Raw genomic sequence first — 144,179 nt, forward strand, 5'->3', positions numbered from 1 at the left:
TCTAATTGTACATTTTGTAAATGATTCAAAAGAAATAAAGTAGTTTATCGATGTAGTCTTCTAGTCATCTATGCTAATGACCTGTATATTATGCATCTGGGAGAACACGATGGTTTGAAAGGTTTGAAATTTCAGTGTCAACCTTAAGGTTTCCAGTGTTGACAGATTGTGTTGTAGTATTAAGTTCAATTGAATTTAAATTGAGAATAAAAAAATATCACAGTACAGAGAAAAGAATTTTCTCTGTACTATAACTATCAGTTTGTTCCTTAAGAGCAAGCCATGGTGATAAAAAAAGAGAAAAAAACTCCTTGAGATGACAATAGGATGAAACCTTAAGAGGAACCAGACTCGATAAGGAACCCATCCTCATTTGTCCTCAATAAACTCTATTGTTCTGAAAATGCCTTGCGCAAATATGTATAGTATAATCTTAGCTAGAATGCAGCACTTTCTTTATAGATTTACTCATGTTAGATTGTTTACAGTCTTTACTATGATTTTAAATAATATTTTGATGGAAGGTAGTCTAGATCCAATTTGCCAATCTCCAATAATATTGGTTTATTAAGAGGAATGTTTAATTTGTCCATGTAAATCTTGGCTTAAAACACAATATGGTAAAAATTATATTACATCACAATATTTTTATGAGATGAATACTTTTGTCATTTTGTAACTGGGTAATGATATTCACATGCTCACATAATACTGAATCCTGAAAATTATGTGCTTTAAGATGCATAGTTACTTAGATTAATATACCTTCATAAAGTTCATTAGACTTGTACCATTATTATTCATATATATAACATTAAGATGAAGAGCTACTGAGATTTTTAGTGGTTGATAAATATTATTTGATTTATATTGGTAATATCATTTGATCTATACTATTAGGTTCAATAACAAAATTGTATAAACTATTTTGATATGGATGTTTTTTAAATAATTTTTGAATAACAGTATAAGAAAGCTGCATTAGGTCAACTGGATGGGGTCAGATCCATATCAGTGGTGGCAGCCAGCGTAAATAAGCAAACAGGGCTGTCTTTCCAAAATAATAATAATTAAAAAAAACATCATTATAAGATTTTATTTTTATCATCTACATGAAATCATTTGCTGTAAAAATGTCTAATTTTCAGGGCGTTTAATTTTTTCCATGGGATTATCCAGTGGCAGTCATGCTGTGTGAAAAGACCATTCCGACTGTTTTTTTTTTTCATGCTTAACTGATAGATGATGTCATCAACAAAGACAAAATTTAAGATATGTGAAATATAATTTTAGGTGTAAGGAATTTCTTTTAACTTTTTTAATGCCTTTGAAGGAAAAAAATAAAGTAACAAGACTGAGAAATCATTGTCCAATCAAAGAAAGAAATTACGCAAAATTAGAGAATAAACCATATGTTTTTCTGTGATCTGTTTGTGGAAAAAGTTTTCATGAGTTTTTAAAATGTTACCAAGTTTGGTGTTCTGAGAAAATTCACCATGAATCCAGAAGAGCATTACAAATTTGATCCACTTAAAAAAAGGGAAAAAAGGTAGACATCACAAATGCAGCTGCCTGTCTGGATATTTGTGAGTATTTGTAATTGTGTGCACCACATCATTTTTATTATGCTTTTAATAAAAGACCTTGCATATAAATTATGCATTGTTTAACACTAAAAGTCATTCTGGATCTATTTGTTGAGTTTAGATTTTAGCCTTCCCAGCTAATATCATGACCTGTATGACTCACATTTACAGTGTGGTCCATCAGGGCAGAAAACTGAGAAAGTCCAGAGCAAAAGATAAGTATTGAGCAATAAACCTGCTGAGATTGTTTAAACTTTGAATCATCTTTCCATTTTTGTTTTTTTTTGCTCCATCTTTATTGCCCCCATCACTCTGTATTCTCAGTGACCTCAGTGGTCCGGTGATATCATTTGATTTTCCTCTTCGCTGAGGATTTACTGGCAGGACTCGAATAGATAGACCCCACTAACATACCGAGATAATAAGTCAGAGGCCTGACTTCATACTAGAATACCTGGGAGTGCCTCAGGGTTATTTTTAGACTGTGTATGTCACAGAGTGGAGACAATTATCTTGTTCTTCAGCACTCATAACTTGAAGAATGTGTGTGTATGTGTGTGAGAGTGTAGTGAGTTAAGACTGCAGGGGTTTTCCTCTTTCAGTAACTCCAAAACTTACTGTATACCTGTCTAACATTTAGTTACTGTCGACCGCTACAGCTCTGAATCAGACACCCACATCTTCGTCCCATTTTCCAAACCACATTTAAACAATGTTAAAGAACTGGAATCTAAAAAAATTATGTTAAAGCGGTCTTGTCTGCCTTTTGGCATTAGCTCTAACTAGATTTTACTAAAGAGAAAAATATTCTTGAAAAGGTCCTTTGGTGTGTCCATCTGTCATTTAATATTTTTTATGCAGAACCCCATTACAGAATCTTTGGCTGTTTGTAAGTTCCATGTCAAGCACTTTAGAGCTTAAGAATCCATAACCTTGGCAAGATCCCCCCAAAAACTCTTTCTCACAGAATCAGGTTCGATTTTGGACTGTGATCTGTCACAAATATGCACAAGTTTTTAAGGTTTATACTTCTTGCTAAACATTCCCATACTAAGGAAAAAAAAAAACAGGTTAAAGCTAAACCATGTCCATGTCTTTGCTTGCGGTCAATGGTAGAATTCTTAAAAGTTGAACCTTATACATATTTTACATGTTTTAATTCCTGAGAGAGGTACAATTATAAACAGTTTGTTTTTCTTGATGACTTCTCCATGCTGGAAAAACAAAGTTTAAATGTTGACTCTGGGGACTTCCAAAAATGCTAAAAACTATAAAAAAAAAAAAAAACTATTAACGCAGTGGTTTGTGACCGTACTGTATATTTTTTGGATTGATGACAACATGGCCTTAAACTCAAGCACTTAAAAGGCTATCACACTTGACTTACAAGAAATATTTACTGTCTAGTAATTTTTTTTTTTACAGTAGCCTCTTACTGTAAGGTTGAAAATAAAACTCTGGTGTAAAAAAAAGATCCAGTTCAAGTCACAGCTGTCACGTAATGTTCAAAAAGCAACCATTGGAAAGAGTGATTCTTATGACCACTTATTGCATAAAAAAACATTCAACCTTCTGCCCAATTTAAATCGAGGTTTCTGTGGCACAGTATACTGTAAGATTAATGTAATGTTAATAGGTATTGGCAACATTTAGTAGATCTCCTATTCTTTTGGCCCCTATGGTCAAGAAGCTAAGTTTCATATCACAAGTCACAGGAGATCTATGAAAACCCCTGCAGTTTTTTTTCCAGACATTCTTATCATTTCATTGTCACCAAAATATGAAACTGCTGTTTGAAAAGCCGGGATTACTACTGTGACCACTGTTATTCTTCAACACAACATGAACTTTCTTAGGCAACTGAAATTTCTTCATGCAGTCTTCAGGAATAACTCTCCAGACTTTTTTGAAGGACATTCCAAATCCATATCTTTTTTGGACATTGGCAGGCTTTTCTTCTGTTCGCTGTCAAAATGATCCCATACTGCTTGAATAATGTTGAGTTTCTGGCTTTGCGGAGGCTAATCCATGACTGATAGTGTTCCATCATATTTTTTCCATCAAGGTATGCACTGACTGCATTGGCACTGTGTTTGGAAGACCATGAGAAAATCTGAATCTTTGGAAACAAAATATAAAGAAATGAGCGATGGCTCAAGACCTTTGCACAGTACAGTATGTATGACGTACACATACCAGTCTGAAATGGAAAGGCCTCTCAAAGATGAGATCTGGTGGTCCAGAATAGGTTTCTCATATGAGTCCACACTATTAATAAAAAAATAGTATGTCAAGGGATGAAAATGGAAGGTGGAAGAGTTAATGGACTATAAGTTGATGCAAATGCTAATCATAGTGTGGCATAATGGTAATAATTATGATGATGTAATCCAGATTTAGGATGCTTTATAAAGTAATGGTTCTTTTCGTTAAAGTATAGTTTTTAAAGCAGGGTTTATGCTGTGCAGTATTTAACCTGTTTCACTTTTAAAGACAAAGATCATATATCCATGACCAATCCTTTAGGTTGAGATCTATGGTCTTAGAGCAGTCAGAAGTAGAAATATGAAATATGATTAGCTGACAGTGTTCTGTGAGTGTCTTATTTATTGAAATCTTGAATGTGAGCAATGTTTTCAGTGTCAGCTTCCAGTGTCTGTGATCGGTTCCCTGGAGAAATGGTGCCCCTAGCATATGAGAAAAAAATGAATAAACAGGAAAAATATCTTTATTACCTCAAGCTTACTTTTAATCATGTTCTCTCCTCTACCATCCGAGCGTATTTTTTGCACAAGTCTGAATCTCACTGTTTGCTGATGTGAGCGGAATGCAGGAGTTTTCTTTAACGTTAGAAGATCTTCATTGTGTAATCCGACCTTGCCGGTCTGTTTATACAATCGTCTTGTACACTCACTCAACTGCTCATTATCTATACTGCTCGTCATGGGAGGTTTGGAGCCAGGGGACTTGGGGAACAAGGTGGGTGATACATCACAGAGCACTCGCAAACACACCCACACACACACTCTATGGATCATTTAAAAATGGCAATTATCCTACATGTTTTTGGACAGCTGGAGGAAACCAGAGTACCTAGAGGAAACCCACCAAGCACTAGGAGAGCATGCAAACTCTACACACACGCACACACAGGCTTAAAGGTGGGACTCGAATCCGCAATTCCATAGAAGTGAGGCCAAAGCGCTAAGCACTACACCACCGTGCCTCCTTCATCTATTACTTAAATAAGTGTTGAAATGGCACAGTAGCCTACTGTATGAACCCATCCTTCATCAAAGGTAATGTATATTTGTTTTGATTCATTTAAGGATTTACTAAACCATGTAATGATCCCAGAAAAGAATAGGAAGATATTTTAAAATATTTAAACTGACAAAGAAAAACTAAACAAAAAAACAAACAAACAAATAAAAAAAAAGCCCCTGGGACTGAAACAGATTTCAAAATCAGTTTGCAATGATGTCAGTGTTGAAAGTAATAGAATTGAATAATAATAAAAGAATGCCTGTGTTTCCACACTGTGCCCCTCCAATTTCCCAATAAAAAAAAAAACCCTCCTGTCTATGTCATGTTCACTTTCTTTAATATGCTCTCATACAAGCAGACCTGCTTGTTCTACAAGATCCTGCCGTCATTTGCTTTTCCTGGCCTCGATTGTTGAAGAGGGAGTGAGGAAAGAGGAGAGAGGAGTGCACACTGGGTTTACAGCAGGAGAGAAACTCCAGCCCCCCTGAGCCCAATTTTAGGACGCCTAAAAATATGACCTGTCCCAACTTCTGCTGCGCTCGAAGGGGCTTCGGCCAATCATCATCCCCCCGCGGTGTGCGTGGGCCAATCACACACTGCGTGCGTATCTTTATTCAGATTGGAGAGGTCCCCCCTTCTCCATCCCACCGGTTCTATATGGTCACGATGACAGGGGCATGCCGAGGAGTCCAGCCGAGTGACGCGAGCTCCATGCTCTTGAGTGTGTGTGTGTGTGTGTGTATGTGTGTGTGTAGCTTTTTTTTTTTTTAAACAAGCACCTCTTAGGGCCTGGCTTTATTTAACCTACGGAGCGGATCCGGGCCATTTGTGCGCCTACGCGTCGCCGCGCGCGCAAGTCTCTCCTCGGTTCGTGTGCTGGAAAGTTGGGACGTGAGAGGATTTCGGACGTTTGAAGTTTAAAGAAGAAACAACAAAAAGAAACAAAGTTGTGTTTTTTTAAAAAAAGATACGTTACTCCGCAAGAACACACGCGCTCCAGAACTGTCTTTCTGATTTTCGAAAATCGCTCGCAACTTTGTTTCTCTTTGGCTGTTTTTTTTTTGGCATTGCCTGGCACTGCCTGTCTCTCTGTCTCTCTGTCTCTCTCTCCGCCTGCGGTGAAGTTTCACACATACGCACACTTACACACGCACACGCACACAGGCGCGCTCGCGTTTGCGCGCCCCAGCCGTACGGACTGCCTGCACTATAAAACCCAGGGAGAGAAAAAAAATCATGATGAGCAACAACGCGTACTACGAGCAGCAGCAGCAGCAGCAGCAGTTCCAGCAGCAGCCGCAGCAGTATTACTACCAGGACGGCGAGGACGGAGGCGGAGAGGAGGAGATGCCCGCCACCGAGAAGGACCTGGCCGAGGACGCGCCGTGGAAGAAGATCCAGCAGAACACTTTCACGCGATGGTGCAACGAGCACCTGAAGTGCGTGAACAAGAAGATCGTGGATCTGCAGAAAGACCTCAGCGATGGCCTCAAGCTCATCGGGCTCCTAGAGGTGCTGAGCCAGAAGAAGATGTACAGGAAGTACCACGCCAGGCCCAACTTCAGACAGATGAAGCTGGAGAACGTGTCCGTGGCGCTGGAGTTCCTCGAAAGGGAGCACATCAAGCTGGTGTCTATAGGTAAGCTGTGTGCTTTGGCACCAGGTGTAACTTCTGCAAATCTGGAGTGGAGTGGAGAGTGACTCGCGAGTGAATCGGTTCCATTCGCGCAACTCTGTTAAGTGAATCGATTCACATCGTAGTTTTTTTTATTTTATTTTTATGTGTCAAGATAAAATATATCAGCAAATATATTGTTTATGGAACTATATTACTAATTATGAACACTTATTCATTTTAGAATAGTTTTTAAAAACATAACTATCAAAAAATGATCAAAGCTTTACAATAACTTTGCATAGTGAATCAAACAAATCAAACATAGCATTCCTACTGTTTGATGTCTTTGAACTTGTAGTTTCCCAGTTAAGTGAATCATAATGCACCCTACTGCTGTAACCAGGAGATTATTTATTCTCTGGCTAAAAGCAGAAGCGTAAGCCTGTCTGTTGTGATAAAACTGCATCAATGTTCAAGTTTTATACGTTCCTATAGTTATCCTATTATTATCAGCTTTAAATAAGCTTGCAACATGCAAAAGGACTTTTAATAAATCACATGTGGTGAATGTGATGGTGGTATTGTGTTGAATCCAGATGCTCCAGATGTGACTTTGTGAGTTTTGAATGATGAATCAGAACATTCACCTCGTGTCACATCAGCGTTTTGTCAAAGGGTGTTTTTCAGATTGTAACAGCTGATTTATAGAATGTTTTATTGACACTGTTCCAAAGCATATTAAGTATTTTAAGCATTTCTGAGTTTTTATCAGCATATTTATCATGCAAGAAGTTATTAAACAAGTCGTCTTGGTGAAAGTTTAGTTTGGATATTTATCGTGCAATAATTAACTTCTTCTGACACATTTTGCGTTTGCACATTTATAACTTTGGCGAGTGAAATAGATGGAGCCGTCACATTAACAGTGTTGCAGCCGTTATACTTCGATGGCATCATCACAGAGAAATCTGTGTGTATTGTTAGTTCTCATTTATAAGACAAACAACACTAGACAACATGAACAACAGTTTATTCTTGTGCATGACTGACACTCTATGTAGTGGATTGTTGTGCAAATGCGTGTTTACATCACTCACTCACTCACTCACTTACACATACATACACACACATACACACACAGCGATACATATTTAACACAGCTGTGCTGGGTCAGAAAGTGCAGAAAGTAAGTGTGTCCATCGCTGGAGGGTGTGTGTCTGCTCTAAGTCCAATTCACGGTCCATGCTCAAAGGATTTCGGTGCGATCCTTTATGTGGAAATCTGCTGCTGGCCTGGAAATGACATTTGAATAGAATCGATTCTCAACCACCGCTGCAATGTTACAGTGGAGGTTATTCTGGAAAATCAATTGTCTTTTCTTTTTTGTTGCGTAAGTGAATCTCCGAAGTCTGTGGAAGTGCTCTCCATACTCAATAATGCATAGTCAGAGCTATGAAATAATTCTGTTTAAAGGCTGCATTTGTTTTGCCAAACTTATTGCAGATCAGAGGCACAAGGCATGTTAGTTTCATGTTCATACTCTCCAAAATAATGCACCCATCTCTAAGGAGGTATACATAAGATAAGATGTGAGCTTAGCCAGGATGTGAATGTTTTTTTAGCAGGAATGGATGTCTGATGACAGGATCATGTGGTGATAATAGAAAAATGATGAGAGAAGCGAGGGTTTTATTCACCCGAAGAGACGGCAGTGGAAATTTGCTCCCCATGACAGGGTAATGTATTGGCAGCCTTTGTTCCTGGAAGCTCGCTTTGGACTCTTTGTTTCATCAGCACCCTTGTACTCGCCTCCACTGTCTCTCATCTCAAGTCCAACTCTCTCTATGCAATGGTAGAATTTGCAAATCTGACAGGAGATGTTAAAACTGATCTCATCCACAGAATATTTGCATACAATTTGATGGAAATACAGTAGGTAATCAATCAACATTTTGGAAAGGGATTGAAAATCGGCAGAACTTTTAGATAAAATCCAAACGAGGAGAATAAATGGGGATTGGCTTGACTAAGTACCTTGGCATGCTTCTTACTATCTCTACTGGGAGAATGCTGTTTATAGGTTATGATGCCGATCGGGAAAGGCTAGAATATATCGACTAGCCTTTCTTTCTTAAAAAAATATTGTTAAATTATGTTATTTAGAATTGAGAAATAGCATAAAGTGATTTCATGAATGTTTGTGAAAAATACATGTATGAAGTAGAGGCTGATTTCTGACTTAAATACTGTAGTTTCTTACTTTTCATCAAGTAAACTGAGTGAATGAATACATTTTAGTCTACTTTTTCAGTATTCCCAATCAGTCATCATTGGTGCTGATGTCTTTTTGTGGATACAAAATCAGTGAGTTAAAGAACGGCACCAGATCTAATATTATTCCCATGATGAATAAATCAGGACATTGTAGCACAAAAGATGTGGAGGCTGAGTAGTAGTAGTTAAGCTCTGGAGTATACATAGGGACACGACTTGATTAGTAACAGATGTGTGTTCAAAGTGACCACAGTGTGTGCGGAGAAAAAAAATAGGTCAGCAGTCTCAGACACACACTCCAGAGTAGTACGTTTGGGCCCAGCTGTCACTGGTGATAACATGAACATTTCTAGAAGGGCACCTGTCATGGACCACTCTCTACCGCTCTCTGTGGGGTCGACTGGTGGAGGACCAGGAAAATCTCCCACAACCAGCCTACTGTACCTCTTTCAGGCTAGGTTCTATAAGAATCGGCTTACTACCTTATGAGGAATTATTGCACTCTAGGATTTTGGTATCATCACACATGCACTGAACATTGCCACAGGGCCATGTACTGTATACTGCATATTCTACTTCATTACCTACAGTTTACATTGAGTGTTATATTTGTTTTATACTGTAGAATGAGAATTGACCATTGAGTTAAGTAGCATGAGTTACTCAAATTACAAAATCTCTTTCTCAGTATATTTTGCTTCAAAACATTTCTTTTGTTTGGATAAAAATGGCTTTGGTGTTTACTTGAATAATTGGAACAAGTTCCTTTAGATGTAGCATGATTGTTCCAATGCATGATGTTTCTGTCTTAGAACAAACCTGTTCACTGTTGAACCTGGATTACTGTTTGTGTGCACTTTTTTGGCATTTCCCCCATGTGGGATTTCTCAGTTTTTTTTGGTTTCCTGAGACCTCCTATAAATGTGCTGGTATGTAAGGGGTCTAATTTAAACTGCCCCTTTGTGTGAATGAGTGTGTAAGTGTGAGTGCGCCTTGAGTTGGATTGGCAACCTGACCCAGGGTGTATTCCAGCTTTATGACCGATGTTCCCATGATAAGCTCAAGATCCAGCATGCAGTTACTGAATGTGAATAAAAGAATGTATAATAGGTTTACCAGGGAACATATTAAGAACCTGATACCAACCTGAATAACTTGGTGTGTTTAAACACAATGAAGCCCAGAATCTTTTCAAGTCTATGGTTTTTCAACACTTGGATGGACACTTGGATGGATAAAAACTATGGTTTTTCAACACTTGGATGGACCAGTGGACCAGTATGTTTATGGCAGGAAATACCACCCAGGCATTTCTTGATCCAGTGTACAATATCTTCAAGATCAAGATTTCAACCTTGTCATACACTGGATTGGCAGTTTATTAGTTACACATACCTAATAGCATGATGCACATCATTTGGAACAGCATGAATATGCCATAGGTATTTGGATGTCTACAAAGCCTTGCTTTAAATAGCCCTGCATGTTGGATTAGACAGAAAGAGATAAAAATGTAGCAAGACCTTATGGCTACCAAAACAATCACTCCTTTTTCTTGTTGTATCCCATTCAAAGGCCTGGACACATTTGTGCTGTTACGTATGCCAAATGAGTTGCAACTTGTTATTAGAATGATGTAACAAATCAACTAGCTTTACTTTTTTTCTTCTTTTTTAATCCCTATTCTGTGTTTTTTTCAAAAAGCAGAAAAGAGCCTTTTTTTGTCATTTGCATTTGGCAAATCATGTTTTTGATTCAAATGTCCTGCATTTGATCTTTTCTGAGTGGGTGATTGATGCCGAGACAGCTGGACTCTGGGCTCTATCCACTGACAGGTGCTGGAAATAGACCCCAAGCTAAACGGAGTGGGGCTGCTGGGGGACAAGACTGAACGAGCGGGGAAATGGATTGCAGAGCTTAAAGGTTACTTAAGTAGTAGCCATGATTTCCAGAAACATGAGCTGACATCAAGTCTCTTTCGGAATGTGAAGATTTCTCAATAGTGGTGAAAAACTAAAACCTGTTACTGATATTTCAATCTCTTTTGAAGAAAGAAAATTATTTAGCCACTCATATTTGGTGTCCAAAGCCTGATGTAGAAGTACTTGACCTTTACTAGTAGGATGCATGGACTGTTGAATTATTACACCAAACATTGCTGCATATAGAACTAATAATAATGATAATAATAATAATAATAATAACACCTGACATCAATGCTGGGGGATTTTAAAATGGTCAGTAAAGACTTATTGGATACCACTGCATGACAGCATCAATTGGAAACCAATGTGCTTTTACTCTGCTTTAACTCAAATCAAATCCAGATGTCTTTGGGAAACCACACAGCTGGAATTAAGACTAGTAAGGGAGAAAGTGAATTGTTGAGTGAACTAGAACATACAGCATGGGGATTGATTTCTCGTTTTCACTTTCTATGTCTTGTTATGTACGGATATATGTTAGGGTACGTTACATATCGTTTTTTTAAAGTAGGGATTTTGCCAGTATCATCCAACAGGAGAGCTGTGATATCTGTAAACAGCAGGCAGCCCTGAACTATGATATTATAATTCAGTGAAAATGTATGTTACTTTTAAATAAATTTTAAACAAAATGTATAATTTGTAATGCACAAATTAACCATTAGAATGCTTTAAGCTACACTTTGGCTCCCGAACCTCTTATTATTTTACTTTACAGCAGTGATTCCATTAGTATGCGCTCACGTGAGTGTCATTAGCGATATTCCTTGCAAATTTTCCGACAAAACAGTCTCTACAATGTGTGTGTGTGTGTGTATTTGTGTGAAATTTAAATAAGAGAGAAGAAAGGTAAGAGGAGTCTCCTCTTACTTTAGCTTCACACACACACACACACACACACCCACACACACACATAAACGGAAACACTTATCTGTCGGGATTTATTTTTACTTTTTTTATGCAAAGTGCAAGTTAATTTGTTTTATTTTTACTTTATATTTTGTATTAATTATTTTTATATAATTATTTTAGGGGCTGTGGAGCGAATAATGTGAGTTTCCATTATATCTTATGAGAAGATTTGCTTTGATTTACGAGTGTTTTGGAATACAACCCCATTTTCGGAACAAATTATACTCATAATCATGTATTTAGACTGTGGGAGGAAACCGGAGTCCCCGAAGGAACGGGCCAAGCACACAAGAGGACATGCAAACTTCATGCACACAGACCCAAGATGGGAGTCGACCCGGCCAGTAGCAGAACTGCAATGCAGAAATCTAGCTTTAACAGAAAGGTTTTAATAAATTTTTTTTAATCAGGGCTTCCTTCAGAGTTAAATTCAATTTGAATTAACAAAGGAGATGACTATAAAAACTTTTATTGATCTGTTATGATTTTATTTTAAGGCATTTTAAAGGGCTGTTGCAAAGGTCGCTAGCAAGTCTACTTTGCGCAACCTGATAAAATAGTCACTGAATTTCAGAACTGACATACAAGGAATACTTAAAACTTATTTGACATTTCTGAAGCATGTCCTTGCTTAAATTTGAAATTTCCTCTGCTACAGCTCAGAGACAGTTTTATATAACATAGCTTAGCATCGAGCACTCAGATTATAAGCTAAATAATTAGATGCTTTTTATATATTAACTCTATTTGCTACTGTATGTTTTTTTTTTATGGAAAGGAAAATAATTTGTGTGTAAGGGTTATTTTTCCCCTAAGTTGCTGTTTCCAAACCCCCCCAGAAACAGAGGTGTCCAGCTAGCTACAAAAACATTCGGCTAAACATGCTAATCAGATTATGAGGCTTTTGCATTGACTGGGACATGAATGACCAAATGAAACAGCCATGTATAAAACACTGTTTTTTAGGCAGTATAAAGTTATTTAAAGTTCATTCAAAATTATTTGAAGTTTAAATTATTTTAAGACAAACTGTGATAAAGGTAGCACAAAGGGTAATAAAACATTTAGTGCAAATATTCTTGCTAAATCTTTGACACTTTCATACTAGTTGTATTTCAATTGCAAGTTGATAAGTTGACAACAAAGATAGCCTTTGGAGAAAAACAGTTAAAAAGAGTTAACCATAAATGACCAGAGGAATTTGTTAACTAGCTTATTAGCTGACATATTTTCGTGACTGAGAGAAACTTATTTGTCTTTTCTGAAGCATGTCCTTGCTTAAATTTGGAATTTTCTCTGCTACAGCTCAGAGACAGTTATATAGAATATAGTTTAGCATTGAGCACTCTGACTGATAGTGATAGAATTACCTCCCACCCCCAACGTATATATAATATATGCCCCCACTCGCTCTGTGTGTGTGTGTGTGTGTGTGCGCATGTTCACTCTCCTCTTCAGATAAAATAGTGTCTCTAATTGTTACCATGTGTCAGCTAGTCAGTTCAGTGGAATGTTCGAGTGGAATGAGAACTCACACACACACACACACACACGCACACACACTTACTTTGATTGTTCAAGTGCTGTCTAATCTTCACTTCCCGTCTTCCTGTCACTAATACTGATTACATGTTCCCTGATCAGCCTTCTAGAATATTAGTTAATTACATAAACAGAAACTTTGCATCGTGAACCAGTCAATTCTAGATGTACTGTACGTACATGTGACAGCAGATACTCATGTACATGTTCTTCTTTTTGTTGTTGTTTTTGTTGTTGTTGTTTATTTTCCTGATTCTCTTGCATGACCAAACATCTTGTTGTTTACGGTGTAATTAAACCGTCAGTAAAGTTTATTTGAATATTTTGGAGCTGTATGCATTCGAAAATTCCAAGAACGTGATTTTTGTCCTTGTTTCTGGAGTTTTATATGCCAGCTGACTGCCTGCCCACTAGGAATTATACACGCTCTGAGTCTTTTAGCACAGAGATGGAAAAAACAGATTTTTGGTATACCAGTTAAGCTAAAGGAGGCCTGTGCTTGAGCATGCACATGTAGAAGAGTGGAGGATAGAACTAAAAGTATACTGCACACCTACAGTACATAAAAGTAGATACACCTACATGGATTTTCACTTCCTGGATCTTTTGTGTTATGATTAGGAGACCAGTAGTAAGTTTCTTAATGATACGAGGAAGCAGCGGTTAATCATCTACTTTCCCATAATTCATAATGATGTGACTTTTGAAAAAGGGATAACTTATGAGTGTGGAAGTAAACCACAGTAATAAGTTAAAAAAATAATGTTATGTCTGGTGCATATGCAAATAATTAATCAGTGGCTGTGATTTAAAGCACGTAACCACCCTGAGCATGATTATTTTCTAATAGCGATATGTTCTGAAGAATTGCGTTCCTCTTACACCACTGCAACTTACTTATACTGTACAAGGTGCTTTTTCTTGTGACTGAAGGCCTAAAAACACAGTACTGTGATGATCCGCAGTAAAACATTTGAATGGTGTAAATGTTTGAAAGAAGGCCATTGGTTCAAGGTGGCTCGGAGCCTACTGCAGTCGTTTATGTTAACATTCAGTGAGTGGCCTGGCCCTCAATGGACAAATTGTAACACATTTACAGAAGAGACGCCCCTGTCTAAGAGAACTGCAGACGCAATCATTTATGAACACCACTTGCACATTGCAGAAACTCCAAGTAATTTTTATATGTTTGGGCCACTGAAGGAGTTCCTGGGAGGCTAGGGTTTCAAATGTAAAACAGGCAGTCCGATAATGCATCCAGCGTACTGAGAAAACCTTAATGGTATCCAAGCACAAGTATAAACTGGGGTATGTGCTTTAGTGTAGCATGGGATTATATAGAGAAATAAAGAGAGTTTCATAGCTGTGTTCTGTTGTTCTGCACAATAAAAAGTCCCCACACTTTTAATCTATTAATAGTTATATAGTTGTATATATAGTTATATATAGTTATATATTTCATATTGTGTAACACCAAAGATACCGTACAATTTAGTAGCTTTTAACAGTTGTAAACAGAAAGTAAAAAGCTGTTTGACATTATACAATACCTTGTATAATTTGTTAACACATTAAAATGTGCATTCATATAAATTCTGCAGCTGGAACTACTGCTAAGCTGGAACTGCTATTATAGAAAATTAATCAGCACTGTCTGTCCATTCAGAATTACGAATTCAACAATGCTGTGCTATAAATAACTCTAAACTCTGGTTCAGCTGTTGAAATACATAGAGTGAGAGTCATACTGGTGACTATGTGACCTCTGTAGCATGGCTGTGATTGCCAGGAACCCGAGAGGACGCCGTAGCAGGATCTGTTGTCCACGGTATCAGGCACAGACTGCTGTCAGCAGCACCCTGATGATGTCATTGACTAGGCTGACCCTGGGTTGCCAGAAGAATGCCTCCATCTTCCAGACATAAGCAGCAGTCTTAATCATCTACTAAACCTAACTGAATGCTAGAGAATAAGTTAAGAATATTTCCCAAGGAGCTGTTTTTGAGAATGTTGAACCACGTCTGTGTGAGTGTTTGTGTGTGTGTGTGTTTGTGCAACAGCTGTGGGCAGACAGATGTCCGATTTATAGTACTCCATTTTGAGTGTTTCTGAAGTGCTTTGTGTATTTGACTTGTATTCCAGTTTCCCCAAAGTAACTGAAACTGATGGTGAACGTGGTAAACACACTGATTTACACTGCTCTTACATAATCATCCATTACAGGGATAAACCCAAGCAGAGGAAAAACTTCTCGAAATCGTCAGCATGATGGCTTGTTTCTGTTTGCAACTTGAAATAAACGTGTGTGTGTGTGTGTTTGTCTCGGCGCAAGAGTGAGGAATCAGCAGACTCAGCAGACACTCATTTTAAGATATGGTTTATCTTTTTCTCCCTCTGACTTTGTGCATGTGTCTGTGCGTGATATCATTGTCTGCTCTACCTCCTCATTAATGCAGTAAAGGAACAATGTGTCTGTGTGTGTGTGTGTGTGTGTGTGTGTGTGTGTGTGTGTGTGTGTGTGAGATATCATTATCTGCGCTACCTCTTTGTCAGTATGTGTGTATACAGCATGAATGGTTATGGTAAATGAAAATTGTGTGTGTGTGTGATATTATATTCTGCTTTACCTCTTCATTCAGTGTGTGTATACACAACACGAGTGTTTATGATAAAGGCTTAGTGTAACCTATAGCCTGAATATTACAACATCCAATCTTATGTAAGCTCTTATCTTCATGAGCAAGTCCTTTAACATTGTATTAATATGTGACTGATGTGGTGAAATGTACATTTCATTTCCTTTTTTCAGCATAGTAGAAGTGTAAAAACAGTTTCACTTTGTATCTTCAAGCCTTATGATTAAGTGAGGATAATAAATGGCAGCCAGGATTATTACAGTAGAGCAAACACGTCCGATCTCAGTCACATCCGCTCCGGAGCCAAAATGGTGCTACTTTGTTTACGTTTTGTGTGTAGCGCGTTTATTTTATTATGTGTATGGATATCGTCGCAACTGGTGTCCGTACATACAACAGCCAGACACTTTTCAACCTAAATAACCCGGTTAATGTTATCCGCGATGAGCTGCGGGAAAAGCTACGCGACCTCGGCTTGCTGCGTGAACCAGGCCTCGAAGCCTCAGCGTTGCCTGATGCAGGAGGCCGGAGGAAGGGTCATCGGAAGCGGTGCGCGAGGAAGCGGAAGCGCGGCAAGCGGGCGGGAGTCTGTGCTAGGCTAAAAACAAACCCTAGCCGGCCGGCTCTCCCGTCCATCATCTTATCCAACGTCTGCTCTCTGGACAATAAACTGGACTACATCCGACTCCAGCAGGCTACACAGCGTGAGGTTAGAGACTGCTGTGTCTTTGTTTTCACGGAGACATGGCTCAGCGACAGAGTACCGGACGCCGCTATTCAGCTAGACGGGCTAGCCTCGTTTCGCGCCGACAGGAATACAGCTCTGTGCGGTAAGACTCGCGGTGGCGGCTTATGTGTTTACATCAACACGAAATGGTGCAAGAACTCTGTGCTAGTTTCTAGTTATTGCTCATTGCTAGTGGAGTTTGTGATTGTTAGATGCAGACCTTTTTATTTACCACGAGAATTCACCACTGTTTTCATTATCGGAGTGTACATTCCACCTAGCGCTAATGCTAAGGAAGCGCTATGGGAATTGTATACTAAGATCAGTGAACTGCAAAATACACACCCGGATGGACTGTTTATTGTTGCTGGAGATTTCAACCATGCAAATCTCAAGTCAGTGCTTCCTAGATTTCATCAGTATGTGGACTTTGCAACGAGAGGGAAAAACACGCTGGATCTTGTTTACACAAACATCCCCGGCGCATATCGGGCAGAGCCCCGCCCCCACCTCGGCTACTCAGACCACATCTCTGTTATGCTAATTCCAGCATACAGACCACTCGTCAGGCGCTCAAAACCGGTTCTGAAGCAGGTGAGAACCTGGCCTGCAGGAGCCATCTCTGCTCTTCAGGACTGTTTCGAGTGCACTGACTGGAACATGTTTAGGGAGGCTGCAACTTACGGCGACTTCACTGACTTGGAGGAGTACACGTCATCAGTGACCAGCTACATCAACAAGTGCACCGATGACGTCACTGTCTCCAAGAGCATCATCTCACGACCCAACCAGAAACCGTGGATTACTGCGGAAGTGCGTGCACTTCTGAGGACCAGAGACTCTGCCTTCAAAGCGGGAGACAAGGTGGCCCTCAGAACAGCAAGGGCCAAACTTTCTCGGGCCATCAGAGAGGCAAAGCGCGCACACGCCCAGAAAATCCACAATCACTTCAGGGACAGCGGTGACACACGGCGCATGTGGCAGGGCTTACAAGCCATCACAAACTACAGGGCGACATCACCTGCCTGTGACAGTGACGGCTCCCTCCCGGATGCGCTGAACAACTTTTATGCTCGGTTTGACAGGCAGAACAACGTAGCAGCGAGGAAGACCACCCCTCCTCCGAACGACCAGGTGCTGTGTCTCACTACAGCTGAGGTGAGGAAAACTCTACGCAGAGTCAACCCACGTAAAGCTGCTGGACCAGACAACATCCCAGGCAGAGTGCTCAGAGAATGTGCTGAACAGCTGGCAGATGTTCTCACCGACATCTTTAACATCTCTCTGAGCAGCGCCGTCGTTCCCACGTGCTTCAAGGCCACCACCATCGTCCCCGTGCCCAAGAAGTCTACTGTGTCCTGTCTCAATGACTACCGTCCCGTTGCACTCACACCCACCATCATGAAGTGCTTCGAGCGGCTCGTCATGAGACACATAAAGACCCTGCTGCCCTCCTCACTGGACCCACTGCAATTTGCGTACCGTCCTAACCGCTCAACGGACGACGCCATCTCCACTACACTCCATCTTGCCCTCACACACCTTGACAAGAAGGACACATATGTTCGAATGCTGTACATAGATTTCAGCTCAGCATTCAACACTATCATCCCCCAACAACTAATTGGGAAGCTGAACCTGTTGGGCCTGAACACCTCCCTCTGCAACTGGATCCTGGACTTTCTGACCGGTAGGCCTCAGTCAGTACGGATCGGGAACTGCACCTCCAGCACCACCACACTGAGCACTGGGGCCCCACAAGGCTGTGTGCTCAGTCCCCTGCTGTTCACACTGCTGACTCACGACTGTGTAGCAACACACAGTTCGAACCACATCATTAAGTTCGCTGATGACACGACCGTGGTGGGTCTCATTAGCAAGAACGACGAGTCAGCGTACAGAGAGGAAGTGCAGAGGCTAACAGACTGGTGTAAAGACAACAACCTGTCTCTAAATGTTGACAAGACAAAGGAGATGGTTGTTGACTTTAGGAGGACACGAGGCGACCATTCTCCGCTGAGCATCAATGGCTCCTCTGTGGGAATCGTCGAAAGCACCAAATTCCTGGGTGTCCACCTAGAGAAGGACCTCAGCTGGTCCCTCAACACCAGCTCCCTACAGAAGAAAGCCCAACAGCGTCTCTTCTTTCTGAGAAGACTGAGGAAGGCCCAGCTTCCACCACCGATCCTGACCACCTTCTATAGAGGAACTATCGAGAGCATCCTGAGCGGCTGCATCACTGTCTGGTTTGGGAATTGTGCCATATCGGATCGCAAAACCCTACAACGGATAGTGAGGACAGCGGAGAAGATCATCGGGGCCTCTCTCCCCTCTATTGAAGACATCTACACCACACGCTGCATCCGCAAAGCCACCAGCATTGTGGCTGATCGGACACACCCCTCTCACACACACTTTACACTCCTGCCATCTGGAAAAAGGTACCGAAGCATTCGGGCACACACATCCAGACTGTGCAACAGCTTTTTTCCACAAGCCATCCGTCTCCTCAACAAAAAGGGACTGGACTGATAAACACAAACACACTCACACACACACAAACACAAACATTATCACACAGCTTAACTCAACTACCTCAAAATATTGAGACTGGACTGACTAATCAACACAAGTGCAGACACACTGACCTACACCACCAAATTATCGTACATACCAACCTGTAAATGCTTCACTGTTTTTAACAATCTTTTTGCACAATGATCATTACTGGACTACATTTTTGCACTAATTCCTCAAATCTTGCTGCTGTTTTAAGGAATGTTTGTTTACCCACTACCTCAACACCATATTTTATGTTCTGTTATGTCGTGGTTGCGCACTGTCACTTTGTTGTTGCTCTTGTTTGCACATTTGCACGTGCACTTTATGTTGTCTGTAAAAATGTTACTTAGTTAGTTAGTTTTTGTTAATTTATGTTGTAATTTATGTTAGATCTCTCTGTCCTGTCTCTGCTAGCCAGTTAACTAGGCCTCTTGGTTAGCTAGTTTAGTGTCTCTGTTAATTTATGTTGTAAGTTTATGTTGCATGTAGCACCTTGGTCCTGGAGGAACGTTGTTTCGTTTCACTGTGTACTAACTGTATATGGTTGTAATGACAATAAAGCCCACTTGAACTTGAACTTGAACTTGAACATCCACCTAATTTCTGGCCCCTCAAGCTTCCACCTTTTGTATTTGGCAGTCGTTTCCGGTTCTTGTTAGTGCCCTTCCCCACTGTTTGCTGGTTCCACCTGTTGTTCATTCCAGCCTTTACAATTGAAGCCATTTGGTTGCTTCAAACATTTATTTATACAAAGTGCTAGTTCCCTGAGTCACACCAGCAGGATGTGCCAGGGCTTATTAGGCAATTAGGCCAGCTTCAGGAAAAAAAATTAAATTCATGTACATAATGGTGAACTTGTGTCCAATATAAAGATTTAGAAAAAGGGAATTATGTCTGGGATAGTTTCAAAAAGTTGCTGAGACCTGGCACCACCGCAGACTAGCTCTCTTGGCCTTTTAAAGGGGACCTTTTATGCAGTTGGAGTGGACGAATAAAAACATGAACAAAAATATGAATAAAAACATGAGAAGAAAAACACTCACTGCCTTTTGTACGTTTTCCAGTTTTGTACTGATAATTAAATTTTTCTCCTGTTGTGACATTATTTTAGAAGAGCCCCTCCCCTGGCTTTTGGTTGAGCTACTGTATACTCAGCAGTAGCTCATTACATAAACACTGAAAAAGCGCATTTGTACAGTAGGAGGACTGAAACTGAGGGAGTTTGAGCTACGATATGTTTGAGCTACGATGGGGTATTTCAGCTGGAGCATGCAGAGACACATTTCGGAGCGCTCAAGTTATTATATTAACTTGTAAAAAATAGTAAAATATGGGACCTTTAATAACAGCTTGCTTATATGCCAAGAGTTTAAATGAATCTTATAAATGCAGTGTCTTTACAAAGTTTCATTTAGTGTTATCATGTTAAAAATTGAAGTAAATTGGCATATTCGGGCAGAGCTTATATTGGTGTTAAGCTTAGCTCAAACTAAAGGTCAGGAAGGCCCAGAATCTGTCCTGAATGTGAATGCAAAAAAAATGACCACATATTGTCAACTCACATTCAGTAACAGCTGCTAGAAATTCCTCAAAACAAATAAAACCTAATTACTTCCTTACTCACTCACCGTCTATAACACTTATCCTGTTGAGGATTACAGGCGGCCTGAAGCCTATCCCAGACGGGGTACACCTATTCATTTCATTACAGACTAAATGAGAGTCCTCTTAATCTGCATGTAGGAGGAAACCAGAATACAGAATATGTACATACGACCCTACAGAATACTTACATATGACCGAACCTTAAGAATTTTCACCTTATTCTTAATTTTGCTAAAAATTTTTGCAAAATTTTTGGGAAATGAATAAACGAACCAAGCCGAACTAAAAATTGGCTAAGTTGCGCCTACATCCAGGATTTTTATTTTTTTTGGCCATTTTGTTTTCAAATTTTGTGAAGATATATAGTAGCACCATGGATCCCAAAAATGCAGCAGAAACGGTAGAAAAAAGAAAAGACAGTTTAATTTTTAAAGCAGTTGGTGCCAAGAAAAATCATAAATTAAGATTAAGTGAGGTGTACTGTAAATGTATTTCATTTACATGTTTAGATTGTTTTTGTATGCACATATATCACTATAGTGTTGGTAGTATTTTTGGGTGGCTGAAGCCGATTATCTGGTTGTATTTCCTATGGAAAAATGCGATATAAAATTTCGCCTTAAGAACTCGCCTCTGGAACGGGTTAAATCCATGTGCCGAGGTTCCACTGTACACAGAAAGAATGAGCTGATACACTCACAGACCCAAGGCAGGAATCAAACCCCGGCTCTGCGAGGTGCGAGGCCAAAGTGCTAACCACTACGTCAGTGTGCCGCCCAAAACCTAATTACTCTTAGTGTTAGGGAATTTGTCCAAAAGTAAGTAGTTTTCTTGTCAGCATTTTGCACAAGAATGAGACATAATCAGAGTGAATGTATTTGAAAAACAACTGTCGTGAAAGTCAGTTAAATTAATTTCTATGAATGAGATCTTTTGAATGCAGTGTTTTTACCTTTACTACTGTAGTAACTAGTTTTTTTTTTTTTTTAATCTGGAGTATCTACCTGAATCCATAATGAACAAGGATGTAAATTTTAAAAAACTCAGTGTGTGAATGTGTATATACTGTACTGTATGGTGCTTTGTGACGAACTGGCGTCACATTGCAGACCCAGTGTTCCTGGGACTGGCTACACATCCGCTGGGATCCTGACCAGGATAAAGTGGTTACTAAACTTGGAACTGCCAAAAAAATAATAAATAAATAAAAATAAATAGATGCGGTCAAAATAACACAGTCAAAACTGAAGTGTTCAGTCAGCATGAGGTACAAATGTTTTATTTAAAAAAATCTGAAACATGTTAGCTGTGTTTTTTACTTTACGGGCTGTCCACAGGAGAAAGAAGAGCGATTAAGTGCAGTGCAGATAGAAATGATGGAGCAAATGGTTTAATATGAAACACTGAAATGCCTTCCATGTGTGACTGAGACAAGGCATGCTTTGTGTCAGGTCTTGATGAAGTTCCTACTGTGAGAAGTTCGAGGATTACACTGGGAGCGAATGCACACTGGGAGTCAACTGTATGTTTTTGACCCCATCAGTTGTTGCTTGGTCAGGCCTAGTAACAGCTGTGACAGCAGCTGACTGGAAGAAGGGAGCGTCTGTCCCTGAGTGCCCCAAACCGTCTGAAGCTTTTTTACAAATTTCCACAGCTCCTTTTTCCTTAGTCTTGGTTAGCAGTTTCAACAAACTTCACGACCTTGATTAGACTTCTTAATAAAACATAGCAGGAAGCAGAAAAAAGTGGCTGACCGAAAAAATAAACAAGCAGCATTATAACTATAGGATCCTTCGCGGTTCCTTTTTTGTGAGACATGAAGCGGCACACTTGTGGGGTCGACGCAGCTATTTCGGACCGTTCATTCGCTGTTTACACAGGAGTCAGCTTTTCCTCCGGCTGTTTGAACGAGTGGAAGACTAATTACCATAGACTCTCTGTCGGAGAGGAGAGGAGGCATTCACACTAACCATGCCTTAAAGCCCCTCATGCTCAGGTCTCTCTTTTTATATTGCACCAAAATGAGTAAGTGCCAGCGCATTAGTGGTGGTCTGATGCTAGATTTCCTGGTAATTGTGGATAGACGTGCTGTCCTGCCTAATGCGAATTCTCCGTTCCACTTTGCAGCATGGTCCAATTGGGCGGCTAACAGACCACAGAGGCATAATGAGTTAGGACCTGTTACAATCGGTCATGTCTTATATTTTTCCTGACATTTGACATGGACTACTAAAAAACAGAACCATTTGAAGAACTGAAGATTGCTGAAGTTGACGTACTTTATAAGTAAATGTCTCTGGTGTTTGCTGCAGCAGGCCCTTTTATACTTTACATTGTGTGTATGCATTTCATGTAACTAGAGTAACTCTTCTAGCTCCAGTCATGCTGTAAATCCTCCTTTTTGATTGGTCAAAATGTGACGATTAACTCATTCTGTAACACTGTAATAGTTTGAGCTTGATGGCAAATTAATGTGCTCGTACAATTGCATGGGTTTTTCTGTAGTAATGGTTAATTCTCAAGGACTTTGCAGTCTATTTTGCATTTTTTAAACTTGTCTCCATGTCACTGCTTTTAGAAAGGAACTGCTCGTTCGCGTTTTTTAAAGCAGCCTTTAGAAAGGAGGACTTTGGTTTCATGACAAGCTAACTTTAAAAAAGAAAATAAAACTGACTAGTGAGGGACTGACTGTTCATATCCGCTGTAACATCAATAGTAACTGGAGCTTGTTTCATGGCTGTTCCACAACATTAAATTGATAAAAAAAAAACTTTTTTTTTTTTATTAAATTTTATTTTGACAGATTTTCACACACACGGGATACACAATTTATAAGATAAAAAATAAGGATGACTTTGATCAATAGTGACTCATTTTAGTGTCATTTTGGAGTTTACATTATCATACATTAGGAAAGAAAGGCACCTGTAGTGTTATTGTTAATCAAAGATGATGATTCCTATTCCTTATGTGATGGAGGTGAGTTTATTTTCTTATGGCAAAAATAAAATGATTTAATCGTTTAACATCCTAAAAACAGATCCCACTGTTGACCTCTTCCAAATGGTTGAGATGTCATTTTATGGTAAAAGTATCAATATATTTATAATATAAAAAAATAAAAAAACATGATCAGCATCTTACGAACAGCCGTACTATGTGAACTCTACTCTGATCAGAAAGTGTTTGGTGCCACTTTATGCCTTTTTTTTTTTACATAATTTATTATTGTTTACATGTCAAGTCAAACTGAGACTTATGATGAAATTTCTTGTAAATGTAGGCATAAAAGCAAATGACATTTACAGAAGACTTCAAGAACATTACAGTAATAAGACTCAGTAAAACATGCTCAGTAAAAATCCATCCCGTTCGAGTTGACTTGGAGCCCGCTGCAGCCATTCCTGTGAACTTTCAGTGAGTGGAAAGCCTGAAATCTTTGAAAAGTCAGTGGATCACATGTAACCAGCTTGAGGAAGAGATGCAGCTGTCTGTGGGAGCTGTATACACAATTATTCATGAACACCACTTGCACATTATTGCCACATCCCCCATACAGTCCTCCAAACTTCAATGGCTCCAAGCCATTTCCTCATGTTTGGGTTCCTGGGAGGCCATTTTCAGACATGTAGCAGGCAGTCCGTACTGAGAAAACTTTCTACCTTGATAGTATCCAAGCGCTCGTGAAACACTGGGATGAGTGCATTAGTGTAGCAGGTGGTTATACAGAGAAATAAAGGGAGTTTATACTGTCATAACTGTACGATCAAAAGTCCCGGTTTGACATGAACAGCCCATAAAAATTGCTGTGTTATAAGAGCAATAGAATAACTAGTCATATGCTGTTATTGTACAATAAATATTCATCCCAATCATTAATTATTTCCAATGACCTTAAAAAAGAAAATATAGCATGTCTGAAGTATTGCTTTCTGGTTTTAACAGGTTTTTCAGCTTGTTTTCACCTCCTAACCTCAGACTCTTACTATCAAAGTTATTTAGCGGCAACTTTGAATTATTTAGTGACTGCAGAGAAACTCATAAAAGTGGATGTAGTTACAAGCCTGAAGAATGTTCTTGGTCCCTTATAGCACAGAATAGCCTTAGTGACACTTCTGAAATTTATCCAGCTGCTTTCCCAGTCCTTTTGGACTTATTATGCGTGTGTGCCAGCTGTAAATGTTTGTGTGTGTGTGTGTGTGTTAACTCTCCTGCCTTTGGGCATCACAGGTTGGACAGGAGCATGTGTTGCAGATTGAGAGACTGCTGGTCATTTGTGTCCATATTAGGACATTATACACTGCACCTGTTTAGACAGTGAATGATATAGGCTTGTGTGTGCGTTTGTATACTTGTGTGAGTGACTGAGTGTCTGCTTGCATGCTTGAGTGCATGTAAAGATCTCCATTTGGAGTCTGCATTGGTCTTTCTCACCTTTCCTAGTGTGATGGAGGTTGCGGTCCTTATGTCTCACTATCGTTTACATCTGAGAGTGTTTATATAGGATGGACAATGATGAATGAAGTGTTCTGTGAGAGGTCAGGCCTGTACAGACGATTTGGACACACTTTAGTGTCACTTTGGACACTTTTGACTTACATTAGAGAAGAAAGGCACTTGTAGTGTCATAGTTAACATACTTATTTGATGGAGCTGAGTTGATGTTTTATGGGAAAAATAAAATGATTTAAACGTTTAACATCTTAGAAACAGAATCGCATCATTGGCCTCTTCCAAATGGTTGAGATGTCACTTTATGGTACAAGTCTCAATATATTTACTGTACAAATAACAAAGTTGTGTTGTGGTACATCACCGCAAATGTTTTTGGGCATTAGACCCGTGTTGTTTCTTATGCTATACTATGAAACAAAAAGACATACAGTACTGTTTAAGACAGAGCCATATCTAGTGGATTTTCTTCAGCATAGTTTAGCTCAACTGAATGGTAGAGATGGCTCAATCAGGTTCAACTTATTTAACACATTTTTCAACACATTTTTAGTGTAGAGTAGAATGCCAAGGGGACAATAACAGATACGAAGAAGGAAGTTTTATCCTGAGCTTTGGTCACTTTGTGTGCATTTTTACATTTTCACATTTCCATGTTGGCTTCTTTCTGGTTCTTCCAATAAAATGTTGACTTGTTGATTGATGAAGCCTGTGAATTCGTGGTCAATTCATACAAACTGGAAGTGCTTAACCACTTCAAGAGCACTTCAGGAAATCCGTGTTAGACATTCATCCTGAAATTCTGTTCGGATTCGTCCCGAAAGAGCTGTTCCCTGAGACAAAACAACTTCAACTTTGACTTTTGGCAGGCATTACAATCTTATAGACTGCTGTACCTTCACACTTCCAGTGGCTATGAGATGTCTCAAATGCAACCCATAAAAGGTCATATTTTGCAGGAAGTAATAAAGAAACCTTTATAATTTAAAAAAATGAAGCAGTACAGTTAAACATTGCAGTTGCACACACTTAAGACGAGATAAGGAGGAGAAAGGAATTTGGTTAGATACAATAAAATTGGCTTTAAAAATGTTTCTTTATGTTAATAAAATGATTAAATTACAATAGCTGAGTGACCTGAGCATCCTTTAATAAAATGTTCCCTAGCCTTAATAGCAGCGCCTACACCCACACTCATTTTTCTTGATGTATCTGCTGCTTTTCCAGATCAAATCTGAAGACAGCGTTTAAACAGCACACTCACTCACTCACTCACACTCGCTTAACGTTGTCTGTGCTGTGGAGGCCTGGAACCTATCTCAGGAGACTTAGGGCATGAGGCGGGGTACACCATGGACACAGTGCCAGTCCATTGAAGGGCACACACATGCACAAATTCACAATCACATGCACAAATTCACACACTCATTCGCACACTACTTAGCCTAATCTGCATGTCCCTGGACTCGACTTAAGGCGGGAATCGAACCTCGGACCCTGGAGGTGCAGCCTTTCATAATCATAAAAAGAATGGAAATAAGTTTTAAAAATACAAGGAAATATGTAGAAACTCTAATTAGCAGTTTGTCCCTTTTCAATATTTTACAATAATTATTTAATACAAGTAGTTTTCCATAATTTGCCCTTGGAGTTAATGCAACTCAGTTTTTTTTCCATTTGTTCTTAGCACTCTTTCCTTTGAATGTGAAACAGCGCTACAATTTGCCGCAGGTGTATTTTCTCTCGTTTTCTTATTGAATGCGATCGAACAACATGATGGAGGAGAGATCTAAATCTTTAGGGTGTCATATAAGGTCAAATGTCTAAAAGAAAAAAAGTCAAATACGTATGCGGTTCCCTTGTTGCTTTGCGTATGAAAGTGTGTGAGTGTTTCTCATTCCCAACACACTTCCATTGTCCTTGGGAAACCCTGTGGAAAAAATGAGTTTCAGTGGCAGCCGGCCATGCTGTCGTCTTTTTTCCCGCCTCGCCTTTTTTCTCCTTCGCCCCGCTTTCTTATACTCTTATAGAGATATGGACATGAAATCACTTTTTCCTTCCACTGTGAACTTTGCCTCTGAAATGGTGAAGGCACATACTGTATGCACACACACACACACACACACACATGGCCTCAGTGAACAGTTTGAACGTGTATTATTCAGGATGTTTTGTCTGTGACCTTGTGAGCGTTTCTGTAGAGAAAGTCACATAACAGGAAACTCGTTTCCTCTCGAATTGTGTGAAAATGAACTAAGTGAGGAACCCGTGTGCTTTCTCTCACCACTCTTTCCTTTCCCTAACTCCGTTAGCGTTCCTCTTTTACACAAGCCTATGAGGAGACCATACTTTTACACATCGCCTTTCTCCAAGCAACATCTTTAACCTCTGTGAAAAAGTATTCATCCCACCTCCCTGAATCCTTCTTAAAGCCATGTCTCCTAAGAGGAGGTCCAGCTTCTAATGTAAACCAGATCTCTCCCAGAAATCTCAGAATGTATCTTTCCTGTATTATCAAAACAAAGGAGACGGATTCCCAATAGCTGAATGTAATAAAGAATTTTTCTGTTTTCTATTTATGCAGTATATTCCTAAATTTAGGCTGCATGGCAGAGTAGTGGTTAGCGCTGTCGCCGTGCACCTCCAGTGTCCGGGTTTAATTCCTGTCTCTGGGTCTGTGTTCACAGAGTTTGCATGTTCGCCCCGACTTGGTAGGTTTCCTCCGGAGTCCTCCGGTTTCCTCCCACAGTCCGAAGACATGCCAGTTAGGCTAATTGTCATTTGGAATAGTGTGTAAATGAGCGTGTGAGTGTGTGGGGGCCATGCAGTGGATGTCCAGGGTGTACACCGTCTCATGCCCTAAGTCTCCTGGGACATGCTCCAGCCTCCCCCCAACACTGTATACAGGATAAAGCGGGAAGGATGAGGACCGGAGGAAACCCACCAAGCACGGGGAGAACATGCAAACTCCATGCAGAAGGAGACGGGAATCAAACCTGGCCGGAAATCAAACACGGATCCCAGAGGTGCAAGGCGACAGTGCTAACCACTACATCACTGTGCCACCATATTTTAACCCATTTTAAATAATGTTTCCGTAATCTATGGGCAAAATTTAGCATTTTCTAGAAATGAATGCTTAAAATTAGAAATGCAAATACAATATGATAATCCCTATTTTGAAATAAGTAGGAAAAAGAAAAAGATTTACTAATCAATACAGATGGAACAATGGATTCTAATAATGATAATGAAACCAGAACCAAAACCACTCTGAGACTGAAAAAAAACAATGATCTTCCTTCCTTTCTTATTGAGCACTTAGCAGTCAAACCTTTTTTATTTATGGCCTTATATTTATTTATGCCTTTGATTTGTGACCACATGCCATGAATGTAAACATAGAACAATTAAATATAAAGTATAAATATAATAAAAATGAATCCTTACAAAAAAAAATCTGTTAAAACTCAAATTCAAAGGTTACTGGGTATCAGTTCGGAGTAAACTCTAATAATCACATATTGGATTTATTGTATCTTATAATAAAAAATACTAGATTAATTTAACCGCTTTTGTAGTGTACTAATGATTTGTTTCACAACATTGTCTTTAAAGGTCCCATATTATTATTATTTTTACACAGGTCACAGAGAGAGAGAGTGTGTGTGTGTGTGTGTGTGTGTGTGTTAAAACACTTTTTCTTTATTTTCTTTATGTTAAAACTTTTTCTTTATACCTTAAACTACTTCAAGCTACTGCTGAGCCACGCCCCTCAGAGAACTGCAGAGCTGAGCAGCAAGGCTGGGACAGGGGTCTTCTTATATGAGGTCACACTAGGGGAAAATCTAATTGGCTTGTTCAGGCCCTGGACTGCACAGGGAATTTGTTTCTCATAATTCGTTCACACACACATGCTGGCCAAAAAGTGAATTTTGCAGAAGAGCCCCCTTTTAATACACAAACTTACTGAAGTTTGTTTTAATATTCCTACAACTAACAATGGTTAAAATGCAGTATGTTTTCAGCCTAAAAATCATCATTCTGACAGAGGTATAAATATGGCTAAGTTGTGTAACTCTATAGATATGAATGCTGAATGTCATTACATTACTTTTGGAACATTCAAACACTTCTTTTTTTTGTGGGACATTGCATGTGATCTCCCAACGTGTAAAAGCAGCTGGATGGGAAAAAAAAGTTGAAAAATAGAAAAAGTTGGATGTACAAGGAAAATCTGCTCAGTAATCCAAAAGCCGATTTCTTTAGACTACATCCTCGCAAGTTTCAAGTTCATGATCTTTAAAGACATCCATACATTCCTAGCAGAAATATTGTGGTTTTAGTGACTTCAGGTGTTCCCTGTCCAAAAGCAATGAAGCTGAAGGTCATTATTCAGGGCCTGGGTGTTCAGGTCCTCTGGAGGAAACCCAGAGCTGTGTCTGATACATCAAAGAGGTTCTTTTTGTGGAACTTGCTATCTGATCTCTAAACCGTGAGCCAGTTATGAGAGCAGATAGAGCCGAAGTCCAAAAGAAATAAGCCAAGCTTAGCTTCAAGGATTCTGTGTGTGTGTGTGTGTGTGTGTGTGTGTGTGTGTGAGATACCTACATTATGCTATCTCGTATATAACTGTTGTCCCACATAGCTTTTCTCTCTCGATCTCTTTCTCTCTCTCTGTATGTGGGTGTGCATGTATTTATGTGTGTGTATGTGTGTGTGTCCTGCTTAATGTCTTTCAGCTCGTTTCTTGTTTATTATTCTTAGCTCAGATCTTTCCTCTGATATGAACATCATGTGCTCCATTGCTTCAATTAATTCCTTTAAGCTCCAGGATATGACGACCTTTTGGTGTGTGTGTGTGTGTGTGTGTGTCTCTGTGCATGTGTGTGTGTCTTTATATAAAGCAGTCCTGTACTTCTGAATGAGGTTTTACATAATTCATATTCTTGTTTATACAAAGAAGACTTCATGGCACCTGTGCAGTATATTATTGATGGTACAATATTTTGTATTCAATAGGAATATGATATACAAGCCTCCAGGCAAATGTAGTATTTATTAGCATGTTTTTCACTGGAATTGAATCGGGTGTCTCCTGGGTTATGATGCACAAAAAAGGAATCGAAAACAAGGGCTCTGTTAATAAGGTTTAAAATCTAAAGGTCAGTGCAAGTATGTGAGAAAATTACGAAGAATCACATGCTACTCTTTAAAAGCGACAGAGAAGGCAACAATAGGAAGAAGCTGTTCTTGTCATATATACATTGCAGAGGAGTGATTTATTTATTCTTTTTTTTTTTGCACATTCCAGCTTGTTAGGAAGTTGGCGTCAATGTGCAGGGTTAGTTATGATATGGTGCACCTGGAGCAGATTGTGTTTAGCTCAAACCTCTAACCAGGCAGCAGGAGGTTCTCAACCCCTAACTTTCTAATCAGTAAACCAGAGCCTTAACCATTAAGCCACCACTTACTCCACTGAACAACAAAGACAACCAACACAATATTTGATTTTTTGCATCAAATCAGCTATTCTGAATGATTTAAATTTGGCAGATTTCTGGGTTAAAGAGCTCCAGTTTGATACCAAGTTTCTTACTGTATCGTGTCCAGTTGCTAAGATGTGGCCAGTGCGAGTTTGTTTATGGGTAGTGCAATAGAAATCCTATTTTTAGAATATTTAAATAAGGATTATGTGATTTAGTAAGATAAAGGGAAGCCTCAGCCTCAGACTTTCCCTGCTACTTCTAAAAATAACTTCACCAACAGCGCCGTTAACAGCGAAAAAATTCATGTTTATTTTATCCCAACTGGAGTAACCAGCTTGAATAGTGATCATTAATGTGCTTTAAAACAACATTGAGGATTTCAAACTTTCACGATTCTGTTATTCCTTAAATAATCCTTGATTATCTAAGGAAGATAAGGTAGTCATCATCTGTCAACCCATTTATAACCATATATCAATGCATTTTTTTATTTTTATTGAGGATTAATACATGTGACCTACTGTACCGGCTCAAGAGCAAAACTAACCAGTGTAACTTGACTCCTGGCTTGATGTGTTGGGTCACATTTCTATACAAAGCTGTGTAATGATGCAGAATGCAGAACGACACAAAGGGACTAAAACGAATAAATGAACGAACTGCCCAAACTATACAGATCTGATCAGTGATGGTGGTTGTGTGGGTGCAGAATTACTGTTAGAAGTCTTTAATGCACAACTGTACACTGTAGGATCTTTTTGCTCTGGAAATTATCCAGCAGATCAGGTTGCTCTTTCTGATTTCCAGTAGGTGATCATACCGTATGCGGACCTGGTGATCAACCACCGTGGAGAAACAACACATGACTTTGTAACATTCGGGTCTCGAAGTATTAAAGCATTGATTGTTGGATAAAGAGTGAAAATAGGCATAGAGGTCTTCCCCAGTTGGTTTCAAATCACTTTTCACAATATGCAACAGTACAGTATGTTATGAAGCAGTATTGCAGTTCTCTGCAATACTCATACCAAAGAGTTCATCGTTGCCTCCTTTTCCAAAAGTGGCATGTACAATAGATAAATACATTAATGTGTACAAGACGGATACAATCCAACTGTCTTACTGTTTGAAGATTCGAAAACTATAAAAGAATCAGTTTTGCCAAAGGAACAGATTTAATTGGCAGATATAGTAGTTGTAAGAGAACATGAAGACCAGAAATTAAACCACAACATTAGGGAAGGTTAAGTGTTTTATTTACAAAGACATAAGTTGAGCTCGAATTAAATAAACATTCATCGCCAGTGCCTTTTCAGGTTCATGATGAACCCATAAATGGTAAAACATGTTGGACAGTGTACATACCAAATTGCTAAAGTCTGAAAGACAGAATCTACATATTCTGTTGGACACAAGTTGGACGGTGGTCCATTCATTACTTTACTGTATATCACAGTTTCTCAAACCTGATCCTGGAATACCCTTTAAATCCTTAGTGGGGTCCCTGGTCAAACACACATGGGTTAACTAAGTAACTGTTAATAATAGTAATAATAATAATAATAATAATAATAATAAATGTTAATAGGCACCTTGGTTTTTGTAATAGGTTATGAATCCAATATTATAATGTAAAGATGAGCTAAAGGGGTAAAATTAACTTATGAACAGTCTTATGAACAATGGAGGCTTTAGATCTAAATTTTTCCTTTTTCTGTCTTTTTTTTCTGACCACCAAGCCAAAATCAAAGGTCAGTGCATCAAATTTCCAGCATTACACATTTTCTCCACTTTCTTTTTCTCCGTTAGCGAAAAATGAGTGCACATATGTGTGTGTGTATGTGTGTGTGTTTGTGTGTAGGAGGACTTCTGAATGCTTCTAGAGTCAAAGTGTTATTGAACACAGTGGCTTTTGTCTTTGCCTCCTCCAAGACGACCATGGTGAGTGTCCTGACTCCTCCAGGCCTGAAGAAGTATATTGTTTGGCTGGTTATCCCGAGCGACACCCAGCCATCGTTCATCATGTGGAACAACCACATTGAAGCAAACAGTCAAGAACCAGGCACTGGCTTTTATAACACCAGCTGCCTAGTTCTCCTCCTGATGTTCATTTGAGAGAGAGAGAGAGAGAGAGAGATGTACTGTGGTAGTGTGGGTGTGTGGGACAGTTTAACTCTTGGTTTAAAAGTGTGCGTCTCTCAGAAAAAGATCAGCGTGATGTGTTAAAACAAGATGTAGATGCGTTATGTGGTCCTGAATTTTCTACAGTGTTAAACTCTCCATGTTTCCTTTCTCCTCCCATGGTCTGTTCAATGGGCCGTGTCATGTGTGGTGGAATTCCAGGAACATGGCATCAATACCGCCTGCAGTTCCCAGCATGCACGGCAGACACACTTAGCTCACAACACCCTTCATTAAGTCTCATTGAGTCCAACTATTTTTTCACCATTTCATGGGCAGAACTGGTTGTTGGTCTTTAAAAAAATATTATAAACACACTATTTACTTAAATCAAAAGCAATGTAATATAGACGCAAGTAAATGATAAATAATAAAAAAAAATTCAGATCAAAACGCAATCAAATTTAATCACATTTTTTTTTCTCAATCTAAACTGATTCAACTGAATTGTGACGCTCTAAAGTAATGATTTATTTAGTTGTTATGTTATGAATTTGGAAAGAAGACAGTAGAAGTGAATGATTAATAAATAAGAGTAAAGTGATTCAAATCTATAAAATTATATGATTTAAATTTGGAAAAGCATTAGGATTCAGATGAATATAAATGATTTGGAGTGAATTGGTTCATAAGAGAATAATTCAAATAAATAACCTGAATTATTAAAGATATTAAATGAAATGATCTGTTGAGTGATTTTAATAGATCAAGCATAAGGGCAAAATGATTTGATTTAAGGCTAGCAATTTCATTTCGATTCAGCTAAACTATTTAAATGATTGAGTAATGTAAGTAAATTTGGGCTCGTTCAAAAGTAATTTTTTTTCATTATGTTTATGTTGATACTCACTTTATCATTAAACAACAATTTGTGTAAATCTTTTATCTTTCAAACGGTGCACCGAGAACTAAATCATACAAATGAATAGGATCAAAAAGGATTCTAATACATCAAAAAGAAAGTTGTCATAATAATTTGCTGTCTGTTGGGGGGGATCTGCAAATAATAGCATTGTGGTTGAGATAAAAGGGCTGTCTGAGTGACGTGTGTCTTTATGCACTGTAGCTTACTGTAATCTGGATCATCGGATACACAAACAAAGACCCTCTTGATCACACTCCTACAGAAACAACACTGGGTGTCAAGTGATGTTCACTTTAAAGCTAGTGGACCAGACTTGTTTCTACATGCTGAGTTGTGTGTGACTGTGTGTAATATGATTCTCCATTGCTTTCATGTGGATGTTGAGGCCTGTGTATTTTTGCCTCGGCATAGAAGCAGAAATAATAATAGAACATCCATGTGTGCGCGCGCGCGCGTGTGTGTGTGTTTGTATGATTACATGTTGGGCTACTTTTTAAAATCGAGTAACACTGTATCCATGCAACAGGTGTTGTTAGTTGTTAAATTCAGGATCTATGTCATTGTGCTACAGCTGTGAAACAGCTGGATTTTGTGAACAGCAATGTTTATCACATCTCACACTTCCTGCTTTATGAGACATATATATTTTTTTTTACCTATGATGTCTTTTCCTGTCATATTGTGGCTTTTTTATTAAAAGAGTTTTTCAGCTTTTTTTTAAGAATCCTAAAAAAGAGTACAGACAATTAGCCTTCTGATATATATCTACAGTACTGTGCAAAATTTCTGAGCCACCACTTATTTCTTTATATAATATAAAATTTTGTAGATTAACTTAAGGAAATAATAGCATGTTAATAACAGGCTGCTACATGCCTAAAGATGCAATTTAAACATTGGTTGCTTGTGTTAAACCTCAGCAGCAACCTCGTTTCCCCTCCCGTCTGTTCCAACCATTCAGCATCACCATTATACTAATCATCTCTCATCATCTGCACCTGTTTCTCACTGGGTCATGGCTTAAGAGAAATGTTTTTTATGCCTGAATGATTCATTCATAGGTCACTGTGTGGCTTAGCAAACAAAAACATTCCTCTGAAACTGTTCAGGTAGAGGGACTCAACTAAAAATGGGAGCCAAAAATAAGAGCCAAAAAAGTGCTCGAGGAAGCCAGGAGAACTATTTCTCAAGACCCCTATAGTATCTGTCTGGTTTGAACTCCAGAATAATATAATGCACACAGAAAAAGTACAAAAACTGGACCCGAGCATAAAATCTCAGGTGTGATGTGTGTGAGAACCAAAGTTTGAGTCAACTTTGTTAGACAAAAATGACGAACTTAAAGTTTTCTGATAGTCTGTGATTTCCTGAAGGTTATACAGTAAGTAGCATATACTGTCTGTCTGTCTGTCTGTCTGTCTTAGGGAAAAAATATTAAAAAAGCACCCATGGAAATATTGACTAAGATGTTTTATTTTGTTGGAATGTGAGCAACAGGATGAGTAAGGTAAGAGAGAGAGAGAGAGAGAGAGAGATGCTTTCTTTGATTTGGCAGTAACATTAGACTGGACTGATCTGAGCATGATGAATTCGCTCTTGGAGAACATGCTGAAGTGCTCGGTTTAGTCAGCTCCACTGGGGGCTGCAGCTATGTCTGGTTTAGATTTCTGTGCGAGTGTGTTTTATTTAAACTGACCTCATTATATGGAGCGAAGGTTAAATGACATCAGCCCTTGGGCTTCACCCTGAAGCTCAGCAGTGTCCGTCTCGGTTCACATGCCTCGCTGGGGTCTCGAGCCTTACACTGACTGTGGCTGGGGACAGAACGGCGTGCTGGCGAGTCACCATCGCTGAGCGTCATTTTCGTGGTAGTGAGAGTGAGGCAAATCTAACATGCAAGTGTAGTAATAAACAAAGTCATACTAGAGTGCTGGAGCAAGGTGAAAGAACATGGCGCAGTGGAAAAAGTCACACACATGCGCCCATAATAAAGCTCTATTTCCTGACTGACGGACCCAGATGTTAGGAGCATTTAGACCAATGAAATGTATCAAAATGACAGGCAAAGTGTACGGAAAGCCTGTCTGAGAGTAGGAAGACGTATAAAGACAGCCCAGATGCTCACAATCATACTCATATGCACTGCACACGGGGTCAGTAAGCAATCATAGCAAAACTAATCTGGAGTTATCCCAGGGGGAAGCGCCTCATTAGAACGCTGTTATTATTCGAAGAGCCATTTGCTTGCCTTAGAGGATTAAAGTCTCAGCTGTTTCTGGGTGTGAATGAGTGTGTGTGTGTGCGTGAATGTGTGTGTGTGTGTGTGTGTGCGTGCGTGTGTGTGTGTGTTTGAACCACCCAGGTAAGGCGTGTCGGACCTGATCTATTCTAAAGTCGCATTCTTACAGTAGAATAGCACAAAGACGCTCCCAGTATAACACAAATTGTTGTGTGAAGGAGTCAGAGGCCACGATTAATTCTCGAGATGTTGAATATGCAAGATGAAAAAAAGCCACATTTGAAAATGTATGTTGATTTTAGAGATGCTGTCTTAATTTGGTCTTTTTGGCCTGCTTTTTAGGCTGCATAAAAATGTAAAAACACACAGAAAAAAAGGTAATAATTGGATATTGTGATGGTAACATGTAAATAAATGTATAAAACACAAGATGTAACAGGAAAATAATTGACAGGAAAACGTGTTAGATAAATACTATAATACAGTACCTTATTGATCCCTGATGTTTATTATTTTCCAATATTAAGACACCCTGAGGTGCTTTATTCCTTTATTCCAGAAAATTGAAAATGTATGTATTTCTTGTGAATTTTTATAATTTATTGATCCTTTATATTTTATTTATTGATTTTTAGTTGATATCATTAAATCCTGTCATTTTTGTTAAAACAGACAATCCTTCTCCTGATTACTAATAAAAAATACATTTTATGTTATTAAGAAACACAACAGAATTTTTTGTTTATAAAGGATCTGTTATAGAACATTTGGAAAGAGAACATTAATATCGACCCTGGAGCCGAACTGCTGTTCCATCCAGAACACTTTCTGGCCAGTCACCATCAGGAATTTGAATTCCCTTTCTTATGATAATTATGATATTTTTCATTTTTTTTTCTTTGAAAAAAAAAAAAAGTTAAATAAACAGCTCTTCTTTAACACATGCTGTTCTGTATGATGATTGGGACTTTATCTGAGATTCAGCCACAGGAGAAAAAAGTGGAGGAAGAACAGATTTAAATTGAATGGTTAAGTTTATTAAGGTTTACACATTTACTTCATTTAGTATTACTCTAATAAATATAGCTAATTTACAAGTTTAACACAGTGAAGCTGCAACTGTAAAAAATGTTAAAACTTGGGACTGAGACGTTATCTCATTTAAAAGTATTTCCAAATAACAAATGTGCCAACAAAAAGTTGAAAACAGCAACCCTGGTCACGATAAAGATGTTAGCTTTGGATCAGTTCAAGGTATTGAATGAAATTTTAAAAAGTCTAATCAGTGCTTAGTGGGGAAGGTGATGATTTATTTTTCATTGATTGGATTCTCTGTATTTTTCTGCATCCAGACAGTAAAGCCATAGTGGATGGCAACCTGAAGCTGATTCTAGGACTGATATGGACCCTCATCCTGCACTACTCCATCTCCATGCCCATGTGGGAGGACGAGGACGACGAAGATGCCAAGAAGCTCACTCCCAAGCAGCGCCTCCTGGGCTGGATCCAGAACAAAGTGCCTCAGCTGCCCATCAACAACTTCCACCGTGACTGGCGGGATGGTAAAGCCCTGGGAGCTCTGGTAGACAACTGTGCCCCTGGTGAGTCCATGGTTCCCATCTGTGTGCATGAAATGAGTTGTACCTTGACTCCAATGTGGATAGTCCTGTTGTGATGACTACTGTATGATTACCATTAGCATATAAATGGCTATACAGCGACTGGTTTATGCATTTATAAATTATGTAGGGGAAAGAACATTATGTTTTTGGTTCTTAGGTTTGAAAATTAGGCTGTGTTTATGTTCTTATGTGTATGCAAAATAATCAAAAGCATATGCTAGTAGGCCCAATTCTAATGACTTAAAATGTCAGTCAAAAAAAAGACAGCTTTTACTGTCATTCCAAGCATATCCAGTAATACAGTACACACTGAAATTAAACAGTGCTACATAAAAACGACACAGAACTCAAGACTGCGCATAACTAATTGTGCATAACAAAAAAAATTAACTATGGACCCAAAATACATAAAGTGCTAAATTACTTCAATCATATGCAATAACAACTCAACTTTCATATTTATAAGGAAACATATCTGATAACAAAACTCCCATGTATAAAATATTATCAAGTACTGATATACCCTTTAGTTACTAGTCTCTAATTTTTCATTTAAGAATTTAAGATTCATTGTAAGAATTACAGAAATTGCAAGATGGACTTTGACACAATCCAGCCAGAACCCTAACCTCGGATGATGTTGGTGTGATGTTTAGCTTCATCTCATCACATTTACAGTAATTTACAGTAATGCAAACACATTTTTCAAGCTGTCCAATGCACTGAATTGGTCTGCGTGCGACTATGTGCATCATCAGAACTTTTTATGCCTTTAAAATGTAAAGGGAGGTCTGAAAATAAATTAATTATGAATTAATAAAATTGTCCAATTAAAACTAACCCTAGATGAAATGACATTGAGATAACATTGAATAAATGAATGACAAAACAGAATGCTGCAAATGCAACATCAAAACTACAAAATTTGAACCTTTTATTTGGTGTGTTTTATTTAACATCCATTCACACAATGTCTGAACACATCCATGGTTCCTTAAGTTTAGCATTCTGATCAGAGATTGGTATGAGTACAACAGCTTCCTGCCTACGTGTGCATTTATCTTTCGCAAATTTTACCATGAGTTAGGTCATTCTTTTGTCTACTATTCAGTTTTGGGGCGATTGTTGTCATGCATGTGTAAATAAAAGCTTTGCCAGCATGTTTACTTGTGCCCAGTGTTTAAAATGCAGCACTCCTACCACACTTACTACAGCTTGAGTCCCATGCTCAGGCCATCATTTTGCCATTAATTTGTTTTCGCAACATTGTGTGAAGCGCATTGGTTATCCCACCATCATGTAATCAATGTTACTTTGACATAATTTTGTTTAAGTAACTTTTACTTTTTAAATACAACATGGTCCCATTGTCTGTCATTTTTCCTGTTTACTATTTGGTTAGTACTTGTAAAATGTAAAATGGGACAGTGGTGACTCACTGGTTAAGCTTTTTGTCTACTGTTTCGAAGCTTAGTTGAGTTTTATATATGAGCACCACCAAACTGCCGAGGTTGGGTCTTTGAGCAAACCTTCAGCTGCTCATATGTAAGTTCTTTTACACCAAATTAGTCTATTTCAACAATAAGTAAGTTCAACAAATTAACTTTTTTTTCAGGCCTCCCTTTAACATTTTCTGTTAATAAAATCATGATTGCCTGAATGCTAGGTATGTTTTAAGTGCCAGTGTGCAGACCAATTAGAGTGTATTACACAGATTCTTATGAATGTGTTAAACAAATGTCTGGATTACTGTAAATGAAATCGGAGGAATGTTTAATGGCCTACCAAAATTAATTTCCTGTTTCTTCAGGGTGTCTCTGGCAAGCTAACGACTTTGTAAGATGATTTATATTGAATTAAACAGGTTTAACCTGAACACTGAGTAAGAGGGCAGGTCTTGGGTAAAGCACACCTGATTATAAAAGATAGAAAAATTTATTAGAAACCAGTGACACCTGTATGGGCTGTAAACAGGTTTGACTGAATATTGAAATGTTTCCCGTGAAAAATATTCGAGGTAAATTTAAAAATTAAAATATGAGAGTTGTTCAAGTCAAACTGGGACTTTTGATTTTGCAGAATAACAGAGCACAGTTATGAGAGTGAAAAACTACCTTTATTTCTTTACATAATCTTTTGCTACAGAAATTTCACTAATGCTTGGATATCGTCAAAGTAGAATTTTTTTTCACAGTACAACAGAGCCATGATGAGACTTCCTGCTTCACCTCTGAAACGCTGGCCTCCCAGGAACTTATTTAATGGACCGAACATGTGAAAATGGCTTAGACCAAGATCAAGATTGTACTGGGGTTGTAGCAATAACTCCCACCTGAGTTTCTGTAATGTACAGTACATCTAATGGTTATTAATGATTGTACGTACAGTTTTTACATACAGTTGCGGCTCTTTCACAAGTTTAAGGGTCGAGCTACTCAAGATGGCTCAAATGGTTTGCACCATTCAGGATTCTTATCACCTCATCAAGCACGAAAGAGTCTGTGCTTGAATACTTTTGTTAATATTTATCAGTTTTATGCTTTTATTTCAATTTCATTACAAGTGTCAGTTTGACTTGAACAACCCTTGTAATAGACCTTTGAAGAAAGTAACTCGTTAGTACAAATGTGTTTTAGACCAACAGTAAGCGTTATTGCTTGATAATTATATTATGATTAAAAGTAGGTTCAGGTATAGAGTAGCCATACATGGTCCATACACATGAGGGATGCTTTGACTTATATATATATATTGTTAAATAAGCGTTAATACTGTTAATACATTTAAATAAAAAGCCCAAGGTTTATCTGGCTGGGACACCAGGGAAAACATTCTCTCAGAATAACCCACAAAGCTTACGAGATCAATGACTACATCCCTCCTTGGTGCAAAAACAGGCTGTTCGTGTAGTAATTAGAAAAACTGATATTAGAAGGTATTTAGTTTCAGGCAGGTGGCTTTTTGTAAGGTTTGTAGGGTTTTTCCTAATTATGGAGGAAATTAGTTCATCCAAGCAGGAACAGAAAGCTCCAGTGTCCTCCCCCAAACTCCAACATAACTTATTGACTCATACAAGATGGTGGCTCATACCAGGGCTGTTGCTAGTGGGGCCCTTTACGGGGGTCCTTGGGATCACACCATGCTTGACAACTGGCAATAGCCCTCGTGTATAAAAGCCATCTTTAATCCTTCTTGGAATTATGTTTACGCTACATTTTTTTTTCCATTGCTTAGGGGTCCATGTTTTGTGCTGTATACACTAGATATGTTGTCTTAACACAATGATTTTCTGAATGGCAGCCATGCAGGAGTCCAGCTCTGGGAAAATCATGCTTTGGGAAAACAGCTTTGGTTAATTACAGCCTTGATTCTAGTTTCTAGTCTCTAGAGGTTGTGCTGTAGAGAGCGTACAACTGTGTGGTTCCATGAATTGGGGCTGGGTTGTCCTTTAAACTTTTATTTCAAAGCCTTTTTTATATTTATTTATTTATTTAATTATTTTTAAAAAATGAAATCAATCTATCTTTTACTTGTTTTTGCTGAAACAGCTGCGTTTTGCACTGGTTATAAGGAATATGTTTTTTTGTTCCGAATCATCAAATACCCCAAAAGTGGTTAACTAGCTTCCAGGCTTCTTTCATTAAGACATTAAGGACATATTGTAATGGTTTACTTAAAGTAGATATTTCTAAAAGAACATTTTATTTTCAATTTATTTATAATTTGAATAGCATGTTGACTTTCAAAATGTTAAACAGTAACAAATATCACCATGTCATTGATAAAGACTGTAGAATGAGACTTTTTTTTCATTTTCGTAATCATCACACAGATTGAATGATGCATCCTCCTGTCTCGAAAAATATTCTAACAGTTTCATAGCTCTACATTTGTTTAGCTCTAGTGAATCAGTAGTAGAAAACTATTTAAATGGGTTTATATATTAATGGAAGAAAAAACCCAACATATTTTAACATTACTTTACATACTTTACATCTTTGTGACTGTATTATCACTGGGACACAAATGGCACTTAAATCATGGTAATCAATTAAAACAGTCTAATCTATCTCTGTCAAAATGATAACCATTTGTCCTTTTTGTTTGTGAAACAACTTGTCATGAATTTTGAAAAATGTCGCCCTGTGAGCAAAATCCATGACCCTGTTAGATGCATCGTAATTGGCCCCTCACTGTTACGAGCAGACACACATTCAAAATGACTCAGTTGCATACCTGAGTTAGTAATGTAGTTACTTTAAGGCTCTGATCATGTGAAGCACATTGTACCGTATGCACACACCCACACACACACTGTTCCAGCTTTGTAGGTTGTAGCATTTAGGAAATATATTTCGTAAGACGCCAGTCTGGGTGTCTGAACACAGCTGCCACACATCTGCTTTCCTCATCCAGGGAAAGCATCTTACGACTCGCCCTAAGCATGAGTCGAATGTTTTTTTTGTTCAGACTCATAACAGCAAAGATCTGGCTTGAGTAAAAGCTTTGATCTGAGAAATCAGAGAAATCATGAGTGGAAAAATAAAATGAAGGAATAAAAAATTTAACTTATTCACTGCTATAAACTTGAACTTAAATGTTGAAATGCTTTTGCTAACAGGATCGTTATATAAATCAAATGCCAAGTTTTTTAAATATGGTATGAAACAGACAGTGTATGCTGTAGTAGGAACAATACTCAATGAAGGGATGGAATCAAGCCGGGACTGAGGAGTTTCTGTTTCTAGTGTAGTGCCAGTGAAAGAGTTGATTATTTTCCCGTAACAGCATGTCTTTAAGTTTGTTAGCTTACTAATGCAACAGAAATTTGCCAAGATTTAGAATGTATTTATTTATTAAAAAATGACACTTTTTATTTCTTTAAAGTTACTTAAACAATATCACAGGACAGGGAGTGATGTTGTACTGAATATCAGCACAGCTGTAGCGCATCCATAGAGCAGCAGCTCATCCTTGAATGTAATATAACTTTTATACAACAGGTCCACAAACACCATTTATTTACCATAAAGATTATGATTTGTTTGTGTTTTTAACCAATTATTTTGTTCTGTATAATGGGACACATATCCTTCTGAAACTGGCAGAGCTGGCATTGAACTAGCAACTTTTAATTAGCTACCAACGGTTAGTGTAGTTAACAGGGTAAAAATAATTACTGTACAAATCTTAACCGGCTCTATATAGCTAAAAGGTGAGAAAAATAAATAGAGGAGTCGGACAGTCCTAAGAAACTTACGAAGATTTACTTTATATTTTCATTTATTCCGCTTTTGAATATCAGCAAAATTTTGTTGCTCAGAATGAGCTTTTTCTTGTCTCATGAGACTAAATTGGGCTGTCTCATTATAAGCTAAAATTTGTCTTTTCTATTTCTCCTAAACCCTACTTAGGAGAAACAAAGAGACATAACTGAGACACAAAGTGAGATGTACTTTTGAGAAACATTTGAAAAATCTAAGATGCACATAAAAAACAAAACTGCATTTGAAGGAGAAGCAAATGAGCCATATATAAGACCATAATGAGATGCATGAAACAAATGAGAAATATTATGGTTTTATTGAACATATAAAAAATCTTCAGTTAACAGCATACAGTGAAATAAATTTACAATTTACACAATATAACAGACACCAGCAAAATCTGGCAAATCAAGACAATAAATGATACAAAATGTCATAAAACTTGATAAAGATAAAAAAGTCTCACACTGCTCAACTTAAAATATGATTTATACAGGAGTTACGATATATGGATTAATACGATGATTTATACATCGGTTATCTCTTGTGGTGGATGTCCAACAAGTTTGTCCAAAGTCTGCAACTCCTGGAGTTGCTTAGTATCTAATGGAACAAAAAATATATATTAACACCTTTGAGATTTACCTAAACACCATTCAGCTACTCCATTCCCAACTTTCTGAGGGTTGAGAGATGGGCTTGAGCTTGCTCTTGGGCTGGTGATGACCTGACTGATGATGTGGTGCTGATGGAGACTCCGGAACATTCTCCTGCATTCTTAGTCTTCTGAGGTGGCATGCTTCTGAAAAGAACCCAGTTAAAGTAGAATGTATATAATTACCAAGATAGTCTTTTCACAAAAACATATTGTTCTTAATTTATAGAATATAATTAACTGATGTCCCTAAAGTTACATGTTCTGGTAACTACTGGTAAACACTGAATACTCTATAATAAAACTACGGGTCTTTAAAAACTGATCATGCAGTAACATTAACTTACTATTAAAAAAACCTAATAATAATAATAATAATAATAATAATACTGTAACCAGCTGACTTTTTTACCATAAAAAAAACTTTCAACCTTACACTAGTGTTAGTTACCTAGACATGCTAATGCACATGCTAAACCACCCACGGGTAGCATTTGAATTCCTTTTACAGTAAATGAGCCATATTTGAGACACATTTAACAAGATTGAGAAAGCAACTAAAATCTCATTCAAGTCTCAAAGACCGCTCATTTCTGCATATGTTAAACATTTTGTAAAAATGGCATAATTCCACCTGGAAAACAGCATTTGGCACATACTGCTGCATATTTAGGCAGCAAATATGCTTAGAGGAAAATCACAGTTTTTAATCTTGCCTGTTACAGTATTTTGTATTTATCAATAAACATAGTGTTAACTGGCTGTATGAGCATAAATATTAGAGAAAAGCCCACACTAAGGGTTCACTAGTGCTCTGTAAAATTAGCATTGCTAGGGACAGAGATTGTGCACAGTGAGCTATTTTATTTTATTTTGGATGGGTGTAGGGTGATGGAACACAGGTGTGTGTGTGTGTGTGTATGGAAGAGGGAAATAATGACTTTCTAATTTATACTGTAGCGACATGGAGATTGTCTGAAGCGACAACCCAAACACAATTTAATAAAACCATGTGCATCCTTTTGACAATTCTCTGCAAACTCCCTGAGAACGTTACTGTTTGTCTTGTTGTGTATTTATATACTGCTTCAGGGCAAGTGGTCTTGTGGGTGTATTTATTGCATGTGTAGCATCACCGTACTTTACCTTGCTGTGTTTTTTTTCTCAAGCCTTTATTTGGTCTCAGAAGTTACCTCAGTGCTTACATGGCCATTTTGGGTCTAAATGCTACTCTGGGCCTTTAAACCAGGATGAAAAAGCTTTTGCTTTATCACTTTTGGCAGCCCGAGTTGGACAGTGTGAGCTAATTACAGGCCTGTGTGAGTTTAGAGCTCAGTACTTGCTGTTCCAAAGGATTAAACAACCTGAACCTGGTCCTGATATACATGTCTGGCAGCGACAGTCAAGTCTTGTGGTTTTTTCATCTTTACTTACATTCGAACGAAACCTTCCCTCGCACCCTGCCAGATCGTTATCCAGCGTCTGATAATTTCATCACTCATAAGGGTAGCTAATATTTAACCTCAAGGAAGTTATCTGGTATTTAGACCGCCTGGGTTTATTCACAAATCGGACGCGTGAAAAGAGCTGGAGGTTTAAGTTTGTGTATTCTAGGTTTACATACAGAGAAGTTGGTGGTTTAATCTACAGCAACGCCAAGCTGCCCATGCAGAGCAAGGCTCTTAATCTGTGTTCTTGGAGTGCTGTAACATAGCCGGCTCTCCGCTCTGTCTCCAACCTTTCTAACAAGCTGGCATATTTGAAGAAAAGATTCTCTGCGCTGTAAAGTATATGTGACAAATAAATAATTGTTATAATTAACCTATTAATGCTCCTATTAATGCCACTGGGTCATTCTAGAATTGCGGGTACATTTCAAATAGAAAAAGAAGACAAAAAATAGTATTTTCTTTTTATGTTAAACTTTTTTATTTTTATAGAACACACTTCAAATTTAATATTTTCAATATTTGCTGATCTTAAACATGTACGATTTTTAGAAATTATTCTGAAAATCAAAGTACGAACAGAAAAATCTGTCAACCACTAACAGAGTTGACAACAACAGAGTTGACATTTTCCACCATTTTGTGCTTTAGCTCAAGATGCTAACCTCAAACCAGATACCACATGGCATGTATAAAACAGACATTTATGTATTTTCATCATATTATTGTTTTTAAAAAAGTAAATGAGAGATTCACTGAAATATCACAATAACAGATTTGACAAATAATTAATCTACTGTACTATTGGTGTATCCTACACATTTTGTACAAATTAATGAGAGAGGAATAATGACATACCTCAGTGCCTTCCAGATTTTCCCGCCAGAGGAAGTGACATCACTTGGAGCAAGTCACATGCTTTTTTAATCAGTGCTTTAAAGATTGTTGTGCCTTTTTATAACAGAGTTAACAGAGTTGACCAAAACAAAGGGACAGACACAAAATGTATTTTTTAATTACTAAAATTACAAATAATACAAAAAAATAGATGTTTTATGCAACTGCTTACATAAATTAGTAGAGTAAACACAAAAAATATTAAAATTAGACATAATTATTTTATGATAATTAAAGCTGAATGTATGATTCAGGAGGCATAGACAGTCAAAAATAGGTATAGAGGGAGTCTTTAATTGAATATTTTCATGACAAAATGTTCCTAAATACACATATAAACATTATTTTTAGTGATAGCTTGATATAATTTGTGTAATTTTTCAAAACTCTTTCAATAAATTTTTTGTTTTTGAAAAATAATAAAAGGTTTCTCTCGGAGACACAAAATGTACCCGCAATTCTAGAATGACCCCACTATTACTAAACACTGCTATTACTACTATTAATACTGCTAATTTGTTTTTCTATTACTATTATCACTACTAATACTACTGCTATTACTAATACTTAATCTACTAATCTTTTTGTTATTACTTCTATTACTGCTGTTACTACTGCTATTGCTATGTAATACTACAAATCCATTCTGCTTTACTACTAATCCTTTTACTATTACTATTATCACAACTACTGCTACTATTTCTACCACAATACTTTTCGATTTTTATCACAATTCTTTTGTGTGGCAATTCATACATCAACTCACTTCAACACCACAGACTAAAAAAAATATTTTTAATAATTTTTTTATTCACATTTTTATGCATTTGAGGTGGTAACATGTTGCTTTGGTGGGACATACTGAACAGTTCCCACAGTACAACAGTTTGTGTAGTAATTTATTTTCAAAATGTGTTTAAATTTGTTATAAAATCTAAAACAACAAATTCAGGATATTTCTCAAATTGTAAAACTAAAATAATAGCAATATAAAAGGATTTAGCCTCTAGGTATCATGATAATAACGTCACAAAATAAAATGATTGCTGGTGAGTTCCATCCTTAAGTTGCTGCTATAACTACTACTTGTACTGCTATAATACGAATACCAATACTAGGCCTAGTTTTGTCCTTTAATACATGCTAATCCTTGTAAGAAATGTAGCGTACCTAAGTACAGTAAGTAAATGATGGGTTACACTGAAAGACATATTAAATGTACAATTTAATACAGAAGTGTACAAGCTGTTTGCTTGCTTAGATTGCGAGGGATTTTATCCAGGTTAAACTTTATTTTTCTTGGTGCAATGCAGACAAAAAAAATACTAGTAAATTCAAATTCAAATTCATATTCATACACAGTATGATATGCAGTGAAATGCTTATAAGACCGCCGGTGACCTTAAAAACAAACAAACTTATACATAAGAAATAAATATGGATAAAGAAAAATACTAAAGAAAAAAAAATTAACTAGTAAAAGAAACTGTACAAATAAGGGGATAAAAATATTACAAACTATAGAATACTAGTACACTGACATTGCCCTTTTTTATTCAAAATACTTCCCCAAATATTTCAACCATCTCTGTGAGTGCTTTAACTATCGAGCTGTCCCCAGATTGTTAGCTTTCAGTCTGATGCCAGGTGGAAAACTTGATGCCTGTTCATCCTGTACACTATTAGAATATGGCACTACAGTGCAAATTGCTTATCTATTTTCATTGAAGCATATTAAGATCCACGCTGACCATACACAGATGTGTTACATTGTTTGTTATGATCGTTGCAATCACAGAGGCTGGGTTGTGGACTTATGGGTATGGTGTCTGTCTATTGTAATTAACGTTCTCTCTCCCTTTCTCTCTATCCTTCTGTGCCTGTTATGTTTTGACAAGGTCTGTGTCCTGACTGGGAGATGTGGGACCCCAATCAGCCCGTGGAGAACGCCAGGGAGGCCATGCAGCAGGCTGACGACTGGCTTGGTGTCCCTCAGGTAGGCAGCAGGTCTCTCTCTCTGTGAATACTTTGATCTTGGAAAAGAGAAACAAGAGCAACTTTACTTTAACTTGCAGTGTTAATTTAGATAGTGCTTTTAGGCTGTTTGTATTCAGTCTATAATTGATCAAGTATCTTCTTCTCTTGTCCTGAAGCCCAACATCAATCTTGCCATGACTCAATTACTCTCATGGGCTGTACTGGGTAGCCTTATTAAATAGCTAAGAAAAGGGAAGCAGGCTAATTTGTGATGGAAAACACAACCATCATTTTTAAAGTTTAGAGCAGAAACCCATAAGGGAGACATCATGTACTTTCTGAAGGGATTAGTATGCTGTGATTGCACCCGAGTCTGCAATTAAGTAAAACATTGTAATGATACTGTAAATATGTAATTAGGGTTTGTGAGTTTCTTTCCTCTTATTAAATGCTTTTGATTAATTAGTCACTGCTCTCATTTGTGTGCATTTGAGTGTAAAATAATAATAATAATAAATAATATAATAATAAATAATATAATAATCTAATAATAACTATAATAATAAAAATAAAGGTAAAAAAATATGTAATAAAAACTCTAAAAGCTCTTCCGGTCTGTTTGCATGGAGTGCATGTTCTCCCAATGCTTGCTGTGTTCCCTCCAGTTCTCTGTTTCTCATCCCACAGTCCAAAGACATGCAGATCATGCTAACTGGTGTTTCCAAATTGCTCCTAGTGCATGAATGTGTATGCTTGTGCTGGGATTTTCACCCCATCCATGGTGTACCCCACTAGTATAGGCTCCAGGCTTCCTGTGACCCTGAACAGGATAAGCAGTAAAGAGAATGTGTGAGTGAGAGTAAGAGATATAACATGGAAAATAAGGGCAATGGGTAAAAAGAATAGTAGCTTAGGAAAAAATATTCAAGATCTAAAATCCAATATCTACACCATTTCTCTGCACAGCTTATAAAACATCCCTGCATCATAACAATCCTATAATTTGAATTTGATTTATGCTTGGGTCATTTTGGTAGCATCCAGAGAAAGTGTATGTAGTTTTATTAGAGTTTTAACCACAGTTTTGGCTGTGTTGTATTTTGGATCGCACCACTGCCCAAAGTACTAATGTGAACAAAGTTTTCAAACCCTGAAATATCGCATTAATTTGCAGTGTATTATGTTTAAGACTGAGCACAGGAGCATCTTGTTTTATTCCTTTCTTATTCATCCTGATGATGTTTTCTACAACTTTACAAAGGTTACATGTGGTGCATTTAGTTTGGATATGATTAGGAACGACACACTTTTGCCCAAATGAAGACCTGATATGTACTTGTTGAAGCTTACAGCTAATGCCAGATGTAGTATCTTATTTGCTGTTATAATATCCTGCACTCTTCTGGGAAGGTTTTTACTATATTTTGAACTGTGGCTGTGGAATTTGTGCTTATTCAGCATTTAGTGAGGTTCTAATGTTGGGAATGGGTCCTTGGGTACACGCAAGATTCAGTGGGGTTGAGGGTAGGGCTCTGTGCAGGGCACTCAAGTTTTTCCATTCCAACATTGCACTGTCATACCAAAGTAGGTTGTGGTGTCTTAGTTCCAGTAAAGGGAAAAAGTATTCTTACAGCATACAGAGACATTTTATACAGTTGTGCTTCCAACTTTGTGACAGCAGATTGTGAAAGAACCATATGGGTGTGATGATCAGGTTCCTGCAAACTCCTGCCCATATAGTGTTTCTCACCATGAAGCATAAAGTAATAGAAATTGTCCTCTGTGAGCACTCTGGCACTTCAGTTCACCGTGACACAAAATCTGGTATTTGGGTCAGAACAACTTATTCATTCATTAGTCAGAAATATGGCATAAGAGAATAGTACACCTTGGCCAAGTGCACATATAATCACTCAAGCAAAAGAAATACAGAGACTAATTAAAAGACTAGAATTATTAATTATATAAATGGAGTAGCTTACAAATGTTTTCTCATTTTTTGTATATTAGTCCAAATTCACAGCAGCTCTGTGCTTTGGCTGAGGTCGAGCTTCATGGTTTAGATTCTTAGCTCTACCAAAAAAAATGTTGCAACTCAAAACACATGTTTGTTTCACTTCATGAAGCCGTGTTGAATCAGAATCGAATCACTTTCAGATTGCAACTGAGCGAAGTTGGACTTCCTCGCTCAGATCCTCTCAGACCGGTTATTTTAGTCCACACCTGGGTGTGATGCTACACACTCACCTCTGCAAATGATTTCAACCGAGCTGGGAAACACACCAGGGTTTGATTCAAGTGAACTAAACACGGCATATTTGAAAGGTTGGGTTGAGGAGGAGATCAAGAAAAGGGAACTTTCTAGGCTGTAAATGCCCTGGTAAACAAAGTGTCCCCCATCAGCATTAAAAGGAAGAATGACTAGCCAAAGCCTAGTCAAAGTGAGCGAGATAATAGCTTTATGCAGTTAAATGTCAAAGATTCTGAAGGCCAAGAAAAGGAAGATCTCTTTGAAAGTGCTCTGAAAGAGAACAATCTCTCTGGAGAACCTGTCAAAAAGCATGATCATCTCTTAAACATTCCATCAGTGAGAGCTTTATTGTGCATGTTCATGACTCCCAAGCAGTGAGAAGCAAGAGTCCAAGTGTGCTGAAACTCAGAGTGAACTTTTCTGGAAGAAACAAGGCACTGTTTCATTAGCACCTAGCTGATTCTGTTCATATAATGAATCAATTTATGGCAGCATCATGCCGTGGGAATGTTCTTTTTTCAGCAAGAGAATTCAGGAAAATAAGATTGGATGCTTCAGGTCTTCCAGATGTTAATTCATCTGCTCCTGGCACGTTCAAAAAGAACATCTCTTGGTACTGTAAATAAAGAAAACCATGTCCAATTTGCTACATTGGTCTGTTAATATAAAACTTTTAACACAAGTTGTAATTCGGATATGTTCTCTCTCTCTCGCTCTCTCTCTCTCCTCATGCCTCTCTGCAGCTGTGCTAAATTCCTAGGGACACTATTTTCAGACGGCCCTTATCCTTTCAGTCAGGGGTTAAATAAAGCAACCACTTAAACAGCATGGTGTGAAAGAGAGGTGTGAGTGGATAGAAGAGACACTGTGACTCAGAAAACAAGCTAAACCGCAAATGAAAATTAATTATTTATTTCCCTGGCATTATACCATTAAAGAATGTTTAATGACATTGTAATAGAAATGAGTCATAGCATAAACAGACTAGCTTGACAATAACTCACGTAGCAGGTTAGAGAATGTAAACTCCTCGTCCTGAGTTACCTTAAAAATGTTTGCCATTTTAAATAATAAGAAATACGTTGTTCAGCATTGATATTCCTTGTTTCTTTCCATGTAAAAGAGAACGCCTTGGAAACTTTTTTGTGCCATTTAGTGCTACTCAACTGTTAGCCATAAAATACAATTTTTTGTCAAGATGGTTCTACATTACAGACTGCTACTGTACTGTACTTCAATTCCACATTTTCACTTCCATTTCCTTATCGATCTACATGCCCCCACATGCACCATAACTGAAGTTGTTTTTCAGACAGTATCTCAGTTTTTACCATCACATATCTTTTTCCCAGGAATTGCATGGGGCTACAATGCGTTCTAAAATGATAATATCTAAGTCCTAATCAATTTGGAAGCTCAGCCCTTTACAGACAGAACTCTGATGTTTCCATTGTAGAGATCAAAATTTTGTGATAGAGAAGCAATTGTCCTGTGAAGAAAAAGTATAATGTACTGTATAATTATATACCAGACTGTGCAAAAGTCTTAGGCACCATATTATATGCTGTACCAATTTTGTTATATATTTTATCATGCCTGCATTATTATGTACAAAATCGGTGTTTTGTTTCCATCTAAAAACTGGTCTGTCTTGTACTATATGTTTTTTCTTTGAAGCCATGCATATATATTAATTTTAAAGTTATATATGGAAATACTGAATGATTTTGTACATAAATATGCAGACATGATGTACCAATTTTGTTATATATGTTTATCATATAATATGGTGCCTAAAACCTTTGCCAGTACTGTTTAAGTATGATATATTTTTTTTTTGGTCACAAAAGGAAAAAATGCCATACCTTCAGCAAATCATTCATATTGTGCTTGATCTTTTCATCGAAAATAATAATGTTTTTTTTTAAAGTTATATGCTGATTTGATTAGAAGTAATTTCTCATTTTGTTAAATTGCATTTTAATCAGTGCATGGCGTCACACTGAAATGCAGTCATGGTTCAATCATAGCATAAATCTGTGTTCAGAAAAAAAGGGCAAGAACTGAAAAGACTTCTTTTCTTTAAGCTTTCATGAAAGAATAACCATCATAGGCTCATTGTTTCTAGTTGTGCTCTGCGTTCAAGTCAAACCCGGGATTTGTGCTGTAATGAAACTTGCGAAAGAGATGGGAACTGTACACACAATCATTCACGAACAACACTTGCACTTTACCGGAACTCAGCTGGGAGTTATTGCCACTTCTGACCTCTGATCATGTCTTAGGCATACTAAGAAAACTTTTAATCTTAACGGTATCCAAGCACTAGTGAAATGATGGGATAAGTGCATTAGTGTAGCAGGGGATTATATAGAGAAATTTTCTGTGTAGTTTTCTGTGTTCTGTTATTTTGTGGAAACAAAAGTCCCGGTTTGAATTGAACACCCATAGTAAATTGCTGTGGTTTTTACAAAAATGCTACAAAAATGTGTTTCTGTTTAAGACCGAGTGAATGCTTTCTGTCACTTCATTTTGGAAGAACATTTCAAATGTGATCTTGTGATCTTACAAGCATTGCTTGTTTCTGTAAAACTTTTTTTTACCTAATACTGTATATGCATCATAACTAGATACTGTCCTGTGCTACCCCTACCAAAATGTAAACCCCTTTGACATTTGCCCTTTACAGGTTATAGCTCCTGAGGAGATTGTGGATCCCAATGTGGATGAACACTCTGTCATGACTTACCTGTCTCAGTTCCCTAAAGCCAAGCTGAAGCCTGGCGCTCCTCTGCGCTCTAAAACCCTGCACCCCAAGAGGGCCAAAGCCTATGGTCCTGGTGAGGGACACTCTTTTCTAAATCAAGAGCGAACATTGTTGTTTTTATTTTAGATTTTACTTTTATTATTATTATTATTATTATTATTATTATTATTATTTCATACTTTTCTCTTTGTTAGGTATCGAGCCAAGAGGGAACATGGTGTTAAAACCAGCTGAGTTTATAGTGGAGACCGTGGAGGCGGGGCTTGGTGAGGTGCTGGTGTATGTCGAGGATCCTGAGGGTCACACAGAGGAGGTCAGACATCATGTTTGATTTGGAGGCTTTGAGTTATTTGTAAAACTTTCAGCTTACTGTATCCTTCATTGTCATGATCAAAGGGCAAAGATCACAAAAAATAAACCTCGGTCTGTCATCTGTACTTCTTCCAGGCTCGTGTGATCCCCAACAATGACAAAAACAGAAGCTACTCTGTGGCCTATTTGCCCAAAGTGGAAGGTCTTCATAAGGTACCCAACTTCTGTCTTTTTGTTGATTTTCTTTGTGTCAATGTGTTTCAAACAGGAGACAATTGGTTACATGAAACTGTTATACAGTCATCCTGAGCTAACTGTTCTACCATGGCAATTACGTCATGACTGTCTGTTTAGTTTTTTTTCTTTCTTTTTCTAGTAAATTTGGTAGGCTATATTACAATTTTGTAACGCAATTTAGTTTTTTAGTTTTTTTTTTTTATTTAACCACAGTAATGTTTTCTTGTCCCTGATATTTAAGCTTATATATGTATAATGATTGTAAAAATGAATTATATTAACTACTTGACTTCATTTCATATGGCGATAAAATGTATAATGTGATATTTATGTCTGAGATTCAATAGTAGAAAATATGTTATTTCTATTGTTGTTTAAAAGTTTCTAAATTCCTTTTTTAAGAAAAAACTACTGGCATCCTAGACTCTTTTCGGGGGCTCACTAGTATTACTTCAGAATTATAACCTTGCTGTGTCTTGTGCTCCCCCTGGGAACACAAGTGCCAATGATGTTAAATACACGTTGTTTGTCATTTATGTATATTTATGCTTCTGTATCCAGGTGAAGGTGTTGTTTGCTGGGCAGGACATTAACAACAGCCCCTTCCTTGTGAATGTGTCCAAAGCCCTGGGAGACCCCAACAAGGTGCAGGCACGTGGTCCGGGCTTGGAACCAGTCGGCAATGTGGCCCATAAGGCCACTTACTTTGACATCTATACTGCAGGTAGACATGTCACTAAGTTTCAACAGAATACATTCAACAAAGCATGGAGTAAGCCGGGGTAGTTTGATTCATTACCATAATCCTGAGTTGTACTTTGTTGGTTTACATGAGTATGTGTCCTCTCAGGTGCAGGCGCAGGTGACGTGGGTGTAATCATCGTGGATTCACAGGGTCGCAGGGACACGGTGGAAATCATACTAGAGAACAGAGGGGACAGTAATTTCCGCTGTACATACTGCCCTGTACTGGAAGGACCTCATGTTATCTATGTAACATTCGCTGGCCAGCAAATTCCCAGAAGCCCTTTTACTGTACACATCTCAGAGGGTGAGACTTGACAAGCCTTCATGCCTGCTATATGATTTATCTAATCCTGACCAATTAATGACTGTAATTACTTTCATCAACTTTCTGTTTTTTATTAAATGTAATAATTTAATCCTATTTAGACCTTATACACACATGCACTGTACGTTAACCTGTTAATCTCTGTTTTTTTGTATAAAGTGAATTATGTGTATTTTAACGTAAGCACTTAAAACAGATTTGAGAGCATTCGACTTATACGGCAAACAAAAATCAAGTTTGCAAGTGAAAAATTTAAACTAATAATAAAAAATAAAAATGAGTTGTAATGTTATTCATTTCGATCAGGAATTTAATTAGATGTCTGCAAATCAGAAACATTTGCTTGCAAGTTACGTTCAATGCATTTGGCGGAGTCTACGCTGATGATTGAAAGGTTAGCTTCATGAAGTTCATGCGGGGGCCTGAAGCCTATCCCAGTAGACTTATGGCATGAGGCGGGCTACACCCTGGAAAGGGAGCCCATGCATTACAGGACGCACACACTACAGATACTCCTGGAGATGCAAGGCCACAGTGCTAACCAATGCGCCACCATTTCTGGATATAGCTACAGTAACAAAACTATTAAATATGAGTGCAACAAAACTATTAATATCCTTGCGATACTACATTACAAATCATTCATAAAATAGAGGGACATACACGCATTCTTTACCATCAGCGATGAATTGTAGCCTACAGTATATACTGCCTATTACTTTCAACGCAACTTGCAGGAAAAGGTTAATTATTCACAAATACCTAATTAAATTTTTTATAAAAAAAAACATTGCACCTTATTTTGTTTATTTTCAGTTAATTTGTTTTTAAATTGCAAATTTGCATTTTAATTGCAGTGTCAGATGTGTGCTTCCAAATCTGTGCTTGCAACAAAAAGACATAATTCACTTTATACCATCCTCATCCCTTCTTGTCAAGTGCATCGTTGTTATTTGCATAAAGACCTGAAGTCCGTGATGTGATTTGGATGATGGATGTTTTTTTCAGAAAGGGACCTAATGATGACTGTGCAAAATTTCTTGAAAAGTGTGTTTGCTGACTGTGTGATGCTGTGTGAGTGTCCAGGCTGAGACGTGTTTTTTGGGTATCACTGGAGGTTATCTAGTGTTCTCTGCTCCGGGGGTTCGGTACACACACATGCACACACTCATACTCACATGTTCTGAAAGTGTTGCTGTGTTCTCTTTCGCCTGTGTGTCATTCTAGCTCCTCTGAGCAGCGTGCCGGCCGGTTCCCCGGTTCAGATAATCCCTCAGTCTATTCGCACGCCGCCCTCCGAAAAGTCCAAGAAAGTGCCCCCCCCAACGCCGCCCAAACCCAGGCGAGCAAGTCAGTACGGCCCGCTGGGGTGCGGCACATGCCTGCGCAAACTTGGTCGCTTCGCTTCCCTCCATCCCCTGTTCCTCTTTGTTCCTCCCTAGTCATTCCTGACCCTTTCTGTCTTTTCTTTTCCCTCCCTGACCATGTCAATCTCTCCCTGTTCCTGTTTTCCCTTTCAATCCCTCTGGTGTGTCTATTTCGACACTCCAACCCTCTTTCCCCTGGCTTTTTGGCATGTTCCAGTGCTTGGCCATCTGCAACATCAAGACTTTACATACAGCTTGCAGCAGGGAGCGATTGGAATGTATGCAGAACTGTGTGTGAGAGATTAGAAACAGACAAATGCTCGATTTGCTTCAGGTCTCATCTCAATCCTGCAGAAAGAAAGCTGGACGATCACCTTTACACATGCTCAACCATTTTCAACTGCATGGCCTTTGCAGTTGGGCTGGATCTGATATTTTTATTCTTATTACATGCTAATGCAAGAATTACAAAATTAACCTACCATAACATGATTTAATTAATTACTCTACTCAGTCTCTTAAATTAATTTCCAATAACCTTAACTGACCAGTGGAAAAATATTATGCATGTAATTGATGTATTGTCAAAACACTGATCTGGCATTAAAAGGCTCTTGTCAAAGTGACCGTCTAGTAAATCATCATCATAATCATCATCATCATCATCATCATCATCGTCATAATCATCCTAATCTGTGTCTCATCATCATCATACTCATTATAGTCTGTGTTCTTTGTGGCGTTCATAATCATTATAATCAAATTATTTGTTCTGATTAACTCTGTCTAACACAATATGGATAATTCAACGTAATTCATGTGCAAATGAGCGGTTTTCTAATAATATGTATGCATTTTCTTTTTTTTATCTGCCTTATTTTTCATTTGACTAGATATAGGGCTAGAATTACAAATGGGTTCCAGTTGATTTTTTTTTTTAAATGACTGTCATTGTGAGCCCCTTTATGATGTGACTAAATTACGGTCTTAGTGCTGTTACTGTTCTGTGAGGTCTACTCTTGCCTTCAAAAAAAGAAACCCAGATCTAAAAGAAGTCAATGTAATTTTTATTCAGTAACTCATTCGGAAAATTGGCCTGCCATTTCTAATAGACCAGTTTTGACAGCAGTCTGTTAGTAGACTATGGACTGACATAGTCTTAAAGTGGGACATATGTTTGCTTTCAGTTTTTTTTAATACCATGTCATAGCCTGCCAAGATAGCATGTGATGTCCATTTAGCTAGCTTAAGTAGTGATGAATAATCATATAAATTGACATGACTTGTCAGTTTAGTTCATATTAGCTTGGCTAATATTTAGAAGTAAAGTTGACTTGTTAGCTAACCTGCTAAATGACATTCGTAAAATTCTGTCAGGTTAGCTCATATTCGTTTGGCTAGCTTTAGCAATAAACAATTTAGACAATTATGACAGATTTTGTCAGGAATTCTGTCAGTATTAAAACAAACAAACAAACAAACAAACAAAAATATATCTCAAACTATTCTTATGATCTCATTGGAAGTTAATGTATCTCATTGGCTAGCTGGAATCCTGCTAGCATGACTATCTCTAGCAGTAAACATTATGAATGCTTAACCATATGGCCTACATAGGATTAACCAGGTAGTAAAATTTAATGACTGGCCATGAATGATTAGCTACTGTTAGTTTTTTATTATTTTTTATTATTATTATTATTATTTTCTCGATTTTCTCCCTAATTTAGTTGTGGCCAATTCCTCCCCGTCACTAGGGGGCTCCCACATTAAGGCTAGTACCACCATTCAGTCACGTGTTTCCTCCGAACCGCGTGATGTCAGCCGACCGCATCTTTTCGAACTGCTTGCTCACGCACCATTAAGGGCGGACTAACACACTCGGAGGAAAGCGCTAGCCGCTCCTTTCGCATGCGCGAGCTTACAGACGCCTCTGATGTGGGAGCGCAAGCCCCTTCCCCCTGAGAGAGCTCGGCCAATCAGCTCTCTCTGTGCCTCTGGCTGTGAGAGGGAAAACAGAGGTTCGAACCAGCCCTCCTCGGATGATGGGGCGAGCGCTTTACCACTGCGCCACTCGGAGGCGCAGTGGTAAAGTGGTTAGTTAATATAACACTGACAGTGACGATTACGAGCATTTATATCATTATGTGGCAGCGTAGTGGGTAGCACTGCACTCGCCGTGCACTTGTAGCATGTATGCTCCCCGTAATTGGCGGATTTCCTCTGCGTACTCTGGTCTCCTCCAACAGTCCAAAGACACGCATTACACGTTGAATGTCCTACTGCAGTGATAAAATATTGGAATAAATACAATGGTCACCACTAGCCTTCACGGTCCATAGTTAGACTGCATAGGTTCCTAGGTGTATGGATATCATTACCTATAACACATTTTGCCATATTAATATGGCATTACCATTAGAAAAAAATATTAACTTTTATATTTAGAATTATGACTTTTTAGATTTTCTGTAAGGTTTGCTATTATTAGCTAGCATGCTAACATTAGCTGTAAAATCATTCTTACCTTGTAATCGTATACAACTGTATTTTGTTGCAGTAATTCATCTCTTCCTTAGACCCTGAACCCGTTTGTACTATTACGTGGATATGTTAGACTTTTTATAGCATTTGATTATTTGTTAAAATTTAAATACTTCAACTTAACAAATACATGCCAACTTTATGTGCTTGAGCTATTCATTTTTCATGTAACCACCCATACTTTACTTATCCAAACTAACACTACATCTTAGCAGCTCTGTGTTATGTAAGTGTGTGTAGAGTATGTGAGACTGCCTAAATGTTTCTCTTTGTTAATTTTGTGTACAAGACTAACCTTTTTTCTCACTTATTAGCGAGCAACCCGAATGCTTGTCGGGCCATCGGACGAGGTCTACAGCCCAAGGGTGTGCGGGTGAAGGAGGTGGCTGATTTTAAAGTTTACACAAGAGGGGCAGGTAGCGGAGACCTGCGAGTCATCATCAAAAACCCAAGTAAGTAATAACTGAAGATGATGCACCATTATAAAACGTCATATATCAGTGTTTTTTAAGTTTTATATATATATATATATATATATATATATATATATATATATATATATATACACACTGTAACTGTCACAATCTTAAAATATTTTTTGCTTTTACTGTTAAGAGGGTGGAGATGAACCTGTGAAGGTGTGTGACCTCGGCGATGGGGTGTATGAGTGTAACTACTACCCGATTTTCCCTGGAAAATACACTGTGATAATCACCTGGGGAGGACATGCCATCCCACGAAGGTAAGAACAGTATGCAGGCCAAAATCTTTACAAATTATGGTCAGCAGATATCAGACATATGTTAGCCTACAGTAGGTGAAAAGCCAACTGCTTTAATAACAAACCCTGGGAAATTATTCTCATTAATAAGAGATTAAAATATATGAAATGGTTGGAACAGCTCAGAGATCATTTGAAATGGTGTCTGGATGTGGTGTGTGTGTGCGTGCACGTGTGTAGTCCGTTTGAGGTGTTGATCAGTGAGGATGCAGGACCTCAGAAGGTGAGAGCATGGGGTCCAGGCCTGGAGACAGGCATGGTGGGCAAATCAGCTGACTTTATTGTGGAGGCGATCGGGACGGAAGTGGGAACTCTGGGTAAGGCTTGTTATGTTTTTGTATTTTCTTTATTCCTCTGACACATTGAGAGGACGGGGTGTCTTGAACTTAATTTCTATGGTGTAATAGTAACAGGATATAAATTTAAGCTTGTGTTTGTGTGTGTAGGATTTTCCATTGAAGGACCATCTCAGGCAAAGATCGAGTGTGATGATAAGGGTGATGGCTCCTGTGATGTTCTCTACTGGCCCACAGAGCCTGGTGACTATGCTGTCCATGTCATCTGTGATGATGAGGACATTAAGGACAGCCCCTTCATGGCACACATCCTTCCTGCAGCAAATGATGTTTTTCCAGAGAAGGTCAAAATACAACCAGAATAATAACCACATTGTCCAATGATGCTTGGAAATATTTTAATGGCCGTACTGATGGTTTTTTTTCTTAATGCAGGTGAAATGTTATGGTCCCGGTTTGGAGCCCACTGGCTGCATAGTAAACAAACCAGCAGACTTTACTATAGATGCTCGAGGAGCAGGAAGGGGTCAGCTGAAGATCTATGCTCAGGTATCTACCTGCAGCATATCACTATTTATATACGTATAAATGTGTGCAGAACATCTGAAGTTTCTCTGGAGTTAAATTTTACCCAGTGTATCCTATAATTATTTTACAAGCCATTTTCTTCATGTGGCATGTCGTTTTGTAATAGGACATAATGTGATGTGAGAACTGCAATTTTATTTTCACAAATTGCCCTTATATTTGACTTTGTGTTATTTTTTTTCTTTAGGACTCTGACGGTTACCCAATTGACATTCAAATTACAGACAATGGTGATGGCACTTTCTTTTGCATTTATATCCCTACAAAACCGCTCAAACACACCATCATCATCACCTGGGGTGAGGTCAATGTACCCAACAGTCCATTCAGGGTAAGAGCTCAATTCTGTCTAATACATGAGATACAGTACAGAATTTCTAGTATTCTGATGGTCATATTACATCAAGTGCTCTGGTAGGCTGTACAGGAAATGAGTCTTGAGGAGACACATCTGCTCAGTTATCAAGCTATTTAAACACAGTAGCAAAGAATTTTTAGACTTTGCATGCAAAATGAATGCATTACTGTTGATGTTGCTGCCATTTTCTTTCAACAAAAACAAAAAAGCTATTTTTACACAATGATTAGACTGTAGATGTCAGTCTTTGCACCACTAGGCGCCTAAATGGACAGGTTTCAAGAAAATTTACCAAAACCACTTTAAAAGACAAAATGCATAAAACTAACTAGGGGTGCAGTACCCATACTCAGAGGTTTGACGTTAGGTGTGCCCTCTTGTCTTGACTAAAATTCAGGTGAACATCGGAGAAGGCAGTCACCCTGAGAACGTGAAGGTGTATGGACCAGGTGTAGAGAAAAGTGGCCTGAAAGCCAATGAACCCACTTACTTTACTGTGGATTGCAGTGAAGCTGGCCAAGGTCAGTCTGTGCATCTTACTTCTACTCCTGCTCTCATCTTTAGTGTTTTTTAACTACATTTTAACTGTTTAATATCAGCAGTGCATTATTTAGCCTTGGTACAAAAAAAGATGAGAGTAAGTTACTTTCACTAAAATTTACAAAAAAAAAAAAAGAAAAAAGCGCATATCTTGTTTCAATCTATTTCAATCCTACTTCTAAATCAGTGGTCTTTTCTGATTTTTATTTCCTTTTACATTGTAAAACAATCCAAAATATGCAATAATCTCCTTTGAAGAGTTGATGCAAATGCTCTTAACAATACTGTTCTTTCATGCATAACTGACCTTTGTGTCTTAAAATAATAATTGACCATTGTTGTTACTCCAGTTCTGTTCTAAAATGTAAAATATAAATCACAGGAATATTCAATTAGTTGGGGTGTCCAAACTTTTGACTGGTATTGTATCAGCCAAAAAATTTCGCAACTATGGATAAAAATCAAATGCAGTGGAACCTCAGATTGTAAGTAACGCGGTTTGCAAATGTCCCGCAAGACGAGCAAACATTTTTAATAAATTTTGACTTTAAAAAACGAGCAAGTCTTGGTTTACGAGTACTGAGTATCATTTAGCATGCATGCGCCGAGCGTGCATGCTACATGATAAAGCCACTGATATTGATTTATCCAGTAATGTTATTTTTGTTTGTAATAGAGTGCATTTAAATGTTAATGAATACTGTATAAAATTGTCATCTTCATATTCCGTTGCATAGGAGATGTAAGCATTGGAATTAAGTGCGCTCCTGGAGTGGTAGGCCCTGCCGAGGCCGACATCGATTTTGACATTATCAAAAATGACAACGACACTTTTACTGTCAAGTACACACCACCAGGCCCTGGGCGATACACCATCATGGTGCTGTTTGCTGATCAGGTATCATTAGCGCATATTTATTATATTAAGTTTTCTTTCCTTCAAATTATGACTCTGTCCTCATTTTACAATGATGTGTACAATATTTTTTCTGCCAACTCTAGGAGATACCCATCAGCCCCTTCCGTATTAAAGTGGACCCCTCTCATGATGCTAATAAAGTGAGAGCCGAGGGTCCAGGACTCTGCAAGACTGGTACGGTTTTGCATCTGTGTGTAAGGAAGCCTGTCAAAATAGACAATAATGATTGATATAAATCCAATAATGTTGTGTTAATGGGGTGCAGGTGTGGAAGTGGGCAAGCCGACACACTTCACAATCTACACTAAAGGAGCCGGCAAGGCCACACCTGAGGTGCACTTTACCGGAGCGCTTAAAGGAGACACTGTCAGTGACTTCGAGATCATCGATAACCACGACTACTCCTTTACAGTCCGCTACACTGCACTACAGCAGGTAGGAGGAAGATCAGATGTGGTCTGAACAAGAGGGTTGCTGTTATGACTTGGTATAACAACTGGTATAACAGCTGTAAACCATCCAGGGAGCATCCGCCATATTAGCACATTGTTCTTATAAAAATGATGAATCAGCATCAGGATTTATACTACACTAACACAGTAAATGGTGTGTGAGTAACCTTTCTCAAATTATTATAGGTGCATACAGTGGTGGTCTGAAGTATTACGACAACATATGCTATGAATTATATGTAGTTGTGCACAAAACAGGTGATTTCACTAATAGGTTCTAACCAATCTAGCTAAAGTGTGGTGCCAATTAACTAAAAAACTAGTGAAAAGCTGCCTATGTAACAATGGTGTTTAGCTTCTGGAGCCATGATGTGGGTCGTCTCTAGACCTAAACCCAATGGAAAACTGTTGGGTAATAATGAAGACTTTGTTTGTTAGAAGATATTGATTGTTGTATAGCTATTTTATTGGATTGGACTAATTATTCTTATCTTGATTGTCATTATTTCAATTTTTTTTTTTTTTTTGACTTTCATTACAACCTTGGTGTTCACTTTTGTCCCAATACTTTTGGCCAACATTGTATATTAAAATACCCAAAAGATTGATCAGTTTTACTATTGTGTTTGTGATTAATACATTATAGGTTTGATGTAAATTTTATCTAGTGAACTGATGTGTAGAATATTACGCCTATATCAATAAATACTGTAGATCGAAAGCTGAATATTTAAAGATGTACATTTTATGACTTAAAATGAGGAAACCACAGTAATTATGTTGTCATCTATATGATATATCCATGATGTATCGTGTCAGTGCAGCATTTTTCTTTTCCTCCAACATTTACACACTATAGGCCTTGAACTCGTAGTAGATTTTTATATGGATGTGTTAGAAATAGTTGGAGGAAGGAAGTTTGCTAAGGGATATCAAATCCCACACACGACCTTTTGTTTCAATGGAATAATAAATTCAAGGTCTCACGGCTATAAAAGAACTGTGTGGTAATTGACCTGACAAAGTGTTAATTGCCACTTGATGACTGAGAGTCAGATCTGAGCAGATTTGTCATGACACATTAAATCACTCTATGACTCTATGACATATGGTATTTAATAGTTGCCCAGTAATAATAGTGGTTTGATAGACATCAAACAGTCTACATTTCATAGGGTTTTCACTATTGTGACAATGATATTCCAATTAGAAATATGTGTGTTAAGTAAAGTACTATACGATAAAATGTCCAAATCCATATTTCATCTAAATAACTCACACTTTGCTGTCTATTTCCATTCTAACATCACTTTATTTATGAAATGTAACTACAGTAAATTAGTATTATATACTGTACTACCGGTGTAAAACCAATGTATCCCACTGAAACACAATCATTCACTTATGGTAGAATAATCCTGTTATCGTTTTGTAGGGTAACATGAGTATTTCTGTGTGCCATGGAGGTGACCCCATCCCCAAAAGCCCCTTCGTTATTAACGTCGCTCCTCCACTGGACCTCAGCAAGGTCAAAGTCCAAGGACTCAACACCAGTACGTCTGCAGACATCCCTTTTAATAATTATGCTGTGTTTTTCTTTATATGTTTTGGTTTAAAAATGTGCACATTAACGACTGAGACTCTCCAGTGATTCTCCTGTTTGTGCTGTGTAGAAGTGGATGTTGGGAAAGATCAGGAGTTCACCGTTAACACACGTGGAGCGGGTGGCCAGGGCAAAGTGGATGTGAAAATCCTCTCACCCTCTCGACGACCAATCCCATGCAAGGTAGAATCTGGAACTACTAATGATGTGCACTCTGTGAAGTACATTCCCCCAGAGGAGGGACCCTACAAAGTGGACATCACTTATGATGAGAACCCTGTTCCAGGAAGCCCATTTACTGTAGAAGGGGTGATGCCTCCTGATCCCTCTAAAGTAAGTGTTATAATGGATAATGAAGTTTTGTCCCTTCATCCAACCGGCCACCTAACATCCATCCATCCATCCATCCATATTTCCATGCATCTGTTCTTTCATCCATCTATCCATCCATCCATACAACATACCAACTCAATCCAATATTTATCTATCTATAGATATCCATCTGTCCCATCCATCCATATTCTCATGCATCTATTCTTTCATCCATCCATCCACTCAAACATCCCACCACAACTCATCCATACATCCATCCAAAAATATTTTGGCCCACATTCCCCCCACAACCCACCCATCCATCCATCCATCCATCCAAACATATATCCAAAAATATTTTGACCCACATTCCCACCACAGCCCATCTATCTATCTATCTATCTATCTATCTATCTATCTATCTATCTATCTATCTATCTATCTATCTATCTATCTATCTATCCATCCATCCATCCATCCATCCATCCATCCATCCATAAAATACAATACCAGTCAAAAGTTTGGACACACCTTCTAATTTCATGGTCCTTCCTGATTTGGCTAAAGGTATCCAATTATCTCCTTTAAACAGTTGATATTCAGATGTGTCTGCTACTTGAGCTCAGTAAAGCCTTGATACCGGCTCCAATCTGAGGTGCAGTTTTGTTAAAAGGTGGTTTCTGTGGCTGGTACTGTAGCTCTAAATGAACAACTTCTCTGCAGCAGAGGTTTAATTAGTTTTGGTCTAGCTTTCCTTTTAGGTTTTTATGAGATCCAGTTTCATCATGGTGCTTGATGGGTTTTGCAATTGCACTTGACACAATACTGTTCTTGAAAAAATATTCCAGACCTTTGTGTCTTAAAATAACACCTGACTGTTGTTATTGCTGTATTGTTTTAGAATGTAAAAAATAAATCCAAACTTGTGGTCAAACTTTTGACGGGTAGTGTACCTGCTTATCCATCCATCTAAATGCATATTCAAAAACCTATTTCTACTTGAACCCATCCACATGTCTATCCACCCATTCATCCATGTACTTATCTTTTTTATTTCCATATCATCTATCCAGTCGTTCACCAGTTTATTTATTCCTCCTCTATTCGTCTTTGTGCACTACATCCTATACAACTGCAATCTGCATCAGGTTTATTGGGGTCTCTTTGTTTGGTATAAGGTAATTTAATTATATGGTGGTCTGCTAAAAAGCCATTACCCTGAGGGGAATCACACTGTGTGCTTTTACTTTCTGAACCAGTCACGAATCATTTGACTGCATTTTCTTGGATTTAAGATCTGAAACCCATTAAAAGTTGGCTTAAGTCGGACAAGCCTTTCTTTGTTAGAAAGAATGCGTGAGCCGAGAAATAAAACTGTGCAGCAAACACTGACTGAGCAATCAAGAGAGTCAGTGACCAATACAATCGAGCTTACTGCGTATTGTAATTAAGTCCTGCAGATCCCATGCAGATCTTTGCACTTATGAAAGGTCTGTGTTTGTTTCATTCATCAATGTTATTGCATAAATGCAAGCTGCTCATTTGTTTTTTTAGAAATGAGAAATGTTTTGAGGCTCATACAGCAACAGTGACCATCCCATAAGATGTAACTAATTGATTTCAGCCTCCCAGGAGCCTGTAAGCCTCGGTAATTAAACATTAATGAAGGGTATTCATCAATAGTAATTAATGTCATGCATCCATCAGCATTCCTGCAGAACATTCCTCTGTCTGCTTCTTCTCATTAACCTTCTCATGACATGTGTGTGCGTGCGTGTGTGTGACTTCACTCTTCCCTTAATTAACTGAGCATAAGATTACCTTGCCAGTGATGTCACTAGTGTCCTGCATGGTGTATGTGAGCCACATGTTCCATTTCATAATATTCATAAAACTAGACATGGAAATCTAATTTGACATGGCAGAATATTTAACTGCTTGAGGAAATGACAGGAAGATGTTCAGGGTGTCATTAATTTGTTGAAGAAGAGGTGAAACAGAGTTTATTTGGCCATTGGGGATTAGTTTAAAGTTTTCAGGTAAGCTTGCAATTTTTACTTCCTATAGGGAAAAAAGCAAAATAGATCTGACATACTACAGTCATGTGTATATTAGGGGTTTAACAACATATCACGGTCTATATCTGTTTCGTGCTCAAAATTTGTGCTCAATCTCTATTGAAGCCAGAAGTTCTGTAACATATCCAGACTGGTGTTCTTAAAAGATTAGTGTGCCTGTTATACTCATACCGTGCCACAAGTGAACAAGCATTTCACTGCATATCGTACTGTGTATGACTGTGTATGTGACAAATAAAATTTGAATTTGAATTTGAAGTCTGACGCACCATGTGGTTTATAGTACAAACTTTTCATGGATTTTTTATTTTATTTTATTAATTTTATTATTGAGTTCATACTAATTGAACAAAATATTTTATAAGTGACCACATTTCAGACAAAAAAAAAAAAAAAAAAGAAAGCTGCTAGGTTTTGCATACAAAAAAGAAGCAGGTGCAAAAGTCCTAAGAAGAATTGTTTCTGCTGGATTCTTATTAAAACGTAGTATCTAATTTCCTGCACAAATTGTACCGGAGACTAAAGGGTCCTATCACCTTCCACCTGCAGGGTTGGGGGTTCTACTCTTGCCTGCGCTTAGTGTTTGTGGCGTTTTCATGTTCTCCTAGTACTTAGTGGGTTTTCACCATTTCCTCCGGTTTCCTCCCACAGTCTTAATACATGTGGCTGATTGCTATTTCCTAATTGCCCATAGTGTACATCATGACTGGGTACTTGTCTCCCCTGTGGTAGTTTGGCAGGCAGCTTCACCCAGGGTGTACCCTACCTTGGGTGCCTAGTTTCCTGGGATAAGCTCAAGGGCTTCCATATTCCTGCATTGGATAAGTGGTATAGGCAATTGATGAATTTATAAAAATGTAATATAAAAAAATCACCATTTACCAGTTTATCATCTTCTTATTACTATGCTTAATTTTATTTTATTTTACTTAAGGTTCGAGCGTACGGTCCAGGCTTAAGAGGAGGAGTTGTGGGTAAACCAGCTCCATTTGCGATTGACACCAAAGGTGCCGGTACAGGTGGACTAGGCCTGACAGTGGAGGGTCCCTGCGAGGCCAAGATTGAGTGCCAGGACAATGGAGATGGCTCTTGCTCCGTATCATACTTGCCCACTGAGCCAGGCGAATACTCTATTAACATCCTGTTTGCTGAACAGCACGTCCCCGGCTCACCCTTCAAAGCCATGGTGCAGTCAGTATTCGACCCGAGCAAGGTGACGGTCAGCGGGCCAGGCTTAGAGAGAGGCAAAGTGGGTGAGGCTGCGTCCTTTACAGTGGACTGTTCCAAAGCAGGTGATGCTGATCTCACTATTGAGATCATCTCAGACTCGGGCGCCCAGGCTCAAGTGCACATCCAGAACAACAGTGATGGCACATACTCCATAACTTATGTGCCCCCATTCCATGGCACGTACACCATCACCATTAACTATGGCGGACACGCCGTGCCAAAATTTCCTGCCCGTGTACAGGTGGATCCTGCTATCGACACCAGTGGGATCAAAGTCTACGGACCAGGAGTTGAACCCAGAGGTACACCTTCTCAGGAAAAATCTAATTGGAACGACTGGCATATTAATTTTTATAATCAACATGCGATCTCCAGTGGAGTCTAAGATAGATTACTTAAAGAGATTCTACCTAAAGAGTGTGACGAAGCATTGGTTTAATTGTAAAGTTTGTTTGACTCTTATGCAATAAGAATTAAAACCTAGCATTCAATTGCTGGTCTGCATGTTTGTGTTGTGGTTGTATGTTAAAATCTGAAGTATTTTTTGGTGTTTGCCTGACTGTACAGGAGCCCTTAGAGAAGTCACTACACACTTTATTGTGGACACCCGTTCTTACAATCTGACTGGAGGGAACCATGTCAAAGCCTGCATTGTTAACCCTTCAGGCACCAACACAGATGCGTACATCACTGATAAAGGGGATGGAACCTACAGAGTGGAGTATTCTGCATATGAGGATGGTACGATGTACAACAGTTTTGTCTTCTGCTTTAAGATCATTTTAGACCAAAATGTCCCAACATAGGACAATTTGAGTGAAATGAATTTCAGTTTTTTTTTTGACAATTAGGGGGTCAGCCTTTGAGGACTAGCCTATGTGAGTGTCATCCTGTATGTAGGAAGTAATAAATTAAGACCAGATTTTACAAACTGCTTCTTTGCTTTATTAAGCTTTTCTGACACCATTTAGTAATATAAAAGTATTAAGTATATATATTAAGTAGATATAACAAGTAACACAGTTTAACCTCTAATTACATAATTAAAGACCACAAAATATAAATTTTACATTTATACACTGTCTGGACAAAAAAAAACAAAAAAAAAAAAAACACTTTAGAAGTGTCAAATTAATGTTTTTTACACAAGACTATCCAAGTACTGAAAACAAATAAAGGACATTTGAAATTACTGGAATTGGGTTACTGTTCAACACATTAATAAAAGATGTAAGGACTGTTCTGAACTGTCAACGTCATGCAACAAATTTAGTTAGAAAAAAGTTAAGTGCTTGGTAAAAAACTGGTGGTCCTATTACAATTAAAAATGGGAAATAAAGCATTGGCCTCCACGATTCCTAGTTGGACTACAGAGGTTCTTAGGTGGATGGATGGTGGCACACTTGTTAATGAGACTAGTCAAAAAAAGCATTTAAATTTGAAGCATAAAGAAAGGAGTTTGGAAAAATAGAAAAAGGTCATGTGGTCTGATATTTCAAGATTGACGCTATACCAAAGTGTTTGGTGTGTCAGGGTAAGAAGGGATGCTCCTGAAGCCATGCACCCTCATGTATAGTGCCCACTGGACAAACCTCTGGAGCCAGTGTTAAACTATAATCTGGGGTTGCTTCAGATGGTCAGGTCTAGCTCAGCAACATTATGTGGCAATAAAATGAAGTCAGCTGAATGTACTGAATGACGGTAATCAGAACGAAAGTAAATTTAAAAAAATTATCAACGAGTGTGCAACTTATTTTTGGCCGGACAGTGTATTTATATTTCATATATTTTTATACTGCTTAAGTGATTAAGGCCAGTATGCCCATACCTACTGCTCATTTTTCTAAAAGCATTGTGTGGTTATAATAATTATTGTGTGTAAAAATTAACTGAGTGAGATGGTAATATAGTATATACTGTAGTATTTAGAGATGCAGTGGTAAAAAGGAAAGCTCATGATGTGATGCAGTGGTTAAGTTCCTTATTCAAGATGGAAATAATAATTAATCACACCAACCAAACATTGTGGACCTTGTATCCATGTCCATATATACAGGTGTGCACCTGATTGAGGTGTTGTATGATGATGTGCCGGTTCCTAAAAGCCCATTCAGAGTGTCAGTAACAGAAGGATGTGACCCGAGCCGTGTGCGGGCATATGGACCGGGTCTAGAAGAGGGACTAGTAAACAAATCCAACCGCTTCACTGTGGAGACCAGGTACATCTTTTATTTACACTTAATATTTAGTTTTTATTAAAAGACATGCTACTCAACAACAACGAGGTATCAAGTTGTACGTATCGGTTTGTTTAGGGGTGCTGGTACGGGTGGACTCGGCTTAGCCATTGAGGGCCCATCTGAGGCTAAGATGTCCTGTAAGGATAATAAAGATGGCAGTTGTAGTGTGGAGTACATTCCCTTCACTCCTGGAGAGTATGATGTTAACATCACATTTGGCGGTCTTCCAATCCCAGGTGGGATATTTCACTTAACCTAACAGAATGTCTGATAGGAATCAGTCTCCAAGAGTTTCTAATGTGCTTAAACTGGTATTTTGCTAAGAGCAAAGATGTAATACACTTTTTAGTTTTAAGGTCATTAGTTTTTAGAATTGTGTTCAAGGACATGTAAAATGTTTCTACAATGCAGGCAGTCCATTCAGAGTTCCAGTTCGAGAGCTTGTGGATCCCAGTAAGGTGAGATGTTCTGGCCCGGGTCTGGGCAATGGAGTACGAGCTCATGTTCCACAGACCTTCACCGTGGACTGTAGCAACGCTGGTCTGGCCCCACTGGAGGTGCTACTTTACAGCCCAACTGGTAAAAGCTTACAGCACCCAAAATACACATTCAGCCTCATCAATTAACACTATGACATTAGTTACACAAAGTGTGATATAACACTAGAAGAATAGGCAACCTTCTGCAGAGGTTTATAAATAAAAAAATTTAAAATTATTCAACAAGTTACTTTCCTTAATTAGACTTCCAAATAAAAACAAACAGAAGCTAAAATAAAAAAAAGGAGCAAAAACCAGTGTGTTGCTATCTGTGACTGGGAATATGAACACTATCAAAAATCTGTTGGTTTAAATTCCACTAAAATACTAATTCTTCGTACACATTATTAGAGCCGCAGGAGGGTTAAATTGTTGTCTGCTAACACTTAAGCATCTGCTCGGGAAAAAAATAACATAAAAAAAAAGAATTACAGCTAAAAAGTTTACCATAACAGTTAAAAAATGTTATTATGTAAATGTCATTATTATACATAAAATTTAACATTGCATTCGTTATAAGTTTTGTGTCCATGAGGGGTGCCAGTAATTTTGAAGTTAACTTGAAGCGTTATTTAACAATTGCTTTTTCTATAATTGATCTAATCATTCCAAAATCTCACCCCTGCAGGAGCAACGGAGCCAGTTAACATTACAGACAATGGTGATGGTACTCACACTGTCATTTACACACCCTCCAAGGACGGGCCATACACAGTTTATGTCAAATATGCTGACCAAGAAGTTCCTCGGAGGTTAGTTAATATTATAGTCACACTCTACTCTTTATATTATCATTACCTAAACCATTACATTTTCTCTGATCTCACTTAGGGAATGTAAAAAGGCATTAACCCTATTGTATTTTTTTTAACAGTCCCTTTAAGGTTAAAGCCCTGCCTGCTCATGATGCCAGTAAGGTGCGTGCCAGTGGACCTGGTCTCAATGCAGCCGGTGTCCCTGCCAGCCTTCCGGTAGAATTCACCATTGATGCACGTGATGCTGGCGAAGGACTCCTTACTGTCCAGATCCTGGTGAGTAACATGATTTATTCTTTGGGTTTGGACACACTTTATTTTAGACTAGAATTTATAAAAACTGCTCCACATCTTGACCTTTGACCCCAACTACAGGATCCGGATGGGTGCAGGCGCGAGGCCTCTATGTATGTGGAAGACTGGGGAAGGAGGGTGTGGGACAGACATATTGTAAAGGGCACCATTCCCTTTTATATTCTTAAGAAAGGCTGTGTAAGGCCTCCATGTGGCCCTTTCCTTTTTCCGCTCCATTCACCATGTCTGATGTCTCTCCTCCCTTCCTCCTTCCCTCCCTTTCCCCTTGTTTCCCTGCTTTTTGAGCCACCATAGCCTCTTGAATCATTTTGGTCTATATATTTTTGGCTATAGTTCCAGTAATGAAAATATCACACTGTAGCAAATCACATATTATGATAAACAGAATGAGCAGCTCATCTCTTATATCTTCTGGTCCGAATCGTTTGTTCTTTTGTCACTTGTCTCTCATAGACGCTATGCAGTGCATTACACAGAAAACAGAATTGAACGGTTCTTCTCATGAGTCTTCTAGTCCGATGCGTTCGTTCTTTTGGATCTATTGCACTGCATAGTGTTTATAGGAGTCACGTGACAAAAAAGCGAACGACCTGGACTAGAAGACTCATTGAGAAAAATTCGGTTTCCTGAGTACTGCACTGCATAACCTCTATGAGAGTCATGTGACAAAAGAACGAACGATTCAGAGCGCCCAGTAGAAAATGAACGAATCACTCTCCGAGACTACTCATTCTTCTGAGTCACGTTAAAAACTTGTTCTAAAAGCGTGAATCGTTCATGAACGACCCATCACTACTTGCGAAGCTGCACCATCAGGGAGTGGTGTAATACACTCAGAGCAAAGCACTCTGCCCCATTCCACTTGCATGAGCTTAAGAATGGCCATGATTGGCAAGTGTCGCTATGATTGATGTAGGAGTGTCAGCATGCCATGAATATTAACCGCAAAGCAGCTTTGCAGAAATCAAAATTCTGGATATAAGAATCCAGATATGCTGGATATAGTTTGTCCTTAATGAGCAAGGTGGAGAGTGCTCAGAAAAGTTCCTGGGAATGACATGAGAAAGGAAATTTAAAAAGGAACCAGACTCAAAAGGGAACCTTATTTGGGTGTTTGTGGCAATTTTAATCCTAAAATCAAAATCACAGTAACTGCAGGAGTGAAAGTGGAACCAACCTTATTAGTCCCCTTTTTATCTCTAAGCAGACCATATAGGTCTATCAGCAGCAGTAAATGGTCTCCAAGTATTTTGTCTTATACAATGGTTTATATGATGCACGTCTTTCCAGCTCAATTATTTACCAGCACTGCGAAATGCACAGAAAATACGTAGTTTAATTTAGAAAAATTATTGATTTTTGTGATATTCTATCTCTGCTGGTCTCTGTGGACTCACACTCCATTGAGTTTGATCTAATTATTCAATGTGGTTTCCATAACATAACTAATTAAAAGCTTTGCTCCCTAAAATATAGTTAACACATTTGATACAAAATACAATTTGTTTTCTTAAGTTGGGAGATATTATTTCAGCTGTATGGTAGATTCATGTAATTATGCGATGATACACATGAGACCGTTACACTGGCTTGTTAAACTGAATTTTTTTCAAATAGGATCCAGAAGGAAAGCCAAAGAAAGCGAACATCAGGGATAACAGAGATGGAACATACACGGTGTCCTATGTGCCAGATATGACAGGCCGCTACACCATCACCATCAAATATGGAGGAGATGAGATTCCCTTCTCTCCATACCGCATCCATGCACTGCCCACTGGAGACGCCAGCAAGTGTCTGGTCACTGGTAAGCTCATCAAATGGACTTTACATAATGACTTCATTTAGTACAATCAAATAAGTAAAATATTTCTATCTAACATATCTTGTGTATATTAATTGTCTCATAATGTTTGCTTGCAGTTTCCATTGGAGGACACGGCCTGGGTACGTATTTCAATACTAAATGTTGAACCATACTGTACATTCCATATTATGCGTCAAATTATGTAGTACAAGTTTCGAACAAAAAAAATTTAGTCTTGTAATTCTAACCGTGATTGTAAATTTTATTCCGACCAGGCTCGGGACTCGGACCCACCATTCAGATTGGCGAGGAAACTGTTATCACTGTGGATGCAAAGGCTGCTGGGAAGGGAAAAGTCACATGCAAAGTTTCCACCCCTGATGGAGCTGAACTAGATGTGGATGTGGTTGAGAACTCAGATGGAACTTTCGATATTTATTACACGGCTCCAGAGCCAGGGAAATACATCATCACTATTCGCTTTGGAGGAGAGCACATTCCCAACAGTCCCTTCCACGTGGTGGTGAGCATGCTTTGCATTATGAGTAGTCAATACGTGTCAGAACGTAAAGTGGTAGATCAGCTAGTTCTGGAGCTTTTTTCTCTTGAATGTAAAGATTCAAACAAACCATGCTGATTTGGAATATAATATTGGACTCGATCAATATTCCTGATATTTACCCATTTGAATGTTACACATTTTATTATAAACATAATTGGTTTTACACAAATTCATACTTTTAATACACAAACACTATTTACTCTAACAGCAATCTATGATTTTATAATGTGTTAAATGTTTTTAACCAGATTGACCCATCTCCACCACTCGGTCGAGGTACACTATACTAAATTTTTTTAAATATTTTTAAATGCTGTACATTATGCCATTAGACATAAAGTAGATCTATTGCCCAACATTATTTATGCTGTTGCACCATCACACACGAAGTATTGACTTATTTGTGATTTCTTTTGGTATATTGATACCTACAGTACGTATACCATAAAGTGACATCTCAACCATTTGGAGGAGGCCGATTGGAATGGGTCTGTTTAAAAAAAAAAAGATTCTTAATATTATTACTTGATGTTAACAGGTTAAGTGAACAGTTGGAAAATTCCCCTGAAGTTGATTATTATCCTACAACAGCAAAGAGCTTCACTTAACATGTACACAGCAATTTGCCAATGCTAACAGTATGATAAGAATATAAAATTTGCAGGCGGATATAATGTCAAAGCTGCTGTTATGATCAACACATTTTAACCAATCAGAACTGAGAACATCGTTGTGGTACAGTATAAATCTAAAATATTCAGAGGAGACAACTGTAACTTCAGAAGCTCGCTTGCCTAGAAGTAATATGTTGATTACCTAGAAGCAGTGACAGATTTGAAGCATGAGTGTGGTTTCAGCCAACTAACCATGTGACTTCCTCCATCTCCAGGCGTGTGATACCGTTCCTATAATAGAAGAGCCGTGCGATAAAGTGCAGTTACAGCAGCCCTACTCGCCTTACCAGGGCTACTCCCCTCACTGGGTACACATTTAAGCCCTCTCCACAACTCCCCTTATACAAACTCCATCCCATTCATTCACTCGTTTTTAACCTCTCAGCCATTCTCTTCATCCATCCTCTCTACAATCTCATTTCAGCTGCAACATTTCAACTACAGTTCAACTACCCAAGTCAACTTTTCAACTGAAACCTTCTTGACCTGTATTCTTCTTTTGTGCATGGCTTGCCTGTTTCTATTGAGTAGGATCCTCTCAGCTGACTCTGTACTCTGTACTTCGAACTATTCAGTGGTGCTTACACAAATCTGGTTCTGTTCCAGGCCACTGAGGAACCAGTGACAGCGATTAATGGCATGGAGCCCATGCTTCGTCCCTTCAGTCTGGTCATCCCCTTCACTGTGCAAAAAGGAGAAATCACAGGTTTGATCTGAGCACATTTGTATAAAGTCAGCTGCTGGAACAAATTATTACTAGACAATATGCTGCTATCAGGTTTAGAATTTTTGGCACTCTTCATGAAAGTGAGCGATATACAGTATTAACTGAACAATACATGGAAAAAATTGTATTTTGTTCCTCCAATTTATGTTAGACATATTATTATTATTATTATTATTATTATTATTATTTGTGTGGGAGGAAATCTGAGGACTTGGAAGAAACCCGTGGGCGAGGAGGAAACAAAGAGTATCACACATCCAGAACCAAAAAGCTAGCCACTGCATCACATATCGATAAAATGCTAAAATTTAAACAACCCCCCCCAAAAAAAGTTATTAAAATTATTTTAATTCGAGAAGTATTTGATTGAGGGGTGCCAATAATTCTGGAGGTATTTGTATAACATGGAACTGTCTTATTTACAGTGTATGTATATATTTTGTTTAATTTACCAAAACCATAAACATCTCGGTTCATCTCAGCACCAGAGGAATGACTATCACTGCATGTTGTTTAGGAGAGGTACGAATGCCTTCAGGCAAGACAGCACGACCTCACATCACTGACAATAAGGACGGCACTGTGACGGTCAAGTACGCCCCTACTGAGAAAGGGCTGCACGAGATGGACATCAAGTATGATGGCAACCACATACCAGGTAAAAAATCTTGGTGCCTTTATCCTCATTTATTATTATCACTGATGCTTACCTGTGTACCAGACATGAAAGCCCAGATGTGACCTGTTCACGTCCTTATACAGGAAGTCCACTGCAGTTCTACGTCGATGCCATAAACAGTGGTCATGTGACTGCTTATGGGCCCGGCCTGAGCCACGGCATGATTAACAAACCCGCGAATTTCACGATTGTCACCAAGGACGCAGGAGAAGGTATTTTCGTAACTTAAAAGCCCCGTCACTTTCCATTTGCTCCCCAAGAGCAGTTTTTACCCTTATATTACCAAAGATGATTTAAAGTTGTTCTCTGTCTCCATCATCATTATGCATTATTCATGTGCTGTTTTTTTTTCTTTTCTGTTGTGTTTTAGGTGGACTATCTCTGGCAGTAGAAGGTCCATCTAAAGCAGAGATCAGCTGTAAGGACAATAAAGACGGCACCTGCACTGTCTCTTATCTGCCCACTGCACCAGGAGATTATAATATCCTCGTCAAATTCGATGACAAACATATTGCTGGGAGCCCCTTTACAGCCAAGATTACAGGTGGGTGTGTGTCCATGTGGAATATAAGAGGAATAAAACACTATTTCTGCTTGATCTGGTTAAATCATACCACTCTGTTGTGCATAAATGCTATAATTTTGCTGTATTGTTAATCTATCTCTTTTTCCCCACTCTCGATTTTATTGTCCTTGTCCATCCTTCTCTTTATCTTGTAAAGGAGATGACTCCATGAGAACGTCCCAGTTGAACGTAGGCACAGCGACAGACGTATCCCTGAAGATAACGGAGACAGACCTGAGTTCTCTCACCGCAAGCATCCGAGCTCCGTCTGGTAATGAGGAGCCCTGTCTGCTCAAGAGACTGCCTAACCGTCACATCGGTGAGCAAACCTGCACGATAGCGTCTTGCTCTCTCCTCTTTTAGTGCCGTATACTATTTGGCTTTTTTTCTAATGTAGGAACATTTTCATTATTACACTTTTACATCATTTATAGGAGTTTTAGACCTTAGTCATTGTAATTAAGATTATATTTATACAATTTAATATCCACAGTTATTAAAAAAAAAGAAAAGAAATCCAATTATTTTTGCAGACACTGGACTGTGCAAAAAGCCACTGAAATGTTTTGAGCTCTGTTTGCATACACAAGCTTTCTGTTAGATTAATAAAAAATAAATCTACATAGTATTGTGCCCAAACAGTGCCCAACAATCAAACTGGATTAGACAATTAAAAAGAAAAAAAAAACTTGCAAGATAGAATAAGGACACACTTTATAGTACACTACTCTATTAGCCAGCTGAGTAATCTTCTGAGTGATCTAATCTTTTCTCCACAGGGATCTCCTTCACTCCTAAGGAAGTGGGTGAGCATGTAGTGAGTGTCAAGAAGAACGGCAAACATGTGACCAACAGCCCCTTCAAAATCATGGTGGGGCAGTCAGAGATCGGAGATGCCAGCAAAGTAAAAGTGTTCGGTAAAGGTCTGGTGGAGGGACACACCTTTGAGGTGGCTGAGTTTATCGTGGACACCAGAAATGCAGGTGAGAGGTGTTCTTAAATTCTAATACATTTTGCTGTAAAGAAACGCTATCTATTGGATTAATGAGGGTGGCATGGTGGCACACTGTTGCCTTGCACCTCCAGGATCCGGGTTCGATTCCCACCTCTGTGTGCATGGAGTTTCTATGTTCTCCCCGTGCTTGGTGGGTTTCCACTGTTTTTTTCCCCACAGTCCCCTGCAAGACATGCAGAATAGGCTACTTGGGGTTCCAAAGTTAACCGTAGTGTGTGAATGAATGCATGAGTATTTATGTGTGTCCTGACATGGATGGGTACCCGATCCAGGGTTGAATGAGAGGTAAAACATATCACAAAATTCAACTTAGACAAGGAAGGAAAGAAAGAAAGATAAATCATTCTTAGCAGTTCTTTAGCTGAGTAAAGTGTTCAGGATGGACTTTATGGCTTCAGGAAATCAAAAACATGTGCAAAAGCTAAATCATTCAGAGTCATTACTTACTAAGCAGACTCTGTACCTAGAATAAGACTGTGGTAATGTGCTTGGACTTGTTTTGTTAATACCTTAGGGTGAATTAACCAAAAAATAAAATATTGTGATCAAATCAGTATTAGTACTTAATTAATATTTAGGCTTGGATTTAATTAATTAAGTGCTGTTGTACTGGTTATCAGCATGCTGATATCCAGTACAACAGCACTTGCTCTCTTGTGATGTTGCTTAATTAAACCCAAGCCTAAATTTTGATAAAGTACCTATACTTGTCTGACGACTGACACTTAGCAATGTTAATAGTTAACAGTGTAATTAACAGGGGTGAAAGTTACTGGTACTATGTAGCCGAAAGGTAAGTAGAATAAACCATGAAGGTGATGGAAATAAAGCTTTGAAGTCTGTGAATAATGATCCTAACACACATACTGTACTGTATATTACATTATCTGTGCATGCCTCCTAATTGTTTAATTGTAAGAGTGACGATAATAATGAATATCTTTCCAAACTCGTTTAGGTTATGGTGGGCTGGGTCTTTCCATCGAAGGTCCCAGCAAAGTGGACATTAACTGTGAGGACATAGAGGATGGCACATGCAAAGTCACCTACTGCCCGACAGAGCCAGGCACCTACATCATCAATATCAAATTTGCGGACCAGCATGTGCCAGGTACAGAACATGTTATAGAACAAATTATTGTTTTTCCTTAGTGACATACAGAACACATTTATTGCATTGTTGCATTGATCTATTTTAATGGAAAACAATGTAGAGGGGATTGCTTTAAACAATTTTTTGTTGTTTGAGGTGAATGCAGTTGACATTTAAAGAAATCCATGTAGCCTCCATGTGTAAAAAACAATACACACACACACACACACACACATAGATACATACAGCCATTTACGCAAGTTCACAACTGGTTTTAATGGCGTTAATGACGTACCACACCGAAGGTGTGAGGTCTTTGCAAATTGTCCTGCATTTAAAACAGAACTAAGACATATTGTTGCACTGAAGTTTTTTGATCCCTATGTATTGGTCCCAAATTTAGGACATAAGTAGAAGAGTTTGGGGTTATTTTTAATGTTTCTGTGTTGTATACCTCTCTGCAGGCAGTCCATTCACTGTAAAGGTGCTGGGGGAGGGCAGGATGAAGGAGAGCATCACGAGGAGGAGGCAGGCTCCCTCTATAGCTACTGTTGGAAGCACCTGCGATCTCAATCTCAAAATCCCAGGTAAAGAGATTTTACAGCTCAGCCGAGCCCTTTAGGCGGTATAAATGCCCTAATGGAGGGGAAAAACTACTTTGGAGGACTTTTTTTTCCTTTCGGCACCTTATTCCATCTGTCACGCCATCTGCGCTTTGTTTCAACTTTTTCACTTGCTTATTGATTCAAACTGTGCTAGCATAAATTAAAAAAAAATTGCATTTTGAACAAAATGAGACACAGCATGCAGGATTTTTTTTCTTGCTGTCCTGATTTCCTCTGTCTTACCGCTTTTTCTTCCCTCCTTCTCTGTTGCTTTGTCTTTTCCTCCATCTATCTGGACCCGCGTACCCTGCAGGGAACTGGTTTCAGATGGTGTCAGCTCAAGAAAGGCAAACGCGTACTTTCACACGCAGCAGCCACACATATACACGCACCGAGCGCACTGAGATCAGCAAGACGCGGGCAGGCGAAACCAAGCGCGAAGTGCGTGTGGAGGAAAGCACTCAGCTTGGGGGAGATCCCTTCAGGGACGTGTTCGGAGGATTCATGGGGCCCTTCAGTGGCGTCCAATCCCGTCAATCTGAGGGTGTGTGTGTGTGTGTGTGTGTGTGTGTGTAAGGGAGCGCTCAGCTGTTCTTACATTAGTGTGAACTTGGGTTTATTTCCTTGCAAATCAATTTCTTTTTTAATACTATCAATATGTGAGATTTCTGCTTTAGTACGGAAAAATTGCTTTCAACTGCACTTCCGTAACTCTGTATACATTTCTCTGTTGTTTCATTTATTTTTCCTCCTTCTCTCAGGTGAGACTGGTACTCAGGAGATGACAGCACAGGTGACAAGTCCCAGTGGAAAAACAGGCGATGCTGAGATCATTGAGGGTGAAGACAGCACCTACAGTGTGCGCTTTGTACCCCAGGAGATGGGCCCTCACACAGTCAACGTAAAATACCGGGGCCAGCACGTTCCCGGGAGTCCCTTCCAGTTCACTGTGGGGCCACTTGGAGAAGGAGGAGCCCATAAAGTGCGCGCAGGTGGTACCGGTCTTGACCGAGGAGTAGCAGGAGTGCCGGGTATGTTAATTGCAGTTGCCTTGATGGTGACTGGATTAAATGCAAATTAAACATAGGAAGTTGCATCAACGAAAGACTGTTTTATCTTAACTGAGTCTGGTTGCTTCTGCCTTGTAGCGGAGTTCAGCATCTGGACGCGTGAGGCAGGTGCAGGTGGTTTGTCCATCGCCGTTGAGGGACCCAGTAAAGCTGAGATCTCGTTCGAGGACAGGAAGGACGGATCATGTGGAGTGGCTTATGTGGTCCAAGAGCCTGGTAAGATCTAATACAATAAGATCATACAGTAGGTTTACAATATGTATTATTTGATCCTTATATTGAAATACATTGTAGTATTGTCTTGTTATGATTGATGGCTCCATATTGACCCAATGTGTTTTTGAAGTTGTTCACGAGGCTGTATTTTGATGTTCGACAGGTGACTATGAGGTGTCAATCAAATTCAATGATGAGCACATCCCAGACAGTCCATTCATCGTGCCCATAGCAACATTGTCTGATGATGCACGCAGACTTACGGTTACTAGCCTGCAGGTGTGTTTCTCTCTTTCTCTTTTCTTTCCTTCTCACACACACATGATTGATGACTTGAATTGTATAAACCTTTGAGAGATTATTTGAGGTTAGACTTGGGGTCATGCATGGTAGGGAAGATTAATTTTAAGGTTGGTATCTGACAGCCCGTTCCATTCATGTAGTCATTTTTCTAACAGTAACAGTTTAAACGAATAAAAACAGCATATTTATCTTTATCTTTACTGCAACAGAGACACCATATCAGTCATATACTAAAAAGAAATGCTGGTGCTCCTTATTAACACAGCAATAAAACATTTTTACACCAGTCTTTTCTCTACCTCTTGCATAGGAAACGGGCCTGAAAGTGAACCAGGAAGCTTCCTTTGCAGTGCAGCTGAATGGAGCAAGGGGTATGATTGATGCCAAGGTTCACACACCCTCCGGTGCAGTGGAGGAGTGCTACATCACAGAACTAGACAACGGTAATTTGTGCGTGCAAACCACACATATATATGTACAAATCACAGCAGAACAGATGTTTATTGTAGTCAATAGAGAGAATTCTGTTTCTAACCTTTTAAGGTCTTCTCTTTTTGCAGATAAACATGCGATTCGCTTCATCCCACGTGAGAACGGTGTCCATTCCATCGACGTACGCTTTAATGGGAGCCACATTCCTGGGAGTCCCTTTAAGATCCGTGTGGGAGAACCAGGTCAGGTCGGAGACCCAGGGATGGTGTCAGCTTTCGGCCCAGGCCTGGAAGGAGGAACCACAGGTAACTAACCGCCCTCACCCACTTAACAATCAGCACATTAAAATAAAGTTGAGTGCAAAATTTTGCATTCCTTAAGAATAAAAACAATAAAGAAATATAGTTGGAATGAACGATAAGCGGGCCCAAGCACCCAGTGCCATCGCCACCCGGGCACACCAGAAAGGCAGTGGGCACAGTTTATGTTTAGATCTCCAAAAAGCCGCAGATGCTGGAAAAAAGCATCACACTATGATCCCCCTCAATGTAAGTATTTAGTGCCTTGAATAAATGTTGTTGGTATTTCAACTGCTCCCGGCAGGGGGTCGCCACACAAGAGCATCCAGTCTGCACACACAAGCTTGGCACAGGTTTTACACTGATGCCCTTCCTGACGCAACCCTTCCATTTTATCTGGGCTTGGGACCGTCACTGCATGGGGTTTGGGCACTGACTGGGAATCAAACCCAGGCCTTCTGCATGGCAGGCGAAACACCTACCACTAAGCCACCAGTACCCATTTTTTGGCTTGAACAAATATGGTTTTAAATTTTAAATTCAGGGAAGAATTGTTTGAAATTTTCAACACACCTCAATCTGCTTACTGGTCAGTTCTGACAATAGAAAGTATGCCATGTATGTAAAGAGAAAGCGCAATGAGGGAGGTGTTTTATAAACGTATGACAGAGAACAAATAGAAAGGTAAGAGATAGAGGCATGGGACAGTTCACACAGTGTAAGAAAACTTTTTGTTATTTTTAACGTGGTAAAATAATCTATGTTCAGAAATTTTCAGTTGACTTACTTTCTTTTACAGCTGATCTGACAGAAGTTGCAGTTAAATGGTGGAAAGACAAATAGGAAACTATTTATGTACAATACAAGAGGGTCAGGTGTCAGTGCTGTGTAACAATCAATGGGTTTTTCAGTACAGGAAAGACAATAAACACTTAGTCTGTAACATGGCAAGCTGCATTTTTTAGTCTGACTGACTTCGGTAGAGTGAGAAATTAACATCTGGTGAGGAAATTAATCTCTCTAACTGCTACATCATAAGTGGGAACAGCAACTCATTAGTTTCGGGACGTTCCACAACAATTCACGTAACTATGAGCTGATAAAAATTATGATACATAGTTCTGCGGGAGGAATAAAACACTTCAGGATGTGTACAGTAGTTATTGGAAAATAACCAACTTCAGGGTGGTCAGCACCACCAATGTTATACTAATCTACACTACTGGCTTTGGTATAGTATCTGTATTGGGATTTATATACAGTAGGTCCCCTACATACGAACAAGTTCCATTTTGAGAGCTCATTTGTAATTCCAATTTGTTCGTAAGTCCAACAAACATTGTCGGGGTACTAGGATACCAACACAATTGGCTATGCACAATATAAAGCTATACTGATCTTGTTCTTTAGACTTGTGCCAATAGTTGAATGATTCTCGTTGAATGGTTCCTGTTAAAAATATGAGCAATTCTGCCATCTTTTTACCTCGATCCCTTCTCTCAATTATTTTCACTTTTTGATCTTCATTGTTGTTGCTCGGCGCTATTTGGCGGTACCAGCTTCATCGCTGCTGTTTTTTTTTTTACGCTTGCTTCCAGACGTGACTAAGAACCCCAGACATGTGATCTAAAGTCCGTGCATGTTTATATCTTTGAAAGCTTATAACTTGAATGTTCGTATGTAGGGGACTTACTGTAAAATATACAAGCTCTTGGCTATTTTAAGATGTTAAAACTTGTTTTGCTTTATGGTAGAAAATAATTTGATTGTGTATGTATGGATGGGGTCAATAGGAGGCTGAGAAATACTGTAGGGTCTCTACTCTAAAGCACTGAACAAGTTTTATCCTTTCTTTTTCCGTTTCTCAAAGGTGTGCCGTCTGAATTCATTGTAAACACAGTCAACGCTGGAACCGGAGCTCTCTCTGTTACTATCGATGGACCCTCCAAGGTGAAGATGGATTGCCAAGAGTGTCCAGAGGGTTACAAAGTCACGTACACACCTATGGCCCCAGGCAGCTACCTCATCTGCATCAAATATGGAGGACCACAGCATATTGTTGGCAGCCCTTTTAAAGCTAAAGTCTCTGGTAAGACACTGTTGTTGCATAATACTGAAATATATTTTAAAACCTCTGTGCTCTGTTTTAGTAACTGAAAAAAAAATTTTTATTTTATTGGATAGCTGTGTGGGATGTGGTGCACAGAGGTGCCTCTTGAATTGCTCCTGGTGCTTGTGGTCTTGTCAGTTTCTATTGTACTCTAGTCACACTGAAGTATACAATGCTGGTGTGTGTGTGTGTGTGTGTGTGTGTGTGTGTGTGAGAGAGAGACTGAATAAGCCAATCTTGAGTTAAGGTTTTAGTCAGGATTTGGTGAAGCATATTGCAAACTCAACCCATAATAATAATAATAATAATAATAATAATAATAATGTATGTTCATGCTCTGTGTGCAAAAAAACTGTGAATCACGTTTGTCTTTTTAAAGGGTTATCACAGGAGAGAAGGAACATTAAAGCAGACAGTCAACAGAAATATATGATTACAGCCAAAACGGTCAATACCTTTTAGCTTGTTTTTCCTATAACATGGTACCCACCAACTTCTTAGCATGAGGGCTAATACTTACCTCAAGGTTAGCTAGAAAATCTTGTAATAGTTATAAACTCTACATACAATAGTTAGCCAAAGGGTATCTGGCTTGCTAGAAAACCCACTATAACTAGCTAAGCTGTGCTATTTAATTGTTAGCTGCGTTTGCTAGAATTATGCTAATTCACTTGATTGTTGGTCTGTTCTATTACTGAACTATGACTATCTAAATTATTAAAATTTTTAAATTATTAAAAGCATTGTTCCGGTGTAGCTATTTGACTTCAGAAAAAAAAGCCATTTATACTGTAGCTGACTCGTCCCAAAGAGGCTGGAGCTCAGTGATTTTACTTGCTTCTTCCACAGACAAGTGTTTTAAATGTGAAAGCGTGAAAAAATGCACGTGTGGCGTGAGAGCACGTGAAGGTGAGTGATTGCGTGCGTCTCATGCTCAAAGCATAACAGTTGGGAGCTTTGTGTAATTATAACCAAGCACTGGTTACCTGGCTATTTATTAGACTAATGCTTATATTGCTTAGCTGAGTTGAGTAACTTTTGTGCAGTGCTGTGTGCTAGCTAGGCTGGCTAGCTAAGTGTATACAGGTTTATATGGGTTCATTTTGTAGATACCATGGCAAAAAAAGGTTTTGAACCTTTTAGAATTTTATGGTTTTCTGCCATTAATTTGTCATAAAATGTGATCCGTAGATTCGTGAAGATCAGATCACATTGTAGGACTAATTAATGCAGAAAACAATGAAATTCTAAAAGGTTCATAAACTTTTTTTCACAGTCCTATATAGTGTTATTTACAAGCAGTAGAGTTCTCTAAAAAAGAAACCTTCTCTTTCTTTGTGTGTGCAGGTCCACGTCTCTCTGGAGGGCACAGTCTCCATGAGACCTCATCTGTGCTCGTGGAGACAGTGACTAAGTCATCAACCATGGCCGGATCTTTTGCATCCTTGCCTAAATTTTCGTCTGATGCCAGCAAAGTGGTGTCACGAGGGTCCGGTCTTTCAAAAGCCTTCATCGGACAGAAGAACACCTTCACTGTGGACTGCAGTAAAGCTGGTGAGATGACCAACTGTAATCCCAGTAGTAAATGTTTGTTTTAATATATTTGGTGCACACAATTTGTGTAGCAAAAGTTTGCACACCCCATTTAATGGCCATGGCCTATGCAAGAGGATTAGACTTTTATCCTAGATTTTTTTCCCCCTCAAATTTCTTTGAAAAGAAAGTCTCATATAAACCCTTGGGGATTCTAAGATTAAAGTCATAATTCTGACTTTTAAATTCTGACAATAAATTCAGAATTTTGAAAAAAAAGTCTGGATTTATGTCTGGTAATGTATGTGAAACGTAAATCTCAGAAACATTTTTTCCCCTCGGAATTCTGACGTTTAATCTCAGAAGGTTTTATCTGTGGAAATGTGTATCAGTGGTAATGTGTATGATTGCATTCTGCAGGGACAAACATGCTGATGGTGGGTGTGCACGGGCCGAAGACTCCGTGCGAGGAGGTCTATGTCAAGCACATGGGCAACAGGATGTACAATGTGACATACACAGTTAAGGAGAAAGGAGACTACATCCTTATTGTCAAATGGGGGGATGAGATGGTACCCGGCAGTCCCTTCCATGTTACAGTGCCTTAATATGGACCTACCATAAACCCTTCTCTCTAATCTCAGAGACTTGGCTGTCTGTCCTGGAGGAAAGACAGCGCTCACTGACAGTGCCAAATCATTTCACAAATTTCTATCTTACCATTTGACGAGCAATCAAGAAGGCCTCACATCACAGTATTGCTTAGTTTTCTTTGCCAATCCTGCGCCATGTTTGCATACTATCCACTTGATGTTTTTATAAGATCATTGATTCACTAGTGTTATTTCCATGGCTCCTCTTTTGCTAATAGTATTTTTTGTACTTTATATTTTTGTGATGCTAGAGAATGTTTGAAACATGAGTGAATGTCAAAACAGCCAAATAGATTGATGTGAACTGTAAGAATATAAACACATGCTTAGACATCAGCTACCCTAAAATGTCCGAAGCCACTTCAACTTTTATTTATTCAGTCCACTTTCTCACTTTCCCTGACTTGTCTTATTTTTTTGAAGAAAGAATTTACCAATTTTAAGGGTTTAGTCCTAGCTGATAATCATTAGTTAAGAGAACCTGATAAGAAGCATGTCTCAGGCTTAAATGCATCCTGATTTTTCCTGCTGTGTCTACTGACAGCATTGCATGACCTGGTGAGAGAGACTTTTGTACCACTTATCATGGGATTTTTTGCAAAACCCATAGAAGTTTAAGCAGAGCAGTATTAAAGAGTGCCATTTTATAGTTATTTTATATGGATTAAATAATTGATGTGTATGGAAACATCGTACCCTGTTGTTTGTTAATTCTGTGCTGGCATATTAAAGTTTTATTTGCTATTTTGCCATTCAAAAAATGTGCACTGGTTTTGTGTTATTATACGGCAACAATTTTAATCATTTCAAGCTTTTGTTTTGAAATCAAATTGATTTAAGTCCACATTCAACTTGACCTGCATTGTAAGTGTTAATGATAATATAATATACAGTAGTAGAATTTTTCCACATGATATAATATTATAACCTGGAATAAAAATGGGGCATGATTGGTATACAGTATGTTGTAAATCTATAGTTTGTTTAGAGAAAATATAAAAAACTAAATAGAACCCAAAAACAAACAAACAAACAAACAAATAGAAAAATGCAGGCAATACCGAGGACCCCCTACTGCTTTTACAGGTTTTAAGAAGTTGCAGCCAGGTGCTGCTCATCATCAGTCCTGGGTTAACTAATCATCAGCATGTGTGCAGACCTCTATAAAAGCAGGAGTTTTGTCGGTTTGCTGGTCTGGAGCATTCATGTGTATGTTAACACAATGCCACGAAGAAAAGACATAAGCAATGGTCGTAAAGAAGCAATTGTTGCTGCACATCAATCTGGAAAGAGTTATAAAACAATTTACAAACAATGTAAAGTTCAACATTTTACAGTGAGAAAGATTATTCACAAGTATTGGAGATAGTTGCCAATCTTCCCAGGAGTAGACGTCCCAGCACATTCTCCTCAAGGTCACACCCCTACAGGCCCTACAGGCCTCACTGGGCATGTTTAAGTCCATGACTGTACAATTAAAAGAAAACTGAACAAGTACAGTATGGTTTGTTGAAAGGGATGCCAGGAGAACGAGTTTTCTGTCTAAAAAGAACAACTGACACTGAGGTTTCCAGAGTTAACCATGAACTCCTCTCTATACTAAATGCAAATGTGAGGTTCTCTGTCTGACAGCTCAAGCTTGGTTGAAATGAATTGGGGCCTACATACTGTAGTATTGAATTTTTTCCTTTGCCTTATTATTTGTTAAATAAATAATAGCACGGTAAGAAAGGTTATATGTTGTTGCAGAGCTTCTTGTATGAGGTCACTGTTGATGGAAAATCTAATTGGTTTGTTTAAGTCTAAGCCAATACAAAAATGGAAAATGGAAAAAAAGCAGGAAATGTTTTTTACATTTAGTTTTTTGTTCTTAGCCACACACACACACACACACACACACACTCTGAAGGTCCAACGGAAAGTCTACAAATGATTACATATGGGTTTTGCATAATAGATCATCAAGTATTCTGTACTTGTAAGGATTTTACTTATCATTTTTAGTCTCTGCTGTTGGTGCTTTTATAAAATTTAGAATTGAAGCTGTGATTTTAGTTTATAATTCTGGAATAAAAATAATAAAAATCAGAACAGAGTTTTTTTGCAGCTTGTCTGAGAAAAAGCAAGAGTTAATTATGTATATAATGTATATACAGTATATAAGAATTACAGTACTGTTCAAAAATGTTTGACCACGTTTTTTACGTTTTTCTAGATTTAATAAAAAAATAGGAACATATTTTTACAAATCATTTCACAAATTTGTGAAATTTGTGTGACAGGCTGCAAAGTGCCTAAAGATTTAAATACAAAAATGTTAATGTAAGCAGCAACCTCATTCCCCCTCTCGTCTGTTCCAACCATTCAGCATCAGCAGTGTACTACTATATCACCAGCAAAAATGTTCCAATGAGACTACATCAAAATACAAGAAAAAATGGCTTTTTAAAAGAAAAATAAGAGGCAATGAGAGTGGCTCAAGACTTTTGCACAGTACTGTAGCTTTAAACAGACAAAAAGTATGATGTGTCTGTCATTATTTAAATTCCTGTTGCATGAGGTTAACAAAACACTCCAGCATATGCTGCTATTGGCAAATAAATCAACCGTGGTTTGGTAATTCTAAGTCTGTCTACATCTCACAACCCTGTGTGTGATGAGTTTCCCATAACAGCACACCCAGTGTGTTTATCTTATACTGTAGCCTTACCATCTTTTAACCTGTTAAATACTTATTAAACATCCTAACAACATTGTCTAATCATTTGGAATTGTTTATTAATGAGGCAATATTCATTTATTGTGATATTTTGTAAGATATTGCCCATCTAGAAGCTAAACTGTAGTCAGATTTAGTGAAAAAGGGCAAGTGATGAATGCCTGGTGGATACACGGTCATTTATGATGAGGATGTAAACGGTCGAGGCATGACGCTTCGGTGAATTAAACTCGCATATTTCTGCCGCAATTCGAAAGTCAGAGGAAGGAGAGAGGGAAAAAATGATTGGATACGAGATTTAAGAAGCACATCCTGTAATAGAAAATGTCCTCACACCTGAGGCATGTCTCAATTCTACAGGTTTTAGAATAGACGTTAGTCAGACAGACAAATAATAATGAATGATTGCCCAAATTTTAGAACTCTTATAATACTGTGGAAGTTTTAACTATGATAGGAAATTGCCTGCTGCTTCGTCCATGTAATGTGTCTGTGTTTTAAGCTTCACACCCTCCGTCTGCAGGGCCTGAGGTTAATAGGGGTGACTGGATGTCTTATCAAAAAAATGCAATCGGCTGTTTCTGGAACCAGACGATCTGAGGACAGATTGTGTGTGCGACGGTGATGACAAATAACTCTATCATTGGCAGTTAGTCTGTTATGGCACACTGCACAAATACACAACACACACACACACACACACACTGTTTATGTACAAACAGAGAGCAATGTGCACGCACAGCATAACAAACACTAATGAGTGATACTGTATTCAGCATGTGCCTCTAACTGATGCAGTGTGAAGAGTACACGCAGTCCTCTGTCGCCTGTTCCTGCCAGGTTACAAAAGTCTCAACAGATTGCTGATGAATGTACTTTTCACGTCTGAAATGCCTGCTGGAAAAAAAATAAATAAAGATTGGATAACAGCAGCCTTGTTAATTAAGTCACTTGTTCAACATTAGCATTTGCTCATAGATTTAATCGAAATTATTTGGATCACTAATAGGTATTTAAATAACAAATGTTAAGAATAAGGATCCTAAATAATGAACCAATTTGAAAGATGGAAGACATGTTTTAACATCTATGAAAAAGGAGAAAAAGAATCCCAAAGGAAACAAAATATTCTCAAGGCCCTTGTGCTTTTCTCCCTAATAACATCCAGTAATAAAAACCATACTCCAGATGTGATCGTAATGCTTACATTCATTGCTATAAAACATCCCCGTATGTGAAACATCATCAATAAACACAAATAGAATTTACGCATACAGTAATGTCCTGGTTAATTCAGTCTGTAATTTCATTTATTGTTTATGTGCAGACGTGCAGACAGGCAACAAATAATCCAGAATGATGTTGCTTTAAATAAATGCTTCATTAAGTAAGGACTATTAGTTTGACATTGATTTCGGTGTAAGCCATGGAAGCGTCCCAAATGGCAAAGAATTGTGCGTTACTCAGACCATTTTTAGGTACTGCAAATGCTTTGTACACCAAAGCTAGCCTTACAGCATACACAGTGTCTACAGTGTGTTTAGGGGATTTTGTGTGAAACAGGGCCCAGCTGTAAGCTTTTAGTCTCATCAGTGTAATACTCAGATTCGAATTCCACACGGGTAACGTAGTTGAACTAGACCAAGTGATAATTTCTACCCCATAATTGAAGCATTACATATTGGCTATCAAAGAAAGGCACAATTAAAGAAATTAGAAGCACTTATTGTAACTAAAAGCATGTAAGTGTACTTTTAAATATGACTAGTGTTTAGTCCGTGTGAATGAAAGCCTGGTGTTTTTTTCTCTATGTAATGGTTATTCAGACCAACACGAAGGAATACGGGTGAGGTCTCAATCTGCTTCCAAGTGACTTCAAAAGCCGTTTACTGTACTTCTAAACTGACTCAATAACTAGGTGACCCAATCATGCAGTGTATTTTGGGTTCACAGGAACTAATTTGTGTGTAAAAGCTGCTTTGCACACTTGGACGTGAAGGATAGGACCGAAGTGCTGCTGAAATGCCATGTGCTCTAGATACTTGGGTTGATGAACAAACAGAGAAAACCACTGGATGTGTTACACAAATATGTAAAAGTATTAATAATAATAATAATAATAATAATAATAATAATAAAAATAATAATAATTATTATTATAATTATTACTATAAGAATTTTTCTTATAATTAAAATAATTATCTCTGGCAAATTGGCAAAGATTTGGCAAATCTTTTTTCTTGTAGTAATGTGCAGCATGAAACAAATCCAATTCAGCAAAAGACAAAACAGAATGTGTATTAAAGAGAAGGTCAGAAACAGAATAGTCCTGAAAAAAACAAAATGAATGTGTGCTTGGCCCCCTAATACCGCCTAAGATTCACTTACAAAAACCTTCCAGTTGGGATTACAATGCTTACATTTCTATAAAACATGCTTGTTTGAGAAACATCAACATTTAAGCATACAGTAATGTGTTGATTGATGTTGATTTAGTGTGTAATGACTTCTTTTTGTGTATGTGCAGATGTGCAGCCAGGCAACAAATCATCAATAATTGATATTGCTTTAAATGAATGCTTTCCTGAGCAACGAGTACTAGTCTGGCATTGATTCTCATGTAGATCAAGAAGGCAACTGAATGAAGCAAAAATCTCATTTTGCCTTGGTTCTGAGTTAAAAGGAATCAAAACAAGATTGTGTGTGTGTGTGTGTGTGTGTGTGTGTGTGTGTGAGAGAGAGAGAGAGAGAGAGAGAGAGAGACAGACGAAAGGGGGAGAGAGACAAAGAGACAGACGAAAGGGGGAGAGAGACAAAGAGACATGAGAGACAGACGGGCAGAGAGACAGAAAAACAGACAGATAAAAGAAAGGGAGAGAGAGAGAGAGAGAGAGTATAAAGGAGAATACAGTATAATGTAACTTTTGTGCTTGACTGATGTGTTGTGACCTCCAGTGACCTCCTGACTTCAATAAGGTGCAGTTTCTATCTTCCTCCACTTGATGGCAGCAGGGACTACACAAATGTCCATTCCCATTTGTCCATTTGCTCAAACTAAAGATGCCATATGAAAGACTTTTCTAGATCGAGTCGGTCATATTGCGGCCACATTTTTTATTTTCAGCTTTCAGGAATTTTAGTTTCTAATAGCTAAGATCTGGTCCTTGTGTTGGAGTGATGTATGTATGAGGGAGAAGTACAGAGAGACACAGAAAGTGAATGAGTGTAAATAAGGGATTGTGTTTTTCATTCTGTGGCCAAGGTTCCTGGTTGCTCTTCAGGATGATGTTGTTGGACTGATGATAAACGATGAGATTTTATTCTCTCTCAAGCAATCTGGTCAACTGTGACTTGATATTGACTCTCTTTCTCTCATATTTTCTCATGACTCTTCACTCTTTCTCTCTATTTAACCAATCATTGTTGGAAAACATGCTATTTTCAATAGCTTAATGCTGCCAAAAATAAAATGAAAAGCCTCTAGGAATCTCCTCATTGATGCTGCTATAATTGTTTGCGTCCGTTGCTGTCATTTTAATGGCCTGACTCATTAATATGCTGTGGATTCATATACAGTGCTTTCTATTCACTCTGGTTAGAACATTAATAAGCATATTATTAGTCTGAATGGATGGTTGGTAATTAATACTCTTCAGGAAAGGCAGAGAGGGAAGGAGGACCGGCTCCAAAGGACTAAAAATACCCCTCCTATTTATACGAGCCGGAATTCTAATCCAGGCGGGATGACGCACAGGACGGCTCCATTACAGAGCCAAAGCATCGCTTCTCTCCTCCTCTCATCCCTCGGTTTCTTCTTTCTTCTACTCACCTGTTCGCAACTCCCTCTGCATCGCTTATATGACTTGCCAGAACTGGTAGTCCCTTTGAAGTTTTGCTTTGGCCTTGCTGTTTGATTGTGATGAGTTTGCACTGACCTCAACCTCCCTGTTTCTCTGCGTGACTTCTCTGTGTGTTCTCATTTTCCATACATCTTTTTCAGCATCTCGTCTGCTGGCTAAAACAGGAGGTAGTTGTAATGTGGACACCGGTGAGCCTCATGATCCTGTCAACAGTTTACTGTATTGATGACCACTGTGGCCTCGCACCTCCAGGTTCTAGGCTTTGATTCGCACCTCTGGCCGTGTGTAGACATGAGAAGTAGGCTAATCGACGTTTCCAAATCCCCCTGTAGTGTGTGAGCGAGTGTCTGCACGCTCGTGTGTGCCATGTGATGGATTGGCACACCGTTCAGGGTGTCCTGAGTCCCCTTGGATAGGCTCCAGGCCTGCCGCAACTCTGAATAGGATAAACGACTGTAGAGGAATTGTAAGTGTTAATGTTATGGCTGACCTGTTTATATTGTTTTCTGATGAGAAATGAGGAAAATTCTGGTCCACTGGTAATTGCTGTAAATATTTCAGAATTGTCCAAGCATTATTTGAGCTACCATAGACTTTGTACTGTATCAGCTCAAAATATTGTACCCTGGCCTTGTGACACAAGTCTCTTGAATGGACTTGTGTCATAAATCCATTAGAGTTTTATTCTTAGTGTTTATTCTTCTCGTGCCCTAAGTCTCCTTGATTAGGCTCCAGACTCCCCCACGACCCTGTTTACAGGAGAAAACTGTGTGGAGGATAAGTAAGTGATTGTCACAAAATAGTTTTATATTAATCCTTATTGTTAAAAGCTCTATACAGATGAAGTTGAATTAAACTGAATCAAAACTGTCAGTCTTGCAGATTGCTATCTATGCAGGCAAAAAGTCTCTGCCGTGTATAACTGTATTGCATTGCTCTGCTATTTCCACACTGGAATTTTCATTAACCTATTACATTTAGGATTGTAATTGTGCTTGTAATAAAACTGTCTCTCCAACATCAGTGTGGCACAAGACTAATGTCTTGTGGAGATAATGACAATACAACAGCAACCAACAAATGAACATTACCCACTTCATACATCTTTTCTTATTTACTCACCTATCATTATCTTTACCACTTTTTCCTGTATACAGAGTCGCAGGGGGGCCTTGAGCCTAACCCCAACTCTGGCACAAGGCGGGGTACACCCTACTAGTGCTAGTCCATTGCAGGGACACACTCTAGGCATTTTGGATATCCCAGTTAGCCTATTCTGCATGTCTTTGGACTGTATGTGGAAAACTGGAGTACCCGGAGGAAACCCACCAAGCACTGGGAGAGCATGCAAACTCCATGCACACAGACCCCGAGGTTGGAATTCAACCCAGACCCTGAAGGTGCAAGGTGACAGCGCTAACCACTAAGTCACCATCCTGCCTACAAATCATTTCTTTCTATGTGCATCGTGGACAAGCCTTTTTAAAAAAAAAAGCTTTCTGATTATTTAATGCATTTTAACAGTCTACTTTGACAATATAATGAGGACGTGGACTTGATTACCAGGATATTTGATCTCAACTTTGCCAGACGTTATCTTCTCCAGTTAGCCACTTTGGTCTCGCTTAGTGTGAGGCTGCTTGTTCAAACTGACGCTCCTCAACCACACAGATGAAACTGCAGTTACTCTTAATTACCTCACCATCTTACGTACAGATGAAGCATCTGATGGATAAATTGCCTTAATTTATCAGTCATTCATTGGCTGAATCAGTGAAGCGGCTCCTCCAAAACCCCTGGAGTTCTCTGGGGCTAATTCGTTTAATGGAGAGCCTGTTTCATCCAGCTACTTTCTTTCTGCATTGCTTTTTCTTAATGCTCCTTGTTTCTCTTCTGGGTTATCAGCTCCGTGTGAGACAACAGGCCTTTTCACACACAGTGAGAACACAGTCATGGGATGGGGTACATTCCTATTTGGCACTTGCTATGGGGAGGGGCAGCAATACACTGTATGAATGTGAAGAGCATGCTGTATGGTGGGGTACATTATGCCTGTATGTGATGTGATCATGTGTCATTTAGATTAATTTGGAACAAGACAAAACTGCAATGGAAATTGTGACAGTGGTACATCTTACATGTTGTCTTATTTATTTTAAGAAAAAAAAAATGCATGTATAAACAGAAAATAGAGACGAATTGGTTTTCTATGTAAGCTAAGAACACTGTTGAACTTATGGGGGGAGCCCTCTGGGGTTCCGCTTGGCCGAGAAAATGCATTAAAATGCCCTCCAGGGTGCCCTTACAGTGAAGAAAACATGAAGTGTGTTCTAATGGGTGGGAAATACTCTGGGGAAGAATTGGTGAAGAAATGCCCTCTAGGGTGCTGCTCTGTGCATGTGTATGAAAATTCGATGATATGCCCTCTAGGGTGCCCTACAGCCTGCCCTACATGCAAGGAAATGAGATGATGTGTCCTCTAGGTGCCCTCTTTTACGTGCAAGAAAGTACTTTCCAGGGTGTGTACCGTAGAGACATGATTATTTATTTATTTTGCCCCTGCCTCTCAGTCGATCAGACAAAAGTTACAGTATCTGTTAAGGGTTTTACCGTAAATGATGAGCCAAACTGCTCTCTCTCTCTCTCTCTCTCTCTCTCTCTCTCTCTCTCTTAACATTTTCTCCTTTTCTTTTCTCCTTCCATTCTGCTCTGTCTCCTCTCTCTCTTCTTTTGTATATACTGTTTGTGCACACACTGTCTCTTTCCCATCCTCTCTTCTTTCTTTCTGCATCATTTGTAGGTTTTTGTGTCGAGTAAAATGGAGTCGACCTGCTTTGTAACCTGCAGGTTTCCACCTGAATCACTGAGCTCAGGCCAGACCTAAGTGACCATGTGAGTGTGTGCAATCATGCACATCACACATATACGAGGGAGAGAGAGAGAGAGAGAGAGAGCGCAAGTGAGCATGGGTGCATTTAGTTTGAAAATGAAAATGCCATATTTTTTGACAAAGAATGCAAAATCCTCCAACACCAGAGGATCCCACAAATCAAACACTGTGACAAATGTGCTCCTTATGGTCCAATTATGTACAACAAATATGAAATTTGTAATGCTTAAGTTTTTTTGGAGACCTAATTCCTCACATTATTTCATTATTGTATTTGGGTTTCTCTATACATTTTCTTTATTTGTATTGTATTTTTTACAGTTTTTAAAAACTCGAATTATAGCGGCAATGTGTAGTGTTATGTTTTCTGTAAAGATGTCAGCAGTCTGTCATTGATGCTATCATGTGACCATCAGGTGAGAGGCATATATTTTTCATTTTAAAGCGTGTATACATTTTTGGGGCCCCTCTGTATACGGCTGTCAATATTATTATGGTATTGATCCAGAAATTCCAAGTCATTACTAATTTTTAACGCAAATTAATCATATGACCCTAATAACTTCCTATAATTGCAGCGCAATACCTTGCTGTGTGTGATAATTGCCATGACTGAGGAAAGATCACCAGGTGGTCTGAACAAGAAGTTATATTATAAAAAGCTTCTAGATACACACACACACACACACACACACACACACACACACACACACACACACACACACAAACTGTACAATGTGGGAGCAGTGTCTCACATGGAACCGCTGTTCGTGCAGTGCCTGTCCTATTTGAGAGATTTTAATTTAACATTTTGATAAATATTAATGTTTCATATATTATAAAACTGCATAAGCTGTTACCTCTCATGCATTTCTTTATTCCAACTTTGCATGTTTACATACAAGTGAATTAGAGTATTTTAAAATTGTGATTATTCATGATTACTAGATTAAAATGTTTAACTGATTAACAGCACATTTATAATGGTTGTACCGAAAGTTATGCAGAAGACGGCATAATCTTTAAAAAAAAAAAAAACGGTATAGGTCGTTCAAATTACACATTAGTAGAGTTCCACTTTCTCTATACCAAGGTACCACAGGTGGTACCCTCCTTACGAACAAGGTCCATTTCCGGAGTACGTTCTTAAGTCGAATTTGTTCATAAGTCGGGGAGGAAGTGAGTCTTATACATCTTTGGTACAAATATACAATATAAAGCAAACCAATTCACTTGTCTAAATCTGTCCCCTTTCCCATCACTGCCATCATGTGGCCAAAATCATAACCACGCCTAAGAAAATTACTCTCACAGTAAAATATAGTCTCTGCGCCTTTAAATGTTGCCTAGCGGAATCCAGGATGCTATTTTATGCCTTCGCGAGTTGGGTTTAGCAATGGCGCAAATGCATCGCTTGTGATGGAGACTATTTAGAGTAGAACCTTTGTATAGAGGAAAAGCAACTCTACTAAAATGTGTAATTTGCTAATGTAAAGAGTTACTCTAGCAATTTGAACGACATGTAAGTTTACATGTAAAAAAATAAAATGTTATGCCACATTGGCATTACTACACAGAAACTAGTAAGTTCGACAAATAATTTAGTTCTAATTATAAATCTTGGTGTTATTTACACAAGAAAAATTAGTTTTCTGTTAAACAATGTTTAACATTTATCAGAATGCTTTTAGAGGTAAAGCTTCAAGCTTTCATTTTCAAGTGTTTTTTTATTTACTTGACCTTTTCAGTTTTAAAAGAACATTCACATAAATTCTTTGCAATTTTGTCTCCTGTTAATGTGCATTATGCATAAAAAAATGCATTTTTTTTTTTACATATTTAATATATCTGTTAGAACATAGACATCACTGAACACTGCTTTAAATGCAAAAACTTACACTGCGTTAGTTTTTTCCAGGAATTTTAAGGCAGAAAATGCGACAAGTGTTTTTATCCTGTTGAACGTTTCATTTTCTTTTCTGAAAGTGTAGTCGAGGAAATTCTCTGTCCATGGGGACTGATGACATCACTTTTGTAGATTAAAAGGGCTTTGTTGAAGCTGATGTGATTGACAGGCTGGCGAAAGGCTGCTTAATCCTTTTGTGACTTCTTTTATTTTTTTTCTCCAAGGAATAAAAAGCTATTACATTTTTCATTATGACTCCTTCAGTCTTTATTGGAGCCAACCGATATGCTGTTGTCGTGTGTTGATATGTGTGTCCATGATTGTGTGTAAGGCAGAGCGAAACTGCATCAGCATGGGACACAGTTGCTTGGGTGATGGACATTTGCTTCATTACTCCAAATGTTTTAAAAAAATGTTTTTGTCTGATGGATGCCTAATTTCAAGACAAGTATGGCAGAATTAGGGCCTGCCTCTCATGCAATATATGTGCGCACACACACGCATAGTAATTAGGGACAGACTGAATAAAGATGGGACAGAAGGGAAGGGGGTGGGGAAACAAACTTTTCTGGTGTGTCTTTGTCACCTTAGTTTTTTTCCCTTGAGTCTCTTGACACACACACACACACACACACACACACACAAAGGAATTATTCATCATATACAGTAGCTATGTTTAGAAATGGAAACCAGTGATCGGATGCAGTGCAGTATTGTTCAGATAATACTTTTCAGCAAAGGCTTGGACGCCACTTCACTTTCCACAAAATGCTTTTATCATGTGCGCGATCCGCGACTGTGGACTGAGCAAAATTATGCTGGGTGACGCACTCATCCCATGTTTAGCTGATATCAGCAGCTTAGCATGGCAGTTTCTGGGTTTGTTCTGAGAAGGTGTTCATGAACAGAGAAAATTAGTAAAAATTTTGTTGGATTTTTGGTCGTGAATTATTTTGTTCGTACTCACCGATTTGTTTGTAATTACACTACCGCTTAAAAGTTTGGGATCACTCAGACTCCATTTGATCAACTGAATGCTGGTTAAGGTTCGCGTCTGGGAACCGATCAAAACTTGTTTCCTTCAGTGGAAAGCAATGCGAAGTGACTTTACTAAGTTTTTTGTTTTTGCATTTTGTGCAAAATTTAGAAAAGACATAGCACCATGGGAGCATCAGGAAATGTAGCAAGAAGAAAATGGATTCATTTTTAAAGCAGCCGGTGCCAAGATTAATCCTAAATTAAAGTTAATTGAGGTTTAATGTCTGTTTATTTCATATATTACTTTATTTACATTATTATTTATTTACATGTCTTTTCTAAATGTCTTTTCAAATATGTTGATGGTGTTGGAAATACTGGTAATATTTTGTGTTTGGCTGGAACGGCTTATCTGCAGTTACATTATTTTCTATGGGAAAATGCCTTTCGCAATATGAAATTTTGCCTTAAGAACTCGCCTCTGGAACTGATTAAATTCATGTCTGGAGGTACCACTGTATATATTTTTAACTATAACCTATAATTACTGAGACTGACAATTTGTTCACGTATCTTTAATACATACGTGCATGCATGTCACATTTATATACAGTACATGAATACTGTTTCTGTACAATGTCTACACAGTATAAACCTTTTCTTTTTACCTTGGAGCCATGTTTTCCTCTGTGAGTACAGATAAAAGAGTGTGTGTAGGCCAGCAGATATCCATATTGAACAGGTGCTTGTGGGACCAAGCCCAGTGTGAGAGAAGCTAAAAGTAGGGCATGATGGAGCACAAATCGGGTGGTGCCCGATGCTCCCAGCATGTCCTTACTAATATGGAACTCTCAATCTGTGCATGTCTTCATTTGTCCTTTTCACCTGTGTGTGCGTGTGTGTGTGTGTGAGCCATGTTAAAAATTCCTTTTTATGATTTCTTTTTTAAAAATAGGAGTGATAGGTCTGATAGGCCTTACAAATTTGTTTCCTGCCTCATGTAAACATACTTTACTACCCCAAATAAATCCTTCTGTGTCTATACACACACACACACACACACCCTTCATAGACCAATGATTATGATGTTTATTGTTTTAGCTATTTTTGTTCTGGTTACGTCGCTAATTAAAGGAAGCATAATACTAACTCCAGCCATAAAATCAGCAATGTCGTTCTAATTGAATTTGTTTCACTTGCAATCAGGAATTAATGATCTTGCTCACAGATCCCAAAAGCTGCAATTCTACACTTGCAGGGCTCAGATTTGAACTCGTGACCTTCTCATGTGTATCCCCTGAGCCATTCTTTTCTGCTGAAGGTACCAACAGGTTTCGAACCCTGATCTTCTGATTACACTACACCACTGGCAATATTACTTTAATAGCAGTTATAAAAATAATAACTACTTGTATGAAATGGTGACATGGCGACACCTCCAAGCCCCCGATGTCACCGGTCTTGAATCATGTAACTTTTGGTGTAAAACAACCTGCGAAAGCAAATTAACTGGAAAAAAGTTAAGACCAGACATTTTTGGGTTTTAAAACCTAAAATTGCTATTCTTGTGGAGGCTGTTCTGTCACGATCTGTTAAATAAGGTGTTGCATGGATCCGTAAGAGTATTGCATGGATATTTATGGAGGTGTTACTACTTGTGCAGCTGTCACACTGATGGAAAAGGGCTTAAAAATGTGATTAAGAAAAAGGACTAGAATTATGCTCTATGAGGTTAATGGTTCAATGAAAGTCGTTTTACCTTGTCCATGCACATTCCACCACTATACACCTGTTTAAAGCCGTTCCGAAAAGCCGGGCTTCATCTTTGGTGCTGAGCACCTGTTTATGTGCCTTTCTGACCTCGGTGACGGCTCGATCGTACCACAGAACAGACGATGAGGCTTTGGGCTTTATGTGCATCATCAAATGTGGCTGGTTGTCATGGCGACAAAGCGCCAGGCCCTTATAATGCTTGATGAATTTACTGAAAAAAAAAAAAGAAGTCAGGTTAATGTGAAATCTATAGAATATATCCACCTATCACAAGGGGTCGATAGAATTAAAGCTCCCTGTGTATAGGTCCGAGTAAGAAAGCATTGCCTGCACCCATCTCCATGACTTGTAAACAACCTCCGGGCGAGTTGTACTTTGTTTCGTGCCATTGGGTGCATTAATGAGCCATCTCGTGGCCTCTGAACAGCTGTTTTTCATGCGGAAATGGTTTTCCAGCCATGCGCATCCGTCTCTGCTTCCCCTCAACCCCTCTCAACCTTCCCCTGTCCTTCTCCTCATGTCCTCCATTACATTATCGACCGATCTTCATACTAGTATCCTCATCCCACCTCTTACTTCTAAAGATCCCCCACTCCTTAAGAAAACAAATGCACAATGCACTATTTCTGCAGCCTACATGGAGGGTGTGTTGCTCCTAGCAACAAACAGGCTTGAGAAGCAGGTGACATTGTTTCATCTTTCCTCGAGGACAAGTAAATATCTTTAATTAACCTGGAAGCCGGTGCACATTTTAAGGTAGGCAGAGTGTGTACTTAATTTGCTCGCTGAGCATGCTTGACATGAATTAAAATAAATCTAAATAGCTCATATTTTATTGTTGATACTGGTATGTCAGATTGACCTTGCTGCTTCTTTAAACACACACACACACACACACACGGGAACCGCGAGATGTTTTAATGTCAGTGATTATTGTCCCACCCTAGGCGTATAAAACCATCAGTGTGTCCCTGAGAAACACTGAAAACACCTCTCCAACCTCAGAGTTATAGTAGTAGTGTGTAAAGGTTGTCGTTTATGTATATATAAAAAAAAACAGTCCCAGGCAAAACATTAATATATTAAACTGCTATATTAATGTCAAGATACAAGGCGCATAGAAGGAAGGAGTGTTGTAGCTTTTAGCCTGATATCGTGCAGAGGAATTGCTGCTTCTTGCAATATATTTTCCTGAATGTCTCACATGCCATCTGTTTGAGGAATTAGCTAAAATGCCATCTTGAATGCCTGCCTATTCGCTTTACTCCCTTACGTTCCATATTTCCAAGCCTGAATGCCAATTCTCATGAAGTTTTCCCCAAGCTTTTTCGTGCTTCACTGATTGTACAGAATGATGATGAGAGCGGTAATGAGATGCGCTCGTTTTTTTTGGAACGCCAGTGAAAACCTTCAAAAATGATGAAGCCGAGGTCAATCACATTAAGATTTGAATCAGTCCTCCAAATTAGCTGCAAGTCAATTGATTGTACAGGCCTTACAGGAGTTTTCTTTAATTGCTGACGAGAAAAAAAAAATAGAAGAACCCAATTACCTACTTGATGCCAAAGGAAATCAAATGTGCTCCACTTGTTCGTAGACGAGACCATATGCTTTTCACGCCTGGCATAATTGTCAGGTTAAAAGGTCTCTGTAAGCATTTCATGGGAGACTTACTTTGACGGAGCAGATGCGATGGTGTTGTTGATGCCCTTGACGTCTCTCATTTAAACATTTCCGAGTGTTTTATTTTCATTTGAGTTTTGCTCCGTCTTTCACCTGTGCTGATTGGATAAACCTTCAGCTGTTCAGGCCATAACAATTTAATTGACATGCATGACCACAAATGTTTTAATATCTCTTTAATCAGTGGAGATTCTAATTAAAGGACATCCCAAGTGCCTGACTATGTTAATTTTGCGCACTAAGTATTTTTGAACAATGCTATCTTAGTTGGTAGTCTCATCCAGACTAACACCTTAATTACATAAACCATTTAGGATGCTTTAATTCAATGAGAAAGCGTTGATTAAACTCTCGATGCTATAATCAATTTCGTCCTGGCTCGTTTTACAGAGTTCCCTAATTTGCTAGCAGGGACCGTCGCCCAGTATGTGGGATGCATTTTTCATTTAACACAGTCTTGTAACGTAGAGGACAGACTAAAGTGTCCTGATCCGGGTCAGCATCCCAGCTGTTGAAGTGTACAAAATCTGTAACCATGACGATGGCTGATGCTTGACAAGTTCGTTCTTTTTTTTTCTCTCTTAATCTTTGACATCATTTATCCACCGGTGATTTAGCGTTAAAAATGAGCTTACACAAGCGGCCAAGTAAAGAAAACTACAATTTATTTCCTTCCTGTCACACACTGTCAGTTTTTAGAAGCTGCTAGTCAGCATGTAATACAGGAGAAATAGTCATTTTGCTGTGCAATGACTTGTGTTGAAGGGCCATGTGTGTGTGAGATTCCGTATTAATCAGTGCTTTGCTAGCAAACTGGGTACTGCGTGAACTGTTTGTTTGCAATTAACACACAGGTCACAGTGACAAAACGGTCTGATGAATATCTGAAGCATTGGGAAGTTGCTGTGCCTATTTGTGCGTGAAGGTGAGTAGGTATGGATGTGAATTTAAGTAGTTGTGCGTGTGCTGGTTCACCTGTGGGTGTGACTATGTGCATCGTTTGGAAGCGGTGGTTGTGGCAAGTATGGTGTCCTGGCCGATCTCCTCTACAAAGCCCAGAAAAACCCAAACCTACACACACACAGAGAGCCTGGCCAAATCGTCTCCATCTGGATTTAACTAATTACCAAATAGATACACATTAGATCCTTTCATTAGATAATTACGGCAGTGATTAATATTGTACAACTGGAATCAATTTATTTAACCCTACCTGATGCACTAAGTAGCTTCTCATTTCTTAAACAGCCCCATCAGAGGACATATCCTGTGGTCGTGGCAAAAAAAAAGTCAAATTATTGTCCTGCATTAAGCAAAGAAAACAACTAAGGACATCGCTGAAACTACTAAAATTGGCTTAAGAACTGTCTAATTCATTATTAAAACCTGAAAGTATAGTGTTGAGCATGAAGAATAGATTCTGGATCATTGGAAGAACATTGGTCATGTGGTCTGATGAGTCCAGAATTTACCCTGTTCTAGAGTGATGGGTGCATCATGCTTAGTGTCTAGCATTAAAGCCTGTGGGAGGAACCTCTGTTTTGATCTGGGGTTGCTTTTGTTGGTGAGGTCTAGGCTAAGCAATGTTCTGTGGCAATAAAATTAAGTCAGCTGATGAAATGAATATACGAATAATCAAGTTTTAACATCAATGCATTTTATTTTTTTTACATGGCAGTAACATATCTTGGACACCATTACACCACCACCACCAACCTGAACTGTTAATACAATGCAGGATGGATCCATGTTTCCAAAAACTTAATTTTCTTCACTCTCACTCATCTTTTATACTGCTTTATTCTGTATTCAGGGTTGTGAGGACCTGGAGCCTGTCCTAGGAGACTTAGGGCACGAGGCAGGGAACACCCTGGACAGGTTGCCAACCTATTGCAGGGCACACACACAGTCACATGCTCATTTACACACTACAGTAAATTTGGGAATGCCAACTAGCCTATTTTTAAACTGTAGGAGGAAACCGGAGTACACAGAGGAAACCCATTAAGCACAGGGAGAACAAGCAAACTCCATGCACACAGAGACGGGAATCGAGCCTGACCGGGAATCAAACCCGGACCCTGGAGGTGCAAGGCAACAGTGCTAACCACTACACCACCGTGCCGCCCTGAAACTCTTCAGGCAATGTTTTTTTAATCTCCTTTTGAATTGTAGGCTCGTAATAATGCCACTTGGTGTGTTCTCCTCTGCTGTAGTCCATCTGCTTCAAGGTCGACATATTGTGTATTCAGAGATGCTCTTCAGCATACCCCTGTTGTAAGAAGCTAATACTGTATGTGAGTTCCTGTACTTTCTATCAGCTCATATACTTTACCGTACCTGTCTGGCCATTCTCCTCTGACCTCTGGCATCACTAAAGCATTTTCACCCAGAGAACTGTCACTTACTGTAGAAAAAATCTCAGTAGCTCAGCAGTTTTGGAAATACTCCAAAAACTCCAGCCCGGGTTTACCAACAATCATGACACTTTTTAATGTCACTTAAAATCATATATATTCTATGTACAGTATGTACAGTGGTGGCCAAAAGTCTTTGTGACCCATGCCATGAACTATAGTTCATCATGCGCACAAAACAGGTGATGTCACTACCAGGTTGAGGAGTCATGCTAATTAGGATGAGCTGGTTTAACCGTTTGTATGCATATAACAGTAAGGCTGAAAAGGCCATATCACTCCTCTCAGTCAAAGGCCAGCAGCCTGCAGTGCTTTGGGAGGGACAGCAGATGGGCTTTATTTACAAAACCAATGGTCTTTTAGCCTTGCGTTTCTAGCTGCTGTGCTCTTGTTGCATCTTCTGAATGGTAGCCGCATGAACACAATGTCCTTAATAATGTTATAAGCCATCCTGAGAACTCTGATGTTAAATGTTTCCTCCAGTGCAGGTGGTCCTGTTCCAGTGATCTTATGTGCCGATTTTACCACCTGCTGTAACGCCTTGTGGTCCCATTTCGTGCTGCTTCAGACCTAGACTGTGATGGAGCAGGTAGGAATGCTCTTAATTGTGCATCTGTATAAATTATAGGGCTGTGTATTGGCAAGGGTCTCACGATACGATACGTATCACGATACATGGGTCACGATACGATAAATCACGATATACTGCGATACAATAAATATTGTGATATATTGCAATAGTTTGTATTAGTATGTGTGTCACATTATATTGACAACTTGATTAAGTAAGCAGACGAATTAAAATTCCAATTCCAATTTATTTTCCATCCATTCCAATTCATTAGAACGGCACAGTGTGATTGAAGTCCATATTGTTATAAAACACTTTTTTCAACATTCAACTAAAATGTATATGCCACTAAAGTTACATATAAATTAAATAAACAATTTATTTTTTACAATTTTATTTATATTAAGTTCATCAAGTAAACATAAAACTGGAACATAATGCTCTAATATGAGGTATTCATTGCCACCAAACTGATAGACCAAAAACTCTCTTGCCTCCAAACTATTAGAAACTTAAGTGTAGTATCGATACTTACGGTTTGACTATCGATACACTATCGTAAAATTATTATTTGCTTAAAATTATCGCGATAGTTAGATGTATCGATATTTTTGCACAGCCCTAATAAATTGCTCAGGATGATGCTTGGCATGCCACACTTTCTCAGTCTTCTCAAGAACCACAGAGACTGTAGACCTTACTCTGCCAGGTCTGTGAGGTTATGGATCCAAGTGAGAACCTCAGAGTTACTAATGCTGAGAAATGTAAATGCTACACTGAAGTGAAAAGAGCTTTCTGAAGCTGGCCTGGCTAAAATGGCTAAAATGATGGAATTCAATGTCAGTACATGCTGTTCAGGAAGCAATCAAGCAGGCATGGTTTGAGCAAATGACACCATAGTACTGCAGACGTCTTTTTGACTCAGATGGATGCAGCAGGTTTGAATGAATAAAGAAGTCCATACTTAATATTGAGTACTATAAAACAATTTCATTGCATAAAAAAAACGAATTATTTTCATTATCTTGTCCTCTCCAGGTCTTGGTAGTTAAAGCCACAGCTGTAAGGCTGCAGTCAGTGTGTGAAATAGCCACTATTATTATCGGCATGACATCACTTCACCAAAATAAGCAACAAGTCGAAGTAGGAGACAGACGCTCCTTGCAGCCCACTTTCTGCCTGTAATTAGCCTGTTCCACTAACAGAGACCTGACACCAAGGGAGAAAAAAAAAACACAGCTTGGTTTTTTCTCTCGAAATTACACAGCATTTGGATCACCAGTTAAGACAAGTCTTTTGAAAGAATTAGACCAATATCAAACCAGCACCACATGCCGCTATGAACAGGGTGCAGAAAACAGATGGGTACACACTGAACTCATGCTAAGACTTTCAAAGGGAAGGCAGAAGTCTTTCATGGAGCTTGGGTGGTTGTACTTCGTGTCTGATGGGTGAAGGATAGCAGCTCTGGATTTTGGGTTCAGAACTGGAAGGCTGGCACCCATTAAGAGCTTTTGTGACGAGCAAAATTAAAATAGCCAAAGTAGCTTTTAAAACACTTTTAGATCACTTTCAGAAATATGAAATGTTTTTTCTGATGATATACACCATAATGACAAACATATTTAGCTAAACCTACAATGACATTGAATCTAAATACATGTATTTACTACCTTTGCGGCTATAACAGCTTCCACTCTTCTTGGAAGGCTGTCCACAAGATTTGGAAGTGTTTCTGTGGAAACGTTTATTCTGAAGAGCATTTCTGAGGTCAGACACTGATGTTGGAACAAGAAGGCCTGGATCACAATCTCCGTTCCAGCTCATCCCAAAATTGTTCGATGAGGCTGAGGTCAGGGCTCTGTGTTAGGGCCAGTCAAGTTCTTCCTTATCAAACCATGTCTTTATAGTTCTTGCTTCGTGCACTGGGGAACAGTCATGTTGTATTAAAAAAAAACTTTTCCAAACTGCTGCCACAATGTTGGAAGCATAGCATTGTCCAAGATGTCCTGGTATACTGAAGCATTAAGATTGTGGACAATGGGCCTGATTTCAATAATTTACAGGTTTGGCCAAATACTTAGGTAGCAGGGTGATTAGCAATGCGGCCTTGCATATCGAGTGTCCGTGTTTGATTCCTGCCTCGTGGTCTGTGTGTGGAGTTTGCATTTTCTCTCCGTGCTTGGTGAGTTAGGTGGCTCCATGGGTATCATGCTTTCCCCTCCACAATCCTTGGTTAACAGCAAGCAAGAACGCAGCCAAGCAAGCAAATAACAACAAGTCCTTGTTATTTGATGTATATGATGTAAGCTTTCTGTAGTTAGAGCATTAATAATTCCTGGACTCTACTGTTGTGCATGTTGCAATATCTCCTCAATGTTTTTCTTTATCATCACTGGATAACTACGAGGTGTACAGTATCAGTGTCTTTAAACAGAAATAAGTTTGGCAAAATAATTATAACAAATAGGTTTTTCACCAAGGGAAAGTCTTAAGGACAGAGGACTTTATACATTCTGGTGTAACATGTCAGGCTGGATTCTGTCTTAACTTCAAAAAAGATAGAAAGAAAAGGCAGTACTACATCAGCTTTAGTCTTTACAGCTTTTAAATTTTGATGCCTTATACTACATTTCCCTGTAGAGGTAGACCTCCAGATCTTTGCTGATGTAATGGAGACACTGGGCCATTATAAATGAAGAGGGGAACTCATTTCAGCCTAATATGCCAGTCCATCTGTGGCTGATCTGTGTGCTGGAGGAAACGACATCATGCTTCATTACATCTGCAGGTTCCACTCTCTCTCTCTCTGTCTCTCTCTCTCTTATTCTCTGAAACAACCCACCACTCCCCACTATCGCCCTGCTCTTGTCTGTGTGTAGAAAGCAGAAAGAAACTTTTATTAGTACTTTTTTGAGGTAGTCACTCCATTTTGAGTTCTAGAATCATTTATATTTTTATGCATATGAACCACTGTATCATAAATGTTAGGTTAATATTCATGGGCTCATTGAAATATGGCATTGACCATGTAACATTGATACTTGTGTGAAGCATGCTCCACATACTCCAAGCATAATAATAAACCGATAAAAAAAGGTCTTGTGATATAACTAAGCTTCACTCCAAATATTAGGTAAACATGCACCACATACAGTACACCAGTGAATTAATACATAAACATACAGAAGCTGCACACTTCATAGTAATTGTAAAAAAGTACCTTTATTTATTATAGTGTTTGGTACAACATATCATATTTGAGTTTGTGTAAGTGCACCAGCTAAACTCTTTTGGAGTTACAAAAACATGCAACAGATATTGTGACGCTTGCTGTGCAGTGCCTGGGATACGCACTGATTGTGATAATCTTCCACAGTTCTTTTTCAGTAAACTCATCCTTGGCCTGGGAAGCAGCAGACTGTCTGCAATCTCATGGCCTTTTCACCTCATTAGAGAGATTAAGAGTGTGCTACTGCACCAAGCCAAATCCACACTTGGTCCAGAGCTTCAGCCCCGCAGGGTCAATGATAAATCAGTGTTGGGTTTGGCCCAGGCAGCCAGAGGGCGTGTGAGTACTGGCTGAGTAAAGATAGATTGGACTGCTTCGGAAATTGCACCCCTAGAAATTCAGCACAAAGTCCACACTTTCCTTTAAAAGGAATCAGACATCAAAGAGTGCATTTATATTGTTATTTGGCACAGACTGAATATAGTTGCATGTGTGTAACCAGGTCTGATTAGTAATACTGATACTGACCACTTTCAAATAAGGGTATATATGTTTGTAAAATCCACAAACAGAACGCAGGAGATTCCAACCTTCAGAACTGAATTTGTGAGGCAACATTGCTATCCACCGGGCTCCAGAGCCAAAAGAATACTAAAAGCCTTAAGTTAAAATGCAATGATATTGGAAATGGAATCACTTGTCCATTCTCCATCATCAAAGATCTAGACTCCATTTAACCTTCCTGAGTTCCTGGCCTTGTTTTCTCTGAGATTGAAGCAGACCGGACTTTTTTCCTGTTTGTTTGTCTTAGCATTATAACCTGCATGATATATGATTTGATGCCCTTATAATATATTTAGAAAATGCTTTTAAAAAATGATCATTTCTGGCAGGTTAATAAAATAAAAATGGAAATCACATGTGGGTCAGATTTTACATAAACACAAAGCTGGGTTTAAAAAACAAATCTGATCTGGATCACAATATCAGAATTTCGAATCGTGCTTACAATGTAAATGCAGTCAGGGATTTCTTTGTTTTTTGGGGATTGTATTCTGATAGGGCTTTTAACAATATACATTTACTGTTGCTGTGTGCATATATCCTTCCTTAAGGCCACCAGCAGCGATCGGTGCATAGGGCAATGAGAGTTCTCCATGGTAGAGGACTTTCGCTGTTTTCGTAGCGGTTGTTTTTTTTCCGGGGCGGTTTGCTAGCTCAATGCCCAACCCTTCTCCTTTCTTATCCGGCACTTGGTAACCGGCAACGGTGGAGCTCTAGACCTCCAGCTGTGAGAAGTTTCAGCCTCACCCGGAAACCGCCGGATGATACGGCGAGCAGTTACCACTACGCCACTCGGAGGCCCGTGCATATATATATATGTATATATATGTATATATGTGTGTGTATATTTGTAGTGGCACGGTGGCTTAGGTTACTACTATACATATAATGATTTACTTTATTACGAACCAGAAAGTGTACATGGCAACAGTGCAATTTTAGAAACTGCTGATGTGCTTTTACATTAGTGTCTAGGGTTTACGCAAAATGGTGGGAAAAAAACAGTTGACAAGCAGTTAGCCAGGTACAACATCTTATTGTTTAATCTAAGCTTGTGGTAATTTAAATAAGCACTCTATACAACCATGCTGAGCAGAAAAGCATCTCAGAACTCATATCATGTCAAATCTTAATGAATATGTGCTACAACAGAAGAAGACCACATCAGATTCTAGAAATCTTAGAAGAATCATAGCTTGATGTTTCTGCTGCACCTCGGTATACTTAAGTTACTGGCCTGGAGAGATACCACACAGCATGCATGATTATGGTGTCTGAAGATTTCTGTTTATTATCAGCCCAAACTGCATATATAAACCTTTGGCCAGACAGCCTGTATCACATACATTTCATTACATCAAAAGAACAAAACTCATTACCATGTTCCAGCAAGAACAAAGAGAGGACGTCATATGGGGACCCAGAGACAGACAGAAGATAGGAAGCACATAGGCAGTATTACTAGATAAGAAGAGAGGGAGCACAATGAAGGGGTTGTTTGATAGACAAAAGAGCCATGAAAATGTGCACACAACATCAGAAACCCCTAACAGCAGACGCAGGAGCACTGGAAGATTTCAAGGTAATGCAAAACACATTACCCACAATTCTTCTATTCTTCCACTCTTCTCTTTTGATTGAATATGATTGAACTTCTCCAACCATGTACAGTACAGTAAAGTGTTTTCAGTGTACATGTACAGTACAAACACTGTTTTCAGAAGGTATTGGCAATTAATATAAATAAAAATATAAATGATATTCAGTTAATAAACTAATTTGTTTTAGTTTCCCATCATCTTACTGTTTACTTTCTCATTCGTGTGTACAGCTGGTGCATCAAAATCTCCCTATATGTATTTAAATGCATATAGGTTGTCAAAAATGGTTTGATATGGATGCAGTTAACACTCAGATGTCTCTGATTACCAGAAATTGTAATTTAAGGTGAATAATCCATGTTTACGATAAGTCTGTTGCTAAAGACGGATTAAACAGCAGGGAAAATGACAATGTGAGAACATTTCCCTGGAAAACCATAGACTGTCTAAGAAGTGAACAAACCTCCCATGATGTCACCCACAGGGTTTCTAAAAAGCAGTTTTAAAGCCCAACTGTGGGAGGTCTGGTCGTTGACATTGTATCCTGTGAATGTCTTTTGCCAGATGATCACCCGGAGCTGGTCAGTCGTGTGGTAATAACTGGTTCATTCTGCATTTTTAAATGATTAAAAAGGTAGAATGAGTCATCCTGTGGTAACGATGCATGCTTCGTCTCCTGGAAAAATCCCCGTCTCTCACTATTAAATTATCTAATTTACAGTGCATTATTCTATTACTTGCAGTACTGTGATCATCTTTTCATCTTCTATAGCACTTTATTCTGTATACAGGGTTGTGGGGGCTGGAGCCTATCCCTAGAAACTTAGGGCAGGAGAAGCTCAGGGGTTAAGGTGTTGGACTACTGATGGGAAGGTTCTAGGTTCAAACCCCAGCCACTATTTGGCCCTTAGGCAAGGCCTTTAATCCTCAAATGTAAAATGAGACATTTTGGCATAATGCCATAATGTAAGGGATTAGGGCGGAATACATCCAGGACAAAGTGTCTCCATCGCAGGACACACACACACACATACTCATTAACACACTACAAACAATTTGGGATCATTTGACAATTAGCCCAATACGCGTCTTTGGACTGTGGGAGGAAACCATAGCAACTGGAGGAAACCCACCAAGCATGCAAACTTCACACACACAGACCTGAGGTAGGAATCCAATGAGGACCCTAGAGATCCAAGGCATCACTGCTAACCACATAGCCATTGTGCTGCCATATTGTGATCGCATAGTGGTCTATTTTACATAGTAAAATAAATTAAACTAAACAGGAAATGTTCTCTGCCAGAACACAAATACTCGCATGCTCAAAGAACACACTTCACTTTAAACTAATGCTAATTGTCACCACTTCCTAACTACAATTATGGGGCAGTTGACTTGCATGACTAGCTCAACTAACGCCTAACAAACATTAATACATTCATTACAATAAATATTTAATTTACCTGCATTTATAACAAGGGATTATTGGGCTAGAATGAGTCAAACATGTAGCACCACATTAAAACTAACTTGTAACTCCCAAGGATTAATTCAGACAAAAAACAAAAAGTAAAACACTTGGGGAAAAAAAACAATATGAAACAGATACAAAATACTTATATACAAATTCGAAAAAAGTTTCCACCTAAACACCTGGGTAATCCATATGTAAATGGGCAAAAGGGTGAAACAAAATGAGCCTGAGTGTTGGTTAAAACATACCTACTTACCTCACAATCCACTAGTTAGCTAGCTTAGCTTTAGCCTAGCTAAAATCCTACGAAGGCTAATGTTAATTCATATGCTAATGTTACTTTGCATTTAATTGAACTTGTATTGTCACACATACCCTACACTGCATCCCATGTCAACTCTTACATTTCTTGTAGTTAATTAAACCACAAAGATGCCAGTTGGATGGTTAGCTGAAGTGATTTATATTGTAGCAGTCAGCTAGTGGTTTGACACCTGCAATACAGCTGTCGCTCAAATCACAAGCCACACCCACAAGTATGCATTAAGTCAAATTTTTATTTAAATGAATATCATATTTAACTGATGAATTAAATAAAAAAAAAATCACCCCATACAGTAGTGACGAATGGGAAATTTAGTTATGGAGACCAAAGCTGTTTTGGTACCAGGCTGTTTATTTCTGTTGTAAACCCTCATTTTAACATAAGGGTCTGGCAGAAATCTCATCGTGAATTCAGCATCAACTAAAACTTAATCTCAGTAAAACTGAACTGCTGGTCATCCCAGGTGATTCATCCCCCTGTCAGGATCTTGTTGGTCTTCTTGTCCTTGGACAACACTCAGATCATGCTTTTATTCACTGCTCACAACCTTGGGGTCGCTCTGGACAATCAACTGTCCTTCCCCTCACATTACTAACCTTACTGACTCTTGCCAATTTTTTCTTCATAACACCAGAATAATTCTTCATGTCTCTCCAAACAGGCGACTCAGGTGCGTGTTCAATCCCTTGTCATTTCAAGATTGGACTACTGCACCTCACTCCTGGCAGGTCTGCCTCCGTGCACCATTTGTTCTCTGCAGCTGATCCAGAATGCGGCTACATGGCCTGTTTTTCATCCTTTCTAGGTTCTCCCACACTACCCCACTTCTTCACTCCCTCAACCGGCTTTCTGTAGATGCCTGCATCAAATTCAAAACATTAATGATTGGATACAAAGCTAAAAATGACCCAGAACCAACTTACCTAAAAGCACTTATCACAACTTTAGTGTCTGCCAAATGCCTCAATGTAAATGGGCCTATTGGGATTGACTCACTTTTGGAGCAAGTCCATCCTAGTGGTCGTTCAAGGAAGTGCACTACTTTTTTAAAGCTGGAGGTTGCCGTTTTTGGAAAACAAGAATAGCAATTTAATAAAAAACTTAAGAGTTACTTAGATATGGTTCGGGCACTGTATTATTTAACTGCATTCATAAATTAGTCATGGGAAGTAGCCTTTAAATCTATACAAATTAACCCAAAGCTGTTTTTTCATATTTATGAAGCACGACAGGTGATGAAATTCTGTTCTGCATGTAAAAGCCTTATTATCGTATACACTATATTATTCGTAGACCTTGCAGGATTTCTTAGATTGATAAAGAATACCAGAAAAATATGCCTAGATAAATAAAAGGACAGTTGTCTATTCAACACCGTCGTCCATCTCCATCTTGCCTTCTGTCACTCACTGAGTCTTATGGGATTATGGGTTCATCGTGAGGGCAGGGCAATGAGCTTGCTTGACAGCTGATGAATTCATGGTTGTTCAGATGCATTTTATAAACCATCCATTTGGGTACGAGGTCGGAGAAATCACTCCATTCGTCACCATGCGAGCATTCTCCGTTGATGCCCACCCACCCAGTTCCTGCTGAGAACACGATCTCAAGACGGATATAACGGTGATGAAGAAATGTGTTATGGTCAAGACTGCACCATTTACAAAGCCGCTGTGTATGTGTGTGTGTGAGTTGCAATGCATCAGCTACACACAGTTACTCAGGCAAATCATAGAAGTTTTCTTATGTGTATTTCTGTAACGTATTTCCGATCAGGACTGTCAGCTGTTTGATAAGTTGTTATTACTGTAAATAGTTTACTGGTTTAAATTATTCTCTTCGGCTTTGATAGAGCCTTTTATAGCAGACTACAGACAGTGTCGTCAGGGGCAAGCATATTGTAAGGTCTGCGCTGCTAGCATCCAAAAATAAAATATTGCAAAACACATAATGAGTTCATTAAAATGGGAACAGATATATTATCCATTGAAATATATTTCAATCTTGTGTTTTTAAATACTTTTCTAAAAAGAAAAAAAAGCTAGTTCTGTTTTTTTTTTCTTTCTAGCATGAATATATTAAAGGTTAATTATCCCCAGTCAAGTGATCTGACTCCTAACTATGCAATTAATCTTGCCTGCTCTCAAGGGAAAATAGCTTGTGTGCAATAACACCCTGCCGCCTGCGTCAAGCCAGTTATGCGTGATGCTGTGACAAATTTGGCTGGACAGACATACAGACATACAGAAATATTTTTAAGACTGGCTTTTGGTCCTCCAATGTATAAAACACAAAGATATCATTGAAAGTTCTGACAAATGTACAGACAAAACCTCTCTTTTACACACACACACACACACACACAAACTTTTTAGCCTTAATAAAATATACAAAACAGATGTTACAACAGATGTTACATCTTTATAACTTTAAACCAAGAATAATCCACGAATCTATTAATTCCATTAAAAAAAATAAATACATACTAACAACACATTTTAAAGTTAACTTTGCTTTGTCTATAGGAAAACTTTTTTTTTTTGTTTTCATTGTTTTCTTTGACTTTACAAGCTAAAAAGTTTTGAGAGCCCTGCTGTAGAGATTAGAATAGTGAGAAGGGCATTAGTATGACCAGCTGGTCCCATGACCCAATCAAATTTGAGAATAGTGAGAATATTGAGAAGAGTATTATGATGACCAGCTGGTGCACTGACGCAATATCCAAGAGTGTTTATCACCAGCACTAGAAGGTCATGGCTGACGAAGCGGAGCTGATGCTCTGAGCCATGAGTGCTTTTACACACTGGTGTTAGAAAGTGAAGATGAACATTGCAATGGTTTAGCAGCTTGCTTTAGAGTCCTTAATATTTATAAACTTCTCTCTAATATGTAACATATTAAGAGGAGAGAATAAAAAAAAGGAAAAACTAAACAAGCATCAACATCTGTGATTTCGAATCGAGAGTACTTGTTTGCTTTGTTTAAAAGCAGTTACTTTAAAGGATTCTTTAAAATAACTGTCTTTGTGGGAAACAATGGACGGCTTTCTTTAAGATTTGTTGTGATGTTTTTTTTTTTTTTAATGCTGCATGGAAAAACCAGTCACAGCAACAGATGGGAATAAATGTAGGCCAATTCGACAGAAGGAACCATTAAACCCAACTGTTGTCCTATTTAGTTAGAATAAAATGTCCTTTTTGCTCATTTCATGTTATCATATCATGTATTTCATTTGATAATGTGTGCAATAATAATTTATTATATGTTACACAATAGTTAAATTCAGGTAAGTTAAGCATTTTTTGACACCAGTACATATTGCACATAACTGTCCTGTGTTTCAGACATGAAGCTCTGACACGTTGAGAAAACGTTCCACCAAGAACGAAAAGGACATAGTTGTGTGTAACTCAAACTGAGACTTTTAATTGTACAGAATATCAAAATCTCACAGTTATCAGGGTATAAATACCTTTATTTCTCTATATAATATAATAGTGCCTGGATACCATAATGGTAGAAAGTTTCCTCAGTATGCTGGAGCCATGATTGGTCTGAAACACTGGCCTCCCAGGAACTCCTTTAATGGCCCAAACATATGGAAATGCTTGGAGCGAGGTCAGGACTGTACTGCGTTCCTGTAATGTGCAAGTGGTGTTGTGTTGATGGACAGTATGAAAGACATGAAGCATTTGGTGGTCAAACTAGTGTGTGTATATATATATATATATATATATATATATATATATATATATAATCACAGCTGCTGTGATAGCTCAAGTCTCCATCAGTGAATCAGTTCATATTGAAACGATGATGAATTTTCTGAACTTTCTGGTTACACAATTGCACTTTTTTTCATTTACAGAAGTGTAATAATTATAATTACACTATCGGGGTCACTTAGACGAGAATGGGTTCCTTTTTCATGGATGGTTGCTTGTAAGGTTTCTCCCTCATAGTGCCTCAGGCACTTTTTTCTTTTGGCTTTGCCTCTATTGCTTCTGGGTTTATTAATGTTATGCTGGCATTCCAGAGCAACAATGGGAGTGTTTAAATATCAGTTCTTCTTGAAAAATTCAAATATCAGTTCTTCTCTCTCTCTCTCCCCCTCAGACTGCCTTGGAACAAAGTTCTGTTTAAAGTTGCAAGAGTTTGTAGAAAGAGTTAAAAGGTTACAGGTAAAAATAAGCTGATTTAATGTAATCAGTGATATTATTATTTTAGGCTGAATCTCACGTACATGTCTTTTTGTGTGTCAGAATTTTCTTATTAATATTTCTTATTAATACAAAGAAATATATATATATTTTTTAAGTTGAGTATCTTACACCTAATTTATGCTAAATTGTACTTCTGTCTTCATCAGCCACATACACTCCCAGTTCGGTAATCAAACCCAATTTTGCCATATGTGCAGTACGCTGTCAAAACTTGTAGTTTATAATCTGGCACAAAACTGCTCATAACTTCACATATACTTAACATTTTGATTAAATTTATGGTGTAGATTTAACTTCAGGCAAATACTGAAAGACTGCTAGAGGTTCATTAAATTCTGTTCAGCCAGCGATGGACAAAAAATGTTCTAAGACTGATTTCGGGTCCTCCAATGTAAAATATAATTGAAATAGCAATGTAACTCTCTTTTATTTACATACTGTACTTTAGATATGATTAAAAACAACCACAACATTACGTAAGCAGAATAGGAGAGTTTGCCAGTGGGTTCTAAACATGTAAGGCAAAATGTATTAAAAAATAGCTTATGATGATGATAAACAAACAATCAAGACATAAATCTCAATCTGAAGTCAAAGATTTTTTTTTCTCTTCAGTAATTTTCAATTATTATACATGTGCTCTTATCCTAAGCAACTTTTAAAAGTGCTTTGAAGTCTCTGTCATTGGATAGATCCTTACACTGGGTTACTAGGTCACTAGTCAAACACTGTTGGGAGGGTAATTCCTATAATTGATGATATGGGTGATTTTCATATAATTATTTGCCTGGTCACTTTCATAAAATGTGTTTAGTCAATAACTTTGAATTTATTGGTAAATAATGGACCTAGTGTTTCATCAGTGAAAAATGTGATTTCAGAAAGAGAAATCTCTGTGGCTCTAAATACAGTTAAAATTCCCTTTAAGTGTACATGTTTAAATGTTTGTCTATAAAATACATAATTCTGTAGTGTAGGAGTTTATGACATTTACTTCACAAAAGGTTTAGGATGCCCTTTTATAAAGTAGAGTATAGAGTAAAGCAGTTGCTCATTTGTAACAATCCTGTTGCAATTTCAGAAGGAAATCAGCTAGTAAGTTGTTCCAGGTCTCCTGGAGGACTCACGGCAGGTAAAAGCCCACACACTCTTAATGATGTTGTGATCAGGCTCTGTTCAGGCCATACCATCTGTTGCACAGCTCCTTGTTTCTTTTTTGCTAAAAATCCTTATAATAAAAAAATGAATGCTTGGATGTCTAAAGTGTTCATGTATAAATCAAGTTCATACTTCGTCTGTGTATCAATTATGTATGTGCATCAGTTAAGACTCATATATGAAGTCTAGATAAACAGCTGAGTTCATAGTAATATAAGTTATATATATATATATCAATTTGAATATTTATATCTTGTGGAATATATAATATACATTTTTCATGAGGGTTATCTATATTTTAGACTTTCATGCATTCACTGTATTTTATCATTGATTATCATCTGAAACTCCAGCAGATCCCGTGGTCATGTGAGCTTGCTGAGACACCCAGTCAGACATTAATCATTTATCAGCTCAGTAGAAGCCACAAAGATTCCACACTTCACAGTGGTTGCACTTCAAACAGATCTGGCCTCTGCCCCATGTGTGTCCTTTGGGTCTGAGAATATGAGAGAAGTGGAATGATCCAAACTCTAACATATGAAACCAAATGGAGCTGAAGTGTTTCTCAAGCATCTGCGCTATAAAACTTGGAAGGGAAATAAACATCTGAATTTGTAACGAATTTGAATTTGTAATAACTTGAATTGGTAAACTTTTCACTCTATGCCCACTACATTTTGTTTTTCTGTTTATCTGGGTTCTGCAGCAATCTCTACATACCATGTTATCGTGATACCTGCATACTGGAGTCATATTTTCATTTGGCTGCATTTACATTTAAGGCATTTACTAGATACTCTAATAAACTCTCTTCTTCACTAATGAACGGTCTTGGGACACATATCTGGTATACTTGTCCTGGTAGCAGGTACATGTGACTTTATTTTGCTTGCCTAAGACCTGCAAATTACATTTTTTATGAGTTCACAAAAACTGTATGACTGGCTCATTTGTGTACAAAACTGGAGGAGCTAGTACAGTAAGTCCCCTACATATGAACGAGTTCTGTTCAAAGAGCTTGTTTATAAGTCAAATTTGTTTGCAAGTCCAACAAACATTGTCTTGGTACTATTGGCCATACACAGTATATCACAGTACAATGTTCTTTTGAGTTGTGCTGATGGTATTTTCACCTTTCACCATTCTCTCTATATTTTTACATTTGTCTCCATCGTTGTTGGTTGCCGCTTCTTAGCAGTACCAGCTTCATCACTGCTGCTTTTACGCTGGCTTCCAGACATTCTGAACTTGTACCGCATTTGCAGAGGATGCACAATGCATGCATGTGATCTAAACCCTGCGATTAAACTTGAACTGGATTTTTTTTTTATCTAAAGAAAAAGAAAGAAAAAGGCAGTTTGTCCATTAATGGAATTTTAATCTTATTTGTTTGATAACATTTACAATAATTGAGGAAATCTGTTTTTCCTCTCCTTTTCTTTTCCAGCTACTCTTTTTAATGTTACTAGTGCTGGCATTGCGGTGGTCCATTACTATAATTGCAGGAAGCTAGTCGAGAGGCTGCAGCAGTTGAGGCAAGGAAGGGTGCAAGGTGAAGTCAAATCAGGTTTCTGTTTTCCGGATAATATTTACAGAATTCGACTCATAATAGGAGACCTCCCAGCAGCCAGTGGCAGTAGGCAAGTCTTAAGATGTCAAGAAACAATCTGAGTGGCTTTCTTGGAAAGAAATTGTCAAAGCCTCCTGCTCTCACACAACCTTCATGACTACATCATTTCTCTCACCAGTAACTTCATGGCTGTGTCACAAGTTGTCTTGTTCCTGACATGGAGGAATAAATACTTCTGAATTGCATGTCACAGGCCAGATACCAGATGAGCAGTTCAGACCTTCTGGGGTTATATGTTAGGAATGACCGAAAGGTTTAATAATCACTATGAAGCATCATGCCCTTTTCACGACTTAAGTAAAACTGGTAGAAATAACAAGCCCTAAATGATTTCACAATGTCCAGGAGAAAATAGGCTGTGAAGGATTAATGATCAAAGCATGCTCCCAAAAGTCCCACTACCTCCCTTCCAATTTTCCTCTGCATATTCCCAGTCTCAGACCATCTCTGACCTTTCCTTTATTTTATGTCTCAGCCTCTCATATTGTTTTCCTTTTTCTTTCCCATCCCTTTGGCTAAATATCCATTCCCTGGGATTGTGTTTTTTTTCTCTCTCTTTGATACTGGACAAAGTAAAGTGTAAAATGCTAACAGAGTGGTATGTCTTTGCTGGTTGTGCGCCACAGGTAATGCATTTCTTTTTCTTGTGTGATGTTGAATAACAGAGTGACAGGAAGTTGTTCCATAATACTTTTTGTTGTCAATCACCACCATGGGAATGGGCCTATTCCCATGCCTCCCGCCTTTTCCCTCCCAAATCTCTCTCCCAAGTCCTTTCTCCATCAGACGTTATGGCATTTAATTTCACAATCTCCCATGGTTTTAATAACAGTGCCATGCAGCAATTACAGTCTTTATGGGTTGCTGGCAACCTCAGGGGTTTTTAACCTCGAAAGAAATCTTTTATTTTTCTCATGCTCTTCAACACCTTCAACCACAAGGGCCAGTTGCCCCAACAAAACTTAACCACAATAACTCTCAGGACTCATTTTTAAATAAGGTAAGTTAAAGATTAATACTGGTTGCTGAAAAAAAAAAAGGTTTACGATGTTTATTTTAGCCTTAATGTCAACATTATTTGCTTTAAAGTTTATGAAACACTGAAAAGCAATTTGAGTCGTGTTCAAGTCAAACCGGGACTGATAAATGAAGGCATAAAACTTAAAAAAACATAAAAAAGCACGGTCCTGGCTTTGATCTAACATTTACACATTTTTAGGCCATTAAAGGAGTTCCTGTGAGGCCAGCATTTCAGACGTGAAGCAGGCAGTTAGATCATGGCTAGAGCGTACTAGTAACACCATGGGATAATGCATTACAGTAGAGTGGCATGTTATAGAGAAATAAAGGGTTTTTGCTGACATAATTGAGTTCTGTTATTCTGTACAATTAAGATAAAGTCTCGGTTTGTCTTGAACACCCCTTGTATATGTTATAGAGATACAGGAACACAAAATGCCTTGCTTAGAAATATCCAGATACAGTAAGCAACTAACATGATAAAATACTTTTCTCATATAGACACAATGTATATGTTTTTTTTTTAGAAAAGATATGTAGTAATGAATCTTCCTAGAAAAACCAAAAGATAGATATATATCTGGTCCTGCCAAATGTTACAAGGATTCCTTTAGGGGTAAAAGACTTTTGTAGTCAAAGGCGTTAAGACTTTATTACATACAGAGCTGTCAGAAAGAATCTTAGTGGTGCTTTGTATGTTCTTCATCAATAAATTAAAATATACAAACAGCCAAAGATTAATTATTGCATGTGGTTTGTGTATCTCATTTGTGCAAGCCACTGGAAAACATTAGGCTGTGATTAGGGATTTTTATGCACTATTCCTGGCAAAACAATAATGATTCTTGTCATTGCAATCCAATTATCCACTTCCACTCATTGCATTGGAAGGGTAACACCGTAGTGCTAACTCAAACTGACAGTACACCTCAGCCTCTGCCAACATCAGTGTCTTCACTCCTCTTCCCAATATAGCACCTACTCTGTCCTTATCAGAGCAACTCTCCATCAGATAGGCCTGACATTTTCTACTGACTAATGCACTTATGCTCACTGTGCACTGTTCTGTGCATCAGAGATGGCAACACAGATTGTTTGTCTACCACAAGTTCTATTTGGTCCCTTGATTTTTGATGCTCATTGGCCTCCTCTCTTATTTGCTGTTAATAAGAGTCAAGACTCTGATAACTTTGCATTTTATTTTGTTTTCTCTTTATTTTAGTCACCACTTGGTTGTATTCACTCAGGCCCTGCCCACATGCATGCACTTTCTAAAAATCTTAACATCCCCATACACGTGATGTGTTTTGAATGTGCTGTATATCAGTCTACAAAAAATGAGTAGAAGGAATCAACAAAGCGTGCCAGGCCAAGATACGGCAGTGATGTCTCAAATGGTTAAGGCTCTAGGTTACTGATTGGAAGGTTGGGGTTCAAGCCCCAGCACCACTAATTTGCCACCGTTGTTGAAATCAGCTTCAGGGTGCTGACCCTGTGGTTTGACCCCAGCTTTCCCACAACTGGGGTATGTGCAAAGAAATAATTTCACTTGTAAGGTACATGTAATAATAATTAAATTATATGTACTTGACAAAGTACATGGCAAATAATTAAATCTCATCCTAGGTAGTGATATTATACATTATAAACTCTTATGTCAAAAGCATAATGAATAAAGTTGGTGTTTAGGAAAAAAAAAACAGTCATCTGGCTTATTTCCATCTTCTAGACCTCAATAAATATAGTTGACTAACCGCTTTCTGTCCTTATGGGCAAAATCCCATCCATCTTCTTTTTTTTTAATCGAATCCATTCTTTGAACTGAACGAGTGGTCACGCAAACTTATGTGTTTTAATCCAGATGGCGCAAGCAATGACGTATCAATGTTCGCATGAGGGTCATTTCAGAGTGCAGACGCGTCCACATTACAGTCAGATAAAAGTCGCTTGGAATTAAGAATATAAACTATCCTGACATACAAATCCGATCTAACCAAAAAAACGTCATTGAGCAATGTGTTGTCTCGTAATGAGAACTTAGCCTTGCTATTTAAGGTTAAACACCGCATTCATAATACCGCAAAAGGCATTGAGAGAATGCAGACTGATGCCGTCATCTCTATTGGTCTGAATTGGACATCGTAGATTTTAAAAGCAAACCACTTACTGTAGTTGTGGACCTTTTTATTCAATTTTAACACATGGGAAAGCAAAGACCTGCTTCACAGTGAGCTTTTCAGCTTCTTTGTCTAAGCCACATACTCAAGAGTAGTCAAGCTGCTGACAGCTTTCCCAAGCTTCCAAGATCAAGCATCAGCCCCTGTCACAAAACTAGTCCTCAGTCTTTACTCAAATTCCTATCTAGGTTATCATAAAGACCATAATGTCATTTTAACATACTTGACTTTATATCATTTTATGTATGATTTGCAAAAGAGTAATGATTTATATCCTTACTTTCTGAAGAGGATGAGTTTCTTCCTGATGTTGTCTCGATCTCACATCTAGATTGCTCATTGATGATCGAAATCTACATTGGATCTCTGTAAAGCTGCTTCGTGACAATGAATTGAATAGGTCTAAAGGTCTCTAACAAATATACACCTAGGCCAGGGAGGAAATTTTCAGATAAACGAGGGACGTTAAAGCTTGAGATGATGGAATCTTACAAAGCTATGAAAGCTCTCCACAGTCAGTAAAGAAATCTATTCGATTTAATAAGCAGGTTCGTGTGCCATCAGTGGCTTTCAGCACAGAAGGAGAACACTTTTCGGTTCTATATGCCTGAATTATTAAACCTCTATTACGACGAATGCCTCAGCAATTCATATTTCATTACATTACTACAGTGGCATAATTGTGTGTGACAGAATGAATTATGGATGAGGTTTACTCCTCATTCAATTCCCTGCTTTACTAGAGATGGAAAGCAGCAAGCAGACGGAGTGGCATTTAAAAAAAATAAATAAATTTAAACGCAACTTTCTTGGGACACTTACAGCTACATGCATTCAGTCTCACACCGCCTCTTATGCTCCCATGAGTGCTTCTTTAGGAGATGGCAAGAGATTTGAATGTACGGGTATTACGTAAGTAGGTCTATTGTAGTTCATGGTTTATAATTTATAACTTTTAGCTACTATTTTATCCTACATTTTTGCTACTAATTCTAAAGTTTTACTTTTATTGTGGCATAAATGCAAAAGTATAAAACAACCAAAAACAACATGTGATCATGTGTATCTGTGCTATTTCTTTGCCTGTGTGACCCATTTTAAACAATCTTTTTTTGCTCAGGCATAATTGTATAACTGGTTAAAAAGAAAAGAAATTCAGTTAATCATATTGCTTATTTTGTGCTGAAAGTCCTGGTCATTCTATACTGCATTGAAATATTGTTTTTGATTCAAGTAAGTGTATATCAGCTTGTGGCCATCAGAACAGATCGGGGCCATAAAGAACTGTTTTGAGTTTGATTTCCTATGTTGGGTATTAATATAGGCTCCATTTACAGAATAAATTCTTGTCAACACAAACACAGCTATAAATCAGATAAGCTTTTATTTGAGCCAAAATTATAAATTAAAGGCTGAGGAATGTTTAGAAGTCCTCAAATGTAATGTAGTAATCAATTAATTAATTAATTAATAATAATAATAATAATAATAATAATAATAATAATAAAAGTTATTATTATTATTATTATCAAGATGTATTGCAGATGCACTTTTTTCAAACTAAAATCTAAATACATAAAAATATTAATCTAAAATGATTTAAATAAATATGCAGAAGAATATGCATTCTGATTTAAATACATATTCTAGAGCAAAAACATGAAAGTGAGAAGCAAGAAGCAGCGCTGCACATTCTGAGGGTGAAGGCCAGCTCTGATAGCTGCCCGTGATGTACAGTATTTCCCGTAGTTATTTTAAAACACTTGGTAGGTGATTTTTGCCTGTGCAAGCATTTGGAATAAACTGTTTTTCTATCATACAGTAGCTCTTTTTTTTGCAGTTCAACTTCATCTCTTCTACATTTTATAAATAAGAAAAAGATAAGATAAAGAGACTTTATTGTCATTGTAGTGATACAGTACAACGAGATTTGTTTGGTAGCTCTCAGAGACCAGCAGCAATAATAAACAAAAGAATAAACAAAAGAGTAAACACAAGGTAATTGCACTAAAATGTGTAAATATAATAATAATTAATTATTAATTACTTTTAATTAATTAAAAGTAGAAACCGTACTTCCATAGATATTAAACACATTTCTTATTATAAAAAAAAACTATATATATATTAATTATATTAAATTAATTAAAAGTCTTTAATTATCATACAGGGCACGGTTTCTCGAAAGCTTCTTATCGCTAAGTAGTTCTTAAGTTGTACCTTAACCTCTCTCTTAACATTATGGTTCGATTCCCGAATCACTGGACCAACCTTAACTCACTCTTAGGGTTGTTCAGCTCAAGACTCTAGTCATCGCCACTGAGCAGCAGTCTTTATAAATCAGTGGTGTATGCAAGCACATTATGGCACGTTATCAAAGTCGTGTTAATGATGGAATATACCGTGGGCCTGTTTAAGAAGTTTTTTGAATTTGATATCAGAACTAATAGAGTGACTTTTAATTAGCCTATTTCATAATGTGACCAATGCGTTAAAATTGGCAATCACTTTTAATATTGAACAGGTGGCAAACAATTTGGCTCTAAGTGGCTTAGATCGTATAAATGGGTAATCATGGTGGCTTCCAGAAAGCAACAGATATGGCAGCAATACAGCGTGTTGCTGTGCTAAACCGAAGAGCTGTGTGGTTCGTTTTTCATTAGGCAAAACTTCAGCCATTTTCATATTTTGTCTAAGGTGGCTATTTTAAAAAGGTTTCGCCTTCCAAGGCAACAGATTAGTTGTACCTGCACTTGCCAGGCCAACGCGTTGTATTTACAGTATGCTCTACAGTCCGATGTCCAGCTGCTTGGGGCGCTAAGATTTTATGCTACCAGGAGCTTCATGGAGGTCGTGGAAGAAGGCTATGGCCTTAGCAAAACCTCAGTGTGAGGGTGCGTCCTCGCTGTTACCAACGCCCTTCTGCGCCATGCCGGGGATTGGATTCGACTGCCAGCAACACGCCAGGAGGTCCACCAGGTGGCATTCCTAAAGTCCTAGGCGTAGTGAATGGAACACTAATTCCACTCTCCAATCTATCAGTGCCTGATCAAGTATACATGTCGTGAAAGGGATATGCGGCGATAAACATCCAGGTAGTGGTGGACCAGAGGGGTCTAATTAATGACCTGGTGACGAAGTGGCCGGGCAGCACCCATGACAGTTTTGTCTGGGCCAATTCTACCATGGGTGAGCAGAAAGAGGTGAATTTGGTCAGAGCATTTTCCTCGGGGACAGTGGATACCCCCTTAGAACATACCTCTTCACACCAGTATCCAGCCTACACACTCGAACTGAAAGAGCCATCAATGTTGCAAACATTCGCACTCACAACATCGTCGAGCGTGCAACTGGACTATGATTGTATACCCGGTTTGTCTCACCGCCACTACTGGTTAAATGAAATTATTAGTGACAGTTTGGTGATTTAATTTATATATTTGTCTATTATGGCATGCTATTGATAAGTTAACCCATGTCGAAATTATCATTAATGGAAGAATGTTGTGCAATGTTTAATTTGCATAAAAAGTGCTGTCTTGTTTAACGTTGTCATGCAAAAGGAGTGAAAAATCTATTCCTGAGCAACCTATGTCAGCTAATTTAGGACCTTGTAATGTTGGAAGTAAGAGGCAGCGACTTAAGAAGACTCCTAAGGGACAATTTTGGAAACACACTTAGAAAAGTAAACAACTTATGCAAGATCTTAAGAGTCTTCTTAGCAAACTAAGAGTGTGCGTTATTTGGAAAGCAGGCCCAGATCAATAAGAGCAAGCTATTACTACAGAAACGATAATGTATTGGAATGGGCGCATGCAGAACATATTTAACCGTTTCATCAAATCGTGACCTTTACTGTGTGAGGAAATAGTGGGAATTACTGATAATTTGTCAAGCTTTTCTGTCCTTAAACGGTGTGATCTCAGCGGGGCGTTGGTTGGGGCAAGATTAAAAATTCATTTTGGTAAAATATGCTATACAGTACTTTCTTAAAGTTGAGTTGTCAGTGTGTGTTATGAGGAGAAAGAAAAATTAGGCAAAGCCCAAATGTCGCGTCTTTTTTGGCTGCATGCCAGAATTACACATTTATTTGTAATCTGCTCCACAGCTGACTCTTTAAATGTCTGAGTTCAGCTGTAAATGTCCTGGTATGAAGCTCTTCTATTGGAGGTAAGTATCATGTTGAGTAAAAAGTCTGTTCCGAGATGCTGACTGTGCTGGAAGGTTCATTTCCTTTAATAAAAGCTAAAAGTAGTCAGTTTGACTAATGAGTTACTAATAATTTAAAAGATATTGCTTTTGCGGGGAGTAAAAATCGTTAAATTTCATTATGTGCTTGCGAATAAAAGATTAGCCTGTTTAGCATTTAGAAATTACTATACCCCCAAACTATAACTGTTTAGCATTTAGAAATTACTATACCCCCAAACTATAACTAAATAATGCTAGGACTTGGTTTAATGCATAATAGTTGAGTCGAAGAGCAACCAACACAGTTTATTTGGCCTTTTGAAAGGCAGTCTGCTGAAAACCCTTTGGAGAGCCATTTAGCATGTAGACAAAAAAAAAAAAAACAACCCACAATAACAGCCTTCACAGCTTGTGTACATCACACAGTGGAAAAACACTTGTCAAAAGGACTACAGACACAATAGACTCCAATCAGACATGGGCCATGTCTGCTGAAGTTAATTTCCACCAAACAAATTGCATTCATTTGCTTTCGGCTGTGAAGACCGTGGCCTGTTATTTACAGTATCTGTCTGCTAAATAGTACCAAGCTTCATTTAGTGAAAAAAAAAGCAAAAGGGGAAAAAATAGGATTTGCTAGAGAATTCTCAAGAAGCATACATTCTGTATAAAAATGTTTGCCTTTAAATATGCAAACACGTCATTGCACAAATGAGCTCTCTGCTGCTACCCCTCAATCACATTTTCCACATTAGTGATATAATGATGGTAATTACAGACTGCAATGAACTGAATTATAATATTTACTCTCTAATAGCCCCGGTGGAGCGCACAAGCTAGTGAAAACATCGCCTCCCTATGGGTAAAGGGGCCATGTTCAACATTAACTGCAAATTACCCCTGATTTATTAGACATCGAAGAACTAGTTATTGACTTGTTTGTACTTCCTAAGTGTTGTCATGGGTGCTGGACAACATGGACGTTTTTTATGTGATGATTGGAAGCCAATTCTGCTTTAGCATCTTTTTCTTTTTTAATGTTTGTTTATTATAAGTAATAAAAAGTTCACAAACTAAAGTGAAATCCTGCAAGTTAATGCAATGAAGTTAAATAAAATATAAAGCTTAATTACCCAATAATATTAACTGGATTTTTTCTTTCATAGTATAGAATTGAGCACTGTCGCCCTGCACCTTCAGGTACCGTGTTTGATTCCTGCCTCGGGATCTGTGTGCATGGAGTTTGCATGTTGCATGTTATGAATTCATTCCTATGGCCATGCCCCCTGTTGTGCCATCACCGGCTTTATCGCAATCACACTGTGCAGGCTGAATTTGAAGACTGCATGCTTTTTTTTTTGCTTAAACATACAAGGCATCCACTTGATTAATAGGCAAGATAGGAAAGTTTAGTTTAGCAAAAGGTTACCTTGTGGCTTATAAACCATTTACAGTTCCAGGAGCAGCAGGTTCATTTGGTACATATATCTTTTATTTAGTCTAAAACTAAAAGATGCTGGCATTTTCACTTTCCGCCCCCTCCCCCAGCGGATACTGAAATCTCAACTTGTCGAGCTCAGAGCCGGCTCAGCATGTAAAGATCTCGGTCTGACAGTGGGACTGTGACACTAGTGACCTGATGGAAAACCAATTCTCCGGAGAAGTGCAAGAGTCTCAGACAGATCTATTTTTCTGTATGCATGCATGTGCATGACTGTGCAAAAGATGATAAGCTGCTTATACACATCTGCACTGTTTTCCTGGCTGAGGTCACTCATAGAGAGAGATAAGGAGCACAATATCCAAACGAGCAGGTAGATTACCATCATAATGAGGCTTTTAAATTAATATTCAAATACATTGTTTGGAATGAGCGGATAAGGCATTCCAAATGAGTACAATTATGGATAAAAACATAGCTGCAAACAATAATTAAGGACCTAGCATACATCTCTTCAGGACAGCTGGTTGTAAAGTATATAGTGAAAATGCTATAGTGAAAAACACCTCACCATATACAGCAAAGCTACTTCCCAGGCTGCCAGACTTCTACTGTAGAGATGCCGTGTAACGTTCCAGCGTTGACACAGACCAGGTGCAATGCAGTGATGCAGTGTTCTCCAGCCAGACATTTCTTTTCTCTGACTTTGTTTTTACTGTTTGTGGTTGTGTGAGAGTGTGTGCGTGTGCACTGTACACGGTGCCACAGGCAGGAAAAGACCTCTTTCTTTCATGCTTGTATATTAAAGGGTTTACAGATGGAATGAAGTACACAGCTTCAGGCCATGCTGTTCAATTTTAATACCACCATCTCAGGGATAAACAATTACAGAAACTCTCTAGATACAGTAAGCAGTCGATAGTGACCAGAGACGGGGGATAAAGATGCAGCAAAACCAAATTTGGTAAGATCGGATTTAAACTATGGGTTGTTTTAATAGTGAAAAACCCTAAAAATATCAGAGATCCAACTAATATATATATATATATATATATATATATATATATATATATATATATATATATATATATATAGGATATATACATTATAAAATGTATTACACTAAATTTTATTTTACTTAAATAAATAAATAAAAAAAAAACAAAAAAAAAAAACATTTCAATATTACATTACTATTTTTTTCCTGCTCTTACCCTATGTAATAGTGTTCCTGTATACTTCAACTATAATTGTCACAATACATTATATTACAATTTATTAGATACTTACTGGCCACTACAATAGGTACACTTGTTCACCCACCCATTAATAGAAATGCCTAAATCAGCCAACCATACAGAACCAACTCAAAGCATGTAGGCATGTGGACATGGTCAAGATGATCTGCTGAAGCATCAGAATGGTGAGGAAAAGTGATTTAAATGACTTGTGTATTTCTGAAACTGCTGATCTACTGGGATTTTCCAGCGCAACCATCTCCAGGGTGTATAGGGTTTGTTCTGAAAGAGAAAATATGCAGTGAGCGGCAGTTCTCTCGGTGAAAAATGCCCTTTTGCCAGAGTTCAGATGAGAATGGCCAGGGCTGGTTAGAGCTGATGGAAAGGGAACAGTAACTCATCTTGTTACAACTAAGGTCTTAAAAATGGTATTAGTGTAGTATTGCTGCTACCCATGTCCACCCCTTTATGACCATGGGATAACTGAGGAAATCAGTGTCCTTAAACGGCCTCCACAATCACTAGATCTCAATCCAATAGAGCATCTTTGGGATGTGGAGGCACAGGAGATTTGCATCATGGATAGCAACTGTGTCGTGCTATCATGGACCAAAATGTTTACGGTATATTGTAGGCAGATCTGAAGCCAAAACTGGGTACAATCAAGTACTAGTAAAGTGTACTGTATGTATGTGTGTATATATATATATATATATATATATATATATAGCCTATATATATATTAAAAAAATATATAAAAACATCCTGAAGTCAAAATGCCTTGAATGCTGTTTAACATTCTTCATACCTTCATCTAGTTCCGAAGACCAAACCCCATGATTAATTTCCTGGACCACACCTGGCTTCAAATATCAGCTTCCACACTCAGACACCAACTGAAAGTAATATATATCATGTCTATCAGCGTTCATCAACTTCAGTGTGCATGGATATAACAGCTGTCGTTAACTGGAATTGTGCTGGAGCAATGAACATTGATCTTCCAAAAGATATCATGTTTTGATGCTCTTGGTGGAGAGCGACATATAACATGTCACTTTAAAATGTTGGGGTTTTGGTTGTGGTGGGGGCATTCTGACAAATTTTTGTATTGATTTTCACTGAAGCTTCTCCCCTAAGGGGACAAGAGGAGACAAAGCAAAAACCAATGGCTCTGATATGGTATGGGGGTGAGTATTTATTACGCTGCCCTGGTTTGTCACATTTTTGTCATAAATTTCACGTTTGATGTATTTCAGGTGTAATAAAAGATCTATGCTTTGTATTTTGTATTGTTTTTGCTTTTCTGATGTTTGTGCACGGTACATGTGGCTGGCAGGCGTAACGGCTCATTTTGCTTTGTCGATTTGTTTTTAGAACAATTTAGCAAAGAAAACTTGACAAATTCATCATACCGGGAAAGTCTAAATACTTTCTATTTTTCTCTCTAATTACAATATTCGCTTTTTCCCATATCACAGTTTTTTAGTGTATATGCTGATGTATAGCCAGAGGTACAGAAATGATGTGTGACAGATGCGTTTAACTCCCTCCGTCATAGTCACAGACCTATTTATGTGTTTTAGAAATGCACACAATTTTTTGAGTAATTGTTTATGTTGCACCGATCTGTACTAGGCAGTGGGTTGAGGGGACGCAGTGTACCGTGTCTGCAAACGAACAGATGTTTGTTCTCAGGCATCAGGCTGTGCTTGGATTATGTTAACTAAAATATATATGTGTAATGCAAAACATTTGGACAGTACAGAAAACAGTAAAGAAACAAATGCAAAAGTGGGAATAACTTTTTATCAATAAACATACAGTAGGTCGTTCCGGTTTTTGCACATTTTGGTTGAGTAGCTTTTTCTCTATAAGCTTACAGTATATGCTACTGTACATACAGTACTGTATGTCTCCCACTGTGTGGTTTGTCTTCAGTCTTTGCTGGTTTCTTCTCCTTTAAACATCTTTATCCATGTATAATGAAGTTAATAAAGAACTTTTGCATTGCTTTTGTTACACTCATCGTAGTGTATGTGTTCTACAGATTGAGTACTAAATACTAAATGCCACAAAGTGTCAGGAGTGAAAAAAAAAAAATTGAATTGACATAATAAACATGCCCCAATCAAAGCCTAGGGAGGAAGATTAAACCCTTATTAGCAGCACAGCTTTTTGTGAATCCATTCGACCGATCCACTTTAATGCGTGGCTATAATCGATACACGTCTTAAGCAATAAATTTCCTAACAAGGACTTAACTGGAGTCTGCTCAGCTCTGTTGGACTTTCAGCTCTCATGTTCTGCTTGTGAAATTTATGATATATGAAAAAAAAGTTTTTTTCGTCCAGATTTTAAGTTTTCCATAAAAAAATACAGTAAATGACCATTAAATACTAATAATAAAGAAAAGTCACATTTGCAAGTATACAAGATCACATAGTGTTCGTTGATTCACATGAGCCGTAGTGAATTAGCACTCCTGCATGCCTGCCAGCACTATTAAAATATATTATATTATTTTTATTTATTTATATATATAATATTTATATATAAATATTGAGGTCTGCGCTACAGTATGTGCAGCACATGCAAGTGTTTTTTTTTTTCCACTCCAGATTCAGTAGGCCAGATCTTCATGGAGGTCACTTTGGGCATAGGGGTATTGTACTGTAGTAGGGTTGGAACTCTTGTAGAAGGGAATTTGTAATGTTACTGTATGAACAGCTAATTTGTATTGCAAACCCATGATGGATTGGCACTCCATCCAGGGTGTACCCAAGTCTCCTGGGATAGGGTCCAGGCCCCTGAGACCCTATACACAGGATAAAGCGGAATAGATGAGAGTGAGTGTATTGCAGACAATCCACACCAACTAGTAAGACTAATAATAAAATTGTACAATCATATTGTAAGCATGGGCATTAAAAGACTGATGTGAAAAGGCATTGACTCTGCACACACACACACACACACTGCCTGGGCAAAAAATAAGATTCGCACAGATTTTATTCGACCACTTTTAGCTCTGATTTTGGCACACAGTGAGGTGGCCAGTTCATGTGTGAAAATGATTTCTCAAGCACCCTGAACTCTCTTTTACAACTGGAGTCTTGAGATATGCTTGTGCCAACAGAGAAGAAAAATGCAAGTCAAACCTTTATTCTGCTTAGCAAATTGAAGCCTCCTTGACAAGTAGTTTTCTTATAGAGAGACAGACAGCTGTTTAGTCCCAATCCTGTCAGTTCTTGTCACAGTGTGCAAAGGGGAATGCGCTTACTTTAACTTTTTTACATAGCTGTGATTTCTACTGTTGATTAAAAAAGAAATGCAGTGATTTGCAATTATGATTTTGATTTTTCTGGCATAAAGTTGTCAGTTCTGCACTATGGTTTAAATTATATCCTTCCAGGTTTCAAACAATTCTGAACCAAGTTCCAGTCATATCAGCCGTCTCTGTAATTGGTTTCATAGGCATTTCGGTAAACATATTATGGAAACATTAAAATGAAATTTTAGGGCTTTCCTGGGTCCCAGCTCACCTTAATTATGGTTTATAAACTACTGTATAGTGCAGTTTTTGGAAACACATAAGCAAACAATAAAGCATGTTGATGTATAAAAACTGCTTAATTTGTTTCATATTGACATATATTCTGGTTGTTCTTGTTAAGACTACTCAAATAAATCTATGGTTATGGACAGCGCTGGGGGACGTTACTCTTTAAAGTAATTAATTACATTACAAAATTACTGTCTTTAAAAAGTAAGCAGCTACATTACAGCATTACTTTTTAATAAAAGTAACTAGTTCGAGTACTTTTCCACTGCAGAAAATAAAAACTCCTTTGTGATTCCTCATGCATGGTGTTTTAGTCAAGACCTTTATAATTATTCTACCATCATCACTCAGCCATCACTCAACACCATGGTTTGGCCCATAATTTGTTAACTAATAATACACCTATCTCTTCTAGGCAGATTCGCGCAGTTTTGGCGCTGTGATTAGGTTTCCATCTTTCCGCGCGTCGGTCCTTGCATAGTCAAACCATATAGGTGAGATAGGGGTATAACAGCAGAGATAACAGGAGGCAGGTTATCGGGACGGGGCTTGTAGGACAACTTTCACACACACACACTAGGGATTGGAAATGACTTCTGTCTGGCTCACGGATTACATAAATTGTCTAAATAACAGATTACATTTTTGAAAAAGTACCTTAATAACTGAGTACTTAAATGGCAGACCTAGCGTGTTAGATTACGCGTTACCTCAAAAAAGTAATCCTTTGCAACGCGTTACACCCAACCCTGGGTATGGATAGCCGATTCAGCATGTTGTGAGGATGTGGGGTAGAAAATGTAAAACTTAGACACCAAAACCAATCAGTGCTAAATATCCTACAATCCTAGCCAGCACCATTTCCATTAATTGTCCTTAGACCATTGTCAGACGTTACAGAGAAACTACAGTATGTGCACATCATCACAGAAAAGATCCATTTTGTCTTGTCACGTGTACCAGAAACAGTGTTTGGGGCTAAATTCATGCATACATGCACTCCCTATTATTCTCTCATCAGTGAATGTTCCAGCATGACAGGCTGTTTAAGAAACACAGCTCGGTTCTAATGAGGTGGGACTGTGCACTGCAGATTTGCTTCCACACCAGAAATCACCATAGAGTGTATTAAACTGTCAGACCGTCTCTCAAGTAATGTTCCTTGGGACTAATGGTATAGCATGTGGGCTGGGAATGGACACATGAACATTGCAAGTCTCATTAAGGTCTTTCCTGGCTTGGGGTTGGTCTGTCAATCTCAGATTTAAATCATGTTTCTCGCTTTATAAATATGGCCCAATGTGTATGGTGCAATCATTTGCATACCACAAGATTAAAATGATGAAATCAACATGGAGTTCAAGTTTCACAGACATTTTTTCTTCATCACAAGTGGATTTTTGGTATGGAATAAAAACTAACTGAGTGGTTAGCGCTTTCGCCTTGCACCTCCAGGAGCATGGAGTTTATATGTTCTCCCCGTACTTGAAGGGGTTATTCCAGTTACTCCGGTTTCCTTCCATAGTCCAAAGACATTCAGATTACTGTAGGTTTATTGCTGTTCCAAATTGTGTGTGTGTGCCCTGCGATGGACTGGCACCCTGTCCAGGGTGTACCCTGCCTCATGCCCTAAGGCTCACATCAATGCATACAGGATAAAGCTGTACAGACGATGATTTAGAGTAAGTGAGTGAACATGGTTTCTATGGGCTTTCTTAAATCTAATCTATAGCACAGAAACTTTTAATCTTAAAACATAAATGACACTCAAATGATATTGAATTTTTATTGTGTCTAAGTAAGTTCTTGAAAAAAACAGTAAATGAAAATAAAAAGCACTTGTTTATCAGTACCAACATCTGACAAAAATATCAGAAATATAACACCAACCAACAAATTAGCAGCCGTCATTAAAAACATAAAAATTATTTAAATATATTAATATATTGAACATGATTTATTTAATTAGACTTATGCAGTTGAAATAAGTCGAGCAAGTAAACATGGATAAGCATCTGTTAATAAAGATAGATGCCGGTGGATTTGATTGCTGTAATGTATTTAGGCTGTCGGTTTTAATAGCATTTTAGTGGAATATTGTTTCGCATATACTTGTATCCAGTGCAATAAAGGTTAGACATTTTCCAAATATCATTTGCTTTTACTTTAGATGGCTTAGCTGAAACTTTTGTCTGCATTGATGTACCACCGAGACAAGATTCAGCTGAGGAATCTTTCTTGAGTATTCATCAGTTGCAGCCTTGACTTCCTGACATTTGACCTTATGATCTTTTTGAGAAGTAGCCAAAAGCCTTAATCAATGACTCACTTATTCAGAAACAAAATGTCCAAAATTTTCCACTAAACCAGACGTAATTTTTTTTTATTATGTAAACCAGACCCATGGACACTGATCATCCGTAACATAAGTAAACTATCTACTATAAGTTTTGGGTTTCCCTGGGGCCTGTCGCCTTGGGGCAATCCTCCACTTGACTTCTGGGGGTGTGCTGTGGTGTATTGCCACATGCCATTATCGGGTGATCCTTTGGGTGCTGTGAATTGCAGGGTGGGGCTTCCTTGGATCAGACTTGTTTGTCTGGCACATCCCATGGGTTCTCAATCGGATAGAAATCTGTGGAGTTTGCAAGCCAGGTCAGCAGCCTTGGCCTCTTGGGGTGTTCTGATGTCTTTCCATCATGTCAACCTTGACACTTTTTAGTGATGTTTGCTACATTGGCTTTTCTGTGGGATTGGACCGAACAAGCTACCCTTTGGTCCCCACCTCCATGGGTGAGCCTTGGGTGCCCATGATCCTGTACATTTAATGACCAATGTTGTACGGTTCACCTGCCAGTGGCCATAATGTATTTATGTATTCATGCACTCATTAACAGATTGCTGTTGCTTATGGTAAATTCAGAGTTCATAATTCTCTCTCTCTTTCTCCTAGTTAAACTTTTGCTTTAATTAGGTTTGTGCCAGGGTGTAGTATTATATAGAAGCCTGCAGGTAGAGACTCTCCTGGGTGCAGTCAATTGCAATGCGAATAAATCCCACCTCCTGCACACTACAGGGAGAAGGGTAAAGGTTGGGGTTATAGACAAACACACAAACTCACACAGTAGATGACATTTTGGGGTTTATTTCTGTCCAGGGATTGCAACTATGCAGTAATAGTGGTATAATCCTGGTGTATTGCTAATTTGCTTGGGCGTAACCCATCCTTCCGTCCATTATTTTTACCATCTTTTAAAGAGAATATCCTGTAAAACTTAGCTCAGATGCCAGGGTACACCCTGTATGGGGTGCCAACCTATAACAGAACACAAGCACACACACTCTCACACTATTAGGTGTATAGGAACGACAATCAACAAAGACTGCATGTCTTTGGACTGTGGGAGGAAACCTGAGTACCTGGAGGAAACCTAGCAAGTACCGGGAGAATGTGCACACACAGAGCGAGATGTGGATCCCCAGCCCTGGAGGTGCGGCATGACTGTATATACTGGTACATACAGTACATATATATATCACAAAGAAATGAATAATCTGTGAAAAAGAATTTTTAAAAATAAATTGTATACAAAAAAAAAAAAGAATTGCTTCAGATCACTTTACTTGCTTCTGCCTGTGTGTGTGTGTGTGTGTGTGTTTGTGTGTGTGTGTGGGCGGTGGACTTGCCGACGGACTTGCACTCTTAGCTCTGACCCATCTCTTATTCTCACTTTTAATTGGCCCCACTGGATCTGTGTCTGAGTCAATCATAAGGAGCACGTGCAGGGTTTTGGCGGCTTTTCCGCAGCGTCCTGATCTCTGAGTCTCTTTGCCCTCAACTTTTTCATTATTCATGGCCGAAATGTGCAGCTTAGCCAGCTGCTGGCATGCAATGTTTATTACACTGATTAGATGAAATAAACGCCCTTGTTTGTCATGGCCTCTCTTAAATCGATCTGAAAGTCTGCCAAAGAGTGAGCTGCACGAGGAGGGAGGCATAACAACTCCCTGCCAAAATCCAAGTGGGAAAAAGAAGGAGGGAAATCCATGACATGGGCTTGCTTTGTTTTTCAAACAAGAAGGAAAATGGTGTCTAGAAGCAGACAGTATCTTTAGACTGTATCTGTATGCACACACACACTTGCCATCAATTTTCCTACCAGAACTGACTTGTGGAAATGTCTAGCAAGTTTTGGACAGCCTACAGTTGACTGTATGATTATAGATTTATGGAACTACAATACGACTCTCTAAACCTTCTGGTGTGGCGTTAATGTTCTACAGAATTCTGATTCTAGGAGATCCATTTGGGAAGTTCTGAGAAGAAATGCAAGTTCTATTGAAAGTTTACTTTCCTTATATAATGCTTCCTTTGAAACATAACTATTCTCCACATTTCATAAAACACCCAGCCATTTTAGCATGGTATATCATAACATGTTATTTTGACAGTACTATAGTGCTTTCCTGATATACTGAAGCAAGGTCCTACCATGATAACTCCTTTGGCAACATGTACTGTAGTATGATACATGGTTCTATCTTGTACCGTAGTACAGTATAACGCTGCCACTTTATAAAGTCCCACAGTGCCTACCATGGTAATGAAGTACCCCAGTAATATCATGGTAAATACACTATAGTTTACCATAGTACCATAGTCACACTTCTGTACAGGAACTCTCGTCTTTAGGAACAATTTTGAAGGTGTTCCTTAGTCTTTGGTGGATTACAGATCCTTCCTCGCTTTCACAGCCATGACTTGGGTTTGATAAGTGAGAACGGTTAAATCCCTATCATTAACCTTTTTCCTTTACAGTAACCCATGTCCAAAGCATTTCTATAGAACTATATCTACAGAACTGTCATTTTGTTGATGTTTTTTTTTATAAAACATAGGTCCTAAACTTGTATATGATTTTCACCCATTTTATTCCTGTAATTATGATGTCTTGTGAGGCGCGGAGCCGCGCAAAAATACTCGGCACAGTTCAGAACGAGCAGATCCGAAGGAGTTCTGAACTGGCTACCCCGTGGAGTTCTGAACTGGCAGAGGCTCAGCCATATAGACACACGGTTGCCAGGCAACGCCGCAATCAGCCTAAACGCTCCACACCTCTCGACGTGTTTTATTAAAGGGTCCTGTACCTCTGCACTTCGTGCGATCATTTAGGTAGCACCGGTAAGGTATCCAGAAAAAGAAAAAGATAGAAAGAGGAAGAAAGACAGACGGACAGACAGACAGACAAGTGTGCTTAAGAAAGGGAGAGAGGCAAAGACCCAGCCTCTGTCTCCCTAAAATGCTAGAGTGAGAGAAAGAGGGAGAGAGAGCGACTTGCCTCAGTTAAAAAAAAAAAGCTCTCTCTCTTCTATAAATCCTCAGTTAGGGCGAATACCCCAAGAGGGTCTTGGGTTTTAGTTTTTAGAGCCCTGTCAATTCTCGTGTAGACGGCGGACCTCTGTTTGTTGTGTTGTTAGTTTTCTTTTATTTCCTTTTAAGTTCCAAATTAATAATCCCACGCCATCTTCAAATCGAATGAGCACTCTTACAAGCTCCTATTTCATTGACCCCCTCCAAAATATCTAACATTTAAACATTTAAAACATCTCGTGGGCGGCTCTCCATACCACACCACGTAACAAATCCATAGGAATTATTTCCATCCATCCATCCATCCATCCATTCATCCATCCATCCAGAAATCTCTGTAGTCCAAATACCATGAAGGCCAATGGTGACAACTGCATTTATTCCTTTTTTTTCCTCCACAACCTTGGTAGGACCTCCAGTCAACATTCACATGCAGATTTACACATTACAGGCAATTTGGGAACATCAATTAGCCTAATCTGCATGTCTTTGGACTGTGGGAGGAAACCAGAGTACCTGGAGGAAACCCCACCACCCCCCATGCATGGGGAGAGCAGACAAACTCCATGCACACAGAACCCGAGGCAGGAATTGAAGCCGGACGCTGGAGGTACAACGCAACAATGCTAACCACTAAGCCATTCTGCCGCCATGCATAGGAATTATTTGAGAATACAATAACAACATATTTTAGGAGTGTTGGATTAGCTTTGTTTGCAGAATAACCAATCATTTTTTTCTCATAATGTTTCTTCACACACTATACGGTATGACTTATACTGAATATGACAGGGTAATAAAACATGGTTATATGTTTGGAAGTAGGGACAGAGGGGAACTGGAGAAACATTGGACTATACATGAAACACACACACACACACACACACACACACACACACACAGCCTGAAGAATTATTCAGGCCACTTGTTTGGATTTGTCACTTTACTTTGTCATACACAATTTGCATTCTTCTTAAATTTGATATAATCAATTTTAAAAATTTTGTAAAAACATGGCCAAAAGATTGTAAGATTAAAAAAATTCATATTGCCAAATGTATTTTTTGTCATCTTTTTTTAATCAGGTTTCCAGTGTGTGTTCACAAAGGGGAAAAACATAAGGGGTAAAAAAATTCCCAGCTCATTGCCCATTTTCCATTTTTGCATTGGCCAGGGCAACAAAAACCCAATTAGGATATTTTCCTATTGTGAACACATAAGAAGAAGAGCACTTCCCCTGGCTTGTTGCTCAGCTCTGCTCTTCTCTGGGGAGGTGTGGCTCAGCAATAGCTCATTTACATATACATTGAAATGGTGCATTTGGAGCAAAAGTGAAATAAAGGGAGTTTAAGGTATAAAAAGTTTTTCTGAGGGGTATTTCAGTGGGAGCCTTAACAGAAATATTTTGGGGCACTTCTGAGATTTATGTTAACATAAAGAAATAGTTAGGCATGGGGCATTTAAGAATCTCTATAGTGTATGCGAACTGGTGGACAAAAAAAAAAAAATCCATGTCAACCAAAGAAACCACACCAAATAGAAATCTGCAGACATGATAACCACAATCTTCCATTTACAGCCTTTGACAGGCCCCTATACACAGCGACTTACATTCATCTCATTACATGTATGAGCAGTTGAGGGTTAAGGGCCTGGCTCAAGGGCCCAACAGTGGCAACTTTGTGGTGCTGGGGTTTGAACCTGGAACCTTCTGATCAGTAGTCAAATGCAATAACCACTGCGCTACCCCTACTCCCTCTACACATGTAAATCCTATTAAAAAGTCTCAATGGTCTTTTGAGAATAAACATAATATTTATTTAAGCTTTACTTCTACAGTTCATTTTTCAGGGATAATATATTAGTTGTGAGATGTTTAGTTATGAGGAGGAAACGCACACTCGTGCTGGATTTTTATAAACAACACATATTGTATAGTAAAGTAAGCAGTTTCTGCAGGTTTTTAGGGAATCATGTAGCTCAACTGGGCATGAAATTAAGTACTACAATTTTAGCCTGTGGTTTTTAGTTTGCTTATGGTTAATTATCTCTGTGGTTGAGCATAAGAAATAAAATGGACACGTTAGAACAAATCTAAACAGATAGTCACTCAGATGGGTTTCACATTTTGTCAGGGGTTTTACTGTATGTTGTACAAAAGTGATGGTCCAGGGAAGTGAACATTGACCGCTCTTGCCATATCCATACATCTGTATTGAGCTATAACTGAGGTTCTCTCTACACCTTTAATTGGCAGCACAATTTAAGCTTTTTGAACTTATCACAAATCACACATTTTGTCCATTTGCTGGGAGATGAAAAATTTAGTAAGATGTGAATGATTAAAAAAAAGAAAAAAACAGTTTCAAGAAAGTTTGTTCCAAGGAAGATGAATTGGTGTGACTAATTGTGCCTAAGCTACAGTCTGAATATTTTATAGATATGTATGGATTTGTGGTTACATAAGAGGTGTTCTTCCTAGAGACCTAACACACAGCACATATCACAGAAAAAAACTAAACAAAATGCTGCATATTAAATCAATAACATTTTTTTAAAAATCCAGTCACCTTAGCTCTATATCTAAATTTTAACCTTCAGATCAACACCATGTCCTTACAATCCCAAGTAGCCTAGTATTATTAACATTAAGTAACTTACATAGAGAACAAGTTTAACTGCTATTGGTCAAAACAGCAGCTCTGATCATAGTTTTGACTGCAAGTTTATCTTACTGTACTTATTCTCATTATCTAATTCATTATTGTTTCTATAATAAGTTTTCAGTAAAGAGACATTTTTGAAGGTGTGTCTAATGGAGTTGTTTTGCATCAGTAAGAAGTAAAGATGTCATTTTTGGATAAAAATATATTTTTAACCAAGTCTTATCAAAAATGTTAGATAAATGTAACAATGATAAAAAGCTGATAGAGCATAAAAAATAACTGGAACTAACCAAATTTGGGGGGTATGGGGGGGGGGTGTTAGGGGGGTGTCCCGCAATAATTAACTGCCTGTCAGTGGAAAAAAATCCAAAGTATAAGCTATATGATTAGTGACATACATGTTTCAGCCATAACCTCAACACTACATAACATTAACACCGTACAAATTATTGATTATATACCAGTACACACAAGCCAATTCAGCAGAAATAAGTGAAATAAGTTAATGTTGGCAATAACAGAAAGGCACAAACACCCATTTATTCATTAGCAAAAACAGATATCTCGATTCTTATAAAATTGTCACAAATCAAACTCAAAAAAACATTTTCCGATGGCGATGTGTCCTTAGTCAAAAACAGTAGTGGTAGGACGGTAGTGGTAGCATTGGTAAAGATTTTACCAATTAAGGCTTTAATTTGTAAAAATATGTGATACAGAACATTTCCTAAAAATGTATTCAAATGGTACTGTATATGACTACCAGTTGTCTGGGGTTGCATTTAATGTTGTTACTTTAGCTAAGTGTTGTTCAATATATACCCTCCAGGCAAAGATTTGGACGATTGATGAGCCTTTATAATAGCATTTGTGAATTAGATAAAGTTAAAAACGTCCATTCAACTTTTATTTTAGAACTATTTTTTCAACCATGACGGGACGTGTCAGAGGGACGTCATTTTGACGGTCATCAAACGTCTAAATGTTTGCGGGATATATATATTAATTAAGAACCACAGGAAAACCTATAATAAAAACTCATCTGATTTATGTTAGAGAGCTGCACCACGAGATGTAATATTATTAATAAGAGCCCTTACGCAGGCCTTCTGAGGGGGTCCGTAAAATAGGAGTGAGTGAGAGTGCTTACTGTATGAGACTCACAGGAAAACCTTTCTGTTTGGAAATAGAGTTGGATAATTGATTAATAAACTAATAAGGAAACCAAAGAAAGCTGAAAACAAAAACTAACATAGCTCTGCCGTCTCCTTGAGGATGGACCGGGCTCTGGGAACTAAAAATAAAACCTTGATCCTCTCGGGGCGATTCAGCCCTTGCCAAGGATTTATATGTGATTTTATTGTTTTAACTGTTAAATTGCTTTCTTAAACTTTGCAAACTGGCTGCTTGTGAAGACTGAGGCTGGGTCTTTGCCTTTGTCTTGTTCAGAACTTGATGCGTGCTTGTCTTGTGTCTTTGGCCTTGATACTAGTGATGGGTTGTGCATGAATGATTCATTCTTTTTGAACGAGTCTTTAGCGTGACTTAGAAGAACGAGTAGTCTCAGATAGTGATTTTTTTACTGGGCGCGCATGGGCAAAGAATTGCAAAACCTCCTTGGTTACAGGAAACAGAAATGAGTAGTTATCTCTCGAGTCTTTTGGTCCAAATTTTTTGTTCTTTTGTCATGTGACTCCCAAAGACGCTATGCAGTGCATTACACAGGAAACAGAAATGAGTGGTTCATCTCATGAGTCTCCTAGTCTGCGTTGTGTTTTCTTTTGTCACGTGACTCCCATAGATGATACATGACAAAGAACGATCGACTGGGACCAGAAGATATGAAAGGTGAGCTGCTCATTCTGTTTATCATATGAGAATTATACACAACAATCAATTACCGTTTTTGAAGAATTGCATTTATCTGTTTTTGCAAATGAACCCCCTCATTCCTGGTACTATTTAGTATGACTAGTTGTGTAGGACTAGTCAGAATCCCTTTACAACTGGGTGAGCTGGGCCAGAATTCCTTTGAAGTCAGATGGTATTTGGGTGGAATTTGTCAGAATTCCTTTATATTGGGGTTGGACAGAATTTCTTTGCAATGGGGTTTGACCAGTCAAAATTCCTTAGCAGGATTTATTCCATAAAGGGTTATCAGAATTATTGCAAGAAGGCAGGATTGTTTCAAGTTCTTTCAAAAGCAATCAAGATTTGGATAAAAAAAAGTCCTATTTATACATCTATTCAACATCATTACATAGACTTGAATGAGGTAAAAAATTGCCATTTTGTTTATTATGTAAAAAATGATGGTCAGATGTTTTATTAAGCGGCAGCTGTCCTCCACAATACGTGTGCATCCCACTGTGTGCACCAAAATTCAAGTCCCATATATTCTATTGTATATACTGGTACAGTATTTTTATATTTCAGTTCAATGATCTTTTCATTTATTCTTACATTTTCTTTATTGCTGCTGGTCCCTGAGAGCTACTAAACAAACGTTTTTGTATTACTACCATGACAATAAAGTCTCTTTATATTTAAACTACAGCTGTACTCATGTTTTTAATATTGGTGAGGTTAACAATCAACATGTGTTTCCAGTTGAAAGCAGTAATTACAGTTTATCTTATATGAGAATCTGGCATTAACCTAACTTACCTTTTGTACAAGTGGACGCTCTGTATAACTATTCTTTGGAAGTGTTGCTGCAGGTAAGAAACACTTTCCCTGAGAAAAAGAGATAGTAAGAGTATGTTAGCAGGTCAGTGGGTGGTAACGATGAATGATTCAAAAAGGAATACATGAGCAGCGAGAGAGACACCATTACATGCAGTGGGACAGATGGAGAATTCAAACTTTCACCAAAGCAGTTGGAATGACAGTCACAGGGCATCATTACTAAACACACCTTGGCTTCTCTCAGTGCCAGCCATTTCCTGAAGATCTGTAACGGTCTCCGGAGAGTTTCAACCTTGGGTTTCTTAGCAACCATTTGATAGCCATTGTTGAGAGCCGCATATTTCTAGCTTAAAGCCCACTGGTACAAATAAGCACCTTGAAAAAAAAAAGTGTGCTATGCCACGGATATTGCACCTCTATGTCTGCTTTTTTGACTGAAGTTTTATGGTTCATAAAGGAACAAGATTGCCTGAGAATGGTTGCCAGACACTGCAATCAGGTGAAAGTGTTTGCCTTTGATAGAAGGTGCATCATAAATGAACTGGGAGGGTTGTAATTGGCATCCTGGAGAGGACTGTAAGATTTGTTGGGCTGTGTGTAGCCCTGTTGACTGTCTCTGGCCTTCGGGTGACCAATTAACTTCAGCCGCTGAGTGTGTTTTGTAATGATTTCTCCTTTGATTGTCTGTCTCCCTCTGAGCCTTTCCTCATCCATCTACCACCTACAGAATCAATTACCTATTCTACTCTATGCCTGAGGATGAACAGAACAGAGACAAATCACTCCTTATTTTAACAACCCTTCTTTTAGCCTCCTCTTTTATCGTTTATCTGTGTGTTTTGAGAGTGGGAGAAATAAAAACAACGAACTAAGCAGAACACTTACCAATTTGTGCAAAATAAAGTACCACATCTAAGCACGACAAATACTGTAAGTCCTTGAATTCGTAACCAAAATAACATATGGCTTATGTATATATACTTTGATTTAGACTGTGATTGCAGTAATATATTCCTGCCTCAAACAGAATCTTTTCTCTTTTTCAATCTACAGAATATATTCAATTGTTGAACTTTATTGTAGTCAAACTGAACCGTTGGCATTTGC

At 38.3% G+C, this 144,179-nt stretch overlaps 1 protein-coding gene across 8 annotated transcripts; it reads left to right on the forward strand.

Moving 5' to 3' along the window:
- The first annotated feature begins 5,575 nt into the window (after positions 1-5,575).
- flncb (filamin C, gamma b (actin binding protein 280)) lies at positions 5,576-86,466 on the forward strand. 8 transcript variants are annotated; one of them, XM_053508739.1, is made up of 49 exons: positions 5,576-6,492; positions 37,293-37,541; positions 47,728-47,825; positions 52,747-52,897; positions 53,019-53,137; positions 53,272-53,349; positions 53,935-54,097; positions 54,224-54,424; positions 55,673-55,795; positions 58,671-58,808; positions 58,972-59,098; positions 59,318-59,454; positions 59,584-59,777; positions 59,869-59,982; positions 60,209-60,352; positions 60,777-60,900; positions 61,657-61,817; positions 61,922-62,012; positions 62,104-62,273; positions 63,726-63,843; positions 63,964-64,226; positions 67,218-67,815; positions 68,081-68,254; positions 69,570-69,732; positions 69,829-69,989; positions 70,165-70,332; positions 70,921-71,044; positions 71,167-71,323; positions 72,980-73,169; positions 73,286-73,309; positions 73,445-73,692; positions 74,621-74,713; positions 75,012-75,111; positions 75,650-75,790; positions 75,895-76,023; positions 76,182-76,355; positions 76,534-76,695; positions 77,156-77,359; positions 78,350-78,502; positions 78,949-79,071; positions 79,403-79,633; positions 79,851-80,120; positions 80,238-80,375; positions 80,539-80,654; positions 80,989-81,121; positions 81,239-81,415; positions 83,280-83,498; positions 84,867-85,073; positions 85,473-86,466. In XM_053508739.1, exons 1-49 carry the CDS (start codon positions 6,090-6,092, stop codon positions 85,658-85,660), a joined length of 8,331 nt encoding a protein of 2,776 aa, XP_053364714.1. In that variant the 5' UTR covers positions 5,576-6,089; the 3' UTR covers positions 85,661-86,466. The 8 variants fall into 8 exon arrangements, with proteins under 8 accessions (XP_053364714.1, XP_053364715.1, XP_053364716.1 ...); XM_053508740.1 differs by lacking the exon at positions 74,621-74,713; XM_053508741.1 differs by lacking the exon at positions 55,673-55,795.
- Positions 86,467-144,179: the final 57,713 nt, after the last annotated feature.

Source organism: Clarias gariepinus, chromosome 12 (assembly GCF_024256425.1).
Source record: "Clarias gariepinus isolate MV-2021 ecotype Netherlands chromosome 12, CGAR_prim_01v2, whole genome shotgun sequence".
Classification (NCBI taxonomy): Eukaryota; Metazoa; Chordata; class Actinopteri; order Siluriformes; family Clariidae; genus Clarias; species Clarias gariepinus.

Coding starts and splice junctions, on each gene's coding strand:
- flncb (XM_053508739.1), top strand. CDS start 6,090: ATGATGAGCAACAACGCGTACTACGAGCAGCAGCAGCAGCAGCAGCAG. Junction 62,274..63,725: donor GCTACACTGCACTACAGCAG/GTAGGAGGAAGA, acceptor ATCGTTTTGTAG/GGTAACATGAGTATTTCTGT. Junction 75,112..75,649: donor GCAAAAAGGAGAAATCACAG/GTTTGATCTGAG, acceptor CATGTTGTTTAG/GAGAGGTACGAATGCCTTCA.